Source organism: Echeneis naucrates, chromosome 3 (genome assembly GCF_900963305.1).
Source record: "Echeneis naucrates chromosome 3, fEcheNa1.1, whole genome shotgun sequence".
Taxonomy (NCBI): Eukaryota; Metazoa; Chordata; class Actinopteri; order Carangiformes; family Echeneidae; genus Echeneis; species Echeneis naucrates.
Genome location: NC_042513.1, coordinates 1,113,840 through 1,223,282, shown reverse-complemented (window position 1 = coordinate 1,223,282; position 109,443 = coordinate 1,113,840). Strand labels below are relative to the sequence as shown.

The following is a 109,443-nucleotide window of genomic DNA, read 5'->3' as shown; positions in this document are numbered from 1 at the left end:
AGTGTGGAGCCGGCACGGCCCAGAATGGGACTAGGTAGAAGTGAAAATTTTAATAAAATAAATTAAACTCAAATTATTACAGCACCACAACCTACAGAGACCGTGTCTACGTAGTGGTCATATTGTGACTTGTACCAACACGCACCCGCCACATGTTTGTATCTTGCAGGCATGTGCTGCAGGTTTCAGGTTGTGATATCTTAAACTCCCATTGCACCCTCGAAAACCCGACCATGTAGAATCTTGTCTTTGCTGTAGATTGTAATTTAACACAAAGTGCTGGAAATTTCTGCAGTAACATCTGAGCACATGGTGACTGGGAAGTTTCACCAGCATGTTTGGACTCATTCGGTTACAAAATCAGGACAATGCAAATCAGTTAAAGTTTCTGTAGAAACTTTCATCGCGCCACTGTCTCAGAGAGAATGATTGTCTTTGATACTGAATTTTGGCTGCTGCCTTCTGTAGGTGGCCTCACAAAGCTTGGCTACTGATTACATTTTTAATTTAGAGGCCCGCTGAGTACAGCCTGAAAATTTAATAGTTGTACCAATATATGGCTTTTGTGTGCAATTCAGTGTGTCTGCTCCATTACTGTTGTGGTTTAAGAGGGAAAGGGGAAAGTGTTCTCTCTATCTGCCTCTCTTATTGACCTCATCTTCTACTCTGAAGCTTTTTGAATGTCCAAACCTTTATGGACAGCTTTCATTGGTTTGGATGGTCTAGTCTTCTCAGCTGTTTTTTTCTCACACGTAGAACTTGTCTTGGTTTGACTTTTAACTGGTGGCTTAATTTTTTTAAACTCAGCAAAGGTTTTGACTTGTAGGTAGTTTGCTTTATCAACTAGGTAGTTGTGTTTGCAAACACACGTTCACCCACACAAAAAATCCTGCCCTGGCTCTCTCCTGTTTTTCTCAGACACAGGTTATCACAGATGTAGTGCATGCTGTGCACAAATATATCTATCTGTCATTAAGTAAGTAAGTAAAGTTTATTTCTACAGCACCTTTTGCAGACAAGGGAACGTTACAAGGTGCTTTACAAAAGAATAAATAAGATACAATAAATGTAAAAGATACAATAAAAGCTGAAAAATGTACATAATATCTTTGCTGCAGAATTTTGGACCTGCTGCAGATGAGACAGCTCCTTTTTGTTTAGACAAGAAAATAAACTGTAACAGTAGTCTAAACGAGAAGACACAAATGCACAAATATTCACAAATACAGGATTCCAATACAGAGATATTCCTCAACTGGTAGAATCCGTTCCTCCTCAGCTGCTTAGAGTGGTGTTCTAATGACATTTCTTTGTCAAAGATAATGCCAAGATTTCTGAGGCTTGATTTAGATGAAATGCTCAGATCACCTAAATACTGGTCGATACCTGGAATGGCATCATCAGGGCCAATCATCAGCACCTCAGTTTTAACTGCAAAGAGTTTGCACTGAGCCATTGTTTTATTTGTACAAGGCAGCTCATTAAGGAGTTCAATTTCTGGATCTCAGAGGCCTTAAAAGAGCAGTACAACTGGATATCTGGCAAATAAATGGTACGAAACATCAACAAACTCCTGGATAACCTTTCCTAAGGGAAGAACATACAGCAGAAACAAAATTGGGCCCAAAACAGAACCCTGAAGTACCCCACACACCAAATCCGTAGAGTCAGACATGATCTGGCTAGCTGAAACACTAAAACTCCTACTTGACAAATAGGAAGTGAACCATGCAAGAACAGGTCCTGACATTCCAACTAAATCGCGCAGTATTGCTAACAAGATATCATGATCGACAGTGTCAAATGCCAAGGAGAGATCTAACTAGATTAGAACAGTGTGTTTCAGAGTCCACAGACATCATAATGTCACTACAAATTTTTTTAGCAGAGCGGTTCCCGTAGAGAGATACTTGCGAAAACCAGGCTGAAAAGGGTCAAAAAGGTTATTTTTCTCTAAAAAGAAAGTGAATTGTTCAGAGACCACCCTCTCTAAGACTTTGGACAGCAATGAAAGCTTTGATATGGGCCTAAAACTATTTGGATCACTGGGATCCAGAATAGATTTAGATAGATAGATCAAGTGGTTCCACAAAGGCATGTTTAAAGCAGCTGGAAAAAACACCAGAAGACAGTGAGGTATTTAACAAGTAATGAGATTAAATTAGCTGTTTGTAATTAATATCTGCTTTAATATGTGACACTACGGTCTTTGCAACAACTGTCCAGAAAGAGCTATTTTCAGTCTGCCAGTCCATGGGACTTGGACACTGTGTGATGAGTTTTGTTATGTCAAACACTCCATCCATAATTTTTGATTGTGTTGAATACAACACAATTCCATTCCACTCTACTCACCCCCCTCATGTCTCTATCTTTATCTCTCTCTCTCTCTCTCTCTCTCTTTCTATCTCTCTCTTTCTCTCTCTACCCAATCGGTCAAGGCAGATGGCCACCTGCCTGAGCCTTTTCAAGGATGTTTTTCCTTGCCACTGTCACCAAGTTCCTGCTCATGGAGGGATTTGTTGGGTCTCTTTAAATAATTCTCTAAAAAGAGTTTGGTCTAAACCTGCTTTATATGTAAAGTGCCTTGATCTAACTTTGTTATGATTTGGCATGATATAAATAAATCTGATTTGATTTTACTCAATCCATGCATTGCTTTCATTCAGTCATGGTGAGACACTAACTCTGTTTTATCATCAACCCCTAGGTTCATGACATCTCCCAAAAAGGATATTAAACCAAGGCAAACATTGCTCAGCTGATCTGGATGTAGACTGTACAAGCATTTTTAATTCCTTTTAACTTTTCATCAACTGCACTTATAAACAAGCTAAAAGAAATAGTCAGTGTGAGAGTGTGAAGGTGCTGGAGGGATGGGGCTTGTGCTTGCAGCATCATGTTATGAGAAAGACAGAGAAAGAGTGTGTGGTGGGTCACATTTACATCAAGAGGACTAGAAGAATCACATTACTCCAATGCATCGCAGCATGCTGTAATGTGGAAGAGCAGACTCCGTACCCTGGAAACAACTTGCTGACGCTGCCATGCCTAATCCTCCTTCGTGGGTAGGAGAAACATGTATTTTGCCATTCATCATTAGCATAATAAGTCAGCACATGGCACTTTGGTGTTTTGCATAAATAGTACACCCCAGTTTATGATTATAAAGGGACCCTGGGGCTAACTAGCCTCTTTATTCAATTAATGAATAGTTAATATATTTAAATTAGTCCTGCCTGATCAATTTGAATCAGAGTGTCGTGCAGACATGAAGAAATACAAATGTGTTTTCCACTGAGATAAATCCTGATTACATTTTACAAAAATATAAATCAATGTAAACTTTATAAAATATGTGATGTTTTAAACAAATGACTAATATTAGGCATACATCTCAAAACCTTAAACTGTTTCCTATTAACAATAAAATTAAAGATTAAAATTCCTGTGTTTTGAAGGCATTGCAAAGGATTCATTTTAAACAATGGGTGGGTGGCTAAACAACAGTGGGCATTATCATGCTGAAGAGAAGAAGTAGATGGAAATAGTGGCTTTCAACATGAATATTTTACTGAGGAACAGAAAGGGGAGGGGGCTGCAGCTACAGGGGTGTTCATTTAACCATGAGATTACACCCACTGCAGAAGACATTTGGTTAATGTAATTAAGAAAACCCTATGGTGGGAGACACAGAGCATTAGTGTCCAGAATATGCAGTTCTCTTGTGGCCTCTTGCTGTCCCAGACTGTAATTTATCTGATCTACTTTTTTTTTTTTTTGCTAAAATATTATTTTATGAACTACTGTAGCCATATGTTATTCCTCTGATATTAAAATGTACTCAGTCAAGAAAACAAAAAACAAACAAACAAACAAAAAACAACAACAAAAATCCCAGTAGGCTCTTATTCAACAATTTAGAACATTGTTAGCATTAGAATCTCCTGTTTTACTGACAAGACAGAAGACGTATACAAGTGCCTAAAATATGTCTAAGATAACACCTCCTTCAAATTATTTAGTAAAAGTGTATGAACAGAATCTTAGGGCATTTACTATTGTTAGAACCTTTGCAGCTTCTATTGAAAATGTGTTTCCATTTACAGCTCTTTTTTCATTTAATGTCTTCAAACACTTTATTGAACACAAACCACTTGCTTTCCACGATGTAACTAACTGTTTGGGTTTACGCATTATATTCTTGGGATTTTTCCTGGTTTTCTTTTCTTAATAAATATGAATGTTGTGTCACCTTGTCTATAACAGTTTACTGTCAGCTTTTGGGGTTGGTGGGGGAGTTCATATTGATTTGACTGAACAATAATAGGAAATATAGTCTCATCACACATTCTCTTTACAATTTCCCTCTCCCTGGAGGATTTTCATAGTTATAATAACTCACCACCCCTACTATTCTGGATAGATTAATAAACTTCTCATTGCTGCCACATAGGAGAAAAGAAACCTTTGCTCTGTTTAATGACAACTGTAAAGTGGAGGCAATCATGGGATGCCTCCCATGACATTTCCCCGTTCCTGTCCGCTCCACTTATCTTAGACAAATGGCCATGCCAGGCCACTATCGAGATGAAGCGTTTTCCCCGAGTCATTACGTCTGTCACTGGGGCCATTTCCATATTGAAAAATCTGAAACAATAAACGATGCCTGAGCCTTTAATAACTGTGAAGGAATCATATTTGGAAAATTGCATTGAAGCAATAACCTTTTCTCCCTGTAATTAGATGACAGAGAGGTCCTGGTTTTAATTAAGTCAGCAATTTATAGTCGCACAGCCATACCTTAGTGTGCTGATTAGTATAGGAGGGATCACAGAACAGCATTGCCTCAATTTGAACAGATTTGATCTAGTAATTACTGTGTTATATGGCAGAGGCCGCAGCAAGTGTTAGACTCAAGAATTTGTTGATGCAGTGCTCTGTGAGGCATGGACCTTCCCATCGTTACTCGAGCTGCAAAGATGTGGCGAGCAAGTGGCTGTCTGAATAGGTCTTCAAAGGGGGTCATCAACAGAGGACATAATGTTTGAGGAGGCATATTAAGGTGGAACTGTGAGTGTGAGCCCCTGTGCGTGCATGTATGTGTGTCTATGTGTTTAGAGGGTATTTGTTTGGGCACTGCATCGTTTTATGCCAGAGCTTAATTGATCCACTTGGTCACTGTTAAACGTTAACATTTCATGAAGGGGCAGAACAGTTAAGGATGCTGTTTTAGTGCTGTGTTAATAAACATGGCAATGTACTGTCAATTTATATCCTGACAGGTCGTAATGAAGACCATGAAAAGAAGATTAGCTGGAACTGTGGAGAGCAAACTGTCTGGGGACTGACCTCACGAGACTGCAGGGACCAGTTCTCATTGTGTAAGCTGGCAGCCTCTGGCTTTCTGTGACCATCCACATGGTTGACATTAATAGCTCAGTTTTAGGGGGAAAATGGTAGATTTGTGTTTTCTCTGTTGAGACTATGACATTATCACATTATACAGACATAGGCGATCAGAACAAAAGCACATGCACCCCCTTGACACATCATTAGTGACATCAAATAGATGATTGTGATCCCTGCTGATAATTTCATTAGTTTCTTTGGCTAAACAATGCAGTATCTTCATATTTTTCGCTTTGTGTTCAATGCTGCAAGAAACCTTTGGTTCCTCCTCATTCATGCTTCATTTGTTTTTTTAAAGCTAAAGTTGCGAATAAAAGGTATAAAATACCCCAAAACACTTTGAAAAACATTTAACAGGAAGAAAATGAACCTGGCAGATCAGACCGACAGTGCATGGAGGCTTCTGCAGGACTTCTCAGAATCTAAAATGCAAATCCCAGAGGCCCAATGGGAGAATGGGGTTAATTAATACTAGAGGACATCTCAGATAGAGGAAAGGGGCTCCTAAGCCCCCTAGATCTTCCCTCCATAAAGGTCATACTTCACAATAAGAGAATAGTGCGTATCTTGCGCCTATGAGGTCTTCTCTTCCCCTCCCTCAAAACATCTAATTTGATCTCCTTCCTTAAATCAGCATAAGCATATCGCCTGAGAACAACCCCCAGGAAAACAGTGGGACACTAAGTGCTAATACTAAATGCTGTCTCCAGGCTCTTAATCATCCATAGCTCTGTGACAAAGCTCCCTCAGAGGCGATGGTGTCTGGTGCTAAATGTCTGCCACTGGCTAAACATAATTTTTACACTGACGCTCGATGCTAAAGACTCTGTCTCCAGGCCTCAGCTGCATGACTGTGGCCCATGATTTATGGGTCATCAATTGGGTGACATTTTCCTCTGGTCCGACATTGTAGTCAGTCGGCATTACAATACTTTCTTTACACCTTCCCTGCATTGTGGAATGTTTGAGGGAAACTACAAACAAGTGTGTGTATGTATGCCATGGATGCCATTTCCAGTCTTTGTGCTGTTGCTTCAGGGTTATTGTGTGGCAGTGGTAAGATGACTATAAAAGAGTTGTAGTCATCCCACTAAGATTTTAATAGCATGTGATGTAAAGAGGTTTATCTCCATCGTCAAATTACCTTAATTCTTCTCAGATCACTCAATCAAGAGATCAATGTCAGATCTATGGAAAATGGCATGATAATTGAGAAGCTGCAAACTGAGAAGCCAAGAAACAAAATGTCTGTTTTCTATATACAACAACCTATTCTGCTACCACCCTTTGTTATCAATAAGAGCTGTGAACACTCTTTACTGACTTGCTTCTATTTTCCTTCATCCAGGAGATAGGTTGGTGGATCAGATTTGGCTGCAGAAAAAGTGTCTCCCCTTGGACTGCGGTGTGGCTCCTGTCCCCTTCTCTTCCTGCAGTTGGACCTACTAGAGCCAGATGCTGCGTAGCTCCACCACCCTCTGTCCCCTCTGTCTCTCTTCCAGGAGGATGGTGCCCAGAGAGGAGGATGACAAACGCCTTTGCCTCCTCTTACTGACGGATTTGGACGACCCAACTCCAGCCCCACACTGTTCCAACCGTCAGCACAAGATGTTGACTTAATGGAAGGGGCTTGGCTGTGGATAGGCCCATATGCGTTTGTATTGGGAAAATATGGCAGGGTGGTGTGTCTGTGTATCTCCGTATATCTGTGTATTCAACGAGATTGTGTGTTTTTGTGTGTCTGTGTGTGTCTTTTCACCTAGCCCAGACTGCCTACATCCATCATGCCATGGTGCTCTGGCAGAGAGTGGGACTCAGACAGCTTCACTAACACACGGTCAGTTAAATTGCCTGTTAAATTGTCCTGGTCTGTAGCTATCTTAGGTGTAGATAAAAACACTGCGCTTAAAGCCTGCACTTAAAGGCAAAAATTGTCAAGTAAATGCCAGCCACCCTCCATGCATGGAGAAAGGAAGAGAGGGAGGGACAGATCCTCTGAAGGAAACACATTTCCATTACAAGACAAAATGCTGCAGCAAAATATAGAGAATTTATGTGTGTCTATGTGTGTCTATTCTCTATGCCACTAAATTGTTTCTCAAGCTAAAATATCTATAATCAAACCTCAAATTATGCTGCCATTATAACCCACAGAATATATATTCTAATATTTGGAAGAGTAACAAAATTATTGAGGAAGCCTATTTTTTTGGCCAGATTAGCTTCAGGTTCACCTGATCAATAGGGTAAATTATGCATGAGCAGGAAAAATTCTTCATCTGCCTGCTTCCTTAATGATTAAAACAATGGTCTCAATCCAATACCTTTGACATTCCCCTCCATGCAACCAGATGGAAAATTGAGTCTCATTCTTTTAACATTACTGGGATATCACAGCTAATTGCCTGTTTCTTTCTAGTGTACCTGGACCAGCATGCTTTAGACCACAGCCCTCTTATAACTAATGATGTAAAGAAAAAGGTGGGTTGGATATAGTTCTGGCCAGTGAAATGCTATACACATAAATGTCAAATGCATTCACACAAAGTGAAGTTTGTAGTATAAGAATGTAAAGAAGGATTGAGACATTCAAAAGTAAAAGTGATCAAATTTAGATACATCTCCAACTGATATTGTCACTGAATTTGACTCCACATCTCAAATCTTTGTTTCCATCAAAAATCATTTTTAAAGACTAATAGTTATTAACTATTTACAGCTGTCATACATTAATACTTTCAAAAGTGACATTGTCGTTTAATGAATAGTAAAAATAAGGATTCAGGTCCATAGCTAATTAGGTGATAAACCTGACATGATCATTTCTAAATAGTTAATCTATTGACACACATTGGTCTACCTTGTTTTTTTCCCATTATGCTCGCAATAATTGTAATGGATTGTAGCTTTAAATGGTGAGTTCATCTTTAATTTTATTATATTAGATAACGTATCAGATGTTACCCCATGTTTAAATATGAGGACCTTGATAAGTGGTTGGGTGTAACCTACCAAAATAAACTCAGTGATACAGAGGTCATTTCTATTGACATACCCGGGAACTACATTTTAACTGCATTAATTAACAACATGTGACCATGAATGTAAAAACATTAATTAATGTCAGCAGCCAATGAAATGTTAACGTTTGCATAATCCCATAAAAATATTTTATTCAACACCCCCGATAGAGAACACCTGACAAATCATATCGGTTGGGATAGTGCTTCTGGAGTTACATTTGTTCTCACACCTCATTCTGATTTATTATGTGAAAACAATATCTTTGCTAATAATAAGACGTATTTTCACAAAACTGAATAAAGTAATTCATCCGCAGTTACATGCTACAAAGTTAATTTTGCTGAACTTGCCACAACTCTCCGTTAGAGTAGATTGAGGAGTTCGTCCTATGACCCTCGTTCACATGATGCCAGACGAATGAAACATACAAATAATAATAACCAGTGACAAAGTATAAACAGTGTTTTCATTGACTAACATAACGTGATTAGAACCAGAACTAAAAGCAAAGGTAGTGGCCTCTAATAACCTACACAATCCTTTAATAAAATGTCCGATTCGGCGGCACACACTTTTGTGCCTAGTCAATTTTGTTAGGCGGAGTGCAAACCAACACTTATCTTCATTTCCATCTGTGAGCTTCTTTGTGGGTCTGTAGTTGGACGCTAGAGGGCAGGAAAGCGCCACAAGTGGCGATTGTGGCGCAGCATCTCTCTCCCTCTCTCTGTCCCTGATCATCTGCAGATGGTTTTGTAACACTGTGGTTCTGGTTTGCATGAATAATTTTAGAAATACATTACAAGAATATAACTTTTTTTATAGCTCTTATTGGGATTAATGGATTATTGAGATCTAATTTTGCAGAAATGGCGCCATTTTCCATCTATAATAAACCGTTGATGAAAGCCTAGTATAGGCAAAAATCACTTCACACTGTCACCCATGGGTTTGTTTAAGGTGAAATCTGAAACAACAACAACGCAACCCGCTGTACTGTCTCTATCACAGGCCATCGCATTATGACGATTAACGGTTAATTCAAGTTATTCCGAGGTGTTTACAGGATTTGGAGGTGTAACGATGCCCCTACATCATAGTGAACCCATGTTGGAGTATGTTGTCTGGAGGCACTGATGTGCTTGTGTGATTGCTCGTAGCAGAGAGGCAGATCCCCTGGAGTTCCTTATTTGATACCTTTTCCTTCCTCCCGTTGATAAATCTGTGTCATCTAAGTCTGGATCTGGACTCGTTGTCATGTCTGCCATTTGTTAAAGGAGTGGTGGCGAGGTCGAGAAGCCTAAGTGCAGCCTCCCTGGAAGCTCCTCTCCAGTGGTGGCTGAGCAGACAGGGAACTTTGGGGGGAACGTTTTGGCTAAATGTCTGCCCATCTGCTTTGCCCCTCCATATGAGGAGGGGCAAATATCAACTTTCTCAATGCAACTTCGATGTAGGAAGTCTCGTCTTGTGTGAGAGCGCGTGCGCAAATTGCGTGCAGAGAAAGGGGGGAACTTGGGACTGACTGAAGCAAATGTGATGAATATTCATAACTACAAATGCCACATTTATGATGCGTTGTGTATAACGTGGACTGTGCCATTGGCTAAATAAGATTATCAGGACCCGCTAGAGGCTTCAGCCAGGATATTCCAGGTGCACTTTTACGCACAGTATCTCTTCCATGAATCATTTTAAGGTCTAAACTGCTGCTTGAACGAAGCCACAGCTAGCTAAGATTTGTCACCTTGGTTCTTGATTCTCAATTCAACAGATTTGTCTAATTTAATTTGTAACTGAGCCAAACCGCGAAGCCCAAGTATAACACCCCAGGCAAATGAATTAGTAACCAAAACGAAGAGTAACATAAAAAAACAATTTAAAAACATAAAGTGGAGGACACTAGATGAAAGCATATATAATATGTGATATAAACTTTTACACGCAGTCTAAAAAAAGACTCTAAAATGGTGATAATATGGAGCCTCAATCCTGTTTAGACTCTCAGATGTCGGGCTGGTGAGCAGACATCACACTAATGCGGGGTGACCGGGGGCTCTCTGCTGCGACAAAACGCCACAGCCGTCCTCAAATCAATACATGTCACAAAAATATGAAAACAAACTCCCAGGCCGCTGCGGCTCCCTTCATTTAACGGCAACAACCGTCCGATCTCAGATGAGAGATTTAAATACTGTGTTGGAGCTTTAAATTGAAATTATAAACTTATTTAACATGCATGCATAGAGTCTGCTCCCCTTTATAGCTTAACATGTTTTATGCAACTGAAGAGTAAGACACCATTGTCCAATTTATAGTTTGTGCTTGAAGATCAGCAGCTGCCAATCAACAGTATACATTTCTTGAATATTGCAAATATACATAAACTTCCGAGCGCTTCTTGGTTTGTGAGCTTCTTTTCTTTTTTTCCCCCTTCTATCCACCGACACAGGAGGAGGGTTGCATCTGTTAGGGTCCAATGTTAGTCTTAATTACTGGCCTTCATGTTCTCCATGGCCCTCAACCGTCTTTAATTAAAACCTTGATTAGGGGGGAGGAGATCTCGGGCAAGACTATAACCAGATGGGTTTCCCGCAATAATAATAAAGACTTTATCCGCTGCGGCCGCCGCTGCTGCTGCCTGTGCGCAATAAAACGCAGAGCTCGCTGCCCGTCCATTCCAAAGCACAGCGAGCAGAAAGAGGTTGTTAATTACGCCGGTAATTACTTGTCTAATTACGGTTCGTTTGTGATTAGATTTAGAAACATTTCTGGGGTCTATACAGAGGCTTTCTGTAACCAGCAGTAGCAGGGCTTAACACTGTATAGGCCGACATGTAGTGTGTATCCACAGCGGGGTGCTGCTGAATAACCAGCCCATAAAGGATGGAGTGAAAAAGATCAATAGTGAAGCGCTGACCCGAAAATTACCTTTATTTCTCTTGAAGAAGTCCTCGATAATCTATATGTTTAAGGTGCATCAAAGTGTCTCTGGAATTTGTGTTGCCAAAAACAAGTTTCACTGCTTTCCCTTCGCTGTCTGCGTGATGTTGCGTTTTTTATGCTCTTCCTCTGGAGTTTGGCAGGCTTTGTTGAGATTTTAGTGAGCTCTAGTGAGCTTTCTTAAAAGCAGCGATGAGATCATCTAATGTGATCTTTTTCATCTTTTTCGTGGCCTTCGAGAGCCTCTGAATCCCCATCTAACTCACATTTCCAGTGCTTAACACAATATTTACAAGGGGTGTGTGTGGGTGGTGGTGGTGGGGGGGCAAAAAGCCAAATCAATAATGCATCCTGACATATTCTGTAGAATGGCATATTAGCGGTTTAAGATTCGCCACATTAGGAATAATGGCCTGAAAGTCATGAGTACGTACAGGCGCGCCACGGCTTTTATATTCAAGACAGTGAAACTTGCAAATAACAATCAGTTCAATTATCCTCAAAATATTTACTCCAGGATAGGATTTGTCATCCAGACACAGAGGGAGGGAGGGAGGGGAGGAAGAAGTGATTTCTTGCTGCACTATGTGCGTCCATTTTCCAGACGGTTTGTCGTCGTTATTGCCTGATTTAGTGTGTTGTTTTACATAGTCCAGATATTGCTGTGAATTCGCGTACAGCGTTGTGCCGCTACACCCAGTTATACATATCACACAGATCTGCGTTGAGTTTGTCACATTCGGTGTTTTATGTTCTGTCTCCCCTCTTTGCTTGGAGCTATAGGCTGGGCTTGTTTGTAGAAGGTCCCACTGGCCTATGTGCCTCTTTACTGACATCACATGCACATTTATTCTGGCATCTGGTTTGATTTTGCAGTTTTGCTCGCAAATCTATTTATCTATCTATCTATCCATGCGTCCATCCACTACAGTAGCCATGTGTTCAGATGTGTTCAGCGGTGTGCAGTTTAATTACCTCTCTCTCCGCTGCTCTCTCCCCCTCTTTCCCTGCTCCTCTGCAGCAGGTGCTCCGGCCTCTCTGACCCTGTGCAGCAAAGTGCCAGAGGCCAGGTGATGGCATTAGTGAAATTGTATCTATTTTTACGCGCGCACACACACTTCCCATCCCCCTCTGTCAGGAGAAAGAGGAGCAGGCTAGAATGAAATCTATAGTACAAGTGTCACCTGTCACACACCTCGCTTTATTGGCGTTACTATGCAAAGTAATGAATGGCCGTCTCAGTGCGGATCCTAAATGAATTCTATCCATTCACCTCTTCTAGACGGTGTTCAATATGTCGCTCTGGTTATATTAAGAATGGTCATCACAGTGAGCGAGTGAGTCTACCCAAAGCGACCATCAGTTAGATAGCTGACGGTGTCAGCTGATGATGCACCGCAGAAATCTTTGTGGGTAAACACAAAGTTAGAGAAGATCAACACTGTGCGTCACAGAATGGGGAAAAAAATCAAATATTTGACATAATGATGTTGATCTAATTAATATAAATCGCCAGGCAGTCTCTACAACGATCAGAAGCAGCGTTAAAGGGTCTCAGCGGCGAGGCTGAGCTAGAGCTCGGCTGATTATAGGATTATGTATCATCATAACCATGACTACCAAACGGCGTGTTGGCCATATCGCACACCATGAATTACACAGAAAAAATGCACAACCTCGGCTCTCCACGCGAGTCACAAAAAGCATTAAGATCACACCCGAAACACGAGTAATGGGAGTAGGGCACCCTCGGGACTTTTGACAGGTGAAGTGAGTTCTTGTTCATCTGTGCTAATTAAAAATAAGTTTGAAACCCAGGCAGCCCTTCACTGGTTACATGCAGAAGCCAGTGTCCAACAAAACATCAGTTTAGTGAACAGCTCCACCATCTTGCTGATTGGCCTCCTCTGCTGTGCCTTTTTCGCCTCACAAGGAGAAAATTTACAATTTAAAAATAAATCATCTCAAAGCTAAGATTTGGTCTTTAAAAACTGGCCAATCTGAACACATTTTGGAGTAGGCTGAGATTAGTTTTACTTGAATTATTATTATTATTATTATTATTATTACTTTGCTTGTTTGTTTTTTGTTTTTTTTGTCAAATTCAGTCTAATCACGCGTGGAAAGTAACGACACAAAGTCCAAGGTCGACTTGGTCTGTCAACAATAGGTGTTGCATAGATTCAGTCCTCCTTTCGTGGTGCTGAATCCAGGCCAACATCCTTTGGCTGAAGCGTAATTTACCGCGCAGTACGTAATTAAACGCGTTGTCGCCAGACCCCAGTTATGTGTAACACGTTATTTTGAACGGCGCAATACGTTTCCATTAAACGTTATTAAAGCGCGGGGAGTGACGAGCTCTCATTTGTCTTGTCAGGACATCTGACAACCTCGTTAGCTCCCATTTTCTCCTGTCACCTCAGAGCGCGACACGGACACTGACTTCAGCCACTCCTGGCAAGTGAGTGATAAATGCATCTACTCAGCCCTGCGTAAAACAGCAGCATTATTGTTGTCAGCACAAAGCATCAGAATCAATCACGACCAAGCCTGGATGGCAGGTGTCAGTCTTATGGTTAAAAAATAAATATATAATGCAGCCCACTGTCAATGTCAATAATGTAATTTAAAGGGTCATAGATTTAGGGCACAAAATCCCCTCGTTTGGACTTTGTCCTCTCTCCACTCCGTCTCGGCGGACTGACCGCTCAAGCCCCCAAGTTTAGCGCTGCGCTCAGGCCTCCTAGCAGATTCGAGGTGTCGAAAAGAGAGTTGTTATGAATATTTGTGCAATTGTTATTTTACACAAAAGGGGTGGAGTTTTTTTTTTTTTTTTTTTTTGGGGGGGGCGGTGCACTTAATGGCATAGGATCTTTCCGCTCGCTGCACTTTCAGATGCAATTGTAGATCGAAGTCAGACTTGTCATTTTGAGCCAAAGTGAATTCCTAACATCCAGGACGTGCCTGTCTGCTCCGGACAAATTGCATCCAATCACCCCGGGGGAATTCGGCTAATGTCTCGATCCAGGGCCGGAGAGCACCGAGAGAAAACAAATCAAACTCTACACATAGAGCGTGTAGGGCTTATTAAAACATTTCACACAGGGGGAGAGAGAGAAAGGGAGAGAGAGAGAGAGACTAGGGGTATGACTCTGTGCTTGTGTGCCAGTGTTTGGTGCGGGGTAATTAGGCTACATTACCTTTCGACACTGTATGTTAAATTGAAAATATCAGACGACCAATCTAAATAACTTTGCTCATTACATGCCTGCTGTTTGACTGGCAGAATCAACAGGAACAGGCCTGACAATTTTACACCCCTTCCAGATCAGGCTCCAATATGACAAACTTTGGCCTTATCTGCACAAATCATAAGCTAATAAAGAAACCTGTTAAGTTTTTACTCACAATGCTAGAAAAAAAATCATAACACAATTAGAACAATTAACTTTAAACGCGTTAAAAAAGTTCCACTTAAAAGTTGGGCCTGTCTCACATCTACTGTAAACTTGAAGTTCAGATGGATCTTACCTCCGTGTCTTCACGCAATTAGTCCTAATCTAGATGGACAAAATAAAGCGCCTTTGAACGCAGCATCAACTCGGCGTGCACCCTTCTTGCTTTCTGCTGACGTGCTCGGTCCGCGGGACATTTTTGTCTGCTACAGCGGCAGTAAACAATAAGCGCGTGAGGCGTAGGCTATGGCAGCATAATGTTCTGCATGGGTAGAGAGAGGAGGTCGATCATTACACAATTTGTTTTAAATTTGATCAGTGGCGGGGGGGTTGGCATATCCCTCGGCATATCTCCAAGATTCTTTTTTTTTTTTTTTTTTTACTTTTATACAAGTTGCACATGCAGACTGGTTTACATCCACACCTCAGTTTAAGGGAAGACAACATCTGATAATCAGTTTATTATGAAATGATTGCATTTACTGAATATGCATGCCACTCTCGGATTAGGTGTAGCCAAATATAGTCAAATATTTGCAAAGTTTCCATAGAAAATCAGAAACCGTCAATGCGATTTAGTGCGTGAGGGAGAGAGGGAGAAAGGGGGGGCATTGAACTGCAGCAGCAGCATTGTGGTGACTGCAGAGGGAAAACCGGGTGGACAGATTTGCGTTTACGCCTGATCTGTTTCTGGAGAGCTGGGCTGTGTGGGAAGGGAAAGGGAGCACCTGGCTCCGACCGCTGTATCCCATCTCGTTTTATTGACAGCCTGATAAGCAGGGGACCAAGCCGTGCGGTTTCCAGCGCGGATGTCGAGCACCCTGCTGCGTTGCACAGTATCACGGCCCTCTTAATGGCTGTTCCTCCAAATAATGGCCCAAACACAGCCAGTCCTGACTGGCCCGTACCAGCGCTGCCCCGGTCTCTTCCTGGGAGACAGGCGGCGACGCGGTTGTCCATTTACTCACTGTCTTGTTCAAATTGACACAAACATCAGAGGTTGTGAAATAGGAGTGAGGCTTTTAGCCTGCCTTAGTGAAAGGGACACCAAAGACCATTACGAGTGGAGGATGACAACTTTATAGGGCTGTAGAAATAAAGATAAAATAAAATAAAAAGCAAAACAGATTTCAGACAATGAGTAGTCTACAAATAAAATTCGCGTTTAATCCTCGATAAAGAGTTGTGCCGTAATGTGCTGTATGTATTATTGGGGGTGGGCCTTACAGCCGAAGAGGCCACATAAGGATCAACAGTGACATATTTCATAGCTCCTCTATTTGGGACTTTCCAGCACATGGTCTGTCCTCACCTGTTGCTTACTGAGCATGCTCAAATTTAAAAGCAATATTTTTTCTATCTACTCGTGTCTTAATGCCCTCATTGTCTGCCCAAATTTGGACTTTGTGCAGAAAGTCTACAGGTAAAAAAAATCCAAAACACTACAACAGTGTTGTGCAGGCTCCAGAGTGTTGGTCGCATTGAATGAAATTTGTATTTTACAAAAGCTCTCAGGTTTAAGGATACATTCAGAGAACCTCAGCCCATTTTTGACCATCGCCTTTAAATCGTTGGAAACTGACTCGGGACTTCTACTTCTTGAAAAAACAGTCCTTCAATCTGAGCACTTTGGCTTCAGGCGGCAGCTCTGCGCTCAAAATCTGACCACAAAAGTCCAAGTGCTCTTGAGCAAGTTGTTGAAGCCCTGTGGCGCTGATATTCTGTACTATATAAATGGCATGGAAGCAAATACACACTAACTCGGTCTAAGTGCGGGACTGTTCGCTTTTTTTTCTTTTTTTCTTTTTTTTTTTTTGAGGGGGGGGTTGCTTATTTGTTTGTTTTCTATTTGTTTTGTTGTTGTTGTTTTACTACATGAGAGTCAGATGAATGGGATTAAATTAAATAAACGTAGACTCGCAGAGTGATGCGTTCACTGTCAGTCCCTGCACACCAAGGTTAGTGGGACAGTAAATAGGCCGGTGTGCTCCACATGTAGACGACTTCGTCCATTTCCCAGTTCAGAGCTCCGCGTCCTGCTCAAGGTGTGACGTCGACCCATCGCTCCAGCCAATCACTGCCAACTTGAGGCTGACGCCGAAGTGAGAGTTGCTGCTAAGAGCCGCAGATTTTTTTAGCCCAGCTCTCATTGGCATTTCAACTCCACGACGGATCCAAAGGTAGATAGATTGGAATCGGGACTTAAAAATTTGTTGCTGTTGCACGGAGGACAGATCCGGGCAGGGAGAAAGACAATTAATGGGCACAGGATACCAGTCAGACACTTCTGCTTCCTTGCATCCGGTGAGTTGGGACGGACTATATTTTAACTCTTTCATATAAAAAAGTTTCAAGTTCTTCTTGGGTTATTTTAGTGTGTGCTCCTGTAAATATCTTTCCATACACAGTGGGAGGGACATTTCTAGCAGAAAGTTGGGCGCTTATTCAGATGCGTCTGGAAAAGTTTGGTTAAAAAAAACACTTCCATGCATGTATCCCTGCACAGGCTGGATGAAGTGCAGCCAACAGAGAGCTCACTTCTTTTCTGCTGTCATCTATCACACAAACATACACACTGCGTGCGATTGGCGATATTCACCGTGAAATTAAGCGCAAGTCACTTCTTAATAGCGACCATTAATGCGAGTTTGAGGTCGGTGAACTCAGTAGATTGAATCGTGCGTTGGATCCGTTCAGTTCCATCTCCATCCATCAGCTCGCTAGAAATGACGCCGTCCGTCAAAGGGGACCTCTCTTCATCACGCTGTTTTTTGAAAAATGACTGAAACCTGAAGAGCACGTAGTCCTCAGTGCTGTTGTAGCCTAAAGCAGAAACTTAATTCTAAACCTTCCCGACGATTTGCACCAAAGGAACGAAACAAAAAAATTGTCAAACTTTCTTGTAACTACAACCAAGCCTCCATGGGAAATTACATGTGCCTTGGGGGTTTTCAGATTGATTTTGCTCTCTGGGAGGGCCTGGGCCCACTAGTTATACTTGGCATTTATTTATTTTTTTTATTTGTATTGTTATTATTATTGTTTTTTTGTTTTTTTTTGTTGTTGTTTTTTACGTAAATCCCACGTCTGCTGAGATGAGCCTCCATGCGTTAGCGATCTATATATATATATATATATATATATATATATATATATATATATATATATATATATATATTAATATAAATTTCTGTAAATCTATATCTAAATCTAACATTCATATTTCCACACAGAGACTGGGTGCCTCACGTTCAGGCTCTTGAGTTTTTGGATCCAGTGTTTCTTTCTGTCACGCTTGCCGAGCAGCGCTGTGACACCATTAGCCCCGGTGTTTATCAGCCTTCAGCGTTTTGCCAGGAGAGGGCTTGTGCGGACTACACACCTAAAGTATTGGCTGCACAAGAAATACCGGACTCTTTCTTCTCCTCCTTACAAAACTTCCAATATCGTGCACTACAAAACAAAACCTGAAAACATCCCACCGCGTGCAGGAAGAATATGCACCTTGATTTGTCTTTACAGCACTTCATGTGCAGCACGCTCGGAATAAATACATTAATGAAATGTCTGCGCAAAAGTTGGAAATTCACGTGATTGTTAAATTACTGTAATTCAACGATCAATATATATAAAAAATAAAACCGGAAAAAAGAAAACTCATCACATTTTAAATGTGCAAATAGTTGACATGAACAAACCAGCGGTGACCTCATGAATCTCTTTATAAAAGACAATAAATCCAGCAGTCCAAGTCCAAGCTAATTAATCAATGACAGGTCATTTACATTTTACAAATGCAGGTTGACAATTATGGTCGTTGTGATTACAAACCATAAAGAATAATAATAACTTAAGACATTGTTATATTTCAATTTTATCTTTTGAATAAATCAAGATAACTTTAGATATACACATGTATGTCTCTATGCATGTATGTACTTAAAATATATGTTTTTCTTTTTACCTCAAATAATTTTTTTCCTCTAACCAGTCATAATAGTCACTTACAACATTATTTTAAATTAAACTTTAAATTTACAGGATGAGCAAATAATAATAATGACAAGAACAAGAACAAGAACAACAATAATAATAATGACAATAAACAAATAACCCACGCCTTCATTTAATTCATTAAAATAAAATAAACTACAAGAATATATAGCAATTTATGATAAATAAACTCCCATATTTACTTTTGTTTAAAACTACATCAGTTGGAGGAAAATATAATCTTGTAACAATATTTTAACGTCCACCCAAAATGTTCTGATTAATTAAGTGTGAGTCAGCTATGACCCCCATTAGAGTTACTGTTGATTAACTATGTAAAAAAGCGAACCATGTTAACTGGAAGCATCAACTTTATGGTTTTGTCTGTAAAGATGTCTACCACCCTGAGCCTGTAAAGGGTAAACTGTAATTCTAAATAAAAGACATAAATTGGATGGGTTTACCCTCCACTACATCACCTTTCCCTGTCTAAAACAATGCCACCATTTTTCACTGCAGCTCCTTTCTTACAGTTTTTTTCCCTTCATTCTTTCTTTTTTGTATTTAAAAGTTCTACAGAGGTACAAATACCACATTGCCCCAGGCTCAGGGGAAAATAGCAACCAGATTAGGCTTTTCTTTTAAAGGCCTATGACATTAGTTGCTGCTAATCCGAATTGGGCTAATTGCTTTCCCAACATGAGTATATCCAGTTTTTTTGTGTTGTTTTGTTTTGTTTTTTGCAGACTTCCACAGCAATCCAGACGAACAACACAAACAACAACAAAAGTGTAATGCAAGATATTGATCTAGTGGGCTTGAAAATTAACCCCTTATAAAAGCAGTACTTGGTGTACTTGGCATGCCAGTGAGGGTTGTGAAAAATAAAAAATAAAAAACTGAAATCTCTTGAGAGTAGAGACAACGAATTAGCTCTTGGAGCGGATTTACAGCTTAACCAAGGAAATCAATAACCCACTGGAGGTATTGTTTCCAAAGAAAACTACTTGACACACTCATCGGGGAATCTGTCTTTCAGTGAAAAGCAGGTTAGTAGTGTGAATTTTTGACAGTAAGTGATAACATTTGCACTACCAAGACAAATTATAAACACAAACATAAACCGCATTTTAGATATCAAACTGCAGACTGAGGTTCTGCAGCAGAGTATAGATCATATAAAGATATATTTTACACAAAACCTATGTATAAATCATATTTTTGAGTCGTTTAAAACCTGAACTGATGTCAGGACATGCTGATGTCCAAACTGCATGAGCACAATGTGCGATGAGGACGCGCAGTTCAGTAAATACTGCGGAAGTTCAGACTCTTTTGGCCCATGCAGCCTCCTGTAGTCTCCTTCAGCCACTGTCTCTGACTTTAATTCAGCCATGAATTGAGATCTATCCCTTAACATCTTTAAACTCAGACTACAAGTTCATTTAGCTAAATAATAGCAATAGCGTTTAACTCCTGCTTCAGTTTTGCCATTTTACGCACAAAATTATAACAAACTTCCCTAATTGAGCAAATTCCAGTTCGGGTGGGGTGACTTGGTGGTGATTGGGTAAGGGGGGGTCCCTAATGCATGTCTAATAGCGGGATCCTTGACGTGAAAATGTTTGGACCCCCCCTCCTCCCTCCATTTAGCTGATATAAGCTCTGGCCATTCATGGTAGGCGTATAGGCTGAGCCACCAGTCTGAGTGAGTAGAAACAATGCAGGAAGGAGAAACAGATGAATGTGCTCGTTTAGTTTACGGGTTGTTTGATGAAGGACCATTGGCCAAAGTGTTGTTCCTCACCGCGGGACCCTCGGTGACAGTTTGAGCCGGTCCTCTCAGCTCATTATCTCGCCGGCCCACTGAGGGCCCCATTCAAGCCAGGCAGTCTCTAGCCCCCTCCACCTACCCCCTGTTCTCTCTCTCTCTCCCTATCTCTCCCCCTTTTCCTCCCCACCTCGCCCTCTTTCCTCTCTCTGGCAGTGTCGTTTGTCTACTCATTGAACCCATAGTCAGGAATGCGATGGTTGTTAGGGAGCCCTCTTTCACCTCTGAAGTGTTTTATTGATGAGCTCTGACTTCTCCTACTTTTTCACATGTCAAACAAAGTCAAGTGTAGACCTCCATGACTTCATTTCATGCCCCCCCCCCCAAAAAAAAAAAAAAAAAAAGACTATTTCTTCCCCTCCCCCTGCTTATGCTTCTCTCTCTCTCTCTCTTTGCCCTTTCATGCACCCCCTTTTCTGCTTTAGTTTGGCTTCCACTTGCATACAACCCTCATTCTCATCCCCACGGGTTCTCCTCCTTTAGGAGCGAGCGGCGGGGCTCATCAGGGCCGAGACTGGTGCTGCCCAAAAAGCCCCGGGTGTGTGCTCAAACACGGGCGCAGAGGGGTTGCTTTTGGGTGCGTTGAGGTGTGCGTTAATGGCCAGTCATTCAACCGGCGCAGTTTGAGAGCGTGTGGCCATGGCTACACAGTCATTTGCTTTACTTTATTTACGCGTGGTATTTGCTGTCAGGTCGCAGGAATGACGTCGCCGTGCCTAGCAAATGTGTCCATAAAAAGCAGCCGGGCTTGCCTAAAGGCTGCGCTCTTTACACACTGTGTTCTTGTTGACAGGAGGGGGGGAAGGCTATTCAGGGGAAGGCGATACCCCAAAAGAATCAACAAAAGCACGTGGTGAACTTTTCTGATTGTTTTTGCTTCCTTTTAAGGCTTTTAGTATAATAATAATAATCCAATTAAGTTGCAGCAGTTACATCCTCTCTATCCCCTTTTTCTTATGTATTAACATATTACTAATTACTTTGGAGCATTTATTAAGCTTGTTTGAGTTGTTATGCTTCATGCTGGTGCAAATTATTAGAATATTGTGTTTTTGCCAATGCCTGCATGTCAGTGAGGATTTCTTCCCGCAGCTTCACATTTAACACGTGGATGTAGGAAACAAACAAATAAAACAGACAAACAAAAAACAAAAAACAAAATAGAGGTCAAGTTGCGCAACATGTTTTCCCAGGGTTTTCAAACAGCGTAACTGTTTACGTCTTTATAACTTGAGAATGGAGCCGCGGCTGTTTCTATAAAGACTGCAGCTCTTTGTCATTTTAATTTGAAGTTACGAGCTCCGGCGTTCACGCGCAGCGTTAGTTTCTGTAGCCCTCGCGGCTGCCGGGGATGTAGCCTCAGGTTGGAGCTGAACGTGCCCGAGATTTCCCCGCGACTGAGCCTGCAAAGACGGAGCTCCGCGTCCAATGGGCTTCTCCGGGGCAGCTACTCTGCATTAGGGCAAAATTCAGCGAGGGTGCGCGGGGTATTTGCATGCATGGGCTGATTAGTGTGCTGGGATGAGCAAACTCTCTCTCTCTCTCTCTCTCTCTCTCTCTCTCTCTCTCTCGCTCGATCGGCCCTGTTTCCCGCTCTGGCCTTAGTGCAGGGGGAAGTGTTTATATGGGGGATGATGACAGAGGTCGGGTCGCGCTAATGGGCCAGTGAAGAGTGGCGGAGAGGGAGGCGAGGCAAGGCGCGCACAGCGGATCAGGAACACATACATTAATACACTTGCTCCATCACCAATCAGCATAGGTGTGCTCATTCTCTTACCCCCACCTCCTTCTACAACCACCACCACTCTCCTTCCCTCCCCCCCTTTCTCTCTCTCTCTTCCCCACTCTCTCTCTTAACGACTCTCTCATTCGCTCGCTCACACGCCAGCGCACATCCTTGCCGAACTCCGCGCCTCCTGACATCTGAGTTCACTGTCAATCTCTGTCTCCTTCGTAGGGATATCCCCTCCGTCTCCACTGAGGACCACTGGAAACTAATTTTTCCTCTTCTCAACTTTCCCCGAGAGGGACTGACCCTGGTCAGTTAGAATTTTTATTTATTTATTTTTTTTTTTATTTTACATTTTTTATTTTTGCTCTTTCTGTGGTGTGGAGAACTAGACTGTAGCCTGCAGTTTGCCAAGGACTTTGACAACGACGAACGATGCCTCAAAAAGGTGAGACCTGAACAAAAAGTTTCTGTGTTATTATTATTATTATTATTATTATTATTAATATTATTGATAATTGATTCCTGGCTGTAGATTGAGGCTGAGTTGTGACGTTGGACTGTTCAGCCTGGCTGCTGACTGGACTCTGAGAAGTGCGAACAGCCTTATCGTCTCTATCTGTTTTATTTGCTCCATATTGTCGTTGTACTTAGGCCTACAGATAGCTTTACCGCTTATTTATGACAGCAAAGAGTAAAAAGTCACGTTGGGCCAAGACAGTGATCATCGTGGAGAATGGGGCGCAATGACCCGTTGAGGAAAGGTGTCAGTTTGATTCATGCAGGCGAGTCACCCAAGCGCCTTCTACCACAAAAAAAGGAAGAAAAAAAGAAAGAAAAAAAGAAAAGAGAGACAGAGAGACAGAGAGAGAGAGAGAGAGAGCGGCTCCGTGAAGCGCTTCCCATGAGAAGGCGGCTCGTTTTTAACATGTTTGTTTATCTGTCAAATTGAAATACAACTTTTTTGCTCCCTTCAAGACGTTTGAGTGAGTTAATGACATCGAGTTCAGCAACTTTTACATTTTACCTGTTTAGTATAAATTTAAGAGTAGTCGTGCAGTCATCATCACAGACATGTCATCTTAAAAAAGGAAATTATGTCTGAAATAATTCCAGTGCCTGAAAAAGACCGCAATAAAATACATGGATTCAGTTACTTTCTCAAACTCAAAATTTCTAACTAAAATAAATGCAGTCGTTTAAGCTTGTTCCGGGCATGCATATTTACTTAATATGTTTAATAAGTTTTAAACCTACACTGAGTATAACTCAGCTAGAAAAAAAATCAAACAAAATTTAAAAAAATTTGTCAAAATACACCAGCTCTGTACCTCAGTTTTATAAAACAGATTTATCTGAGCTTAGATCAAACCTGCCAATGCTAAAAACGATCTAATTAAACGCGTTGATTATTATATTTTTTTTAATAAGTCCCCTTCATGTGAATATTTTCTGCATCAGCTTCCAACTTGCATCGGGACCATTGTAGTCGAGGCCTACATGGACTCTTTCTGCATATGAATGTTGTGAGCGCAGCATCTAATGGCATGAATAAGCATGTTGAATTACGACATTGTTGTTACGGATTACTAAAGGGAAAGAAATGCAGATTAGATCGCAGTTAACCTCAGGAACAACAACATTTGAGCTTTCGACCTTAAATAAATGATTAACCACTTGGACCTACAGGGATAAGAACTAGTCACTTTGGTCCACGTTCAGGCTGCTCAGCTTTAATTTCATTTTCTCTGGATAAACTTCAACATCATGACATAATGTCAAACATAAAATAAAATTACCATATGGAAGATTCAATTGTCTGTTTTTTATTTTATATATTTTTTCATTTAATCTTCTGCCACGCAGGCTAACTCAAACTATGTGGGCCAATGTGATGGAATCTGAGTTTGATTAATGACTGAACAGCCTATTTATTAAAACATGCGAGAAAGATACAGGCTAGAAATGCAATGGCAGCCCTATGAGTATCAACTCACAAACTAGACATGGACGAAACGCAGCCTCTCAGTAGACGGTATTTTGCCATTTTACTTCTACACACAACCCAACTTTGCATGCAGGGAGAAAATGAAAACTTCAGACTTCTCCCTCCCTGGCCCCCTTTTTATCTGTTCCCCATTCAATAGCTTCTTTAATGCATTTGTCTTTTCCAATTGAGCGCCCTACTGCGCTGTTGTGTCTTTAAAACCCGCTTTACAACCTGCACCAGCAGCACAAAATAACCACCAAATATTTATAACAAGAAATTACTTTTTAAAATCATTTCGAAAAAAAAAGAAAGAAAGAAAGAAGAAAAAAAAAACAGGGCAAACAAAACCTACATTCAGACATGCAGCATCGGGGTCACGGTCGTGTGTGTGTGTGTGTGAATGGTCCCGGAGGGGGTGGATGCATGCCTCCGGCTCTTTGTATTAATCTGAACTTGTTGGTGTGTTTAGCGGGGAAGCTGTGTGTTTCTAGTCGCGGAGGCCGAGTTTTCGGCCCAGGCTGGAGGTATATGGAGGCAGAGAAGGGGGTGCATTGTTCGAGTCCAGCAGGCTTTGTACACCAGCTTTGTACCCCCTCCTGGTCTGGACTTTTGTAGAGCAGTGAGGCGAGGTAGACAACGTGTGTCACTGCACAGTCTCCACGATATACTCCACAAGAGGAGGGGTATCAAGTTAAGAAAAATATAGAAACCTCTTGCTGAGAGGATGACGGGTAATGTCTTTACATGAAAAAAAAGGAAAAAAGAAAAAATAAACAAATAAAAAAACAAAAAATAAAAAAGACTGCAATAAAGAACTTTGAAGAATAAGTGCTGTCAAAAAGTTATAAGGAGTACATCCCTGTTAAGTTACGAGTTTGGATTTATTTTTATGACCAAAACGGTTCGATTTTTAATTTTTTTTGTCATGTCCAGTGTTACTTTTAATTTATTTCATTGGCTGGGACATTTTCGTTAAATCTAAGCTAAGTCACAAATGTAGATACATTAGGTTGCATCAGTATAGCTGTGGCTGTGCTAATGTGTTGTTTTGCTTTGTCCTATAGGGAGACATTAAGTAGTGAAAACGGCAGATGATTGACTAAATTGTTATAGAGTGGACAGTCAACTCTGTTTCCAGGCAAGTTTAATTACTAAAATACATACATACACTCAGGATGTTAAAATTTATTATGCATCTGTAATGTTTAAACACCAGATCATCCAATGAAATTCAAATCGAACGAGATGAGAAACTTTTTTTCTGAAAATGATATGTTGCAAATAATTTTACAGTAGCCTTAAGGGAATAGAAAAAAAGAAAGAAAGAGAAGAAAAAGCTCTGCACCAGGTTTATGATTTGATGCTAACCAGCTTTGTTATTTCCTTGTGACGCTTAGAATACCACAACCAAGCCACGTGGGAGTCTGGAGTTGCCTCAATGATGCAGAACAGTAAGTTGTTTATATATATATAGATATATATCTATATATATATATATAGATATATATATAGAGAGAGATATGTATATATATATCTATATATATAATTTATTACTTTTACCTATTCATTTTTTTCTATGGAACTTTTCATTACAAAGGCAAGTTGTTAATGTGGTTTCATGGAAACAACATCCACTGACATTTCGGACGGGTCATTATAACGTTATAACAATAAGTTAAAAGTCGGGGGGAGAATAAAATGTTTTTGCAGGCATGAATTTGCATGACTTTAAGGTTCAGGAATTTTTTTCGGGCCGTTTTATTGCTGTTAATTTATTTATTTTTTCATGTATTTCTCTATTTATGTTTTTGCAATGATAGGTAGGCAAGTTATTATTGAACAAGTTAATTACACTTCGTCCTACTCCACGGAGAGAGGGAGAGAATAGAGGGGGTTGGGTTGAGAGGGAGATTTTTGTTTCTGCATGAGTTGGTATTAAATAATTGCACAGCCGTCTGCATTAGCGTTAGAGCTGGCTGCCAGGCCGCATACAAGATTAGCTGCGTAGAGAAGAACCCTGCATGAAACATGAGGAATAGCAATAATGTCTTATGTAGATTAGTACATATTCTTCGCGGGCAGACAGCAGGAACTAGAAAGAAAATGCTCATAATATAACCGTAGGCCACACTGTTAGGTGCAGGCTGAACTCACAGCGGAAAATAAATATTAACAACCATACTGTCGTGGGTGCCAATCAAAAAAAAAAAAGGAATAGAAAACATACTAAGTAAAAAAAATAATAGATGAAGTTGCTTACAGGCCTCTGTGTTTGAAGTGCCCCATGAGTTGAATATCTTGTCTCATTCCTGGTGTGTGTTGAAACAAAAAAGGATAAACATGAAACATTTTCTCTCTTGCTGCTGGACAAGAGGTGTATGACATCTTTGATGAAGGTGTGTGGAATAATTTTATTACATTATTCTCCATATACCTTGGTGACGTGTCTGTGCTGTAATCTGTGCGCATTAGTCCAAATATGTTTCAATGTTGGACCACATGGCAGCTGGATTGTTTGATGTGCTGAGAGGTGAATCATTAAAGAAAACATGCACAAACTAATACATTTTCTAACAAATGGTGCTTGCATTTGAGTCTCCAGCCCCCCAGCACAGTGATTTTTCTTTTTTTTCTCCCGGCGAATTGTCCATTATTGAGATGATGGGTCTTTATCAAAGCTGCGTACAATACCCAGCGCTCCTGCTTTGCTGTGGATTGATGTTAATAGGATGCTCCCCTGGCTTTGGCGTGTGATTTCTGGTGCGAATTGCCGAGGAGATATCATTGGGCCCGGCCCTTTGGGTTGTCTAAAGGTCGCCACGGCCTCGCTGGCTTTTGTGCTAATAACTCCTGGGTGTATGTGGTGGGGAGCGTCCAAATTGACACCATATGTTTTCCTATTAGTCGACTTGCAATAGAATACAAGGTGCATAATCAGAGCCAGCGGGCGAGATCGACTCTGGGCACTTGAGGGAATTGTGCCATGATTAAGACTTAACCTTAGGAGAGCTTGATTTTTATGTGATGTCCTTATCTGACGGTTTTATCGATCCGGAGGATTTATATGATAGTTCCAAGTCAAAGATGATGGAGAACCCGTAGAGCAGAGCTGTTTAATGCTGGCGGGCCAATTTCAGTGTGAGAAGTCTATTAATTCCACTTAATCCTGGAATTACCAAAGAGCAGGAAGGATGATAATGGATTTACTATGTATCAGAGCCACTCTTGAAGATTATGACACAGAGTGGCCAAAAGGGATGTTACCCAGTTAAACTGGTCTTATTCTCACTCAGGTGTGAACGCGACTCTTTAATCATCTCTATGAAATAAAGTCTCAATTTTAACAGCAGCAGAGTCTTGTGACATATTTCAGAGTAAAAGATGCCTACCGATTGCTCACAACAGGCCTGCAGTGGCTGTGAGCATTTGTTGTCAAATACAAACAAGGGGGGGGGGGGGGGGTTGTATGTCACTTTTAATATGTTAAGAATCCAAGCGCGCCCTCGTTTCTGTGACCGCGCGTAGCCCCCGGCCACCTTAAAACGAAGTCTCCCTCGGAGGGTGAACGAGTAGCGTCCAATTTTGTCTGAGTGATATCCAAATGCAGACAGAAAGGGTCGTTTTATCATGCTACTATTTGTCGTGACGATGCGATTTTCAAAAGCAGAGCGGTGTCATAAAGTGACATGCCTGCCACAAGTGCTCCAACTGATCTTTTCAATTAGCCTCCCATGCATGATCCGAGGCGACTTCCGCCTATTTCCAGAAATTAAGCTCAAACTTGACGTGCAGCTAGCTTTATTTTAAAGACAAATGTCAGGCAGGCTCATCATATTTTCCCCCTCTTCTATATTTGGAGCTTATTTATTGCTAAGGAGCCTCTGCTCCCGGAGTCAATGTACCGGGCGGCAGCGCAGGGGAAGGCAGCGCAGAGACGGAGAGCAGCTCAGGCACTCCGGGGAGTCAGCTCTCCCTTTTGGCTTCAGGTTTGCGGGATTATTTTATGCTTTAGAGATATGCCGTTGAACAATTTAAGGATAGTTAAAAAGGCAAAACCAACCCTTTATTTTTTGCGTTTTGGACGACTGGAATTGTCAATTTAAAGCCAATATTCTGTTTTTTAAGAAATGCTCTCGATTTTAAGACATTATCACAGTTGTGGTGTTTTGTGTGATTGTCGGTGTTGTTGTTTAATACATTTGCTTTTTTTATGATTTGAGGAGCGTTTCTGACTGAGGTGCTGAGCGGCTGTAGCTTCATGGATGGATTCTAAATACCGAACATTTCTGCTTTGATAAAAAGGCTGCTTGAGTTTCATCGGGCCAAGACAACAGATTGAGCTGTTGATTTATTATAAGAGGGAAAACTGTGTTTTTTGGGGTACGGGTTTTTGAGACGCTGCTAGCTGTCATTTAATCCAGGTCCTGCACGTGTTTCTGAATATCTGCGCAATTTTAGACTGCAGAGGAGAACGAGTTTCTTCAAAGGTTGTTTCATCAATTAAACTCCAATTTAAGACATTTTAAATAACAACAACAACAACGACAACTCTGGGTGTTAATTTTTTAAATCAAAAGCAATAACCCTTCTGTAGCCCCCTTTTGTATTCTGTCGTCATATTTCATTATCCTGGTTTTCCTGAGCGCTTAAAAAAAACCATTCTCCTCATCAGTGAATGAAAATGTGCCTTATCACATTATTTTTCCATTGGTCTTGTCATGTGATGTGATGACTACGGTCCTTTTGTCTCCATGTATAGGTCACAGTGGCGTAAACCAGCTTGGTGGTGTGTTTGTTAATGGTAGACCGCTGCCGGATTCCACCAGGCAGAAAATAGTTGAACTTGCTCACAGTGGTGCTCGACCCTGCGACATCTCCAGGATACTACAGGTGACAGTCCCACGTCCTTTTTGAACAGAAAAACTGCTTCTTCCCTGGATACAAACTGATTTTGAAACTGAAACCAAAATAGCGGGGGAAAAAATAAAGAGGAAGACATCACAGTATGTTTTCCACATGACATTTACGTTTCCTGTAGCCTAAATATAGAATTTTCAACCAGTGATCATTTATTAGAATCACTGGGAGGATAAAAAAAGAAAACAAAAACAAAACGCCTAAAAACAGGAAAGTAATCTGCCTGCTATTATAAAGAATAAATCTATTGTAAGAAATGCCTAATATACCATTCAAGGCATATTTTTTGTGTTTATAGACCCATGATGAAGTCCAAGTGCTGGACAGTGACAAGGTGATAATTATTTGACGCCATAATAGATATTCCGTTAATAGTCGTAAATAATGTATGTGAATTGTGTCTTTTGTTTTCCATCCAGGTATCCAACGGCTGCGTGAGCAAGATCCTGGGTAGATACTATGAAACTGGCTCCATAAGACCGAGGGCGATAGGCGGCAGCAAGCCCAGGGTCGCCACTCCCGAGGTGGTCGCGAAAATCGCTCAGTACAAGCGGGAGTGCCCGTCTATCTTCGCCTGGGAGATCCGTGACAGACTTCTGTCGGAGGGGATCTGCACCAACGACAATATACCCAGTGTAAGTGTATTGACTGTAAGTTATGTGCATGATTTAATTTGCCACGTGGAATGACTTTTTTTCTCATGCAGTGGAGGAAGAGGAGATGGGCACCCAACCATTCAGTCTTATTAAATACACCGCATTTATAAGTGTGGGCCGCGCATCGGCCAATTGCATATGTGATCACCCAAACATACAGCCATTTAGAAAGGAGCTCGTTGTCCATTTGTGAACATCTTCCTGTGGATATTTATTATGATAAGGCGCATGCATGCTGCTGTGAACTCGCTGCACACACACGCGCGCGCGCGCGCTTGTACCTGGCTGTGGAAACGCATTAACGTGGCGCTGCGTCTCACCCGAACCCCTCACTCTTATCATTTGCAATTTGTCATTCAGGTGTCATCGATAAACAGAGTCCTCCGCAACCTGGCTAGTGAAAAGCAACAGATGGGCGCAGATGGCATGTATGACAAGCTGAGAATGCTCAACGGTCAGACAGGAACTTGGGGGACCCGGCCCGGCTGGTACCCCGGAACATCAGTGCCAGGGCAGCCCAACCAAGGTGAGCCTCATTATCACACCGAGGCAATAAAGACACCTTGACGCACGCTCGGGTGGGGGGAGCATTTGTTGGTTTCACATAAACTATTTGACTTGCTTTATCTCTTTGGAGTCAGAATGCATTAGAAATAATGCCCTCTTGAAATGCTCATACAGTACAGGCCAAAAATTTGGACACACCTTCTCATTCAAATGGATAGGAAAGTGTGTCCAAACTTTTGGCCTGTGCTGTATATGTTTATGAATAGTTTTGCAGTTTAGTATTCCAGCGGTCCCGGTCCGAGGCTCTGTTTGCAGAGAGGGTTTGCAATGGCATGCTTTGATGCCCCGAACAAGACCCCCAATTAAGACTTAGTCGATTAGAGGAAGCCATAGGCCATGCATGCGGACTGAATGCCTCCACTGTCCCAGACATGGATGTGCGTGACAACGGCTTGTCCTTTCAGCAGAGGTGTCCGTCCAACAGCCTGCATTTTCCTCCCCTCCTGATGGGGAGGCAGAGCCGGGGAGCTGTGTGCAGGGATATTAGTACAAAGGAATGTTTCCCTTCACACGCAATGATTGGTTATGGGAACTGTCCGCACTATGTAATTGCTCATTAGAGAGGGCTTTGTCTTTCATTATGGCAACATGCAGGAGTGTGGAGATGGTAGGGCTACTGTGGAAATGTTCCACTTGAGAGGCTTTTCCTGTCGGCCTGCTGCACACTGAGAACATTTCCGAAGAGAACCAGCATATTTTCACGTTGACTTTGCTTCTTTAATTCTCACCGATTAGGAAAAAGAAGTGTTTATATGAATCAGAGAAGCGATGTGCAAGTGGTGGAATTTAGCATGAGCAAATAATAATTTGCATTTGTATGGCGACCGTTTGGACACGTTGGACTGTTGTCAACAAGCAAAAAAAGGAAAGGGAGGTACAGCTAAAATTACGAACTCCAATAATTATTTTACTATCGTAATCATTATTCGTATTCTATTTTATTAATGATAAAATATCTAAGTATCTTAGTTATCATACTAACACAGGCCTGGTTTAATATGACTGATTCATAATGTTAATATTTATCATTGTTTTAGATAGATTTTGTAGAGCAATAATGTAGTACTAGAAGAAATAACAACAACAACAACAATAATAATAATAATAATAATAATAATAATAATAATAATAATAATAATAATAATAATAATAATAATAATAAAATAACAACAGGCTATCTAAGTCAAACAGTTGTCTGAGAAGGTAAAATATGTTTTCCATCCGACAGCCGAGTAAGCAGATATAATGGCTACATGGAGAGTGACAGGGCCCCAAAAGAAGACAACTCTATCCAAAGAGGAACGAATAAAACTCCTCACCGATTTTCTCTTTTATCTCTTTCTCATTCTCAGTCGCCGGCTATATGGCTCTAAATCCCGTCTATAGGATTTAGTCTCTCACTTTCTCTTTCAGTTCTAAGCGGTTTCTCAAGAGTGTTTTGATCCGGTCTCAGCAGCTGAAAGGTGCCGCAATTGGTACGGTATCTCTTTTTTTTTGCTGCTTTTCCGCCTCACTGGCTGAGACATCGTGATACTAAAGAATGAGTTTATTTCCCAGCGCTTTTATAAAGAAAACAAATCCCATCCTAGCGTCAGTGGGCCTGGCGGACGGATAATAGCTTCACATTCACTCCTTTTTATGGATTAGCCGGAGTGAAGAAACAAATAGCGTGGATACAAACTATTGGCCTATAGAAGAATACTTTTCTCTACTATGCAACAGGGAAATTGTCAAGAAACATGTCGAATCAGGTTTCCTACAGTGAGCCGAGATTTACTCTTATAGACGAACTAGTATTTTCTGGTCTTCAGGCCTTCAACAGGTTTATCACTGTAATTACTCAGTGACAAACTCACAGAAATTATTTGAATTCACTCTTCTAATTTCTAACTGTCACGAGTTTTTCACAGTAGCAAAATTTAAGATGAATTTGGGGTTTTCCTGCAGACATGCACCTGTTCCATTGTCTTAGGGCAAGGCGACAGGCCTAAAACTGTAACAATAAAAACATGAACCAAACACCCCCAAAAATGAAAAAGTAAAATATTTTAAAACAGAGAAATGCAAATAAAGCGGTTAGTAAAAACATATCGTCAGACAGACGTGTGAGATATTACATAAACCGTCCTTTATCTCCGCGCACACCCTGCTTAATTTCGCATTAACTTCCCGGTGTGATAATGATGTCCAACAACAAGACAGACATTAGTCGATAAGCCCCGGCCTGCAACTGGAGGGGCCTTCGGGCCCACCACGGACAAGCAGGAGCAGAGAATAGATTGGCCTTATTTTGGTTGTTCAGGGGGTTACATGCTCTCTCCTCACTCATTTGTTTCCAATTGAAGACAGAAATCCTGACTGGCGTGTAGCTGGCCGGGGGACGTGATTAATGATGGTAGTGGATAAGGGTTAACACACTGGACTCAAAGCTCTGTTGACTGGGATCCTCTTGCGCACAATACCAAAGTACTAGAGCCTGTGCGCCTCCAGAGAGAGGGAATCCTTTTGTCATCCCCTGCAATAGCCCACCCCCCCACCTTCACTACCACCCTCTACCCCTCCCATATATTACACCCACCCAGGGCTCACTGCTCGTCCCTGGCTGTGTCCATAGTTTAATGGTTTCCCTTACTCCTGAAGGCATTGTATCATCCTGAAAAGCGTCTTCTCCTATTCAAAAGTTGGTGGTCACCTCAATGGCTATACCAACGCCCATATGGGAACGACTATTGAGGCATCGCTCTGCCCTTAAAAAAAAAAAAAACAAGTGGAGGAGGGGGTGGTAGTGAGTGTTTGGGGTTTTAATACATTTCATAGGCTCTGAAAAGCGGCTCACCACATCTTGTCACATTTCTTTTAACCTTTTGAGAACACACTCCATTGTTGGGACTCGATAAGCACGAGGAGCCTTTTCCCTCAGCAGTCTGTTTTTCTCACAATATTTTATAAACACTTTTAACTGCGAGGCCTATATATATATATTTAGGCAGAAGTCTCCAATTGGCAACATTAAGAAAGTTTCAATAATTCGTCAGCTTTTCAATGAAATCAACCGCGATGGTGGCTTTAATTAATGATGTTTTTACGCGGTCTGTACAATTAGCTGTAGGCTGATACAACAGCAGACCCGAGAATTAATTATTCAATCAACTTAATTGAATGCGTATTTCCATTAAATCCTTTCTTTTTTTCTTTTCTTTTTTTCTTTTGCAGATGGCTGCCAACAACAAGACGGCGCAGGAGAAAACACAAACTCCATTAGCTCTAACGGCGAGGACTCTGAGGAGACACAGATGAGACTGCAGCTCAAGAGGAAGCTACAGAGAAACCGCACGTCCTTCACACAGGAGCAGATTGAAGCCCTCGAAAAAGGTGCAACATTCAATGAATAATTTATTCAGGCCCCTTTAAAAAGGGTTTTATCAGTAAAAATAAACAAATTCCCGACAGTCTCTGGGAGAATTCAAACTAAACAAAAATATTTGTTACTTATTTACTGACATTTTTTGTGTGTGACAGAATTTGAAAGAACTCACTATCCAGATGTTTTCGCGCGAGAGAGACTAGCAGCGAAAATCGACTTGCCCGAAGCAAGAATACAAGTAAGTGAACTTCAGCTTTCCCTTTTTTCTTCTATGTGGGCTAAGAACCAACAAGGGCACCTTCTGCTATCCTAGGTATGGTTTTCAAATAGAAGAGCGAAGTGGAGGCGGGAGGAGAAGCTGCGGAACCAGCGCCGGCAGGCCAACAACTCCTCCAGCCATATCCCTATCAGCAGCAGCTTCAGCACCAGCGTGTACCAGGCCATCCCGCAGCCCACCACGCCGGGTAGGATACACGTTTCCATGGCGACGGAGTTTGATATTAAATAAATTTTAGAAAATGGGGTATTGAAATATAAGTAAACATAATTTTTGCGGGGAAACAGGGCGGAGTAAAAAAAAAAAGAGGCCTCTGAATGGTTTACATGAACTAACAGCGGTGATTTCCCTACTGATGGATGATCGAGCAAAACTTCTCAGCTGACTATCTGCGTAATTACCAAATCAGGCACAAGGGCACACCTGCAGAAGTTAAGCTCACGCCCACAAGTTAATCACCTGACACACACACGCTCTGTCTGTCAGGACCCATCAGCCTGTCAGATAAGGCATCACCTGATGCATGCACTACTTAACGCTAATGAGACAATCTCCAGCGCTTCAGGACTGTGTTTTAACTACATTATTTTAATTCTTCATCTTTTTTTCAGTGTCTTTCACCTCGGGGTCAATGCTGGGTAGACCCGACTCTGCACTCACAAACACCTACAGTGCGCTGCCCCCAATGCCCAGCTTCACCATGGCAAACAATCTACCTATGCAAGTAAGTCCAAAAATTACTCCTGAGTCAACACGTGTTTAGAGATGTGTATCTGATGTAAAAAGTAATTTAAATGAAATTGTGTTTTCTGGCCAAAGACTTCCTTCAAATCTTCTTAGAGTAGCGTCTGGCAGGAACAGAGCTGAAGTTATGACTCCAGTTAGGTCTAGAAAGATGTGCCTGTGAGAAGTTTGGAATATCCACAGACTGCTGACCTGAACATTATGGTTGGCAAAGCTAATGTAACATTTTCTCCCCATCTATAGCCCAGCCAGACCTCCTCTTATTCCTGCATGCTGCCTACCAGTCCGCCTGTGAACGGGCGGAGCTACGAAACATACACGCCCCCTCATATGCAGGCACATATGAACAGCCAATCAATGACCACTTCTGGTACCACCTCAACAGGTAGGCAGAAAATTTATTGTTTACCAACATGCTTAGGAATGAAAAAAAAATAAATAAATAAAACAAATAAATAAAATCAAACAGTGCACTCTGAAATATCTGCCACCTTTCCTGTAATAAGGGGGTACTACATAGCCATCTTTGATTCATGAGCTGTCGCGACAGCTCTCCTTTTCCCTTCTGTCTATTTGAGAAACTTCACGGTTTAAACATCTACGGGTCAATATCTCTACATTTCATATCATTTTCCCTCCACAAGCTGCATGAATGGAGTTCATTTCGTCGCCGCTCTGTGCCATCATGTTAATCCTGCTACTTCAGCCCATAGTTTAGTTCCACCCCATTAGGATGTTGTTACTGAGAGCCATATATACTGGTTATAGTCACGAAGAGTTAATCATGCATAACCACATTTCCTCTGTGCTAAATTGCTAATTAATTTGATTCATTTGCTGTTGTACTCTTTCTGGTTAAATGCCATTGCCAAAGCCTCAATTTATTGAGCTTGCAAGCATTTTACTGAGTAACCATGTGCAGAGCTTTGTGACTCATTGCAGCCGCACCACTTGTCTACCTATTAGCGAGCTTTTAAACCACACTGCTTTGTGCTGCGAGGCTGACTGGTGCTTGCTCCTCACACTAACTGTGCATGGTGCATCCACTCATTGTACACAGCATGGCAGCTTTGAGGGTCTCATTTATTTATTTATTCTTTTCCAAGTGACACCTTTTGCTCTATGTCTTTGCAGGACTCATCTCTCCTGGAGTGTCTGTCCCTGTCCAAGTCCCAGGGAGTGAGCCTGACATGTCTCAGTACTGGTCAAGACTACAGTAGAGAGAAGAGCTACTTCACCCTGTAACCACCCACTCCACCATCGCCCTCCGGCAGTGCTTCTCACACTTACACAGCACAGGAGAGAGAGGGTTGAGAAGAAAAAAGGACAGGAGAGGAGAAATGAAAGAAAGAGAGAGACTCTGGGAGAGCCTTGGGACATCTGGGCTTTGTTTTTCCAGTGGGACTGTGTGCTGATCTGTAACTCTAGGCACATTCAAATGAGGACTTGGAAAAGAGAACAACAATGGAAAGACAGAAAAAATGGACCTCTGTAAAGTGCCCGGTGTTAAATTTTTATGGAACAAAAACATATGTTTTTTTTCTATTTCCAACTTCAGTCATTGTTTCCTTTTTTCTCTGGTGTGTTAGTAAATGGCCATTTGTATGTTAATATGACAAACCAAGATCAAGTACTGATAGATGGACTGCTAGAAAACCATGTTGGTCTTGCGTTTGTTTGAGAGGAGAACCCGAGAGATTCTGCCATGACTATCTTTTAATCTGCTTATATCGAGACTTTATACCAGCCTTTGCATGGTCTCTGGACACTGTTGCATATCATTAAAGATGAAAAAGCTGGAGGGAAGACTCTTACTGTGTCAAAAAAAAAAATAAAAAAATATATATATATATATATATATTATTGGTCACATTTCTTAAGAATGGCTATTTAGCAGAGGTAACTCAAAACTTGATCCATCCACTCAGGCTGCGGCCCACTTTTGTTGGCTTATTAGCAACAGAGCACTGTCAACAGCTCAAAGCTTGCAAAGATGCGGCATGAAACACAATTAGGTCCTCAAGCTTTGGTGGTTGGATTGACTCTGGATTACCACGAAGAACATTAAATGTGGGAAAACAGGTGTAAAAGAAAACCTGTAGTCTGTAAATGGTAGAATGCGTCTTCGATATAATCCAGTTTGTTTATGTCAAAATGTAAAGTACTTGTCTTCCCTAGAAATCTTCCAGAAAGATTTCTCCAATAAAAGTTGATTTCATTTATATCCCCGAGAATATTCTATAAATGTTCCATGCATCATAAATTACATTACTTTAGGGTCAGGTACAATTTGTCTTAGGTATAGTTGTATTATAGTGTCCTATGGTCAAAAAAAATTGTGCAACTAGAAATATTTAATTCCTATAATTATGATTAAACATTGCTTGACTGAGTTTTAAACTTAAGTGTTTGGCAGTTGTTTACAAGTACATATCAGATTTAATCATTGTTGATTGTAAAACAGACCAAAGCCTTTGTATCTCATCTAGTACACAATGTTTTTTTTTTTTTTTTTTTTTTTTTAAGATATTAGTATTGTGTTGCAAAATTTTGTAAACACGCTCTGTTCGATTACATTGGCTCCGAGTTCGTAAGACTGCAGCCGAAACCTGCAGTCCTTATTTATAATTGAAGACCATGGGAGGGTTTTTCTAGCATCATCTGTCATGCTCTTTTGAGTTTTACATTTTTATTTCAGTGTGTACTTAGAACATGGACACATTGGGTTTACATCTGAGCAATGCTTCTGAGATAAAACGTCTACACGCTGTCTCTTAAATATTTCAATTTAATTTTATTTAAAATGGAGCTTTCTAAATGTATTTTGTGAAAACTATAAAAAATTTTGTACAGTAAAATTGTGTCATAAAGAAAGCCTTTTTGCCTGTTCAGTCCTGTGTCTAATAGTGCCATAAAATGGCACTGGCTAATTTTCATTACTGAATTTTTTTTATACATCTAGTGCTGCCAAATCCCAGTAAAAGGGTTTCTAATATACATAAAACACTTATAATTCCTCACCAATCAAAGGTGTCCAAAGTAACCAACCTCTCTATATGTGTGGGGCTGGGGTGAGTCGACTTAGGCCACACAGCACATCGCCACCGCACGATGAGAAAGGTCAGGCAATTCACCATCACTGACTCTTGTTTTAGCCATTACAATGGTATGATAAAATACAGAACCAATGAGGATGAAGGGTAGCAGAGAGGAGGGGAAAAAAAGTCATGGAATAAAGCAGCCAGTGCCTAGAGCGAGGCAGAGGAGCGATTGTGTGGCAGAGTGAGTTATTTTGCTTCACTTGCTGCCTCAGCAGGGGGGGTTGTGTCTGTGTATGTATATGGATTTGACAGGGGTTTGTGTGAGAGAAAGAGTGAGAGAGTGTGTGAGAGGGCCTCTAAAAGGAGAGGATGTCCAGGAGAGAGCGAGGTCAGGTAACATTCACGTAGCATGCAACAGCACCAAATATCTTGCTAAATTGATAAATTGAATTTACACGTCCCACTTAATATTTAAAAATCCAATTAGAACATTGAGGATCTGAGGTTAATCAGATTTTTAAGGAGGTTTTTTTCTTTCTTTCTTTTTTTTTTTTACTGGAGCAATTTCTCTATTCATTTCATCCAGCCTATCACACAGACGGAAGAGTACTGTTCTGAGTGTGGAGGGACGGGAGAAGAAAAAAAAAACTAGACAAAAGTGCAGAAACAGAGAAGGAACATTAATAATTAGAAAATGAAAGAGAAATTCAAAACGCAAGGAAGACTGCAAATAGTGTAAGTCCAAATATTACACAGCTTTGGGGGGAATAAGGTTTATATATAATTTACGTCTTGGAAAGTAAGGTAAAGTTCTGAAAACTTCAATGTTTAATGGGACAATAATTCTGACCTGGATCTGAATTCACACAGCAGCTAACAGAAGCTGATACTCTCCTGTTTACTTGTGCACAACACAAAGTAACTACCCCTTATTGGTGTAAATATAATAAATATTGCGTATTTTGTAAATGGAAGTTGACTTATGTAGTTACATAATAAAATAATCTGTAACAAAACATGTTACGAAAAGATACAGCCTTACGTTGTGCCACATTAATCGTGCTGTAATGTAAAAGCCTTTTAATAATTAAACTTGTCAACCATATCCATGGCTCCTGTAGGAGAGCAACTATAGCTTTAGTTGAGAATCAGTGAGACATAATGGTAACTACCAAAAGATGTAATTATAAAAATCATATGATGGTCCTCTTACTTTATTTTGCTACAGGTGCTACAGGTCAAGTAAAACTTTGAGGCAGTGTTCATTTTATGTTACTTTCACAGATAGACACAAAGAAATGCATCTTGTATAAAACTGCCAAATTTAAAGTATGTTTTTGTCAGAGCAAGTACAAAACTAACCAAATAAAAAAAGTTAATATTTGGGCAATAAAAAACAGAAATGAAAAAAACAAAACAAAAAAACAAAGCAATAAAAACTACTTCGTATACTGTAGTGTTTCTGAGGTGACTGACTACCTGAAGAACCACATATGATTCTTCCATAGCGAGTGCTATTTTTTTTCTATGTGCGGGGATTAAATATAGAGATATATAACTGTACCCTGAATTTCTTTTTCATTTATGCAAGAGGAGCATGTGTGGCCAATCAAACTCACAGAACTGTTCGACTATGTAATCCAGTTGATCATGTAGATGAAGTTAAATTCTAAATGCTATTTTCATCTTGAATATCTGCCCACTCTCCACTTAGTTCTGAAAGTACTTGAACCCCCCCCCCCCAAAATAAACCCCTTTAACAAACATTGAATCAATACCATAACATAGAGTAATTAAATGTGCAACATACAAGTGGTACAGTAACATAAATGGGAAATGTATTCTATTCTTAACTATTTAAAACTGTATCCTAAATATGTCAGGTTTTTGACAACAATAATGTGGAAAACTGTTTTTATCTTGACAACACAAGTTTTCGCTCACCTGTGTAAGTGACCTGTGTGTGTCATCTCTCTTTCTCATACAGCCAATATAAGATCACACCATTCATGCATGAAACTGTCAAATAACACGACCTCCCAACACGCGTTGCAGATGCTTACCAATACTGCCAGTTTTTGCATGGCAAAAATATTAAAAGTGACATCAGCAGAAGACTGAGGAAAACAAAAATGAAACATTTAATGTTTCATGTTGTTTTTTTTCCGTCTGTTTCTCCATGTGACCATTTGACCTAATTTGTTCTTTTGGGCTTGTCATGGCAGAGCAGCTCATCCAGCAAACATGCCTGATGAGGTGTGAAGCCTGTGCCCAAATCCAGCTCTCCTACCCTCTGCACACATTCCAGCCTACTGGAGGTACACATCACTCACCGGCACAGTCTCCAGGTCAGGTGGAGGCATCCTTATTTGAACCTGAAACCAGTGAGGCGGACCAGAAATCAGTCATTCAAAACACAGCAACAGACGGTCTTAAAGGGGGTCAACTTTCCTTTCACACCAGGTGTTGAGATGCAGTAAAATAAAATTTGAAAAAGAACATATGTTGTGCACTGTGTATTCTCCTTTATTACCTCAACAAGAGCACAAATGATTGCATTATCCTTGAAAAAGGGTGCTGTAGATGGTGGCGGTAAGCAGAATAGGGCACTTGCTTCATAAAATAAATGCTGAGCTTGAGAGAATTCATCTGAATTATTTAATGTCTGCCAAGACTGAGAGGCTGTAATGACTGAAAAATATTTTATGATTGCACTTCATATGTAAACAAGGCCCCCATCACCGAGAGGAAAAACAAAAGAACAATGTCCCAAATCTTAAACATTCTGACCAACTTGGATTTTAATTGGATTAAATACAATTTATCCTGCCATTCATAATGTTCTCATGGCATTGTGAAATATGCAAATATTACCAGTCAAAGTGAAAAGATATAAACGTGTGCTGTGTTTAAATAATAATAAAATGCATCCGGTAGGAGAAGAGGCACAGTAGATGCTTAGAGCTTCTCTCCTGGCTGGGATAGTTGGCAGGTGGAAATGGCTGGCAGGGTCATCGTGGTTGATGTTACATGGGTGAGGGAACAACTTGGTCACTGCAGTAGAGAGGTCAACGCTGAAGCATTCCTGGTGTTGGTTGCCTATGGTGACTGTGTGGGAGCTCTAAAAGTCCAGGTGTTTGTTGCCGGAAGTGCTGGAGCCACAGGCTGAGGCCACCGTGGCCCTTCCTGCCAGCTCCCCCCTGCTCACACGACTCACCGTCTCAGATAAGTCTGGGGGCAAATGTAGTCTCTACAGAAAATAGAGTGTATGAGAGAGCAAGTGAGAGAGAGAGAGAGAGAGTACAGAGGGCAGAGTATTATATCAGTCTGTATAGAATAACAAGAAACATAGTGGATCATCATACAGTAGATGGTCCTCTTCAATGATGTTTATTCACAGAGAGCCATGTTGGGTTGAAATTGCATTAGATGCTTCACCACACCCCACAGCACTGGTGGTGTGGAGTAAACCTGCTAGCATGCTGCTAAATGCTTCAGAGAGTTTTAGGTCTGTTACAGCTCACATGAGATGTGTGTGTGAGAGAGAATCAGGGGAGCTTTTAGTTAGTTGTGCATGGGACGTAACAGCATGAATTTCTGAGGTGACGGTGAGAGAAAGTGTGTGTTCAAACCCAAATGTGTATATAGGATCTCAATGTTTTTTTATTTTTAATTTTATTTACTCAATTGCTTTACTTTGCTTGTAAGAAAGATGATTATGTTCAGCTAAGACCAGAGTCAATAGAATCAAGTCTTTTAACTGTTTCACGGTAAAGCTTATCTGTGGAGCTGCCCTGTGCCAACTTAAAGCACAAAGGGCCACTACTGTAAAGCCCCCTAAGACTAACACGCTAACTACCACAAAGCTTAAGAGGGGCTACGCTGCTCTGCTCTCTCCTGAGGTTGCTAGAAAGGCTGCCAGTGGTATTGAAGGGGAGTTGAGAGCATGAGAGGAGTTGAAGTGTCTCCAGAGTCAAGTATGTGTCTGACAATGGTGTTGGGCAGCATGGTGCTCCAGTGCCTGCCGAGGAAGTTAAATCTGAATACAGGCATCCTAGGTAAGAGAGAAGTTAAACCCTGTAATTTGCTCCTGAAAGAATCTGCCATGACATCTGAAACCCACCGGTCAAAGCCTGTACTCCCAACCAACCCTGCATCAGACCTCTAAAACTTACCTAGCCACCACATCCTTACCCCCTCCAGCCATTCAGCTTGAGGGGAACCATTCCACTCCCACAGATACTTATCTTTTTCTTAATGACTAGGTGTTTGGGTAGAGGGTTTAACGATGTCATTACTAAAAGATCATTCAGGACTACACAACACTCTTTACCCCTCTAGGGTAGACCACTTCCTTCTTTTGATTAACACTGTTTTTAGAAGCACTGAAACAACTGCAAAATGTGTGTACATCACTGATGTTCCTGTCTGATATGGTGCTCCTGCTACTGTGGTTGGTGGTGTACAATGTCCGTGTGGTCTCATTTGTGTTGAACATGTTGCCTTTGTGGGGCAGCACGGTGACATAGTGGTTAGTGCTGTTGCCCCACAATAAGAAGGGTTCAATTCCTGTTTCTGTGCAGAGTTTACATGTTCTCCCCGTGCTTGTGTGGGTTTTCTCTGGGTACTCCGGTTTCTTCCCACTGGCCAAAGACATTATGTTTAGGTTAATTGCTGACTCTAAATTATCCGTAGGTCTGAGTGTGAATGTGTTGTTTGTCTCTGTCTGTCCCTGTGTGTTGGCCCTATGATGGGCTGGCGACCTGTCCAGGGTGCACCCCACCCTTGCCCAGTGTGAGCTGGGACTGGCTCCAGCACCCCCACGACCCGGAAACAGATAAGCAGTATAAGATGAATGAATGAATGTTGCCTTTGTCTGAGTATAAGTAGACTTTTTGTGAGGCCAGTCCAGGAAACAAGAGGAGTAAGCTTTATGCAGCCCAGAAGATTATCTAGAGCAGGTGAGCACTGGGACACTGTGAGGGACCTATAATTTAATGCAGCATGGTAAAGCTAAGGTTACACAAGACCCACTGAGGGAAGGGTTAAAGATTTACGCTTGGAAAAGGGATGATAAATAAGCATGAAAGTACAGAAATTGATCAAAACATACATTGCTATTTTCTTCTCTGTAAATCTTTCCTTAACTCTGGCAGACACACTCAAAAATCCATGCAAACTCATATATTGGCCTTGAGAGGCTTCCAGAAGCTCTGCTCTACTTTACCCCCCTGCCAAACCTCACCTGCATAACCTTTCGTGTCTTCAGCTCACTCAAGTGTGATTGAAAAAGAAAAACAATGCATTGATCAAGCCTGGACTCAGTCCTGCTTAGTGCACTGCAGCGGAAACATGGTTGAGAGAAGAGTAGGAGAAAAATCTATCTCATATACATCATCCTCAGTTGGTGGGAAAAAAAAAAAGACATCACACCGTTGTCTGGCTGTCACGCACCTATGGCCTGGCTACACTGGGGCCTGCTTGGCTCTGGGCTCTGTGAACTCACTGAGCATGTGCAGAGCGAAGGTCAAAGCAATTCAGGAGTGTAGCTCAGCTACTCTAACCTATGAGTTCAGGGGCAGATGAGAACAATCAATGATAACATCAAAGTTGGAGGGAGGAGCAGACAAAGCCAATCGATGGTTTGACAAGAGAGGGAAAAGACCACCTTGTTTGACCTTGTTTTCTCCCTTGTTTTCTCCCTGAGTTTTAATTTTTTACACCTGAACATTCAGCATTAAAAATATTTTAGCAGTTGAGAGGAGCTGCTGTGAATGTTTCAAATGAATGGAGGTCAGTGGAGGACTTAGACGGACTTAGCCAGGGAGGCTCTGAGTCTACTTCCATACGACCTGCACACTCCGTGATGTAAACAAGGACATCCGGAAAACCCTCAGAGGCATAGTGGGGTGTATGTCTGTGTGAAGTCTTTCTGTGCTGCCTGGCAACCTTCACGAGGGTGGAGAAAGGGAGAAAAAATAAGAGAGAGTGCAAAAGGGAGGGGGTTTTTTGCTGGATAGGAGTGGACGGCGGGAAAGTAGACAATTGGCTGTTGTGCACTGGTGGAGGGGGGCATTGTGAAAATGGATGTGTGCCACAGTGTTAGCGTGAGTATGTGTGGGCAAATGTGTGTGTGTTAGATTTATGATGTCAATGTCCCCTCCCTGGTGGCAGGCAGGGGTGAAGGTCTGTGGTTCAGCTCTGCTCCACAGCCAGAGGGGCTGGGGCCATGCTGGCAACAGGGTGAGGGGTGACAAAGCTCCAAATGAGTGCTAAGCACTTGAAATGAGCCCTAAGGGCCGGCTCACAGACTAGCTTTGCCTAAGAGGGTTACTAATATCACCCTACAATGGACAATTCCCCTCAGCTTACTAAACACCCCAAAGACTTGGTTCTAAGGAATACAGTGTTTCATGCTAGTTGTAAATAAACATTTACAATGTTCACATACAGCAGTGTTTCAAAGCTCAGAAACACAGTTTTTATTGTGCCATGTATTGGTGCCCAGCAATGTTTTGCTAGTGCATTCTCGATTCAGAGCCAAATGAACATTTTTTTTTCACCTCAATCGGAGCTTACCAGTGTACCACTCACACAAAGCAGTACCATCAAAGGCATTCCACAAGTGATAACGGCTTGCTAATGACTTGAGTATTAGGCGTTAATTTAACGAGTCATTTCTTCTATAGAGTTTTAGCCACACTTTCAAATGGTCTGTGTCACTGTACAGCTTAGAGCTATGTTGTTGGAACACATGATGACTGGTCTGGCAGTTTCAATCAGATTATCTGATGTTGGAATATGCTCATGGAAGTGACACGATATTTATCATAAACACCTACTTAACACAATCACTGTTGTAATTTGGTCAGTATATTATAAACTCAAAGTCAGTGAAATAAGCGAAACATTGTATAGCTAAGCTGCAGTCAATGAAATAGCAAAAGAAATTATGACTAAGCAATCCTGCAATATGCTGCCAGACATGAATAAGAAATTTCTGATAATTTATTGATGCAGAACTAAAAAAAAAATAAAAATTAATTTTTCAGGAAATATTTTGGCTGAATTTGTGTGTGTTCATGGGCAGTGGCCACATTAGACATGATATCTTTTGCCAATTTCATATCCATGTACAGCATAGCTGCAGAGCAGCTACTATACACTAATGTGGACGTCTGTCCATGACACCAGGTCAATGTCCCCCATTTCCAGTCCCATTTCTACAACCAGTCAGGGGTCAAAATGGTAGCAGAAATAAATTGGTAGGGATTTCCCAGAGTTGTTGGTTTATCCAGTCGCTAAATCACCTCCCAGCACCATAATCCCTCACAGCTCTAAAGTTACGCTGCATTGTGTGGGAAATAATTTGCTGAACCTATAGGAACTAGTATTATCTTCAGGAAAACCAAAACCCACATAATGAGGTGATGTGCTTTTCTATTGGAGAAGCAAACTATGATCACATTTTCACTGGTAATTTCTGAGAAGAGTGCAACACGATCCCACACCTTGCACCAAGGATAACCTGTTGACTGGGGAAGTTTCCCTCCCTCAGAATTTGCCATTTCTAGAGTAAAAAAAAACCTTTTTATTTGATTTATCTTTCTCATCGTTTCTCACTCATGTCATCCTTTCCTGTCAAACAACTGTCATTTATTTACTATAAGGACATTTTGGACTTTTTTCTTACATATTCAACTTTAACTGTCTTATAATGCTGGTGATTAATGAATTCAAATTTCTTCGAGTCTAATATTACAGCACTGTCCATTTGACTAAATGTAAAATATGCAAAGGTAGTTTTTTTTCTTTTAAAGAGTGCTCAAAAAAAAAAAAAAAAAAAAAAAAAACTTGATATGAGCCTTGTGTAGTTTGATTTAGTTACTTTCTACTCTGGTCTCTTTTTGGTATTTGGGTGATGGTCACCTGCTGCCTGATTCATGATAATCTAAGAGGCATGCACACAGTCAGGCAGACTAGTCGATAGACAGATGCAGACACAGTCTCATTATCTCTTCTGCTTTATGGCTAATGCATCTGACAGAGTAGTCAGCACATCAGGCAGAGAGATGAGTAAGCATTTTTGGTGCAATTATATTCCCATGCACTTGAAGAATGGGAAGGGAGTAATAACTGACCGAATTTCATTAAAATATGAGCAGGTCCAAACAGGAAATTGAATAGCTGACAACATTTCAAGGTTTCTTTTAATATCTAATGGAATGTTTATTTCTGTTCTCTTGAATCACCAGCTTCTCACTTACCCTTCACGCTCCACAGCCTGATGTAAAACAGACTTTGATAGTATGTCATGTTACTAAACATGACATGCATGGGAATCAGTTAGCTCCGCAGTACTTCTGAATAACCAAATGGACAAACAAGGGCCAAAGTGTAACTTTGCTGTAACACAACAACTTGACTTGTTATCTCCGTCATCATATATCTTCAGCTGAACCCTCCTCTTGAGGCCTCTGCTTCTCCTGTCAAGGCTCTTGACAGGAGAAGCAGCATGGGGCCATTTTGTCTCTTTTCTGTTTTTTGGTTTTGTTTCTCTTTTGAGGGCAGTGTTGGTGTGGACTGTGGGCATGGTAGAGTGAGGGGGTGAGGGCACATTGACCCCAATGGTGCTGAACAGAAGGGGGGGCGGGGGGCGGGGTTAGCTGGTGTTATGGACTTGGGCACAGCCAGGGAGGGCTGATATGCCCCTGGAGTGACATGGTGCCTGGAGAAAAAGGGAGAGGGATAGAGGGCATAGAGTACAAACATGTCTAAGTGCTGCCTTCACTACCAATAGGCCCATTGCAAATAGTGTGGCTGCATGGGTTATGACAGCTTATCTGGGGGACCTCATGTGCCCTCTACCCCTCAAATACAAATTTTACCCCCTCAAACCATGACTGATATCGACCTCAGGTTAAAAAGAAATAACAAAACAACAAACAAACAAAAAAATAAAAAAAACACTGACATTTCGGTAAGAGCAATGATGAAGATGCCTTACCATAATATTCACACTTGGGTACATTTCTAAACACAAACATTGCCAATACACTGACCAACATTCAATGCTGGGCCAGTCAGAGTGGTTACCTTTTTAATAAAAGGACCATACTGTGCACAAACACTTGGACAATGTTAGTCATGATTTAAAATCATAGTGTGACACTCACTTGAAAACAGTCCCAGGCAAAAATTTGTACTTTGTGCCATCATAAAACTAGAATCAATATGAACAAGGTAGCAGGGTCTGTCCAAACATAAAAAAAACAAAACAAAACAAACACAAAAAAAAAAAAAAAAAACAACACACAAACAAACTGCATGCTCACAAAGCTCAAACCCATGAATTCACATTATATATCATGTTTCATCTGGGTGAGAATCAATGTAAAAACATTAAGCTCTGGTTTTTAGGTGGCTAGGTGCAGGTCTATTTTTCATCTTAAAAACTGGTGACTTCCTGGAGAATCCAATGTTTCTCCAATGTCTCCTATGAATTCCTGGCAACCTTGTGGCCATGAAAAAGCAGTGAATCAGTGCATTTCTGCAAAATGTTGGACTATTCCTTTAAGTTACCCATGCTTACTGCCTTTGTCACTGCATCTGTCCTAAAAATATGAAAGCCATAGAGTTGCAAAGGATATTTTGTCATGTATAATTCATGTTTTTTGTCTGTGTTCTCCTCAGTCTAGAAGTGCACACACTCATATTCGAAAAGACAGCCGGATACACACTGCAACTTGCTAACACATGTGTCCCACAGAGGTATTTAAAATATGAGCACAGAAAGCTGGATAACCCAGCCTTCCCTCAACCAGAAAGCCCAATTTTCCCCCATCATTAGTGCCATGATGGTATTCATGCAGTTTACAGGCATAACATTTGGTAAAACGAAAGGTCGTCTGGAGGTTACTGTGTCAGGCTGGATAGGAGGCTGACCCCTTGAGAGGGGTGGGGGCGTTCATGCTCACAGATGAACAGTCTGTTGTGTTTGCAAACATATCAAAAGTAGAAAGCCATTGACTGAAGGCAGGCCATGACAACTTTTTCTTCCATTTCAAATATTCACAGCATAATACATAATGATTATAAAACTGTCACAACTTTGTTACCCACATCTACCACCACTTAACCTGCATATAACCTTATTACAATGTAGGCTTGAAAACTTGTATGGTATAGCCATCTGTCTTGTCCCTGCTTGGTGCAACAAGAGCAGCTCAACAAGCCAGCTTATACCATCCTTCTCAGTAAAGGAAATGGAGCACATATTTAAAAAGAAAGGCACAGATGTGTGTGTGTGAACCATGGTCAGTTTTCTCACTGGGATTTCCCACTACATCCTTACGGGATCAGGTTTACCTGCTTGAAATCTGCTTGATCTGCAGGAACTCTGCGAGTAATTGGACGGACCACACATACAACGTTGGCACTGCCAACATCCATCAGTACTGATGTAACTGAGGTCCAGAAAAGGAGAGGAGAGTAGACATAAATATTGAAATGTAAAAACTGATGAATGGGTGATAAAGGTGTAACTCAAGACAGAAATAAATGGTTAACCATGAGGGAAATTCACCCACATAACCAAGTGATGTGTAGGCCACAACAAATAAACAGTTTGAAAGTACACAATGTATATGAGTACATGTAATGATGCTGTAATCATATTACATTTTAATCCTCTATGACAAAACTGTGTAGGATAACGTGCTGATGTGTTTGCAAAAATCTTTTTGTTTATGATTGTATATATGTGCAAGAGTTTGAGTATGTTTGCATGCATCCGTGTCTGTTAGTTTGCCCGGATGAATAAAGGGGGTGGGTATAATCCATCACCAGTTGATAGTCCTCACAAAAAAGGAGCCCTTTTTGCTGAGAGGACAGCCCTTGTGTGGACAAAGACCACCATACTGGGGACTTCATAGGACCCAGCTGAAAAGGTGTTGCCCAGAGTAACCCCATTCACATTAACAGGCATGCTGGCCAAAGCCAGTCATTACTGCTGACTTGGACCAGCCGGGCCACACATAGACCAGCCTAGAGCCTCTAAGGCCATTCACTCCACATCAGCCCGCAGGCAAACAGCCTGAACTCTGCCACTAGGGAGCATCTAGAATTGTTACCATTCTATTTGACTGTCTGTCTTGGGAGCTTCAATATCTGCAGCCTTTGTGTAAATTTACAAAAAGCGAAATACAGTTTTAAAGTGCAAGATTAGAGTCTTTGCCCAATCATGATTCAAACTGATGAAAACAGGCAATTTACGGTGCAATATAAAAGCAATGTAGTGTTGATTATTCCAATATCATATCTTGGATAGTAAAAAAATAAATGTAATACAATTCATCCTCTACCTCACATTGGGCGAAGTACTCTGCGCAGGTCGCCAGTCCATTGCAGGACCAACATACAAAGATAAAGGACAATTTAGAGTCACCAATTAACCTAAACATGATGTCTTAGGACAGTGGGAGGAAAATGGAGTGCCCAGAGGAAACCCACATGGGCACCGGGAGAACATGCAAAATCTGCACAGGAAGGCCGCAGGTCCAGGAACCAAATCCGCTGCCTTCTTGTTGTCGGGCAACAGCACTAACAACTATGCAGACATGCTGCCCCTTGGAACTTCTGGAGCTAAATTTCACAATTGCAATAACTCTTTAATGTTGACAGCCCACACAATAGAAGTATTATCGTCGGGCAGATGTGCTTCTGCAAAAAAAAAAATATATATATATATATTTTCTTTTTTAAACATAAAATTTCTCAAGAAAGAAGACTTGAGACAATTTTTCTTGCTTTGAGGTGAGCCATTAGTCCAGTGCTCTATGTCTTGCTTGAAATGGCAATATTGAGTTATTCCTTCCCATCCACTCATATTTCCACTATCACTGTCATTTGTGACAGTCTTCAGTGACGCTCACCACTTTCACAACTTACGTATGACAGAAAAGCTGAAGCACTCACAGGGAGATGTACTGGTATTGCTGGCGGCTGAAATGCTTCGTTTCACTAATCCACTGAACTCCTAATGTTATTCTGGAAAACCTAAGTCTGACCCATTCCTCATCTCCACGCTGATGCAAACTAAACAATTACCTGTAGGAAGCACAATAAGAACTAAGAAATGCAAGGGTAAGAAACATTTTGAAAATGCAAAGCATTCTGTTTAAAAAAATGTAAAACTGTTTTGAATATACTTCAATCAAACTGCAAATTATGTTCAGCTTAGTAAATTAAATTGCACACACTGACACATATACATTCCCCAGTCTCTTATCTCCTTCTCCCTCTTCCTCCCTTTGCCCTCTACTCCACCCCACCTCCACCTCTGCTTTCCTCTCCAGTTTGTTCCCAATGGGCAGGGAAATTGTGTAAATTTAGCCACAGCTAGGTGAGGTGCTTCCTGGGTAGACTGTTGGCAAAGCTACCTTTAGGGTGTTCAAGATGTCAGAGGGAATGAAACATCCCCTCTGCTGCCCTGTCAAAAAATTCACCACCATCCATTTCCCCACATAACCTCTAGGTCCTTGAAACACTGTGGATGGTGGGAAACTCTCGTTTTGTGCTTTCTAATTTAGCCTGAAACACACCAGTCATTATCTAACCTAGAGCAGTGGCTGTTTGTTAATTGTGAAGCATTACTAAAGCCATTAAAACAGTGAGCCAGAGCCTGGGGAGGATGCAAACTAACATGGAAAATCAGAGAGACAGTGTTAAATGCATGTGCTACCCTCTCTGCAAATGACCCCTTTAGGAGGCGACAATGTAGAGGATGTCTGGATTTTCAAAACAATAAAATAGATACAATTTTAACTCCAAGAAAACTATGATGCCATTGTAATAAACATTCATAGATCTTTTGTCAAATGACTTTGGTTATAAGTTTAAATCTAAAATATACCTTCCAATTATCCAAAAATTACAAAAATCTATGAAGGTCAGTACCTTTAATGTTATGGATATTCAAAATACTGTACCATCTCACAAGGCCAGCTAACTGTTTCAGAGCTGATTTGAAATGGTGGAATAATCAATGCTTGGTGTTGATTCGGTGTCTGCAACTAGCATGAGGTGGAGGTGTGTTAGTGTTAGATTGGGATAGTTAGTTAGCTTACTCTCAGTTACCATTATGACAATATTCCTTTCCTAATTTCACAAAACTGTACTTGAAAGAAAATGAACAGAATACACATAATACACACAGCAAAGTTCAAACATCTCTCAAATTTCCAGTTATTACAGTCTTTCATTTTGTGGAGTTTCAGAAAAACTCAACAAAGAAAGGTGGAAGATTTTCTGTGGTTAAGGTGGTGAACCACATTTGATTAGAAACACAAAACAAAACAAAAAAAAAACCCCACAACGCTTGAAGAGAATAATAAGTAAAACAATCAGTCTGACTTGTATAAGTAGCGTGCAATTATGTTCTATGAAATATACATTACCAGTCAAAAGTTTGGACACACTTTCTCCTTCAAATGAATAGGAAAGTGTGTCCAAACTTTTGACTGGTTGTGTAGTTTGAATGAAAAAGCAAAGAAATGCACAGAGATTGAGGCAGACCGCTGTTGAGTTGAAAAGAATAACAAAATTGGTGTTCCGCATGTGCCTATCAGCATTCTCCTCGATGCCGAGTTAGATGTTTTTCTGGGAAATGGGCGGCCTTCCAGATTGAGGCCAAGTCAGAGTTGTCAGGGGATTACAGTTCTGCCTTGCTCACTGCAGGGGGTGCGGAGTGGGCCTCAATTACCCTGGAGCGGTGTGTTTGATTTGGCCCGGCACTTTTGGGGACAGACCAAAAGCTGAATAATGCACCATTAGCAACTCAAAATCCTGCCCTAAAATGAGTCCACTTTCGCATCACATACAGTAATTGTGTGTCTATCAAAGGCTGGCAGGTCTACACCAATTACCCTGATAACAACAAAACAATCTATGCATAATATTATTTGCTGAACACCTGTGGGTAGCCTCAAACATCTAAGCTTTCCTGTTTGAAAGTTCAGCAGTTCATTCAAATGAGGTGTGCAAAATCTCATGTTAAAACAAAAATACATTTCCCCGAGATTATGTGGGGGAAAAAAGTGCAATATTACAACTGTTTGTGTTTGTATTTACAAACAGGGAGAGTTGACAGATAGAGAGAGTGAACCAGAGGAATGAGAGCAGGGTAGACAGAGCAAGGGAGATCCCCCAACTCTGGCTACAGTTGGAGCTGTGCAATTGAATTTCACACGATATGAGGCAGCAAATGGCATGTAAAGGCTTGAAGCGTCAGACGGTTGCTACCACACGGGCCAGACAGATAAGGGAGGTGTAACTGAAATCATTAGGTAACTCTGCAGGACATCAAGGGCAGTTTGAGGTTGGCAGGGGGCTGTGAGAGCCAAAGGTCCTTCTTGAGCTCCATTGAACACCTACTCAGCCTGATATATATGCACTTACAAACACATAGGGAAAATCACTTACACAAACACAGGCCAAAAGACAAACAAGGACTCAAGACAGAGACAGGCAAACAACCAAGTGCTGTTTTTCACTCTCCACCCATCTACATGCACGCACACACACACACACACACACACACACACACACACACACACACAAGGATATGTACTCATGTATGCATACACTCACTCACACACCCACCCACACCCCCCTCCCCCCCAACACCACTTCAAACTGCAGAGGCCGAATTGAGGTATCAGCTCCAGTGATTGTGTTTGTCCACCTGGGTATGAAAGAGCCATTCTGGCCTGTGAGGAGGAGACAGCAGTGTGGTACAGCTCAAGCCGGAGCCCAGCTAGGCTACGTCTGTCTCAGGCTCTCAGGGAGGGGAGCAGCCAAGTGTGGATACACCTCATTACCTCACTCATCCACACACCAATTACCCCTAAATAAATACACCCAGCCCACAGGCAGCAACAATGACATCCAGCCTGAAAGGGAAGAAAGGATGGCGTTCAGAAAGCATTTGCAGGCACTGAAAAGTGCTTTTGGATAATGATGGAAAAAAAAAAAAAAAAAAAAAGTATAGCGAAAAGAAACAAAAAAGAAGAACATGCAGGGGGCTCCAAGCTTTTTAAAGAGCTCAAAGACAAACCGGAGAAAGAGAAAGAATGAAACAAACACCGAGCAAGCAGAGTGAAGTGATTCAGAAAATGATAATTTCTTGCTAAATTTCACCCAACACATCCGCAAATGATTGTTGTGACGCGGGAGGGGCAAAGTTTAATTGTTTTAATCCATGCAGCCATGAGATAGCTCTGCTATGGACTATAATGGTGATCACTGTAGAGCAGACACACATTTGCATGTAAGACGGACCACTTGGGGTAACGGTAACGGCACTGTGTGTGTGTGTGAAGGCCAAAGTACTCTTGCTACAAAGAAAACAAACTGGCAACCAAAGAGCTACGTCCCAAGAAAGTTTGTCAAAATATGGCAGGTGGCATGAAATGTGACTGGAAACACTCAGAAGCCACAGAAAATATGGGAAAACAATTTAAGCTGCTAAAAGTGAAAAGTCTCTGTTGCTAGAGCGACAAGGTGAGCGAAGGATGCAGGGAAGGTGTGTGTGGCAGAGAGAAGAAGACAGATGCGTTTTCAGGGTAGGGGGGTACAAATGAGAGAGGAAGCCAAGAGTTCCTTCGTGCCACTCCCCTCCCCACCTCCCTCCATGTGGCATCTTTCTGCATGAGTGACTCTGTCATACCTGGGGGAAAAATGGTCTCTCTCTCTCTTCCTCTGTCTGTCTCTCTCTCCCTGCCCCATTTCATCCCTACCCCTTCTCTTGCATGTTGGTGCTGTGACTGTGATGAGCCAACCCTGGTCAGTTGTGTGGTACTGTGTGGTAAAGGAGATCAGAATAAAGCAATATATGACAAGGTATAGTATATTATCATAATTACTGATATCTCATTTTACAAGAGCAAAAATAATGAAAGGTCTAAATCTCAATTAACTTTTAGATGAAGATAAAAGTGATGTTTCAGTTCCTTCTCCAACACCTGAAGAGGTGATGGGTGGAACTATTGGTCACTCAGGGTGGGTGCATCAAGATGAAATTCCTGACAGCCTGTTAGGCTGTTCTACAGTTGCCAGGGTGCACAAGCAGATCCAAAACTTGAAAATAAAGCACATGACCAGAGCCAGTTGGTTCCTCTGACAAGATTTCTGTTTAACAGAGACAATGGCTTTGAACGTGTCAACTTTCCACGCCGCTGATTCTGAGTAATAATCAGAAGGTGATGGATAGAATGGAAGTGAAAGGAGCAGGTTTATTAGGATTCCTTCCTGATGGAAGGATAATTGAGGGAGGGAATGCCACGCGTGTCTGCTGCCGCAGGTGGGTGGAGTAGTGTCAATATGCTGTGGCAGCATTGTCAGGATTCCTGATGTACACCTCAACCTTCATTCAAACAACATGGGAAACCAAGGCTCTGTCAAACACAACATGACAGACAAAGGTGTGTGAAGACAAACGACTTTTACTAACTATTGTGACATTTGACATTTGAGCTGCAGTGGGACTGAAAATAGAAGAGCTCCCACAGCCTTTCTCCCATCTTTTACCCTTTTTGATGTGACCTGGAGGTTCCTTTTGGGACTCCCAGTATTTAATTATAAGAACCCTACAACCTACAACACCTAAACATACTGCTGTCAAAGACTGCAGCACTCTCATCACGCTCACACATACACACGGACACACTGTTTAATTGTCTGCAGGCACAGATACGCATATTTTCGTATTAGCAGTAGCATTAGCACCCCCCACCTGAAAAAATAAACAATAAAATAATTATAAAAACAAAATAATAACAATAGCAAAGTCATAGCAAAGTGCGTGACTTGTGAGAATTCACACGCTAGAGGAATGTACAGGAGATATGTAGGATTTTTGTGTTAACGCCCAGGGATGCTTGATGATCTGTACAATCCAACTAACCTGCTTACAAAAGAAATGCATGACGCTTTTGTTTGTATTTGTAACATGTCCACGGGATAGGATGTGGCATGCCAGTTACTTCTGTCTTTTACACAACAAAAGGAAATTATTTAATTATCTCACAACGAACTCACAACCACAGGTGTCTGCAGTTTTTAAAATATATTTTCAGACACAAATTTTTTGTAGCTTTGAGATAATTCAGTGAGTGGGGCTTCATTCAAAATAATGAATCTTAATATTTTTGAATATTGTTTGGCCTGCACATAGATCAAAAGCTAGTGCTAGCCAAGTGCTAACTTCCCAGAAAACAATTTGGATTATGTAGGTTCTTCTACTATTTGTGCACAATTTGATTATGTTCCAAGTGCATACATAGAGCCTGAGCATAAATTACCATACTGTGTGTTGGTTTGTGTGCATTTTGGTGCTAACTTCCTCTTCAGACACTAAATCCCCTGGATACGGGTCACACACAATTAGCTTGCCATCAAAAGGTCACACAGCTGTCCTGCAATGTTGGTTTTCCCTTTTTTCTTTCTGGTCGGAATAAAAGTAGAACAATATTCATCTTTTCACATTTACACCTTTAATACAGAATGGCAAGATGGAACAGGTTGTATCAAAGGGGTATTTACTCACAATAAGGCCTATATTATACATTTTTAGAAATCTGATTGTTTTCAAAAAATAATTGTATTTCCCTCTTATAGTGCCAGAAAGGGACTGCAATTTGGGGAGAGAGGATGATCTGCAGCATGCAGCATGCTCCATTGGGTCAGACTTTAACCAAGGCCAACAAAGCTGGGACTGAGCCATAATGGCATGTTTTCTTCAAAGTGAGGTACCAGGGCTGGAGCTACCATTTGTCTTCATCTATTTCCTTGTGCAAATGATTTTAAGTTTAAATCTCTGTACGAGCATGTCAAGTGTCACATTGTGTGATCCCGCTTTTGCACATACACAGGATTATTAAGTATAGAATGACTTGTTCAGACAGGTTTGGATAAAGCCTGTTGTGTCAAAACAGGATTAGTATTCTATCTGAAGTCTTGAATGTTTGAAGTGTCAGCATGCATGAAAATAAAGCACCCTTTATGTAAATACTTCATATAAATATACTACTTTTCTGTCTCCCAATGACTCCTGGAAATTGTTCATAACTATATGGGAAATATGCACACATATTGTATACAGATCTGTAATAAATTTTAACAACTGAGTGGGGAGAATTTAGCATAATGTCAGTTTAAAAGGTGATTGGGTGGGTTGTAACCTGAAACAATGTAATCATACAATCACAATCCCTCATCATGGCACCATCTTTGAAGTCGCAGGACAAAAACAATGCAACCCAGTATACATTGGCAAACATACTTACTTCATCTGCCAAATCCCTAAATTAACACCTTTTTGGTGAGAAAGCTCAATTTGGAACATATATAACCGACACCACAGCTGGCATTCAAGGGTAAAATTAATTACTTCAGATACATGTGCTTCCTCTCAAAGTGGCAGACTTATTTGCATTGAGGAACATTCAGCAGAAGTAATCGATGCACACACAAAATACGGCCACCCAATGACCCCAGCTCCGTCTCAAAGTCCCTCCCCATACCCAAAGCCCTGACAGCTCAGCCATGCATGGAAGAACAAACACAGGTAGCAAGAACAAATCAGACTGCAACAAAACACAGAAACATGAATAGGAAGCATTACAATGACAGCCTGGAAGCAGGACAATGGGCCCACCATTAAACAAACAGCAAATACCAGGATGGGCTGCGGGAGTATGATACAGATTACAGGCACCTAGTCCCTGCCTGGGGAACAGGGGAAAAGGAGAAAAAAAAGGACACAATATTGCAACCTGACAGCTGACGTCTTCATATAAATGTATGAATTTACATTCCAATTAGAGGAAATTTACATCTTAATCACAGCGAGCAGTGTGTCAGTCCCTCAGTTAGTGTGTTGCTACGGTAATGAGGTGGGATGCTGCTGTGCTCTCTCATCCAGACAGTGATCTGTCAGCAGACGACACCTCCGTGTTATGAGGGAGCTGCACCCTTAAATGCAACCCCCACCATGATCCAGTAATATTGGTTGAAATCTGTCTTAAATACCTACAAGGTGTGAGCTGCCACCCAAGGATAATGTGCCAATAAGGAGTTTGAAAAACATCAAACATATCTTAAATGCAGTGCACTGAACCAGGAGTTTCTTTAACTGTCACTCAAATGACAAGCTTTAACTGCTCTATGGCATTCTGTTTCTAATTTCCATACTAATAATGGGTATATTATCTTTAATGCTTAGACTTTGTTTTATGGCATTTGAAATGGATGGTGAAGCCCTTGACAGAATTACTCAAATGCTCAATACTCAAATCATGACATCAGATCACATGCTGCTCTAGTGCTAACAAAGATAACGTGAATGGGTGAGATGGAAGGATTATGAATCTATCATCAATATCCTTCTGGTTGTAATTTACATCAATATAAATCATATCATGTGATTTCATAATTAAGGCACACAAGGAGTGTTAACACAGTGGGAAGAAAGGAAAAGTAGGACAAGTGCAAATACTTTAGAGGAAATGGTGCAAGTCTGCCTAAAGAAAGAACATCATACTCAAATTTGTTGAGTCTTCTTGTGGACACTTATACTGTGGGTTAGGTCAATAAGTGGATAAGAGTAGTTGGTTTGAAGTTTTGGAATGAAAACCACACAGATGAGCCTAAGGCCTAGGCAGGGTGCTTTTTATAAGCTTACTACAAAAACGAAGAATACCACACTGATATCAATTTTGATGAGCTCAGAAAAAGGAATGTTTAATGAAAACTTCCAACTTTGCAGAATTTACTTTCACTCAGTGAAATAATTTACTTATAGAACAGCTGACAATGCAATCAGCAGGAGCAGATTAGCTACCACCACACAGAAGAGGGCATAAATCTGTTTAACACAGGCCTTTGCCGTCTTCACGCTTGACTTTAATACAGGGATGTGCGAACAAAAAAATTGGAGGTAAATGAGGCATGACTCCTTTATCACCTACCTCATAGGCGATCAGACCTCTTTCGTCAGTGACACTGCTCTAATGGCTGATATCTATGGAAGCAGCCTATTATGGGATACTGTCTGTAAAGAAGACAAGTCAGATTACACCAGGCTAGTGCCTCGTCTCTGATATGTAGGCTGCCATTAAGTCCAGAAGTGGTAATGCACTTGTCTAGATTGAGAAAATAAAGACAGGTTGTGTGTGTGTGTCCACGGTGGGTGCCCCCCTTCCCCCAAAGCAAAAACAAAAAACAAAAAACAAACAAACAAACAAAAAAAAAAAAACAATCACATGAGGCGTGGCGGGGAATCCACTTTTGCCAGCAGCGTGTTTGTAGAAGATGCTGGGGAGCTGAACACACCCCTTTTGGCATTTAACTTACATACTCTACTATTGCAAATTGATTCCCACAACAGTGCTGCTATGTCTGTGCACTTCTGTCTGAAGAGCCAAGAAGAAATCAACCTCTTTTTCCCTGAACTGAACTGAGTTTACCTTGAATATTCAGGGCTTTTCTGAAAAATACCAAGCTGACTTTATGTCTGGTAGCAATTCAGGGGAATAGGGTAAATGTGAAGGCAGTTGGGCTTGGTTGTAGAGAAAGCAACACTCTTAAAAAACTGACTTGAGTTGAGTGAGGAAAACTCCGACCAAAGAAACAGAAAGAGAGAGGGAGAGCAAGTGAATTTGAGATGGGAAAGCACTTTTTTCCATACACAGAGTGACCGTGCTAACACTCAGCCTACTCTAATATTCACCACTACACATGCTTTTGTGCGCTATTCCTCATCTAAGCACGCTAACCCTCCTCTAAGTACACACACTCCTCATTAAAACATTTCACTAGCCGTTTATCCAAAACTTTGCACAGACATTAACATACTTTCTAAGATTCAAAGACACACATAAAGAAACACTGAGATGTGAGTCTATTTGAGGAGCAAGAATTTTACTGTACTGGTTTAATTACAATTTTGTGCATTACAACTCCCATCCCCCTGCACTTATGTTTGTGCAGAAACCTCAAATGAGTATGCTGCTGAATGTCAGTGTGTTTAAGGATATGCATCAGAGGATGCTGTTAACTTTCATGTCCTTTGAGATTTAGCTGGAGAGGGACACGCACTGGGATCTTTTCATTTACTCAAGTGAGAGTTTTTTTTTTTATATGATTGAACCAAGTGCTTTAATAAGGGAAAACTTTGAATGTCTCCAACAGAGAAATTAAATATTCCCATCATGCCTTTGAGTGGGCAAACAATATAACATTTTTTCAAACTTTTTCAAGATGGGATCTTATTTTGAGATAAAAAGGAAAGTAATAAAACAATGCTAAGGAGAATTAAAAACATATCCTAAAAATAAATAAATAAATTATAAAGGCATGTATTCATAAGCTGCCAGGACTAAATGTTCAACACTGGCATAGCAGAACAACCACATACACACATTTAAACACATTCACAGTGAGTCATGATGCCACCGGATATGACGTTCCCATACAAACAATATGTGTGAGTGTAAAACATCAGACCATCAGATTCCTTTCCCCTCTCCATACATGGAGCTTTTAAAAGACATGAAATGCCAGTCCTCCACCCCTGAGTTACCCATCATACAGAAGAAATTCATATATACAAAATCTCTTCACACCAAAATACATGCATGTATGTAAATAATATGTAAATAATGTGGGGATTAAGAAGAAATGTATATGAAGAAATGTATATGAGCCAATATAATTTAGACACACACTTTAAAACTTCACAGAAAAATCTAGCTATCTGGAACACACAAAAAAAAAAAAAAAATCAAAATCAAAATTATTAGAATCCTCAGACTAACATATGGAATAACCTTTGTGGCATTCTGGGACTCGGGGGCTTGTGGAGGGTTTACGGGGGGGGGGTTCTAACGCTCTGAAGACCATAGGCACGCTAGGGAGAGGTGAGCTGTCACCCCCCATTATGATCACTGCCTGAGCTCAGAAAGGGGGAGGGGATGGAGAAGTCCAGACAAGAAAAAGAGAGAGAGAAAAAAATACTGGTTCCTCTCTAACAGCCATCTAGAGCCATCCCCAGACTTCAGAACTCCCAGTCTACAACTGCCTCCTGGGAAATACTTGCATGCAAGTCATTCTCATCCCAGGCTAACAGTGGGGCATGATGTGTGTGTGGAAGCAAGAGGAAGGGCATGTGTGTTGTTGGACTATGTAAGCAGAATGTATGGATTTTGCATAACAAAAGAACACAATGTTTTCTTGCTTACAGAGTGGGGAGACCCTGATATGGATTGCAGTTAGGTTGATGGACAGCAGCTACAAGAATGAACATCAGAATGAACACCTTTCTGCAAATCCTTTTGTTATTGAAGTCTAAAATGAAGGCAAAGACACGATTTGTTATTTTAGGGGCTAAATGAAGAAATCCCTCAGTTGAAAAACTTTAATCAACAATGGACAAAAATTCTATATTTAAAATTGGCTGTAAAATTCATAGCTAAGTTTTCTGGGATGGTTCAAACTGAATTAAAATATGTATACATATTAAAAATAATACAAATCAGACTGAGCAAAGCAAAAAAAAAAATAAAAATAAATAATAATAATGTTTTCACTTATGTGGCAAATAAAATGTCACAATATGATATGTGGATAAGAATAAGAATGGATAAGAAGCTTGTCTCAGATTTGACCTTTTGCAGCCTTTTGTGTGGGTTTGGCTGAGCGCTGCTTAGGTGCATTTTGTTCCCCAGATCCCATTCCTAACACCTCTGTCACTCATCATCACTCATCATTGTTAGGAACAAAAGGAAAGTTTGGTTAAGCCACACACTGGAGTATTCTCCCACCCAGCGCCTCCCCAACATTCTCACTCATACACACACACAAATGCAGAGTCAAGGTACAATTAAAATTACTTAATTTTTGCAGGATAAACACATGAACACTGAATCACACACTTGCCCTGATTCATGCGTGGGATTGCAAACGTTTCAATAAGGTGCCATCACCTTGCCCTCTAACTTGCCTTTTGAAGTGCAGGCTTGTCCTTCCAGTGGCCCCCTGACTCATCTGCTGAGTGTAATTAAAGTCTATTCAGGACACTATATGTGTCCTAACTATCCTCCATCATCCAACCAGGCCTTTCAATGGCCACCTGTGAACTCTAAAGCACAGGGACACTTGCCCTCATAAAATTCATGAGCACTGTTACATTCAGCGGCCAGGCAACTTCTCTCAATGACCAACACTGCTTTAAACAACTCTGTGTTGACTGTTGGGTGAATCCTCTTTAAATGCAACCATATTCACAGTAGCAGGGGTTAAGTAGCGCCCATGATTAGCTGAAACAAATGCCTTTATGGTGTGCTTGGAGATAAAGAGAAAGAAAGCGGCTCAAGAGACCCAATTTGTTTCTGTCAAGCAAAGACTCATTGAGGGATTGGTGACAGAGAGCATTTGGAAAAAGACTAAGTGTCCAACTCATCAGGCACCTTTAGGCTTACATCTTGTGCTGCTGGCAAATGAGTGATGTAAGCTCACAAATTTGTTTCATGAAGACTGAAGAAACTGACTCAATCAACAACAACATTGAGTCTTTCTCCTTATGTGGAGATGCTTTTCACTGACATGGTGTGAGAATGGAGGAAAAACACAAAAACAAAACAGCAGCAGCAACTTGTAAAAAGGCCCAAATTTATTTTCAATCTTCCCAAATATAGCCGAGTGCTTTGATGAAGTAGAATTGTTAAGGAACCGCTTTCCTCTCCTGACAAGACAGGACTTAGAGGACTACATAAAAAAGAAGACGTATAAGAGAGGAAATTATCATCTTGTGAAGTATCAAGAAAACTAGTGCAGACAACACTTCATATAAAGCATCTGCGTTTTCAAATGTGTTTACATTACAAACAGGATAAACACTGAACAGGGACACAGAGAAATACATCCACACACTCTGCCTCCTGACCCTCCAGGACACTGTGTGTTGAGAGTGTGGGAAAGTTATTTTTAGGACCCAAGCAGAGAGCCTTTTTGAGTTTGATGCTCCTGCTCTGGATCAACATTCCACCTTTGAACCAGTCCAACCATAGAGCTGTTTGTGCTCCATGGTGGCAATTTAAACTTTTTCTGTGGACCAACAGCTGTGAAGCAACTGCAGTGGCAGGGAAATTGAAGGATGGAGATCATTAATATGAATAATATTGATCTTTGAGTGTTTGGACTTTAAAATCCTGGCTGGTTTAATTTATCTAAAATAAAGCACTCAGATATGTTAATATTTTTTGCTGTAAATATTATATTACTATATTACTCAAAAGGTTTTAGGTTAAAACCTGAATGAACAGGATTTCAAATAATTAAAAAAAAATTCAGAATTATTTCCACACACACTAACAAACCTGAAAATGCATCACTTTAATGTCAAGGTACAATGGTTGTGTGCAAAACAGGAAACAGATAATCTATTCTGCAGTTGGTCAGCTGCAGAGAAATACTATGAAGTAGTAGTGTTCCCAAAGGTCTCAGTTTAAGATGATTGAAAAGTTTGATTTAACATATGCATAGCAAATATATTTCAAAAATAAACTGCATTAATGTGGTTGTAGCATAAATATTAGGTGTGCAATAACCAAGAAAATTTACAAATGATGATTTATGGCAGACCATGAGGAGCATCAGTAAATATTTTTCACAGGATTTACAGTCAACACATTTGCAACTCTTGCCAACAGTTTTTACAACCTAAGGCAAAATTAGATAGCATTTTCAAAAAGGAAATACCAGCCCCCCTTCCAAAAAAAAAAAAAAAAAAAAAAAGATCCAAGGGCCAAAGATCCAATGAAGACCCAGTTTATAAGCACCAGGGGGGCTGTGGTTCCTCGGTCACTCCCATTATGCTAATGGAGAGCCCTTTCTAAACACACTTATGCATAGCCTATAGTGCCACAAGACCCCATGGATGGAGGGTGACATGCAAGAAACAGCCTCTTTCCTCTTCCTCCCTCTAATTGGACCTGAAGACAACTAGAACTACTTTAATCAGGTCTGAGTCCAATGTAGCTAGTTTACTCTGATGGGGGCTGAGTGGTGCATGGACTATGTTAAGGGTTCACTGCTCACTGATGAAACGGCTTCACTTCCAGGGCCAGTTCAGACAGACCACACTCTTACTCAGGATGGCAGGAGGAGCACATACGCCCTGTTTTGTTTAGTTTTAACGCTGTCTGTTTGCAAGAAGTGTTTCGGCATCATGATAATTCAGCACAGAGGACAGCACATTTGTTAAAGTTACAGATATTTTCTTCCAACAAACAACTCTTACTGCTTTTTATTCTCAAGGAAGTGATTTAAAAACTCATTGGGGATTGTTTAAGGCAGTTTCTTTAATCGTTTCTGAACCTTTATCTTCTCGTAAAAAGCTCATCCTCTTTGTGTGTGCTACATTGACACTACATCAGAATACCAATGTCACTGTGCACTTGCATTTCCTGCCACAAAACTGGATTTAGTGAGCTTTCAGCTTTAAAGGAATCACATTAGTGAGTAGTGTTCTGCGATATTATGATATATACCATAGTACGATATAATCCTCAATTGTTGATTGGGTTAGCTCAGCTAATGTAAATGTAGCAACGCTACTGCTTTGTGGTAGTGTGGGTCCATTGCTGCCCCTGCCGCTGACTGTGCCTGGGCTGGGGATCTGTGGCCTGATGGGGTGGGGGGCTTCGATCCAGACCTGGGGGCCTGGTTGGCGTTCTTGGGGTGGGCAGTCTGCCTCCCACCATGGTGGTTGGGCTGGCCTTGCTGATGTGCAGTGGGCCCCTGGCTGGTGGTCTTACTAGATCTGAGGTGCCCTGGACTACATCTGCATCTGTGGAGAGCTCGGCTCCTGTTTGGGCGGAGGAGGATGGAGGTGTTTCTCTCCCTTGTCTGGGGGCGGTGGGCCTGAATGGCTCGCCCCATCTGGGCATGGGCAGGCGCCAGCGTCACCAAGGTGTGGTGGGCCCCCTGGCCGGGTCTCTGGCTGGGGGTGCTCCGTGCCGCTGGGCTTAGCTCATGTTGTGGGGGTGCGCCTAGCAGACCTGGGGCCTTTGTCTCCCTTTGTCGTGGGGTGTTAGCCTGGGGCTCCCTGTGCTCTGGTGGCTTGATCTTGACCTCCCCGGTGTCCTGGACCGGGAGAGTGCTGTTTCGGCCCCCCACGTTAGCTACAGTCAGCTACAGTCAGCTATCCACAGCTCTCAGACAACAGTAATCACGGTGCCACGAAATTGTTACTAGCAACTCGAACTCTTTTCTATCACTCAAAGACAGCGTTAAAATGCGACAAAACACTAACATTACCTGAAAACCACAAAGTGATTAAAAGAAAAGAGAAAAAAAAAAACAAAACAAAAACACTAACACATCAAACAAATGTGTTTTATAAATAAAAGGTGAAAAGATGAGATAAATTGCCAATCATTTTGTGTGTGTGTGTGTGTGTGTGTGAGTGCGTGTATATATATAAAATTTCAAGAAAAATACTCTATTTGGATATATATGATAATCGGGATATAAAATTTTGTTCATACTGCAGAGCACTTTTAACGAGGTTGTTTTGGTTTTCTAATTTATGCTGCAAACTTAAATAACATGAAGGTCCCATCACACATATACCTCAACAAACAACGACCTAAAAACTTGCATGTTTGCACTCCTCACAAACCTAAGACCTAACAAGGCGGGCCTTTTCAAACACAAATACACATTTGCAGAATAGATAAAATCTCTGTTAAATAATAAATGGAATTCTGATGTATGTTGTGAATATTGTTCGGCTGAGAGGTATGATTGCGTGCCACTGACTGGCCCACACAGAGCTCTCACTCTCCCAGCCTCATATATGCACAAACCATAAGCACGTCTCATTCCAAAATGAGACAGAGGCTGGTGTGCACCAATGGAAGAAGTATAAATTATTCAAGTGGACTACTATTCCAAAAGGCCCATTCCCATCTGATCATGAGTCCCATGGTGTAGGAATAACAGGCAGATGTGTAGATAACCTGCATGCTCCCAATATGTTCACTGCATCTATTTAGCTTATTGTCATTGTCATGTCATTACTGCACTGCACTACATATTGCACAATTTTTGTTAAAATCATTTACCAGATTTATGTAAAGTAGTTTAATGTCAGCTCAGTGTAAAAGTCTTCATTTCGTTTTGCATTCATTCCCAGCCATTTGGAGCTTTCCCTCCTCTGCTTTCTGTTTCACTCTGAGTCTCTGACCCTATCCCTCATAACACAGAGCAGAGTAGAGACAGGTTAACAAGTCATTACTTTAAGTGCAATAAAAGCTTTCCGGCAAGTGTTAGGAATCCATCTAAAACCAAAGACAGATAGACATTGACCCCGAACGAAAGTCGGGTCAAAATATTAGCAATTCTTAAATGCTCAAAAATGTTGGCAAATGCAGCAAAAGCAATCCCCAGAGGAGAAACGCTGTATTGGGTGATCCAATGTAGATCTTTCTCTATACGAGTTCTTTTCAAAATCAGCTTTTGTACTAGAACATTATTTGAGACATGGGGAATGAGGCAAATGATCAAACATGGAATAGAAACAAACATATAAACAAATATGCAGACAAACCCTGAGGCCTGGGTCTCTAACTCATTCTGCACTCTGCAATTCTTTCTTTGCTTCCCTTATTTCTCTCTCAATAAGACAGTTTGGTGCCTCTGAGGAAAAGCCCTCATTTTAATTAGACCTGACCCGAGAATCACTTAACTGCTCCTCTCTGGTCATGCCTCCCCCTTTCTCTCCCAGCCCTCACTCTGTTCCTCACATAGGTCCATTAACACCTTTCCCTCGGCACCCACAAGCTTCAACACAGGCGTTGTCTTAAAGACGTTTTGAGGACATGCCAAGAAACATTAACCTACTCCATACAGCCCAGACTCTTTCAGTTAGCCATCTTCTTTTATAAGACTCCTACTCAGCACAGTCATCATCTTCATTCAAATTTTCTACTTCAGCCTACAAAAGAAGGCAACTGAACATGAGATGACTGCAGAGTTCTTGGGATGAGGGTTACAAAAATACAGTGTTTAGTTATTCTACCACTGCATCTAATAATTATCAATAACTAATCTCTAACCCAAGACTATGACTAACACAATGCATCAATGTTTGTTTGCTTTTATTAATACAGGGATGGCTGAGCGGTATCCTGCTGTTTTCAGTCAAGGAAGTCTTGTTTGGATATCAAGATCTATCAGACACCAAAACACTGCATGGCAGTTTATAATACTGCCTGAAAATACAGAAATTAAGTTTCACAATTCATGATGGCAATATTAGGGTTAGGGTTAGCTTTGTTTTTCATTGTGGTGATTAAAAAACAAACAGCAAAAAAGAACTGTGCTTATGTTAAATAATTATCAAACAGGAATGTCTGCTTGTAAAACTACGCTGTACTGTATTTCCACCAGGCTCAACAGTTACGCTGTGTTTTTCCAATAACGGTTAAAGCTGGTTTAAATGTTATTATTATGTTATTATAATGTCTTATTCATTGTAAAGTCATATGACAATCTATGTATTAATAGGTCAGAATTTGTACAGAATTTTTATGCTAAATATTAAATGCTAAATTCTTCTCTCTTCCATTTCTCATACATGGATTCCGCTATTGTTGAGAAAAGAAAAGAAAAGAAAAAAAAAATTATCATGAAATAGAAAGTTCACAAAGGCAAAGAAGTTTTGTGTGAGGCCAAAGCATGTATCAAGACTAAACACAGCCATTGTGACATAGCTTGTCAGTACAACAGACACAAATACCCATCTTGTACTGTATTTGACCCTATGACCTGACTCCAGCACTCTAGTACCCCACAGGCGCATTGCCTGTCAGTTTAAAGGGTCAGACAAAGGTAAGGAGAATGTAATTACGTGCATTCTGCATTCTTCAGAACTTCATCCTAAAAGCATCTTGAACTATGAAACTACTGACAGAAGACTGTGTCGGCTTAATATGGGTCAGTGGGAAAAATTCTCACTCTTATAAGCATGTTTGAGAAAGTTTCCGTCATATGTGCATGTTTGCATTTATCAATCAGTATGTGTTTGTGCCATTTGACATGTCAATATCTGTGTGTGGGGTGGGGTTGGGGTTGCATTTGTGTATATGTCTATGGGTATGTGTTCATCTTGTTTAAACACCTAACACTCCAACCTGCTCAGACAGGGCTATTGGTTAATTCTGTCCTCAGGCCTCATTGCTAACAACTGCTCATCAACCGCAGCTTGAACCCTTGGAAAAGTCCAACCATTACCAGGTAACCTTATCACATGGAGACTTGGTGATGGGACTGAATTTTGGGTTAAGAACAAATATGTAAAACAAAAAACAAGACTATTGTTAACTACAAATAAATTAATGCATACAACTAGATTCAAGAGACACAAAAGATGTACAGCTGTGTGCTGGCAAACAAGGTGTTTTCCGCGTTCCTGAAGTACTAGGGGATAAAAATGTGCGTCAAACAGCAGTTAAAAAATTAGTCATCGGCATGACTATGTGCAGTTCAGGTGACATGTACCTGCCTGACCCAGGTGGTGAGGCGCTAGCACTGTCAATCACCTGTCATTTCCCATCACCATAACACAAATTAATCCAAGTAGATGATATGCAAAAGTCAGCTGAATTTTCTGCTTTTCAAATGTGGAAAGGGAGTCAAAAGTTAAAATAACAGCAGAAATACTTTACCTCTACCACGAAGGGTGTGAGAAAGAAGACTGAGAAGTTCAGAACTAAGTGAGAGAATGCAGTATTATGTGACTCCAGGCAGAGGAGTCCTTTAGCTTGAGTAAACGAGGTGATTAGCAGGGATGGTGTGGGCTGTCGCATGTCAGACACTTAGGCTTAGACTCCAATCATTTATCAATCAGTGGCCCATCGAGGCAGTTGACCAACAGGTCAAACACGATTTAATATGAACCACATACTCAGAGCCCAAAAGCAGTCCTGTGTGTGATCTAATACAGAAGTATATCAATGCCTCTTTAGCAAGGGGTAAAGAGTCAACATGTACTCATACCTTCGTGACATCTTCAACTCAGGTAATTTACAAATTAATGACAGCCAATCACAGTGCCACACCACATGAGAACATAATAGTGGATTACAATGAGTATTGACTTTCGACTGTGTTTGACTTTTGATGCATGACTGCTGAATTGATACAATGGAAATTCCCTTCCACTCATCAATGTATCATGACTAAGGCCTGTGAATGACATTTTATATTATTTCTCTCCTATCTCAACAATCACAGTCATTTTAAAGTTTGAGAGTTTCTTTGAGTGCTATGCTCTCAAAGCAGCTCAAATCAAAATTATGGTTTACATTCAACAAAAATGCCAGTAAAACACTTTAAACAAGAAAAGCAAACATAGCTTGGTCTTAACATGGTGCTGCTGGGATATATTATATGGCCCTATAGAGCTACAGGGATTCTGTAGGCCTCTGCCCCCTGGCCAGCCCTATACAGAGACATAATTAAAGACTAGTGAGGATAACCACCTTGACTTTTATGGACCTTATAAATCTATACTGGAGTGGCCTATTTGGGGGGTCAGTGAAAGTGGGTAGATGGGGGCTTTGCAGACAAGAGGAAGGGTGAGAGAGATTGTTCAGACTGGCAGAAAATAAGGTCGGGGTGACTGTAAGATGTGGGGTGGTTATTGTGTGTATGTTGGGGGGTGGGGGCACTTCCTGCCTGAGACAATAGGACTCACCAAGAGCCAAGGACCAGAGGGTGTGATAAGGTAATGATAATATAATGAGGACCAATCATGAGCCTAAGCTAAGAGGAGGGCCCCTTAATTTGTCTCTAGAGCAGCAATTCAGTGACAGACTTATTGCTCAAAGTGAGAGTGATGAATTGACAAATACTAAACCGATATGTCTTTGACAGCAAGAAATAGGTTGAAAAATTATACAAACCCTATCCCTAATTTATGAAGAAATGCAAAGACCTCCGGTCTAAACAGGTATAAATGCTCAAGGTAATAAAAAGATTTTATATTATGTCAAATAAAGAAAAAAAAATTGCTTCTAGAGGAAATGCATTTTCTTATGCCAGGTGAAATATTCAATCCTCACTCCAATGAATCTCATAATATGCGATTACAGCAATTTGGAAATAAGACTGAATTTTAAATTAGGTCATAGTTTTAAGTACACTTGCTGCTTAGTGTTCCTTCTTCTCAACAGGCCACTGCTGTTGCAAGCTGGGAAATGAGAGAACCTGTTAGGCGATATAAACAGCATCTAATGCACATAGCTTGTTAACCTGAGAGCTATTGTGGTTTAAAATGTTTTTGTAAGTGCAACCCTGCTTTTGCAGTTACCTTATTTTTGGTTGAGATGAATGGCTGGTGGGATGTCCAAGACTTATGACTACTTTAAAGTTCAGATAAAAAATTGCAAAAAAAAAATCTCTGACGTAACTACCAAGTAAGTATTCCTTGTATACTGTATATAGATTGAAACTGTTCTCCCTCTGTCACCTTTTGATGTTAAATTGGAATAAGTGTGGCAGCAACAATGCATAATCAATAGCTTCACCTTTGATTTTGGCACCCAATAACAGATAAACGGCAACAAAAGCACTGCTGTGAACGAGACGAATGGAACAAATGTAATGGCTTTCCTAATTAATTAAAATAATTACTGCATCCAAACATGGCATTTTAGAAAAACATCTGAGAATTACAATTGGGAGAACCAAACAAAAGCAAAAAAAACCTGAGAGAGAAACAGCATAAAATAAATATATAAATAAATAAGAGGGTAGAACCAGTGAACCCAATGTTTTGTTTATGAGGAAGCCCTCTGTATACTGAATAGCCTGGAGAACGTACCTCAATACTAAACTGTTTTCTCTTGAGCTTGAAGGCCAAGTCCTTGTGGTCAGGCAGCTGACTTGCTAGGCAGTTCAGATGAGGTACCTGCCGAACATGTAGCAGCCCTGTGAAGGACGGAGAGCATATATTATATTGGAAATCACTTAGAAATGTAACAAATGCATAAAGTAATGTTTTTTTTCCTTCCAAAAAAATTACCCTTAAAAGGAGTTACTATTAATTCTTCCAACTACAAATTTAACCTCAATTATTATAGCCAATAAACCTATTTCACTTGCCTTCTTATACGAATGCAAGACCATATTTCAACATAAAGCAAAAAAAAAAAAAAAAAGAGTACTGTATAAATATTGTATAAGAGCATGTATGAAGTAGTTCAGACATGGATGAACTTTTTGTCTTAATTTGTTTCATATCTTAATTTGTTGCCACTGTAAGTCCACTTCTGCTATAATGTGGCAACTAATAAATCTTTTTCTTTGATCTCTTTGTCATGTTTACTAAAACTTGTTTATCTTAAAACAGGTTTGACAGTGACCATCGAAAGGGGGAACTTTAAAGTTTAAAGTGCATTTTTGACTATAGTGCTCTAAAATGAAGGTTACATTTATACGTAAACTGTGTTAGTCTACATAACCTACATAATATAGTCAAAAGTAATGTTTAGTAATACAATTAGTACATGACAGAATACATGAAGTACATAAAGAATTCTAGTTGCAGTCTAGTTACAGTCTGTATTCTATATAACCATTCCTTTTATATTCTTGTATCCCTACATGCTGGAACAACTGTTAGAAAACTTTGCAGCTACTGGGACACATTAGAGCAGTGAGTGACAGGAAATGAACATAAAGAAGCAGGGCTTTTGCTATTGGGGAGCCCAGAATACGGTTTCTCATTTCCATACACTATAAAGTTACTTTTTCATAAACTGGAAAAATACAGGGGGAAGTGGAGTGGTATAAATGAGCGTGAGAGAGAAACGAAGAGATCGAGGGAGTAATGGAGAAAGGGAGACAGAGAGATAAAGTGGGGGATGGTGGGTTCTCTCCTCTGTGCACTTGGGTGATTTCCCCTTGCCTGATTTGCAGTGACAGGCTTCCCAGCATGCTTTGAGCAGCCCTGAACTGCTGCCGCAGACATGCATGCACGCGTATCCGCACACGCTCTCACAATCATACCAGATGCGTTTGCACTCATGAACACACATCAAAACAGTCATACATATATATGTATTTCATAACCCAACCAGAATTTCTCTGGCTGGTAAAACAGAAGGCAAATATACATCTTTACAATCAAATAATGTTAACTGTAGATTCCAAAGAATATTTCTGTAATGTATACAATAAAAAAAAAAAAAATAAATAAAAAAGCACTAAAACGTGTTGAATAGGTTTAAAAGCCGCCTGTCTTTTCAGTGCCGAAGAATGTGATTATAATGGAATGTGCTATCTAATTATAACATGTTGTTGGCTGAAACCAAAACCTGCCATTGAATGTTTTCACTCCTCATCCCTTCATCTGTCACAACCTGGGCTGTCTAACTCATGGAGGGGAGGGAAATAAGAGGACTACTGGGATAAGTTCGAGATGCACAGCTAAAAATACCCCACTTGCTTAAACTGACCTTTATGTGGGGATGGTGTGTAAGGATTATAGAAAAGAGAGATGCAGAAGGGGAGAAAGAGGGCATGGTAAAACCATACAGGAAAAATGATGAAGAGTGAGAGAGCAGAGACAAACAACCCTGCCCTCCTTTCCTCTTTCTTTGATCCCTTCTCTCCATTTATCCTTACCCTACTGAAAGCCTTGCCCTCGTTTTATTAACAGAGCATGCTGGTCATAGAGACATTGAGTGAGGGACAGAGAGATACAGGCAGAGAGGATAAGAGAGTGATGGTGAGAATATCGATTCCCTAGTGTTGGTCTGCTCTGCTCTAGAGCCTCAGGGGTATGGGATAAGGGATGGGACTGGGGATAGAGGGGGGTGAGGCGAGAGGGAGCGAGGCTCTGCTGGAGGGGGGTGCGGGATGGAGGTGGGTGAGGGTGCGAGGGAGAGGGGGTACAGCGTGGCAGCTGAATCCCCCCCGGCCTGTCTACTGAGGAGCACGTCTGATTGAGCAGCAGCACACTAACAAGCACTGACAGCCTGGCCTGCAAGGGGGCTGCCCTGCCTCCATCCACAGCCCAACCCAGCCTTAATGCACTGCCTGTGTATGTGTATTTGATGGAAAAGAGAAAGAAAGATAAACAAGTATGTGTGCTCTTACCATGGTAATCTTTGTAGAGTGGGTTGGTCTCTCTCTCTGAGCCTTTGAATGATTCCAGTGCTATGGCATTGTCACATAGCCTGGTTATGCTGCCCATTAAAGCTCTATCCTGTTGAACCGAGGGAGAGAGGGGTTGCGGAAGAGAGAGAGAGAGAGAGAGAGAGAGAGAGAGACAGGGAGAGAAAGAGAGAGAGAGAAACATTAGCAGGTAATTAAAAGCCTCCTGACGGGCCATCAGTGTTGCAATTAAATTAAGTCTTCATTTCCCACGGCCAGGTCATTTCTGCCCATGGCTTAGATGAGGTATAGTGGGGAAAGAGTACTGATAGAGGTGACAGAGGTGATGTCAGGGCAGACGAGTGGACATACACCTTACATCAAGCATTCAAATACAAGAGAGACATGGGAAAAGTCAATGAGCACCACGCTGAAATTCTTTTATTTCATCTATCAACATATTTTAGAATAAAACTCACTACTGGTGCGCACCCCTGCACCCCACTCCACTAACACCCACATACACAGCAGGGGAGGACAGAGATGGGGAGAGAGCAAGAGGCTTGATGATGAGAGCTCCCCCTATTGGTAAGGTTGGTGACTAAGGGAGGACAACAGAGAGGACAAATCAGAGGTGAGTACTGTTGATAGAGAAAATTAATGAGAAATATACAAAAGGATGGAGGCAGAGGGTAAAGGGAGAGAAGGGGAGGGAGAGGGAGGGACATTTGGATGAAGAGAGAGAGGGAGTCCTGCATTATTAATCTTTTTGCCTCTTGAATCATTCACATCCTTCTCTCTGTGTTGGCTGCCACAGCCTAATGCAGTTTTCATGCCTTCATGTCTTTTTCCCACTCTTTCTTCCCTTTCATTTTTTGTCCTACTTTTAAAGTAGGCATCTACCAGGAGTCAGTACCACCAGCACTTAATGGGCACCTGAGGTCAATCACATATGGCGATTGGAGCCATCCAAAAAGTTTGAATGCAACAATTCAAAACATCAATGGTACAATTATGACCAGTAGTGTTTGTGTGAGCAAAAAAGCCACCTTGAACTTCATATGTGCAAGTCAGTTTCAGCCAAAAATAACTTTTCTTTTTGTACTTGCATACAAATATGGGGCTACTTGGAAAAGAGTCAAAGTTTTAAAGTCAGAGGAACCTGAAGTATCCACACAACCTGTCCAGCTCCTTGGATTCAAAGTCATGATGAGAAAAATACTCACATTCTTCTCTTCAGTACTTGATAAAGGCCTCAAACAAGAATCTGCTTGATTTTGTTCTGGAAGTCAATGCTGGTTCTATTACATCAAATACCATCAGTGTAAACTCCACAAACACCCTGAGCCTCTGCTGACATCCATGATGACATGTCAAAGGGAAGGCCCAGCATTTATCCTACCCAGACTGTGCAAGTGGACAGCTCATGACTTGAAAGGGCTCACCCAGTTACTGATTAACCCCATTTTGATCACAGTTGTTTGGCATAGTTCTCTGTAAGATGTGGTACTTTGTAATAATGTGCATTTGAACATTAGAATGGAGATGTGGTACTCTATAGACAGACAACCTTACTACTCAATATCACACAAAATTCAATACATTTCTCTGAGGGAAGCAACACCTTTCTGTTGGTCTGATGTCTTGGGATTGACAAGTCAATAGTCTGTTTTCAATAAATAAATAAATAAATAAAAAACATATACAATATGATTTGATTTGCAAGCATAGATACACCATTAAAATTCAAAATACTTGCAGCCTCAATAATGATCATCTCACAAATTGGTTGCATGCCATCATTTGGTTGTACACACACAAAAAAAAAAAAAAATACAATGAGAAATTGGATAAAATGTAAAACTGAATGTTGAAAATTTACACAGATAACACCCACTGATAGCAGCAACAGCTGGCAATGCGGTAAATAAATACAACTTATATGCTACTTTATATTAACATCTTATGGATCTTCTAACATTTTTGCAAATGCAAGCAATGAGACTTCAGGTACTTTTCAACTAAATGTCAAAAATGTACCCTAAGGAAGGGGGCTGAGCTTTGAAACCAGCCCCACACATAAGCCTGTGGTACTAAACTGCTGTTCTTGACTAGTCCAAACCAAGTCAAAATATTTGCACAGGTAAGGACACCACTTAGTCTGAACAGCAGGTGAGGTGTACATTGATGCATTTTACGGATAACTGTGTATTTTATTTTTGTGTGGTTTCTTCTGGGGAAAGATAGTTTGATGGAGGTGGCCTGGTCTAGGAAAATCCTAATTAATGTTTCAGATGGGCTGTGGCACTGGGCTGCTGTAAGGAAGCTTTCAGTGAGTTGCTCAACTTCCCATGCTGCTTAATAATGGATAGAGAGTCCAGTACTGTCTCAACCAACTAGCCCACTACTACCAGTCTAGACACTCTTCCAAAGCCACACTCAGTTAACTAAGATAATAGCTAAACAAATTTACCATTGGAAAGAAGCTTTTCTTACATTTCCATTAAAATATCAAATGAGCTGTCAAAGTGAGCAGCTTGCACATGTTAAGCAACTCATCAGGACTCAGGACTCATCACCTTTCTTCTCTTATGACATAATCAAGTTAGATTTGCAGGGTTACTGATCATCAGGTCATACCCTTGATGGTCATCTTTACAGCCTCTCATTAGCTCAAAGCTGGCTTAATCACCCAATACCTGATTCAGTCCAAAATTTCCCCTTTCCTCTTCACCCCCCTGCTCATTCACTCCACTCTCCAGGGTGGAGAAGGGGGTGGAGACAGATTAAGGGTTTGGAACACAGGCCAGAGAGGGACAGGGGGACCGCTCCCACCACAGCTGACATCTGCTAGTTAGCTACTTTACCTTTTTTGACTAGGCCAAAGCCACTGTCCACTGAGCATATAGGCCTGGAGCCAGAGCATGTTGTGACAACATAGCTTTTCTTAAAGTTAAATATCGACCAATATCGTTGCATAAAGGGTTCTCAAATAAGCCAGATTCCGCGCTCTTGAGAATGAGTACTATAAAGAAGTGAGGTGTTTGAAAGCAGAGCGAGATAAAACATTTAAGTATAAATTCTCAAATGCCTTTTGTAGTGAGTGTACCTCTATGGCTGAATGTTTGGGGGAGGGCTGTGGTTTGCCATATGCCTCAGCAGATGACTCCACCTTCACACTGTGAGACCAGACTGGACACAGACGCATGCACGCGGACTCATACAACCCCTCACCCTTTCTCCCCCACAACCCACACCCACCCACACAGAGGACAGAGAATTGTAAGAGACTATAATGCATGCACAGACACACACTCTTAATGTGTAGAGCTTCAAGTAATTAAATGCCAAATAAACAAACATAGATTTAGAGGGATTTGAATGAAGTGTGCACTCAACTGGGTCTGCTGGGTAAGTGATGCGTGGAGGAAGAGGCCCCTAACAGGCCTGAGTCATACTGGGGTTGCACTGAATCACCAGGTCAAGAGGAAGGCCCACGACAAAAGACCCATTAATGAACAAGACAAAGAAAAAGCGCGTAGCCCAAAAATTTACACAAGAAAATCTGACCATTAGTTCACAACTCTGGTATCTCTTTATGGGCAGATCAAGATGTGTAGGTACCAACTGGGGAATGAAGAAAAAGTGTCGAGTGCACTTATGACTTATAACTTTGCATTTAATTGAATTATTTCTGCACTATAAATCCAAAAACTGCTGAGAAACTGGATTTAACTATTTTCACATTTTCAAGTGTGGTGTGTACATAATTTATATCACATAGGTTGTATTCTAAGGAGATGCTAATGCCATCAAACTATAGATTTGTTCTTGTTTCAAACATGATCTTACCTGGATTAGATGTGAAGGAACAGTAACTACTGCAACTGACAGTGATGATCTCAGCAGAGCACGCAATCCATACAGAAAGGTAGTGAGGGCGTGGCGGTACTTAGGGTTGTCATGATAACTCAGGTCATCACCCCAAAGAGCCGAACCAAGAGAATGAAGCCCAATGCGCAGGATGTTACGTGACTTTAGCTGTAAGAAAAACAAACAAACAAAAAGGAGTCATGAACACTAAAAATGTGTGAAGAAAAAATAGATATTTAATAATCCTAAAGCTCAGCCACAGATAATACGAATGCAATCACACAGATTGATTTAACAGAGTGCATTTGAAGATTAAAAGTAAGTGCTTTTGAAGTATTTCAGAAAGGTGCTGATTGCTTGGGTAGTAGTCTCAAACTCTGGGGGGAGAGCAACTGGACAGTCTGCTTACCAGCACAGACGATCGGAACACAGTGCCTAAACGTGACTGGACACAACTGCCCAATCACAGAGGCCATCTGACACACGCACAATGGACCTGTCAGACAGGCTTCCAATATGGCTGCCACCCAGAAACCCCAACACATTCTTGGCACCACAGCGATGCTCTGCAGCCAAGGGGGCCTGTGTAAGGGTGGAGTGTCTTCCCTTGAAGCCCCCCACCCAATCATGGGAGATCAAGGGTAACCCACTCTCATGAAGACAGAGAAAAAGTGGCCAAACTGTGGTGGGATATATATCACTGAAACTGAGAGAATGGAAGAGCCTGTCCAAACTGTGAGAGGTTTTTAACCTTTAGTACAATTGCCTTTTATTTGGGTTTTCTTCAGGATGGTTCCTGATTACTGAGGTGAGAGCCAAGAGCGATTAACAAAGCTTGTACTAAAATCTGCTCACTTTTTCCTTTTTTTTTTTTTCTTTTTTCCAGCGCCTCCTTTATCCTTCCCCCTCCGTTATCTCAACCCTTCCAAAATCTCCTCTGTCCCACTCTCCATTGCTTCCTCTACCAACAGTATGAACTAAGCTTCATTGGATCTGGATCTGAATCACAAGAATCTAAGAAAAATAAACCCCATTGTTTCTTGGTGCTTTTCACAGTTGGCTCATAGTTTCCTGAGGAAGACCTTTCACATTTGACTCTACGTTCATCCTCTACACATTCAACATCAGGGGTACAATTATATACCTCACTATTCTGAAACATTGATGCAGTGTATGCTGGTGTGCCATGGTCATTATTTGATTTGGGTTTTCTTTGTTTAACAGACTTTGCCTCAATGCATTTGCATTTTAGGCGGAAAGATTTAGAAACCTGTTTTCATGTGTGCAGCCCAGTAGGGGGGATCTGTGGTAACATGACTGTTGCTGTGGCAACATCAGGAGGAGATGCCAAACTTAAACCCTATAGTTTAGCCTATAGAAAAAGAAGGGAACAGTGCCAGTAGAGTCCAGCCAAGGACCAGAGGCCAGCCATATAGACTATAGCCAGTTTGGGACCACAACCTAATCACTATCCAGTCTCTGCGGAGAGACTGGATGGTGCCACTCCGGTGCTCATCTTGAAAGATCAAGACAAATGTTCTCAGGAAGACAAAACCTTGCTCTGTCATGTACAATAAACATTTACTATTCATGTGATCTCTGCATCTCGTTAACAATTCCCAATGTCAGATTAACACCCCCCCCCCCCCCCAAAAAAAAAAAAAAAAAACAAAATCATACACACTCGCTATTACCTATACTGGGCATTCTTGTGCCAGTGCCCATGTCGCTCTGTGCCGGTCTGCATTCCTAGACTGTGCCAACAGCATGTCAGGCGGCCACACTGCTTTAATGATGTCAGCAGTTAATCTGCTGTTTGAGTGACAGCACTCAGGGTGGGAGGGTAGGGGGTACTGGAGGTAAATCATACGTGTGAGCGACAGGGGAGAGGTGGCTCCAGGTGACGAACAGAGGGGTCACTGAATGTAAGTGAACATAAAAAAACGCAAGTATATTCATGTGTGTACATATACATATATTTTATATATATGAATTTTAAAAATTCTCACATTTCTAGGTATATCACAGTGTTATAGTGTTAACTGATATACCCTTGGCACTGATGAAAACATAAAAAGGAATGCCAAAAGTGACAGACGGTGGCCATGGATGTTTCTGGCACATTGTAGATAACTTACGATTATTAAAAGGATGTATGTGAAAGCTAAGGCACACACAGCTGGTGCACATAAAGGTGAGGCTAATCCAAGCAGCTGAAATAAAGGTAAACAAGCTCAAGATAATGTGGTTGGAATGTGTCATGATACATATGCAGCTTAAAAAAAAAAAAAAAAAAAATCTTTTTCTAAATGCACTTTTTATGCATATCACACACTGTAACTGCAATTAATAATAATGCGACAGGGCTCACAGCACTCAGAGAGAATGAAACCTACAAATAGACATTTGCAATCTGGTACATGTTAAGTCAAAATGTTAACTTTTGATGACATTGAGCTGTAAAGCTTTTTATGTAGCAAAACTTTTTGTGAAAACCGCTAACAAATCCAGAGAAACTGAGATGTGTTCTAATTGACAAATTGCACATTTACTCAGACAGAATTTACAAATTTCATTGTCATTTTGTAGTATGTTTAAATTGTTAAATTGGTACACACAGTGAAAAAGATTAAACGTATGTATTTCCACTTTAAGTTAGTTGAATTGGCTGAGTAGTGGTAAAACTAAACTTGATGTGAATGGTGGTCTAGACAGTACTACTTATTTACTTACTTTTTTAGCCACAATTGCACAAACAAAGTCAATGTATGATGCCTTGTTGTTTCACAAAGGCTGTAGTTGCTGAATATGGATCCAAATTCAAGCTAAGGAAAAAAAACAAATGCAACACGGTCAATCAATTGTACATCTTACCATGGGGCCTGCTACTCCAAAGCCCTCCCTTTGTATGACCTCTTGAAGAGACTTCAACAACAAAGAGTAGGACTCAAGCATTGGACTGGAGAAACCACATGGTGGAGGAGAGAAACGAGATAGAGAAGGGTTACTTTGGGGGTGTACACCCTAAATGAAACCATTTTCATAAAACTGGGCCAAGCCTATCATCTCAGTAGCTTAATCCTCTTTGATTGCAGCATGTTCCTCCTGACTGTGCTTTTCTGGATTCACTGAAGCAGACAGATGATCCATATCAAGAGATCCAATTAATTTATTTGGTTGATTAAATAACAACATGACTGGTTCTCTGTCAGCTCCCAAAGGATCTGATTGTGCCGAGACAGACAGACAGACAGATGAGATGTGTGTATTCACAAACATACACAATACAGACAATAAGTGCTAACTAGGGGAGAAATTAATGTAGTGATATCTAAAATTAACAGGGTACAGCATTTTGTTGTTTAATCAGGGGTGAGATGTGCATCACTGACAAAGGGCAGACTATCATCGGAGCAACATTTAGAAACACTCAATGGATGGATTGCCGCTGAGCCCACTATATGTCTACTGGATGGCCAATAGGAATGTTAACCCCATCTTTTTACACTGAACCCCCCATTTAAAGAAGTCTGAGCATTGTAATGACTACCCTTTAGTGATTCACACAGGGCTGCTCTGTCAGTTTTCAATTCGGCCTACAGGCTACAAAAGCTGATACACATAAATTGGTCACAGGCCAACAGACCTGCATAAAGGACAGTAATACACACTCATGTTGATTACACTTGTGCCAAGTATACCCATGAACTCTATTTCAGTTATTCAACCCAACAATGGTGCCTTCTGACCCTGCTGGGGCTAATGATAGACCCAGTTTGGTGAAAAAGAGACACCTACCCTCCCAGGCCTCTCTGCCCATGCCCCTGCTCTGAAGTAGGGGGCTGGGATGGTTTGACAAGTAGATGAGCAGGAGGTTGCCTCTGGTTGGTAGCATTTGTATATGACAGCATTGTGTTTATAGCTACCCCTACAGAGCACCCTCATTCAGGTACCAAAAAGGTCTAGGTGCTTAACTACAGGGGCCAGTATGTTGGCTAATTAGGATCATACATGAGGAGGCTTCTTTATTTCAATGTTCATCTTTCAGCGAGGGAAGAAAGGAGGAGAGGAGGATGCTTGGTCTTAAAAAACAGGATCTGTATCACCTAGAGAGCAATTTGTGCCAATTATGCCTTCAAGTGAAATGGAGCAATTTAACAGCCAGGGTATCAACATGGGGTTTTGGACACATGCAAGGGGGAGTAGCCTGATTTTGGAGTTTCTGTGCTACTGGTGCATTTGCAAAGTGCTGAGTGTGTGTGTTCGTGGATGTATTTGTGTAATTTTTGAGGCAAGACTGGGGCACAATGGTGCAGTGCAGGTGTAGTTTCCTGCTGTCAAAATGCCTCTGAGATCTATATCCCACCATGTCACTCTAACTCACTTGAGTGCCACAAAATACTGCTAATCAACAGAGAAGACATTTTGTTATTTTATTTGTTCTATGTCAATGGGCATTATTAAATTGTGAAGTGACATTCAGCCAGTACGGAATGTTGCACACCTTTTGGCCCACACTTGTTAAAATTTCTGTTTTAAACTCAATATCCACAGCATTTAATGTGTTTGCTTGGGTTCTCTATTTAACAGTCTGTTTGCTGAAATAAGGGAAGAGGGATTCTTCTATAAAGCCTCCTCCACAGCCTCTGTGCCCCGGATTGCTGTGTTTACTCAGTATCTGTGAGTGTGCCTTCGTGTGCCCTTGTGTGTTCACCAGCCCTCTCTGAGTAAAGAGCCTGCGTGACCTCTGAACCCTAAGTACACTCAACGCTGGAGAAATCAAACAGACACTGTGCAAATAAGGCCCTTATTTGAATAGACATACACAACTTTGAATTGCGTGTGTAACCTTGAAGTGTGGCCATTGAGATACTATTTCAATTAGGGATTAGACGAGACTGGTTCAAACAGATTGTTGTTTCAGGGGCAATGATAATGAAAGATTTAATATTTTAAATAACAACAAAAAAAAGGGGGATAACTGTTTTGCAGAAAATTCAATATTCTCAGTGAATATCATGAAAACTGCATTCTTAAAGTTCTTGTGCGGGGATGCAAAATTTGAAAATTTTACGTTTTCAAATTTTTCATATTTTGAAGAAATTAAATAAATCTTAACAATTGACTAATAACAACTAATAAAAAGTGTTGTTTTTCCTGAAGCTAGAGTACCAAATACAATTGATTTATTAGAGCTGAAACAAATAACTGAGAGAAAGTTAACTGTCATTTTTAAGGAAATATGCACCATATTTGGTTCCAGCCTCTGAAAACAATTGCTATTTTAAATTACAGTAAATTGGATACATTTGGTTCCCGACTGCTCATCTAAATAATGTGGCTTGGGTTCTTAGTTATCTTGTGCACACGTATAAATAAATTAATTATTAAAACAAATCAATTGAAGTCCAACTGTTAATTCTTAACAAATATTTATCAGGAGAACACAATACTGGAGTTTCTTCTTCTCAGATGTTTTCCCTAAAACAAATTCTGGTTGCAAGACGTACAGAGCATGTGCTCTTTAAATTATGTTGTCTGTCTGTATTGTTGGTTCACCTGTACTCTGTGAACGATGCCATGTTTACTTAAGAGTGTTCTGTGGATGATGTCTTACTTGTGTAACTGTGTTTTCTTGAAGATGTCGTGTTTGTGTGCTAGTGCTCTGCGGATGGTGTCTCATTGGTTCCCATGCTCTCTTTGGATGATGTCTTGTCGTTTTACCTGTGTATGGGTGATGTCTGGGTGGGATGTTCAGGAAGGTAGAAGCGGTGGCACTTAGCTGCCTGCCGAATTTCTGGCTCCATTGTTTTAGACACGTCATAGTAGTGCCCGAACCGGGAAGAGGACGCTAGGGCACTCTGAGGAGGTCAGAAGGCCAAATTTATTTAAAAAATATACAGTGAAGGTCAGTATTTAAACAGTATTTTTATTTTTTTCATTACTGCTGCTTCAAGCTATCTACAACAAATAATATGCATTTAGCTAATTTCAGATAACAATAAAGAAGAGAAAAATAATCTGATTTTTGTTTCTAAATGTTAAATGAGTGTGCGCCACAATACTATTAGAAAGCAATCGCATTGTTAATGGGTCATTCCTCAATATTCCTACAGCAGAGAAGTTAAATAACCACTACGACCACACTCATAATCATTTCTTCACATAAATGTCCACTTCTGACTGTGAAAGCAAACGTGTCAGGGATGCAGGGGAAGGCGGATGTTTTCCTGCAGCTGAAAAAGAGAGGTTTAGCTCTTCTCTCTCAGTGAAACCAGGGATTCCATTGTTAGAGGGGCCCTTAATCTACTCCTAATCTGGATTAGGGCCCCCGGTGTGTCTCTCCTGGCGGGACGAGGGGGTCAGCAGGGCAGGGGGGTCAGGGGCTCATCTTCTCTTTGTGAGCTAGGCAACCCGCTTAGCGTTCCTTCCTCGCCCTGACGGCCTCACCTTTGATCTGATGTCTTCATCGAGAGAGCAACACAGCGGGCTGTGTCAGGAGAGGTGTGTGTAAGGGGAAAGTAAGCGTTGACTCTAGGGGTGAATTTGAGATGCAAATCCTCTGGTGGGGCTTACTAGTGGTTTGTAAAGACGATTTTACAGAGGAAGGGGGAGAGGTGAGGAAAGGAGACAGATATAAAGAAGTTTCTGGGGAGAGAGAAAGAGGGAGAGAATCCCCAGGGACACACTGTGTGCTGATAATCCACATAGCGATATGGATTATAGACCGAAGGGGGGTAGACTGTAGAGAAGTAGAAGGGGAGGGTCACCTCTACTCAAAGCGGAAGAAAGAGTGTAGAGCTGCCGACCCTAGCAGGGGGAAAGGCAGGGATTTGGGGAAAGACAGAGGAGCAGGTCTGGGTCATAGGGTTGAGCGAGCAGACATGTCAATGCAGAAGCTGCAAAGTATTCTTGTTTCCCAGGCTAAGAAGGGGTGCACGCGTGTGTGTATGTGTGTATATGTGTGTTGGGGACCAGTGAAAAGCCTACCTATTGCCAGCTAAGTGTGAGTAATCTGGTCTAGCTCTGAAAGGACAGGCTGAGGCCTTATTCACTTCACAAAGGAGTTTAGAAGCTGATGGATTTAGTCTTGGAGACAATTGCCAAACCACTACATCCAGAGAAGCAGTGCTGTTCTTTCACATAGCGTCATTAGGAGGGAAACATGTTGAATTTTTCTATTAAAGTAGCATGATCACAATATTACCTCATCTATCATATATATTACTATAATGAATATATACTGCTATTATTAGAACAGACACATTTATCAACTTTGATTTGATCACTAAATTACCTGTACTTTTGGTAGATTCTGATAACGCCAAGCAATCTTCATGGCATCTAAACTGTTCTGAGGTTCACAAGACAGCCTGGGTTGCTCTGCTGGTTTGTGGATTGCAACATCATCCAAGATAGGAGCTGGGAGCTCCTATGAAAACATTCAATGAAGACAAAATATTAGAATATTTTAAAAGTAATTAGTCAGGGTGTCATTTCATTTTTCTTATTATTACATAACATCAGGACGCAAACTGGAATGGTATTGCAAGACAGACTTGCTTTGCCAATCCTTTCATGAGGACTTCAGTGTTACCCTTGTATTCTCCTGAAAGTTAGGCAAATTTTCAGACCCCAAAATTTGTGCTACCGGTACTTTGAATATGTAACTTGGTAATTCGAAAACATGGTAGAGTCAAATCTGTTTGATAATCTGAACCATAGTTTTGAGTGGCTGAGGTGATATTGTGCACATGAACATATTTTCCAATTTCCTGCATTAACCAGATTTGTACTTGTAAGCTGTTTTTTCATGCATGTATGTTATTGTAATACATTAAATGCAACTTTAGCATCTGAGGATTAGCATACTGTGAATGTAGCTGTAAACACTAAATGATGTGATATATTCCCATTGGGAGCCCCCTCTCTTAATGAGCCTTTGATATGTAAAGAGAGGGTGAGGCTGTGACCCCTCCCACTATCAATCAGTGGGCAAGAGGCCCTCCTCCTCTGTGCTGGATGGCAGTCTGCCTCTGGGGTTACAGTTCTCTTCACAGAATGATGCATCAGGAAATGTTTCAACAATGTGACAACCATGCCACTCTCGACCTTTCAGATATCCTCCCTGACACGGATACATCTCTGGCAAAGCAAAGGGTCTACATCATCATTTGATCAGTGTGAACCATGCTCATTGCTGGTGAGGTGTGGGTGATGAATATACTGTGACCAAAAAAACACATCTAAAAGTTGGTTGACCATTTCTCCTGCATAAAGAATGAACAAAAGTTTTCCCCAAAATGTTACATGTAGATGATGCAGTAGACGCATTCAGGCCATCAGCTTCATTGGGTATGGTTTGTTGAGAGTTGTAATTTGGGGGAAAAGAATAAATAAATTCATACTTAGGAGCTTATAGAATAGATGGCACCTTCTCTCATACCTGTAAGATGTCATCAGGGTTATCTTGAGCTGCTGCTACAAACAGTTCATGTCGACACACCACTCCTTCTGCCAGAAAATATTTTAAGATCATACGAGAATAACTATCATACCGGTCCTCTTCTGAAACAGAAAGAAAAGACATGAATAATCAAAATTTCAGAGTGAATAAAATACTCCAGTAAATATACACAAAAAATGTCAGTCAATGCCATACTTCTAAAATTGTCAGAAAGGCCCAAAGATAGGATTTAATGATGAAGTAGGTAAAATATCCCTATGAAAAATATGTCAACTCAAAGTTTACCATTAGATTCAGTCAGACACCACAGATCCAGTATTTCATGACCGCATCACAGCTGCTGACTGTAATTGATATAAGGACCACACTCTAGACCATATGACATGAAACCGAAAGAGGTGTTACTGTGCAATCAGCCTATCAAAATGGAGATGACATCTTCAGCTCCCTTGTTTGCATCAGAATCCTTTCTAATTTCAACTATCCTTTCCAAACCAGCAGCAGAGGTAACAACACAGGGACCTGTCTTGAGCACTCACCTGTACCCTGGAACGCAAAGGTACCCAAGCTGTCTGGACAACTGAGAGGAGGAGGTCGAAATAAGATATAATAAGATATGATAAGGTAGTGCCTATCTTCCAAATACTTCCAGACACCTGGCACACTTGAATTTCCTTGATTTTAGTGTCACTTCTGACGGTAATGGAATCCTTTCATTTCATTTTTATTGTCATTTACATCTGGTATATTTATTATCATAAAAGTAGGTTAAAAGGCATATACAATTGCCAGCTTGGAATGGTGACATTACAGTGTCATCGATGTGGGTGTCTCAAGCATGAAATGGACTAACAACTGAGGGTAAACATTGAAGATAATTTCCCAAAGGTAACCTTTCTCAGTGCACACAAAGCAGCCACCACGCCCTAAATCCACAAGAAAGCCTGTATCATCACCATGAAACCCCCTTTGCTGGGCACATAACTCTACCCAGCATGCTACTGCTGCTTCCTGTCGCAATCACCATTTGGTAAAGATTTCATTGGCCTCTCAACACAATGACAAACAGTGGGCACAAGGACAAAGGGAGCAGTGACAGTTTAAGGTAATGGGCATATTGCTGACAGCTTGGGAATGACATTCTGACGTGTCATCCTCGAACATCCAGAGAATTTCCTCCTCCCACGTTCCTGGTGTAAGTCACCTATGGACTTAGGATGGCACAGGAAATTCCATGGCTCTTGAATTTGTTGTCGGTGGGGCTCCCTGTTCTCTTATTGATGGGTTTCTAGGTCAGCAGGCCTTTGTGGCTTTCAGCAGGCCCCACAAAGACTCCCAGATGGGTCCTCTCAAGATGGGGCCTATTGTGGTTGTGTTTCTATGGGAGCCTTACAAATGGAACCTCCAGGAGTCATTAGGCTGTTGAGGTGGGGGGTAAGGGGAGGGGCCAAGAGGTGTCGTGGTATAGGAGCAACAGGGGGTGGGGGACAGTTATATACTTGAGGTAGATCAGTCATGAGAAATCTTTTTCTTTTCTTTTTTTTTTTTTCCAAAATTCAATCTGAGAAAGGTTTACCAAAGGGGACGAACACCTCTGTTTTATTGTGCCATCAAACGGGGGAGGGGGAGTAAGAGTCCTGAATCATATCTAGTAAAGCTTGGGGGGGAGGAGACAAAATATCTAGGTCAGAGTGTTTTCCCCCTTGTACGAGTCTTTGGACTGTGAGACAAATTTTCTACTGAGCAGCTCAATGTCAATAAAGCATGTAAATAAGTTATCAATCAAAATGGATCTCAACTTAGAAATAAATGTTTGCACAAAAGTTGGTTTTATACTGAGTTAGTATATATATATAGCTGTCATATATATATATATAGGCAAATCTTAACCTTGTTGGAGTTCTGTCAGGTAACTGGTATATTATTATTATTATTATTATTGTTATTATTATTATTATTATCAATAATAATAATAATAATAATATTGCCTCTCACATGTAGATGTTTGTATATCATCTTCTGTGCTGAATAGCCCCATCACTTTTAATGCTTTTAATTGTCTTAGGAGGTTTATTATTTTTTATTTTCATGCTGTGTTGATGCAACATGCATTGTCTTTCGCCAACTAATGGAATGAAACCACACATGGTCAACATAGTAAGAGCTGAGAAGCTTTGCTCCTTCTCTTCCATAAACACAAGATTTGAGAGATCTTCAGACAGATGCCATACTGGGCTGATCACCCTCTGGTTGACAAACCTGGACGGACAGCTCAAGACACTTCAAAGGCCACAAACGACCAGTCTGATAATTTTATGCGTGCCTCACAAACAGGCCATCATGGCTAAGGGGGCAGACTGTAGGAGACGACTGCCTGAAACAAACACAAACAAACACACACTCCAAACTCCCCCACTCCACCCACATAACAAAACAGACTCACAGACAGAACAGTGTGCATACACACATACACACACACACACCACTCTTTCATGGACAAACACAAGAGAGCGCACACACGCATTTCACCTTCACTGTGTCTCTCATTACCAGATGAAACCAACCGTATATTGATTCACAAAATGGAAGGGAAGAACGCATTAGTGTGTAATCACTGACTCCTCCATCGATTTGGTGGATGAATTAAAGGGCAAAGCAATATCATCAGTTGGTATAGGACTTGGCTACACACATATTACAGCTTCAAGGGGTAGCAAGACTACCTTAACCTTACTGTCTGCCAGTCCATATAGCCTTGTCTATGATGAATGTTAATAATAATAATAATAATAATACAGTGGAAGACATTTATCTCCCTAGAAAACCCACTTGCTTTGGATGTAATTCCAAAAACTTCAATAACACATCTGCAGATGAGCATATTAATTAAGGATCACAGTAGGAGTGTGAACACCTGGGATTGTAACTAGCGACCTATGGGTTATTAGTCTATTTGACATAGACAGTAACATGCAAACCAAAAGGAAAAAAAAACGAAGAGATTATGAGTGCAGGCAGATGGCCACACTGAGACTCCTAAGGAATTAAAATTTGGAAATGCATACAGCTTTTTGTCTACACTGGAATATATGAAAAAAGCTACAACTACATTTCAGTTATAAGTAGTGCTGTGGCTTCAACATCTAAAAGGTTTGTTGATTTAGAAGATGAAGGCTTTGGACAGAATAACATCAATATTATATATGGATGTATAGTAAGTATGAAAAGTCTGTCCAAACCTTTGAATGATAATGTATCTTTATGGAGAGTAATTACTCCCAACTAATAACAAACACCTCCACCTACAGTGGCCGCCAACTTTTCCTCCACAGTTTAAGTCTGAGCAAATTGAATAACATAGTTTCCGGTCATAGCAGCCTGTTTTACGAACTGCTATATACACACTAAGCTTGATGCGAATGCCTAAAATGAAAAAGGAAATTGGTAGTTTATGAAGAGTCAACTGCTGTTGTGTCCTCACACACGCACACACTATTCAGCATACTCTGTGTAATGCGTAATATTTGCTCAAACTTAATCTCATTTAGAAATATTATCTACCACTTGTCTGTTAGTACAGCTATTTATCCACAGGAAGGATCCAAGGACGCCTTTGAATGTCATGAAATGCATATTGCACCAGTCGGTGTCACTAAAAGAAATAATTACAGAAATGAAATCATCATTATTTCCATAACTAGTAACTGAACTGAAGATCAACCCCATACTGTCTTTTCTTATGTTGCAAAAACATAAAAACGACATTTCATTTGAGAAATGAGCTTACCTACAAGAAGCACTGTTCCAACTGCTAACCCACCACCTGTTTGTGGAGAAAAGAATACAATACCAGGACTTAAAAAAAAAAAGAAAACACACACACACACACACACAAGTTACAGAAGTTGTCTATAAGATGTAACTGGGTGGCTTCACTGGCCCTCACTCTCTCTTCTGTTCTCCATAGCTGTGTAATCACTTTAAGAGAGAAATGTTTCTTTTTAAAACCAGACACGTTCACTTGACTTTTTTACATTACCCGGATCCTAGACCCCAAAAATTAAAGTGGTTAGTTACAGATGATAGTATAAGACAGCAGTTCTCAAATGGGGATACTTGAGGACACTCCAGGGGGGTACGTGGAATAAAAAGAAAATAAATAAATAAATAAATATATATATATTACAAATAGCAATAAATTCAAAAGCCCCGAAAAATGGTTTAGGGTTTTTCAGCTAAGTATCTGCTAACAGTTAGGAAGTACTCGGTAGAAAAAAATATTTACAGGATTTACATACATTATATAGCAAACAAACATCTTTTTTTTTTTTTCCCCCAAATATATCCTTTCTTTACTGAGACATGTCAAAATGTCTTAGGTGAAAAAGGCTCTGTAACAAACCAGCTATCTGAGGACATTTCACACTATATTCAGACAGAGGTTCCATGAACCTTCTGAAAAATGAAAAGCAACAGGTGAAATAGGAGGATTTCAGGCCAACAGTTGATGATATTTGCTGGTTTATCAAAACTGTTTAACATAGTTTATTGTTGCTCTTCGAATTAACCCACAATATTCTGGGGTACTCCTAGACCATGGTAATGTATGCTTGTGCTGGTACTGTATATTTCTCATTTTTAATTGCAGTGGTTTTAACAGTTTTAAACTGAGAACAAGATAGACTACATCTTTAAATCACAATGTAAAAAACTTCAAATAGAATTCTTGTAGTAAGATAAAATAATATTTTAAGTGCACTTATCTGATCCTGATAAGGGAGGAGCTAATTTAGGCATCTTCACATCAGAATGTTTACTCCATTGCTGACAGTGTCAGTTGGAATATACAAATTATTTTGTGATTTTAACTTTTGATATTCCCACCAGACAACAGCCCTTATAACTGACAATCACAACCTAAGTAACTACTGCCTTGATTCATCATGCATCCCCATCTAGATTTTCAAAACAAAGCATAACCTGTTGAATAAGATTGGGAAGATTGAAAAATTTCATGTGTAAGTAAATTTATTTTCCCTTAAAACCATTTACATATTTTTGCACCATTTAAATTGGACACTAATGTCTTAACTTAAAAAATACTCTTGGATTTATATACAACAGCTCAATTTAACCAGACTTAAGAGTACAAGTGCCTAGGTTTATCTTATGTGTTTTTTTTTTGTTGTTGTTTGTTTTTGTCCTCGTGAAATACTATATAGTTTAACTTGAGAAAAATTTCAGTTGATTTTGGTGTCCGATTTTATTGAGAAACCTGCTCATTTGCATGGCTGATGTAACATAAACATTCACTTTAGACATGTCTTAAACTATCTTTGCAGACACAACTTTAGTGAATATCTCAGGACTTAAAACAAAAAACTGAATTGAACTCCTTTAATGACAGATAATGATGATACACATCTATATCGCATCCCTAATGCTAATATTAACTTATATACAGTTTATCCTGTACTAACAGAGGCAAGATCGCCTCTCCTGCTTGGCTGATAAATTTCCCGCCAGGAAGAATTAATCACAAAAATCCTGTAACTAATTTCAGTGTATTTGACGGATGCTACACTATTAGCTGTGTAGCTCGCATAAACGCTAAACCTGGACAGCAAGACTGACCGAGCAGAAAGTCCAGTGAGGTGACACCAGTCGAGACTAAGAGCTGTCCGTTTTGAACCGAAGGTCTGGTACCCGGTATGGAGATCAACCTCCCTCGTGTTTTCCTCTGGAAACTCGTAATACTGACCGCCGAGCCTTCAGGTAAGACTTTAACCACACTGTTCACGGGAGCTGCCATACTGTTAGCAACCTGCTGAAGCGTATTAGTATTTTGGAGCATGTTCTCCAATCAGAAGAGATTTTGCTAGAGCTCGGCCAATGAGGGCAGTGGTTGTTAGGGCGCTTGTTCCGGAAGCGGTCAAAGAGAAGTAAAACATTTTTTGCGAAGTATATGATTAGGACTTTGAATCCCGCTTTCGTAGGTAAGTACGGCTCTGTTGCCGTAAGCTGCTGTCTCATGGCGCATTTCTGTGCTTTACATAAAAAACACGAGGGCATTTATTCTTGGCACTAACCGGAAGCCAATAAATAACCCAAGGCTTCTCGAGGCTCCTGCATACGGATATGACCTTGTACTTTAATTGCATACCGAAAAACCTAAATATTGTTTGACGAATTTTAGTTCTTTTCACGGCAGATCTTGAATTATAATGTAATAACTAAGTCTTAGATTGCAATTGTACAGGTACATTATAACACAGAAAAGCTTAATGTACCTGTACAGCTTTATATAAGACTTTTGTGTGCAGCCTACACATGGTTGAATACATCGTATAGTTGGGTAGACTTTGATATTGATTTATCATATATAATATATATTTTCTAAGTAGTAAATTTAAATTATTATCTTTTTTTCTGTGTGAAACTCGTTTCACTCGCAATATATTGTCATTGTAGCTGCTGGACTGCATTGTGATATTGCATTTTCACCCACACGAAATGCACTGTAGTCACTGCAGTCACTGCAGATCCCTGTGCATCACATCCCCAGTCACTTTCAGTTCGGAGAGCTTAGCAGCTGTAATGGCGAGGAAGGAATAGACAGCGTTACTAACAGGCATAAGGAAAACAGTGCTGGTCAAGGAGAGCAGATAGATGAGCATTAGCTTTTGTTTGGATGTCATTCACATCCTAAAAGTTTTTCGTAATGGTCACAGATCAATGAGCGCTACTCATATAGTGGGCAATACCGACACTTGCAGCTTCTGCTAATCTGCTTTACACCAATCTAGTTTAGTGCAACCTGATGACCATTGACCATTTGAAATATAATGCATGTATGTAAAATATATCTTATTTACATATATTTCCATTTTAAGCACGTTTGTGTTTTTAAAAACTACAGAAATACTCTCCTTTGTACCATTATTGAAAAAGTGGCATTCCAGTTCAGCAATAAACTTTAATGTCATGTTTGATATAATTTTAACTGCAGAAAATCTTCCTATAGCTAGAAAGTATGGTTTATATTACCCAAAATATCAAATTGATATTAGAATATAATGTGGCTCTATTTCAGTGCGTGCATCAATAGTGTTGAAAACACAGGGCTCATTACAATTTCCTTTATGCATGCTGAAGTCTCCACCATAACCTCAACTACAAGACTATTAGCTCACACATGAGGTTCAGGACTAAAATGCAAAATGTAATGCAGCAATGTGCTCAGCAGCTAATGGAGCTACTTTCTACATTTTGATGTGTCATGCAAGGATAAGCACAGGTGTTAATAATAAAATTCATGATGGATAAATTCCATTAAGCTGCTTTGGTCACAGAGTTCTCAAATTGTGCATGATGGCTTGGTGTCACAATATGATGGGGCACTTTAATGTCACATTGAATCATTTTTTTTCCTACCACGACGAGTCAAAATGTCTGCAATGAACAAGGCTTATTGACAATGGAAATCTCTTTCACATATTCAAGAACTCTGAATAGTCTATCAGATTAGGTGAACCACTGGTAGGGGAAAGGCCAGTTTCTTTTGTAGTGTATAATGTCCACTTTTAATGCTGGTTGACTGATGAATGATCAGTGTAATCCATAAGACAGCTGTGAAAAAGATTTGTACAGTAGAGAGAGGCCAGAGGCAGCACAAGATCACAGGACACTGTTAGGCTTCAGAGGAAGGAATTGCCCAACTGCTCACTTTACAAATGCTCTCAGCAGAGACAGTCCTGCTGTTTTGACAGCACTGTTGAGATTTATATGTGCTGACAGGAGACCAAGGGAATATATAATGACTGACAACACTGGACATTGTAGAAAGCTTATATGAGACACATAAGATGCACTGACTGACCTGCATCAAAGAGGGAGGAGGGCCTGTTAAAGCAGTGCGACATGCAGTGTCCATACACTGTAATGGACACCCTGTCGTCTGCACAATCCCAGTCACCTAGTTTTTGTAAGTCCCATTTATATCTTGTTTTCTCTAGCACAATATGGTGTGTTCTAGTGTAAACAAAGCAGCCTAATTGTACATATAATCATTTTCAACATGTCATCTGTTCATGTGTGTTTTTTCTGCCCCGCTTTTGTCAGTTCTTTCAGTCCCTGTATCTGATTGAGCTATATAATGGCAGCAGCCATAACATGTCAGATCTTTCCTGGTCAGACTGTTTTGGTTCCCTTAGTCTAATTCTGTCATCAGTGAAGAACTGCACAGAGCAGTTAACTTCTTGTGTCTGCAGGAGGCAAGATTATCATCAACTTACATTATGTTTGTTTTGTTAGTGTTGAAAAGAAGCAATATTTTGAGGGTATGAATACAATAAGCAGAGGATGGATTTGTACACAGCTAATTTTGTCTAAAGATTTTCCATTTATTCTTCATTTCATAATGTTTGAATATCATTATTTTCCGTTTACTGAGATTTTTTACTGATGAAAAACAGCAAACCATATTTATCTTGACCTTTGGGGTAGGTAAAATAGTTTGTATGAATAGTATGAGAAAGTAGACAAGCCATGGTCATTGAGAAATAAAGAAAATCATATTCTGAATAACCATAGATTCACTTTTGTTGTTGTTGTGTATGTCAGGTTTTGTTATAAATTGGTCAAAGTAAAATACAAACTCCTTTCTGAATCTGAAACACCATCAGATAACATCTTTCAGGTCTTTCAGCACAAGGCCAGCAGCACGCAGTTGCTTGTAGTCAATACAATAAGATTTTGTTGCAGATTTTTCCATTCAGTCTAATTGGCTGGGGACTCTGTAAACCTGCACTTCCTTTCAATTCATTGCAGTTGTATTCATATCACTTGGCTATTATTTGCACTGGCTGACCCATTGATTGTAGGTTTAAACCATCAGCTCCTCAAATAGTAACCTCACTCAGCTGTTTCACAGCTGTGTTGCCGTTAGCAACAATGAAAAGAGCAGTATGGAGATCAGTCTCTTCAATTAAGCCTCTGATAGAAGCCAGAGCAAGAAGAGATGTGGAGATATATTATAGTCTGTGTCTTGGACTTTTACATCTGTCACTCTCCATCCAGCCAGGTGTCCATGCCTAAATTAGTAGGATAATCTCGGATTGGACTGATAATTGAAACAGACCCCCCTGGTTTCCAAATCGCCTCTTATTTATAGCTCACATTAAGATCAAATCAAGCTCTACGCAACAGGACTAATACCCCACCCTCTTCTGCCTTCTGCTCCTCAGAGGAAGACATCAGAGGTGGGATTCATCCCCTTTCTGGTGTTGCCTGCTCTACCAGACTCCCTTCCATCTGGGATCCTCAGGGAGAAGAAATATATCTGACAAGGGACTTGTAAGCCTCTTAGCCCCCCTGTTGCCCAGTTCTCTCTCAGCCCATGTTTTCCTAATTTAGTTGTGTAAGGAGTCCACTGCAAGGCCCCTGTGTGGTGTTTGGATTGAAATTCTCTTTGTGGTTCTAATAGACTGGCTGTGTATATCAATTAACACTACTCAGCTGATGGCAGGTTCAAATCTCTTGAGACCAGTACCACTAACTTCTTTTTGAATATTTCCTTATGGCTTCAATAATCTGTATTTAGTTGGCTGTCAGTCTAGATTATGTTCTTTTATTTGTTTTTTTTTTCTTGTTTGAGACCATAGATGAATTCTTTTGAATTAGCTAAATTTAGTGGAATTGTGTTTTTTCAACAAAAGAGCAAATATTATATATTATTATATTTGTATTGAATGAAGCAATGATGAAGCAGCCTCAAGCATTTAAGAAATGTCATGTGTAGATGTGTATTCCACCAATCTTTGTTTTAAAGCAATTCCTTTGAATATTACAATATTGCCAAGGTCATTTCAGTGTTTTTGACCTTGAAGAAGCATCATTTTTGCTCCTTTGAAATAGGAATAACAATTTGTTGAGTGCTTCTTAGTTGTTGAGACTAGTATTTGCATTTTCTCATGGATAGCTCAGGAAGCCTTTTTACTTATGTCAGTTTAGATGGTTTACACCTCCATCAAGTTTTATTATTGTAGGTTCTTAAAGTGATTTGGACAGCTGAGTGGCCATAGTGATAGACATCTCAAGAACTGTTACACTTTGAGCTCATAGTTGATATTGTGGGGCCACAACATGTTAAAAGTTTTTCCTCCATTTATTGACTTCTCATTGGTCTGATCTGAGTGGATATTCCTCAGTAACAGGGTCGTAGAGTTAAATACACAATGATGTGTTACCATTGGCAGCTATTCATTTGATCCACTCTTTTTTGCCATTGTAGTGCTGTGCTGTGACCACAGGAGGCTGTTGGCCACAGATGATTCTAGACAGGCCTGCACTGACTTTCTTTGTTTTCCTATGAACATGTTTAGCGTGTAATCCTGGATTAACAGAGGGACTTTGTGCTAATTTACAGCTGTATCACAGCATTCAATAATTGTTGTTACCACCACACACACACCTGTTCTGGGTATTAGAGGCAAGAGACAGTTTGGGTTGCCTGACTCTCTTTAGAGGCAATAGAGATCCAATAAGAGGTCTCCGTGCATGTCCAGCTCTTTCTGAATCCCAATGGTGTGACTCCAACTCACATATAGCCTGCTCCTTTTACACACTGGCAATTCTATTGTCTGTGCACATTCATGCCACATCACACCACATGCACACACAGACACACACTATCAATAACAGAGGGTCTCTCAGAAAACCAGGCGGCTGCATATGGACTCTCTTGATATCAGTCACTGGCCGTGTGATCTTGTTATGCAAAGTCTCTTAATCCCTACCTATGATGAATGCACACTGGAATGGGGTGGGGGTGCTAAAAGAGAAATATGAGGGCAGCTGTACTGGAGGCTGTCCACTGTTCTTTGCAAATGAATATTAGCAAAGAATCTTGATCCCCAGTCTGGCATAAGTAAGCGCACATATGAGACCATGTCAGAGAGTGCAGAACATTACCGCATGACAGAAACGTCAGTGGAGGAAATCGAGAGTAAGGCAAATAGAATATGTTGCTGCGGTATAGGCCTGAGATTCACATTAACCTTTAGACCCCTTGCTTCCCAACAGAGGAATTATAGGGCCAGAGGTGTTACTGTACCAGCTGAGGGGGGATTGAGTTTATAATCTCCATGGAATAGAGCAAGGGACAGGACCAGACTTGGACTGGAAAAGGGAACCTCATTTGGGCTCTGTGCCGAAAGTGTATATGTCCCCCTTCACCTGCTTGAGCACTGTCACTTGCCACAGCAGCAAAAAGCACGAGGGTTGCTAGGCGTGATTGTGGAACAGAGGGAAGAGTGGAGTAGCACAACACAGGGAGGCGAAAGGATGGAGTTGGTCTTTTTTGGATCACAGAGGATGTCGAATGGGCCAAAGAGACAAATCATGCTAGGGATCAAAGAATAGATAGAGGGTTTTAATAGGTGGAATATAGTTGGCATGAATGACAGAGCATTGTGTGTCTGTTTGTTTGTGTGCAAGAGGAGTGGAGGGGGGTAATGGGATTAGGGGGTAACACCTTTGGCAGGGTTTGGGAGAGCCACCTGACACCCAGTCTGTTGGGGACCAGGGGAGAGGAGAGGGGGAGGGAGACAAGGGAGAAATTGGGGATCTAATCCGTGTCCATCTTTTGGAAGTCAATCCCAGAGCTCTGAGGATTTGGGGCTTTGGCTTCCGCTCTGGTTGGTTTGGTTAATAATACCCTGGGAAGGAGAGAAGACATAGAGAGAGAAATAGGGAGAGAGACAGAAGGAATCGGGGGAGACAGAGAAAAAGATGGACTTGTTGAACAGATCTCTAAACCAAAAATGCTTGAAGTAGCGACAAACCTCTAATCCAAGTTAGATCCATTCTTTTCTAAACATCCGGTTCTGTGTGTGTATTTGTATTCGTAAGACACAAATGGCTGTGTGTGTAAAGATTGACTTACTTTCCTCTCTCCATCCAACAGGTTGCAGCTTGAGTAAAAGTCAATACCCTGAGTGTGGCTGCAATGTTTGCTTAGAAGACATGCGGATAGACACAAAGTGCAGGGTGGGAGGTTGGGTGCTGGCTTGTCTTTGTATTTCTATGGTGCTGACAGAAGTTGATAACTGTTCTAATGATTGTGTTGGTGGAGGAGGCAGAACAGTGTCAGGGACTAGCTGCAGACAGCGTGGAGCTACTTGGCTGGATGTGTCACAGCGTCTGTGTTTGTCCATCACCTCAGCACAAGGTGTTGATTGGTCCATCCTACACTGGATCAAAGTTCAGGGCAGTTTTCTGGTGTGAACTGGCTGCTCAGTCTCTGAGAATGAAACACCAGGGAATGTGCCATTTTAGAAGTAGGCCAACTGTGACAACCTTGTCTGCACCTTTAAAAATTAAACAGCTAATGTTTTCAGAAAATCTGTGTAAGATGTAAGATGACCAAAAATGTGAGGCAGAATCATTTCTTCACCAATGTACAGAGCCTTTTGCATTATTCCATAACCTATGGTTGTGTTTTGTGCTGCAGGTGGAGATGTTCTGCCGTGTGGTGGGCAAGACCATGGGGTTTGTTGGTTACACCATCCAGTATGGCTGCATTGTTCATTGTGCCTTTGAGTACATTGGAGAATTTGTGGTGGTTAGCATTATTAATATTCAATAACTAATTAATGGCTTTGATTCATCTCAACTGATTATGATCAATGTATGTGGAAGTAAACATAGCTTTTTGTTTTTGTTGTTTTCACTTCAGTGCTCTGGTCCATCCATGGAACCTACCATTGTTACCCATGACATTGTCTTCTCTGAGCGGATGAGCCGTCATCTTTGTAAAATACAAAAGTGAGTCCCAGTCAGTAGATTTATGGAGGGAAAACAGAGATGGCAACAATTTTGGAATATGTATAATTAAAATTTCATAGTGAATATTTTTGAATAACTGTTACATTTGTGACATTTTCCTTCTTTGCTGTCCTGAAACAAGTAAAGGAAAAGATGTCAGCAATTTCCTGAAAACACACAGAACATGATAGATAACTCAAATTTATTTTGCATGATGTGTAGCTATCTAAATGATTGCCCCCTGAGTTGTTAGAAATGAAGTGATTGGGTTTATGCTTTCTTTTTAGGGGTGATATCATCATTGCAAAGAGTCCATTTGACCCAAATATGAACATTTGTAAGAGAGTAATTGGGTTAGAGGGAGATAAAATCTGCACAAGTTCCCCATCAGATTTGTTCAAGACCCACACATATGTGAGTATGTTTACACCATACACCTGCATATTTAATGAATGGTAAATGCTAGCTTTTCTCATATACAATTCCTGTGATTATCTGCGTTACCATGTTTGGTCCGTGGAGGTGGTTTTACTGCTTTGCTTCTTACAACTACAACTTGAACTCAAAGTCTGTTTGGCAGAAAAAAAGGTTGAAAAAGATACGGTGAAATAAAATATGAATGAATCATGTGTTTACAGCAAAAGGGTAGATAATTTGTTTCACCCTAAAATGATGAACAAAATCTCTATGCATGATGTAAAACTCTCTGTGCATTTGCCTTTGGTTTTCTTTGTGTTTGTACAACAGTCTATATACTGTCACAGCTGTTTACATTTTAGACCACACACATCCATTTTGTGTCATTGGTCAAAATATCAGCTTTTGACAACACCTATATTTCCTCAGAACAGTGATAAAACCAGAGAGTGAGCAAGGGTTGTGCTGCTGAAACCACTGTCATTGCTTTTCTATTACTACTCTCTCCAACGCCCACAGCTCAGGCCTGCAATCTCTCTGAAGCCTGTTAGAGTTAGTGCCAGCCGAATGGACAGACTGATGGGTGTGCGGAGGTGTGTGTCTGTGTGTGTACATGTGTGTTTGTGTGAGAGAGACAGAGACAGAGTGTATACATACGCCTGCAAACCAGATGTTGCATTTATGTTGCATGTTTTTGAATTTATTGTGTAGTTTATAGACTGTGGGCAGACTGTTGAATGGGTTCAGTGAAATATAGCATTAGGGCAAGCCTGTAAGTGTCATTCAGCAAATGAAATGGGAAATAAAGAGCTTTTCTGTTAGCTTCACCTACACATACTGAGGACTGACCTTGTAATTGGTGACATTGTTGCCTTGCAATTCATTATACCATTATACCAAATAAATCCTTATTTGCAGATTTAGGTCCCGGTTCAAGTAATTTTTAAACTTGCCACTAGGAGGAGAGCTGCTATATTTTGGCTTTCCCTTGAAACATCAGATAGTGGGAAAGTTTATTAACATATTTTCATCTCGGATGCTCCTTCACTTTCATTATTTATATTCCACAGCTACCTAAAATAGCCAAAGGTGACGTATTGGTGGCACATATTGTTGTAAATTTATCATTAGTTAGTAAACGGTCAGTTAACGGTCAGTTAACCAGATAGATGGATCTGTTTCACAGCAAGACTTGTTGTTTCATGAAATCCTAAAGTTATACTTTATTTCCAAATTTCACTGAGAGTTTGAGGAAGTCAGATTCTGCCAAAATGGCCAAGGCTCAGCAGCCTGCACAAAGCTTAAAACCTCATTTGAAAAAACTACAGGCGAGGTCAGTGAAGCTACAATCATGAATGCAAATAAGAATTTCAGTCTTCCCACTGACTGAGTTTTTTTTTTTTTTGTAAGCCAAACTTTGCAACTGAATGATTACCTTTCTATTTTAATAATACACAATTACATAATTACACAAAGATCAAATAAAATGTATTTATAAAGCACCAAATCATAACAGGCACTACATCAAGGCACTTTACATATAGAGCAGGTCTAGTCCAAACTCTTTTTAGAATTATTTAAAGAGATGCAAAAATTCTTCCATTAGCAAGCAAAAGGAAAAACTTCCTTGAAGAGCCAGAAACCTCGGGCAGAACCAGGCTAGGCGGGGGGCCATCTGCCTCAACTGGTTGAGTGAGTGAGCCAATGAGAAAAAGAGAGAGAGGGAGAGAAAAAGCGAGGAACAGAGGGAAAAAGGAGGGAGAGGGATGGAGAGAAAAGGTGATAAAAATGTAGGCCAAAACATACAGGCATAAGTAGTGATTAATGCCTAGTACCACTAAATGTGCATTAGTAAATATTAACAGTAACAGAAAATATGGTTTTTAGCAGAAAACAATGGGAAATGATTAATAGTGTTTAATGAGAGCTAATGGAAGCTATTGCAGCAGCAGGAGCTGAGTAGGAACATGAACCAGAGATGTTTCACCACCTGTGATGAGGACAGGAGGGTGAACCATAGACTACAGGAAGAAACAAAGTTAGTCCATTAATGCTGGTTTAAAATGAAGTAAAGCACCAAACCTCACATTTACAAAGCAACGAATGTGGGAAGCTTGATTAAACTATATACAGTCCAATTGTTATAATTAATTTGGTCAATTTTATATATATGTTGACTAATTGATTGATAAAGTAATCATTGCAGGTTGTCTTTGAAAAAATAAAATTGTTAAATTTGTCATTGATCCCTGACACTGATAACAGATTCAGTTAACCACATGTTTTTCCAATGATTACAAAACCTTCATATTTGTTCTATTCATGTTACAGGATCAAATCATTGTTTTGAAGCAGAGCTAAACTGCTGAAATTTCTTCGGCACATTATTTGGCAGGAACAAGGAGTTCATGATGTTGATGATGTTTCTTTCATTGAACGTCGAAATATCAGCTATTTTGAATGAATATTTAAAAAAAAAATGGTTCTGGTTGTCAGCTTCACGGACAAAGAAGGCGACACGTTTGAAATAATCATTAAGCTCTAATCTTTACAAAGTTTACTGGTAATAAGAATATTTTTAATATGTCTTAGTTTTGTTTTTTTTTTTACACCCAGGAGCATAATCACTGGTTTTATGTTACAGTATTTGAGATTACTCTATAAGTAAATGTTTGGACTCCCATAGGGAGCCCCCCACACCACCCTCAGTGGATGTTTGTGTTTATGTGTGACTACTAGGGTGTTCGGGCAATGGTTGGACTTGCAACAATGATTTTTTTAGGCAGTGTTAGATGCTGTCATCACCTTCTTTTCTTTTTTCTTTTTTGTTCTGACAGACAGACAGGTCTCCTCCACCTGCAGAGATCCAACAGGAGACTAATTGCCCTGTCACCTTTTAGGAACCATTTCTCTGTCTCAGCTATTGTGTCAAAGCAATGACACTCGATCCCTAATATTTAAGCAGAGAGTGGGGGGGATAGTCTCTTCTGATGGAAAGAGCAATATAGTGAAAGACAATCTCTGTAAGCCTCTATGTGTTTAAGCTGAACATTATTCTCTACCTCAATCATGTTAACACAATGAGCGCTGTAATAGTGCAGCTGTGAAACAACACACCTCCATACTGAGGGGACATTTTGCCATCCTTAACACCAGAGATGCCAACAGAGCAGATTAAAATGACTGAAAACACAGAAACTACAACTATTGTGCTGGGCCTACGCAAATCCTTCAATGTTTGTGTTCGGAAACATGAGTCACAGTGTCAAAATTAGACAAAGTAATTTCTTAACAAAGCAAGAAAACAAGTGAGGCTCATTATTCTGTGGTCATTTAAATGCTTGAAACATTATTTGTGTTTGAGAAATAGAGATGGTGATTTATCTGGTACAGCTTTGTAGTTTTTATTCATTGTTGTAGTTCAGGTATAAGACCTGTTCAATTTCTCAATTTTCTGAAACTCTGCATGGTTGATCTTTAAAGTAGTTACTTCCTTTATGAGGTCATTTGTTTTATGGGACTCAGAATCAAGGCCAATCTTTTTCAGTCTGCAATCGCATTAATTGACCTTTTGGCGATTTCACTCAGTGGATTGTAACAGACCTGAATTCAGATCAGCTATCAAATTTGTGTTTGTATGTTGACACAGCGGTTTTACCATTTTCTGCATAAACAGATGAAATTTCTTCATCAAACCTCTCAACCTTTAAGGTGAATAAAATGTGTTTTTATAAGGAAGATGAAAAGAAATAGGGTTTTGATTTGACAGATGACAAATGGTAGCTTTTCTTCTTCCTGTGGTTGGGATCGAGCATATGTTACCATGTTAATGAGGTGTAATGGTGGGAATCCAGCATGCTGACATATGGTTCTCAGATGACTCCTTTAATGATATTCATTTGTGTCATCGTTATTTAGTGAGTTGTTTACCTCATGTTAGGTCAACATGTCACTGGCTCATGATTATGTCACATCATCTGTCTCAATTATCGAATATGAAATGAAACGCTGCATCCCACAGAAGGACTGAAAACTCTTATCAGATACCTGGGTGGGAGTAATAAACAATAAAAGCTGTAACAAAGATGTGACATCACCTCAGTGTGGACAATATACAGTTTATTCATTTTATTATCTTTCCTCCAGAGGACGTTTGCTGTTAAAAAGTTAGGCAACACAAAAATAGACTCATGGATCGTGATGCCCATTATGACAATATAATGTGTTGTTGATCCTGTCTGCACATATAGGGGGGACAGCACACTTAATTAGGGCCTTGACAAGCCTACTCTTCTAAAGTGATGAGATTAATCATAATTGGTGTCACTGTGAATTAGAGCCCGCTTGGATGACTGCCCCAGTGGCAGGTCGGACCGCGGTGGAGACCCTTGGACACTGCTGTTAGCCGCAACTTAGCCTTCCTTTTCTCCCTCTTTCTCCCTCTTTCTCTCTCTTTTTCTCTCTCTCTCTCTCTCTCCCTCCCTGGCTGACCCTGTTTGAAGTTCTTCTAAATCCCTCCTGACCCTGCCCGTTACCCATGACCCCTCTCCTAAGACGGTGTGGGGTTAAAGAGGGACAGACAGGTTAACATTAGGATAAGCCAAGGAAGGAGGGGAAGGCTGAGGTAACTCATTGGGAGCAGGTTTGGGGTTAAGGTAGATTCTCTCTACATAATCAACTCACTTAAAATTAAGTAGTTCTGTACTTTCAGTGCACTTCTATTTCTTTGCTTTCTTTGTTTTGTGGTATAACGGCCTACATCGCCATAATTTTCTGCTCTGTTTTTGTGTGCAATGATGTTTTTAGGTTCCAAAAGGCCATGTATGGCTAGAAGGGGATAACCTTAGGAATTCCACTGACTCAAGGAGTTACGGCCCAGTTCCCTACGGCCTCATTCGAGGCCGCATTTGCTTAAAGGTAACTTTAACAGGAAATATACTGAATGTGGTCATTTTGATTTATTTGCAAAATTAGGACACTAGTCTTCATTACATCTGTCATACATGGTGTCTAACAGTGCTAGGTGTTTTGCTCCTGGTGAAGCCACATATGATTTCTAAATTTAATTTTTTATTTACATTCATTTTTTTTGTTTGTTTTTTGTTGTTGTTGTTCATCAGTGCAGTGTGGCCATTTTAAGCACACAGAGTCAGTTGGAAATTCAAAACAAGTGTGTCTGATTGACCAAAGCCTGGACAACATATTGTCTAGCTTCCCATTCTGTTGTGTTGTCATGTCATGGGATGTCATAGCAACCATGACCCTGGAAACAGGTCAGCCAACCTTCTGCCCATCTGATTGGGCAGCGACACTCCACTTGAGGCCCTATTACCACAACTGATGAAATAACAAGCTCTTCTATGAAATCAAATGCATCTTTAAAAGCAGTATTAGCAAATGTGTCCAAGTTTTGGGATAATCTATTACACATAATGCTTGTAAGTGCTTTATTTAGTCTTTTTGTGTCTTTTCCCCTATGTAGCTCTGGCCACCTCATAATTTTGGAAGCCTCAGTGAAAGCCCAACCAGACGGATCATAGAAACTCAGAGTGACTCAGAGCGGGACTGACTCATGCACTTTGTTTAAACTGAATGTTCTTTCTTGTAATTTAAAAAAAATAAATTGTTTTTATTATCCAGGTTTCATCTCTATTTTCACTTTGTTGCATAGCTCACAATCTCCTGCCATCTTTAGCCTACAGTGTACTGCCTCAGACCATGAAACACTGTAGGAAAAGCACTGAGGGAGTGTTGTAAAACAAACTGCATCTCTGCTGAGACAGAAACTCAGATAAACAAGATATACATTGGGGATTGTGCTAATTTATTAATGAAAGAAGATGAGCATATAATTTAGTTGTGAATCAGTGAATAGACAAAAGACAAAAGACAAAATCATACCAAAAACTGATAGTACTTTTAGTGGATTGGGACAGTAACTTTGTAACTAGCTGACTTTAGCAGTTTAATTTCATTGGTTCTTTAAATCAGTTATTGTACATTAATGACCTTAGCGAAAACACATCTTATTCCCTTAAAAAGATGTTATCAATCTCATGTTTATGCTTTTTCAGTAATATGGTTAAACAAAAGCTCTTATTGTTAAATATTTCATTAGGCTGCCAAGTCAATTGAAAAAATGTCAACAGTTCCCATTTAATCATACAATATTAATAAGCACTTAGTAAAGGCCCTGCTTACCACTGCATATATTGTGTGTGTATGAGTGTGGAACCAAAAGTAGTATACATTTAACTAGTCTTCTAACAGGATTGTTACAGGAGTATACATGTACAAGACGAAAAAATTATTAGATGAAGCAATTGTATTAATTTGGCAGCATCAAAAAGGAATGTTAGCCACACGTCATTGGTTTGTACAAAAAATAAATGTAAAATAGATGTAAAATTAGTTTTAAGTAATGTTTTGGTTTTCACCTCTGAACAGCCTGTAAAATACAAACATAAGTGCATGCACAAAGGGAAAGACTACACTATGTCATTAAACAGCGCAGAGCAGAATGTAGTGATGCAATTAAAGTGAGAACTTCACACAAATTTGACCAGGAGGCAAAACTAAGCTGAGTATTATTTCATATTTTCATCAGCCTGCTGCAAACTCACAAGAAATCCTCTTTCTGTATATTTCTAAGGCCTCCTTAGACCTTCCTGAACACAGAGGCATAGGCACATTCACAAACTGAGCTGAGGAAGCTCAGATGGTCATTCTCCAAGGCAGAGAGGGACTCTTTTCCTTAGAGTTCCCCAGGGGGAAGTGAATTCTAGGCAGCCGTGTGTCCCTGTCCAGCTGCTTCCTCTGTCTGGAGGGGGCCAGAGGGTCGCAGACAAGGCTCCCTGTGACACTGAATTATCTGCCTGAGTGTCACTGCCTGCTGGGAGGGTCGTTCAAGATTGTGTGCGTGTGTACATATGGAGAAAAATTTCTGCAGGGTATAACTTCAAGCACATCTTTGTTTCTCAAGGTTTAATATTCATCTGCTGCGTGTCAACATGGTGCCTGTGTTCAGCTGAAATGCTGACAAGTAATCTTAGCATGCCCCTTTTTAAGATACTGCCCCATAGAGGGAGCTCTGACTGTTTACGAATGTACCTCAAGGCTTGGTGGTTGAGAACATTTTTATGATTCGGAATGATAAGTAATGTAAACAAATTTAAAGCCAGGATCTTGAATTCACACTATCTTTGGTCTACTGATGTAGGAATCTCTGTCATTGCCCACCCTGAGGGCAAGTAAAGGCTGATTGTTTAAATGTACTGATATTATGCCTGCAGTTGAGCTTCATATAACTTGAAGTGCAGCATTGTTGTCATACTTTGAGTTGTGCCACGAGACCAGAGCTTCAAAGAGATGACCAGGCAGAGGTGTATATCACTATCATGCTGAGTGGGCATAAGGCTTAGAGTGAGAAAGGAAGAGAAAGAGATCAGAAGAAATGGACGACAGCTGTGCTGAGGTATGCACCACCACAGAGACAGGCTGTGGGCTGTCAGCAAGGGCTGAGGTGTGTATGCTGCCTCTGTGCAGAGAAAATGGAAGACAGAACAGCAATGTATTGCTGTAATGTTGCCATGGTTTGCACAGTGGCTGTACATCTGGAATATTGTGCTTAGTTTGTGATGTCTAATGGACATTAATACTATGAAATTCTCTAATGTGAGGAAATACCGTGGTAAAGGAAAGTCTTGGTCTGTGTATATAGTTTCATATGAAACATTTAGTTATTTTTAAATGTGATTTAAATGGCAAAAGGAGAAAGGTAATTAATAACATTCCCCATTGTTCGATTGTCAATCACATTTATAAGCTTTTAAAAAGTCCTATAACAGCCATAGCAAATAACCCAAGACATTTCCCTTTTTCCACTGAACAGATTTTTTTCTTGACTAAACGTGATACCGTAATTGCCCACAATGCATATAATAAGTTCCCTTCTCTCAACCTCCCCATCCCCATTTTTTTTTTCTAATTTTTTGTGGTTTTCAGCTCCAGGAGACACCGACAAGTGATATTGCTGAGCACAATTTATCAGGCATCCTGCTGCTTCCTCTGGAGCCGAAGAAAAACAAAAGCTTTTTTTAATATATGCAGCTGTATGATTTCATGTCTAAATCTACAGTTTCTGAGATAAAGAACTAATACATTAAATGTAGGTTATCTATCCAGATTTATAAAATAATTTTTGTTGATTGTATAAATTTTGATTAATACATTTTACAGTGAGTTGCACCAATTCACCAATTATTGTAAGTAATAGGAAGGGGGTTTGTAACATTTTTCTCAAGACAGGTATTTCAGTTTTAATGGTGCAAGTATACAAATCATAGCATTTGTATTTGAATATGATAGCATTCATGGCTTAACCTTCTTGGTGTCCAAGTCAAGCAAGTTATTACCAGTCCATTGGTATTACAAGGGTATCATAGTATCATTCATAGGACAAGGGATTTTTGGCAACTGATAATCATCCCATTACTTAAAGTGAGAAAATTAGCACTGTAAATTACCCTGATCTACTGCTCATTATGAAGTTAATGAAGTTAATGTTTTTTGTCTTGGGTTTGTTTTCATATGTTTATATATAGCCACAGCAATGAGCATTGTACAAGCAATGCTCATTTTGTAATAATAATAATAAAAACAATGTTGCTGTTTTGTTAGTATTTCCTAAAACTGTTGCAGGAACGTAATAAAGGCATTAAGCAGGAGGAAGATGGAAAATAACTGAAGGCAGCACACAGAACAAAAGGGAACTGGAATGTGGAATAGCTGAATTTTTGGCAGAGAGGTGAAGACATTCAGTATCTGTTTGTTTGATTCCTTTGGTCCTTTCAGGTTAATTTAATCCTTTAAAAGTGTAGAGGCACGTGAAAGAGGAGAGCGGAAAATATGGGTAAAGAGAGTGAGAGAACCGGCCATCACTGGTAATGGCCTGGTTTGTTTATTTTCATATCCATGGTAGAGAACATGACCCAAAAGTTAACTTGGGTCAGATGCTGCAGCATTGCTCTGACAGCAAAATGTCTCTTAGTGCAGTCTGCAAACAAAAATAACTCTATCCTAAGGCCACACCACCAACAGGGGGTCACTAATGAAAACCAGTGTAGCCTCTATCACACTGAACTTCTGCTTGTTGGATACTTTAACTAAGTTGTAGCCATATCAATCACACAAATTCTTTCATGCTTCGGTTCTCCTCCTCCTCTCTTTGCATATTTCTCTTCTGTTGTTACATCCTGTTTTCTTCTTTCACTTTTTCTTTACTCTCCTTCCTCTCCCATCTACTTGTGTTTCTGTTAGCTGTCAAGGGAATTGATCCTTTCATTGATGGATCCTTTAATTTTCGTCTTTTAATCAAGCCTTTTAGTACTTCTTAATTAAGACATCACAGTCCCGTTTGATCAGTCTTGCTTTTCTGTGTGTGTGAGTGTTTATGAAATACAGAGGAAGAGAAAGGGAGGGGAGAAAGAGAGCATGAAAAAGAGTGGGGATACTCTACCAGTCCCTATTCTCTGTGTGTGAAGATGACTGAACAGCTTCAATTAGGGCAGACACACCTCTTCCAACTCTGTTCTGCTGGCCCTTGACGCTTGTGGTGTGTACATCTCCCAAGCCAACCGGCGTCAACCTCCAAAGATCCATACCAGACAGATGGTATTGGAGGCTGGATAGGACGTCTATTGAGCTCCCTACTGTCAGTTTGTTGTGATCACACACACCAGGCTGTCAATACCCACAGTCCACTTATCAAAGTGTGAAGAAGAGGAAGAAAAAAAAAAAAGAAACACAACTGAATTTTTTTAGAACGCAAAATTGAACTTTTCCTGGATTTCTTTAAAGAAGTAAGACTATGAAGTTCCTTACAACAAAAATAACACTTGGAGTATTTCAGTTTAATATAGTGTGTGAATCTCAACAGACCAATAAAGCTCACGGTTTCACAGGAACATTGCTCTGGTGTTGGCCTTGGCTTGGTGCCCCCCTGCCCCCTTACAAAGGCAGTCAACAATATGAGTGCTTCTTCTTTCTAATGGTGGGTGGGTGAGATTATGTGTATGTATGCAGACCAGGGCTGCGGTTGTACATACAGCACATTCAATGAAGTCCTAATGGAAAGCTATGGGAGCTCTATCCTCAGGCAAGAGTGATGCAGGAAGTGGGGTAGAGAAGGAAGGGTTTACAGAGGCCTTACTCTGACAGGCCTGACCTATATACACCCCCAGTTTGCTTAATAGAGAGAGGTAGATAGTAATGGACAGGTACATTCACATATTTTCTATGGTTGACGCAGAGCAGGAAGGGAGCGTATTGTGTTTTTCCTTATCGCTTCAATCTCTTGTAAACTTGTTTGCCACCTCATGTTAACAAGACAAGCCATGTCTCTAGATCATCAGGATTTGTGTCTTCGGCATGATCAAACCTCCAATGGCTGCATCACAAAAACTAAAATGCTTGTGTCTTTCTCTCTGTCAGTTAGTCAGTTAGTCAGGCTGCTCTTGTGAGTCAGAAAGAATAAGGTACACTTTGTTTTTGCATGTGTCTGCATGCACATAGTTGTGTGTATGCGTAGTCCCCCTTGGCATGCCATGTAGTGGGATACGTCGCCCTTTCTGCCTGGTTTACTGATGGGGCCTGTTCGGTTTCCAGACAATTTAGCAAAGGAAATGCTGCACAACAAACATAAACAGCCACAGACTGATCCAGGCAATAACAGACAGCGTACACAAAGACATACACAAACACTAACACTGATGCACGTAGATACACATTCAAAGTTCAAAGTACACATTTAAATTATAGTAAGCTAATTATTATACATAACCGGCATGAACTTTTACACATCATATGGATTTTAATGAAAGATGCTCTCTGTGCAGGTATTTCTTGAAATATTAGGACTGATCCTTGACAACCTCACCATCTAGATGCATCATGTTGAATATTCCCATAAGGTCATTGTCTATAGTCCCTTCTCTTTCTATTTCTCCAAATTGAAGATTCCCCTCTCTGGATTAGAGCTTGCAGCCTCTCTTTCAGTAAAGGCGAAGTCTATTTGGCCCTAAGGTATAGGAAGGCAGGGACAAAGAAAGGGAGGACAGAATGGAAGACAGAAAAAAAAAGAGAGGTCAGGATGGAAAACAAGTTAGATCCTTAGAGCGGAGCATGATGGGCCTGAGTGGTGATGGAGAGCTGGCATTGGGAAGCAGAGCATTGCGTGCGTGTGTGTTTGTGTTGTGTAGTTCAAAAGCTGAACTGTGTCCAAGCCTTGGTAATGATGCAGCCGGCCACAACAGACTACAATAACCAACAGTCTATGGCTAGCCAATTACTGTCCGCCGCAATTATATTTCCAATTCAGAGGTCACAGGGGAAAGTGGCACAACTCAACTAATCATTTCGAGCAATTACTTTTAAAACTAATTAGACTGTCAGGCTTGGCACTGCGTGCCTGTGCTTGGGAGAGGTTTTTGTTTGTGTTTTTGTTGCCGTTTTCACTTTGTCAAATGGGTGGGCTTGAAAGAAGAGAGCAAGTGGTGGGGGGTGATATCAGCAACAGTGCGAGCCAAACATCAACCACAGCCATGGACTGAAAGACTTGATAACTGTAGGGAGTTTGAGGAGTGAAAATGAATCTTTGGTCATGTCAGCTGAAATGCTGTGAGAGAGCAAACAGATCCACAA

At 40.6% G+C, this 109,443-nt stretch overlaps 3 protein-coding genes across 16 annotated transcripts; 2 read left to right on the top strand and 1 right to left on the bottom strand.

The window, feature by feature from the left end:
• Positions 1-22,816: 22,816 nt before the first annotated feature.
• On the top strand, positions 22,817-36,116 carry pax6b (paired box 6b). 9 transcript variants are annotated; one of them, XM_029497630.1, is made up of 13 exons: positions 22,817-22,829; positions 25,769-25,822; positions 26,744-26,767; positions 29,131-29,261; positions 29,587-29,622; positions 29,708-29,923; positions 30,305-30,470; positions 33,725-33,883; positions 34,031-34,113; positions 34,189-34,339; positions 34,764-34,876; positions 35,140-35,281; positions 36,031-36,116. In XM_029497630.1, the coding sequence occupies exons 1-13, from the start codon at positions 22,817-22,819 to the stop codon at positions 36,114-36,116; spliced, it is 1,374 nt and encodes a 457-aa protein (XP_029353490.1). The 9 variants fall into 9 exon arrangements, with proteins under 9 accessions (XP_029353490.1, XP_029353489.1, XP_029353491.1 ...); XM_029497629.1 differs by having other exon boundaries at positions 29,131-29,267; XM_029497631.1 differs by lacking the exon at positions 26,744-26,767.
• Positions 36,117-40,720: 4,604 nt separating this feature from the next.
• Positions 40,721-90,313, bottom strand: elp4 (elongator acetyltransferase complex subunit 4). 3 transcript variants are annotated; one of them, XM_029499129.1, is made up of 10 exons: positions 90,136-90,313; positions 88,289-88,324; positions 84,481-84,602; positions 83,332-83,466; positions 81,759-81,895; positions 78,909-78,993; positions 76,014-76,202; positions 72,165-72,273; positions 69,886-69,992; positions 40,721-41,187 (listed from the first exon to the last, which is right to left on the bottom strand). In XM_029499129.1, exons 1-10 carry the CDS (start codon positions 90,311-90,313, stop codon positions 41,059-41,061), a joined length of 1,227 nt encoding a protein of 408 aa, XP_029354989.1. In that variant the 3' UTR covers positions 40,721-41,058. The 3 variants fall into 3 exon arrangements, with proteins under 3 accessions (XP_029354989.1, XP_029354991.1, XP_029354992.1); XM_029499131.1 differs by having other exon boundaries at positions 88,293-88,324; positions 90,136-90,227; XM_029499132.1 differs by having other exon boundaries at positions 84,481-84,599; positions 88,293-88,324; positions 90,136-90,178.
• immp1l (inner mitochondrial membrane peptidase subunit 1) lies at positions 90,259-103,384 on the top strand. Of its 4 annotated transcripts, none has more exons than XM_029499135.1 (7): positions 90,259-90,276; positions 93,747-93,855; positions 97,013-97,123; positions 97,238-97,326; positions 97,614-97,740; positions 102,550-102,660; positions 103,226-103,384. In XM_029499135.1, the coding sequence occupies exons 3-7, from the start codon at positions 97,019-97,021 to the stop codon at positions 103,310-103,312; spliced, it is 519 nt and encodes a 172-aa protein (XP_029354995.1). In that variant the 5' UTR covers positions 90,259-90,276; positions 93,747-93,855; positions 97,013-97,018; the 3' UTR covers positions 103,313-103,384. The 4 variants fall into 4 exon arrangements, with proteins under 4 accessions (XP_029354995.1, XP_029354993.1, XP_029354996.1 ...); XM_029499133.1 differs by lacking the exon at positions 90,259-90,276 and adding an exon at positions 90,437-90,497; XM_029499134.1 differs by lacking the exon at positions 90,259-90,276 and adding an exon at positions 92,359-92,485.
• Positions 103,385-109,443: the final 6,059 nt, after the last annotated feature.

Coding starts and splice junctions, on each gene's coding strand:
- pax6b (XM_029497629.1), top strand. Junction 29,623..29,707: donor AAGTGCTGGACAGTGACAAG/GTGATAATTATT, acceptor TTTTCCATCCAG/GTATCCAACGGCTGCGTGAG. Junction 29,924..30,304: donor CCAACGACAATATACCCAGT/GTAAGTGTATTG, acceptor TTTGTCATTCAG/GTGTCATCGATAAACAGAGT.
- elp4 (XM_029499129.1), bottom strand. CDS start 90,313: ATGGCAGCTCCCGTGAACAGTGTGGTTAAAGTCTTACCTGAAGGCTCG. Junction 78,994..81,758: donor CAGACATCACCCATACACAG/GTAAAACGACAA, acceptor TGGTTTCTCCAG/TCCAATGCTTGAGTCCTACT. Junction 72,274..76,013: donor TTCCTTCACATCTAATCCAG/GTAAGATCATGT, acceptor TCGGTTCAACAG/GATAGAGCTTTAATGGGCAG.
- immp1l (XM_029499135.1), top strand. CDS start 97,019: ATGTTCTGCCGTGTGGTGGGCAAGACCATGGGGTTTGTTGGTTACACC. Junction 97,124..97,237: donor ACATTGGAGAATTTGTGGTG/GTTAGCATTATT, acceptor TTTTCACTTCAG/TGCTCTGGTCCATCCATGGA. Junction 102,661..103,225: donor GAGGCCGCATTTGCTTAAAG/GTAACTTTAACA, acceptor TCCCCTATGTAG/CTCTGGCCACCTCATAATTT.